The 129,793-nt window shown below is 39.6% G+C and overlaps 3 protein-coding genes across 8 annotated transcripts in view; 1 reads left to right on the plus strand and 2 right to left on the minus strand.

The window, feature by feature from the left end:
- The first annotated feature begins 28,847 nt into the window (after positions 1 to 28,847).
- Positions 28,848 to 65,830, plus strand: NT5E (5'-nucleotidase ecto). Its single transcript, XM_017824047.1, has 12 exons — positions 28,848 to 29,003; positions 37,534 to 37,618; positions 37,863 to 37,984; positions 39,629 to 40,321; positions 44,817 to 45,039; positions 49,940 to 50,128; positions 54,585 to 54,782; positions 56,210 to 56,361; positions 59,466 to 59,574; positions 60,377 to 60,526; positions 62,082 to 62,282; positions 63,975 to 65,830. The coding sequence occupies exons 1-12, from the start codon at positions 28,848 to 28,850 to the stop codon at positions 64,130 to 64,132; spliced, it is 2,436 nt and encodes an 811-aa protein (XP_017679536.1). The 3' UTR covers positions 64,133 to 65,830.
- Positions 65,831 to 65,995: 165 nt separating this feature from the next.
- On the minus strand, positions 65,996 to 116,501 carry SNX14 (sorting nexin 14). Of its 3 annotated transcripts, none has more exons than XM_017824640.1 (29): positions 116,329 to 116,499; positions 116,122 to 116,242; positions 115,241 to 115,317; positions 115,050 to 115,128; positions 107,703 to 107,746; positions 103,098 to 103,185; positions 98,986 to 99,070; positions 97,521 to 97,677; positions 97,167 to 97,242; positions 96,269 to 96,313; positions 96,105 to 96,185; positions 95,852 to 95,966; positions 94,129 to 94,284; positions 93,725 to 93,849; positions 93,341 to 93,399; positions 89,834 to 89,860; positions 86,014 to 86,146; positions 84,633 to 84,834; positions 83,596 to 83,679; positions 83,389 to 83,489; positions 82,998 to 83,109; positions 81,121 to 81,161; positions 80,823 to 80,942; positions 73,065 to 73,188; positions 72,384 to 72,548; positions 71,228 to 71,323; positions 70,437 to 70,528; positions 70,226 to 70,282; positions 65,996 to 66,826 (listed from the first exon to the last, which is right to left on the minus strand). In XM_017824640.1, exons 1-29 carry the CDS (start codon positions 116,466 to 116,468, stop codon positions 66,788 to 66,790), a joined length of 2,841 nt encoding a protein of 946 aa, XP_017680129.1. In that variant the 5' UTR covers positions 116,469 to 116,499; the 3' UTR covers positions 65,996 to 66,787. The 3 variants fall into 3 exon arrangements, with proteins under 3 accessions (XP_017680129.1, XP_017680139.1, XP_017680147.1); XM_017824658.1 differs by having other exon boundaries at positions 66,696 to 66,826; positions 115,241 to 115,314; positions 116,329 to 116,438; XM_017824650.1 differs by lacking the exon at positions 89,834 to 89,860 and having other exon boundaries at positions 66,617 to 66,826; positions 116,329 to 116,501.
- A 10,409-nt stretch (positions 116,502 to 126,910) lies between these two features.
- Positions 126,911 to 129,793, minus strand: part of SYNCRIP (synaptotagmin binding cytoplasmic RNA interacting protein) — a 26,508-nt gene continuing 23,625 nt past the window's right edge. For all 4 annotated transcript variants that reach the window (XM_017824705.1, XM_017824696.1, XM_017824684.1 and 1 more), the window contains exon 12: positions 126,911 to 129,793. This exon is cut by the window's right edge. The gene's annotated coding sequence lies outside the window, so the exon portion shown is untranslated.

Genomic DNA, 129,793 nt, shown 5'->3' on the forward strand with positions numbered 1-129,793 from the left:
AATCAAGGTGAAATTTGTGCAGGGAATGGAAAAGAGGTATGGGTGGAAAAGAGGATAATGTGCAAAAGAAACAAGAAATGTTCATCAGCAAAAGAAAGAAAAGAATGGTGAGATTCCTGTATTTCCTAATTCTCAGTATGGTGATATCACATAAAAACATGCACGACAGTCTAGAAAGGCGGGGAAACATGGGATGAGTCATAATGGACAGGTGAAATTACCAAGAGATTAGGTTGAGCTGAAAAGAGGAAGGTGAGACACATAATAGTTTCAAAGGATATGTTTCTTTGCAATATAAGCTGAGATCAGTACTCCTAAGTGCAAGTTCTAAATCATTGCTAAATTCTCACTTAGTGTTGAACACAGCCTACCGGCTGGAGATGGCATGCCCAGGTCCAGCCCTTGGCTCAGTGTCAGTCTGTTTTGCTTTATACAGTTCTTTCCTCTCTGGTGCCAACACAAGCATGAAGGCAGCAATTCACCAAAGAGCTCACCTGGCTGAGAACTAAAACACAAAACACAGCCATTCCTCACCTTCATCGGTTTTCTGATCTAATTCAGTAGGAGCCATTGCAAATGGTTCTGTCAGCATAACACAGTAGTCAGCAGACAGAGACTGGCATGAAGAACGAGTGTTCATGGAATAGGGCACGGACACAGGCAGTAAATTACGCCCTTGACATTTGCTGTTTCTGTGTCATATCTGAAAGATGGCTTGTATGCCTGAAAGCTCATCTGTGTTATTTTATCAGTTAGTTTAATAAAAAAAATAGCAGAGAAGGCTCAGAATTAAGATTTGGAGCAAAACCAGCTCTATTTTGTAACTAAAATAATTGCTTCATTAAATAATTAGATTCATAAAGTTGTCTCTGCTTTGTCTGCCTGGTTGTGTACACTATAAGCCAAGTTTTGCAGCAGTTAGAATTAAATCACAGAGATGGGATTGATCAGAAAACAAATGATAAAGTAGTGTAGCTTAAGGTCAAAGTCCCAAAGAGTTAAGTATTCTTTGAGGAACATTTCCATCCCCTGATGTAAATGGGTGTAACTCTCAGGCTTGAAGTCATTGATAGGCTTATTGCATCAGGTACATGAATACAGTCCCTGAGAGGCCAAGGTATACAATGACACCAAATTAGATAAATGTGAGTCCTGCTTTCTCTTTCACTCTTGGAGTGGTACTTCTTGCTTACTTCCTCTCCCTTGGTACCCTCCAGCAAATGTGTAAGCCACTTTTCATGTCAAAATGTCCAACAGAGCTGGTTACTTTTGCAAGATAAGTTCACACCATCCGATGTGCCATCTCAAATAATATGAAAGATATTTATGAAATCCGCATTTGCCCACACTGTATTTAGCCAGTATTTTCACAGAGGTCTCCCTGGGACAAACGAGAAGTTCTTAGGTGTCTGTATTATATGAAGGAGGGGGAAATATTTGTCACCGTTATTTTTATACATATGTAATTCTGACAGTTCTATATATTCTGATAATTAACAGTTGAATGTCCAGAAGACAAAACAGTTACCAATTCAGTTTATTCAGCAGTTCTTGCTCTATTAAGACACTAAGAAAAAAAGAGAAGTGGGAAAAAAAACTTGCAAAGAACAGCCTAGGACACCAGAGAGACAAAGGAATGCAAGTCCACTGAATATATAATCAACTCACCTCATTTTATAATGGGAATTAATCTCACTTCCTCCTATACAGTAAAAATTATGCAAACAGAAAAGTGTACCCAATTAAAGTATATCAAGAAATGTCAAATCCTTCATGGGTGCAAATTAGGAGCTCAATTTAATTGGTCAAACACAAGAAAAAAAGGAGACAGATTTAAGGACTTACTGGACTTTATTTATATAGCTAGTTCCCATACATGTTAACACCTTGTGAAAACTATTTGGCCTTAAAACTTCACAAGTAAAAATCAGTCAGAATTAACTAGTCCTTCTGTCCTGAAGATGCCATTTTAGGAGACTGAGGTTCAGCATCTCAACTGCTCAGCAAAAGCATTTCATCACAGCTAGACTTCGTGAATGAAGATTTGGGAAGGGCTCTACCCACATTTGCTGGAAGCACGCTGGTGGCTAAAGAGGCCAATGCAAGACTGACAAGTCTGGTTGCAAAAGGCACAGCAGAAAGACTCCTTGGATGGTATTGGCAAGACACAATTCTTTCTGCGTTGCCTTTTCTCCTCAGGAGTGATTCTGCGTGTGTTCTCAAAAGAAGCAGCAGCATTATAGATGGTGTGTCTCCAGGCCTCCCAAGAGGCCTCTACTCTGGAGGCCAGAGTAGACCAGTTATGTTGATCAATATGGCCGAGGCTGAGATGTTGTGTCAGGGAGTCCTTATATCTCCTCTTCGGGGCTCCTCTCTTGGGGCAGCCGGTGGCAAGTTCACCATAGAGCAGGATCTTAGGGAGGCGGTGGTCCTTCATCTTTGAGACGTGCCCTGCCCAGCGCAGCTGCGTTCTCAGCAACATGGCCTCAATACTTGTGACTGCTGCTTGTTCTAGAACAGATGGATTGGTCACATGATCTGACCAGTGGATGTTTAGGATTGTACAGAGACAGCGTTGATGGAAGCGTTCTAGGAGTCACAGGTGGTGGGGTAGATGACCCATGATTCAGATCCGTATAAAAGAGTAGACAGCAGAATGGCTTTGTAAACACTGATCTTTGTACTTTTCTTCAGGTGCTTATTTCGCCAGACTCTTTTATGAAGCTTTCCGAAAGCACTATATGCCTTTGCCAACCTGTTGTCTGCCTCTTCGTCGATCTTACCATCCGAGGAGATGAGGCTTCCTAGGTAATTAAATTACTGGACTGATTTGAGCTCTTATTTGCCAATGGTGATATGGGGATGATGAAAGACTTCCTGAGGTGCAGGCTGATAGAAAACTTCTGTCTTCTTTAAGCTGACTTCCAGCCCAAAGAGCTCAGCAGCGTCCGCAAAGCAGGATGTTAAATGCTGCAGAACTGCTTCTGTGTGAGCGACGAGGGCGGCATCATCAGCATAAAGCAGCTCCCGGACAAGATGGTTTAAGGTCTTGGTGTGGGCCTTCAGTCGCCTTAGGTTGAATAGGCTTCCATCAGTACGATATCGAATGTGAATTCTATCTTCTTCATCAAGGTCTGCCGTGGCCCTTTGGAGCATCATGCTGAAAAAGAGTGTGAATAGGGTTGGTGCAAGAATGCAACCTTGTTTCACACCACTGGTTATCAGAAAGGGCCCAGAAAGTGTATCACCATATCTGACTTGGCTGCATTGATCCTCATGGAGTGAGATGATCATTTTAAGGGACTGGGGGGGACAACCTAAACATTCCAAAATCTGCCATAGACCTTTTATGCTCACAGTATCAAAAGCCTATGTAACAAATGTTACATAGAAACCTTTTTTCTATCCTCTACACTTCTCTTGCAGTTGTCTGAGAACAAATACCATGTCTGTGGTGCTCCTGTTGGCTCTGAAACCACACTGGCTTTCATGTAGAATTCCTTCTGCTATAGCAGGTATTATTCTGTTCAAGAGTATTCTTGCCAGGATTTTGTCAGCAATAGAGAGCAGAGTAATACCATGGTAATTTGAACAGTCTGTTTTATCTCCTTTCTTCTTATAGAGGGTGATGATGACTGCGTCACGAAGGTCTGATGGTAGTTCGCCTAGTTCCCAACAGTGCACCACAAACTCGTGAAATATAGCATGAAGTACAAGGCCCCCATGTTTCCAGACTTCAGGCGGAATTCCATCAACTCCAGCTGCCTTGCCAGTTTTCACCTGCTGTATGGCCTTGAGGGTTTCTCCCATAGTAGGGGCAATGTCCAAGTCATTCTTCACCGGTTGTTGTGTGATGGACTGAATTGCTGTCTTGCACTACACGGCTAGTACTGAAAAGAGTCTGAAAGTGTTCAGACCAACGATTCAGAATGGAGATTTTATCTGTGTGAAGCACCTGACCATCTGCGCTGAGTAGAGGGCTTTGGAGCTGATATGTAGGCCCATATGCTGTATTCAAGGCCTCATAGAATCCTCTCTAATCACCCATATCTGCACATAATTGAATTTTTCCTGCTAGATTGATCCATCACTTGTTCTGGATGTCACAGAGTTTTTGTTGGAGCTTGCTGCATGCAAGATGAAAGGCTACTTTTCTTACATGGCAGGATGGCTGAGCAAGGTGTGCTTGGTGAGCAGTTCTCTTCTTCCTCAACAATTCCTGGATCTCTTGATTGTTTTCATCAAACCAATCCTTGTTCTTCTTGAAGGAGAACCCTAAGGACTCTTCAGAAGACTGCAGGATGCTATTTTTAATATGTTGTCAAAGTGTTTCAGGAGAGGAATCTGTGGAATGATCTTCGAGCCTAGTTTGAAGGGTTGTCTGAAAGCTGTCTCTCACTGTAGCTGATTGAAGATCGTTAACTTGGAGTCTCCTCCTTGGAATACTACCCTTTTAGGTTTGAACTTAAGATTGAAGTTAAGTTTACAGCACACAAGCCGATGGTCTGTTTGGCATTCCGCACTGGGCATCACGCGGGTATGATGAACATCACGAACATCTCTCTGTCGCACCAAGACATAATCAATGAGATGCCAATGCTTAGATCTAGGATGCATCCAGGTTGTCTTCAGACTATTTGTCTGCTGAAAGATAGTGTTGGTGATGGTGAGCTGCTGCTCCTCACAGAATTCTAGCAGAAGATGACCGTTATCATTGTAGTTTCCAACACCATGCTTGCCTAATACTCCTTTCTAGGCTTCAAAGTTCTTTCCTACTCAGGCGTTGAAATCACCAAGGATAATGATCTTATCATCTGCAGGCACCTTTTGGGTAAGGCGATGCAGGTCAGTATGAAATTTATCTTTTTTGGCAGGGTCAGCTTGGAGAGTTGGGGTATATATACTGAAGAGGACAACATGTTGCTTATTGTGTAGTGGAAAGCGTAAGGAGATAATGTGGTCAGAGTGACCTGTTGGCAGATTTTCGAGTTTAGGGACAATAGAGTTTTTAATCATGAAGCCAACTCCTGAGAGATGCCTTTCGGTTCTGGGTTTGCCAGATCAAAAAAGTATGTAACCGGCACCATGTTCTCTAAGGCTCCTTCCTCGTGGAGATGAACTTCACTGAGTGCAGCAATACTGATGTTGAGACATGACAGTTCATGGGCAATTAGGGCAGAACGACACTCAGGACGTCCACTATCCACAGTATCAAGCACGGTTCTGATGTTCCAGCATGCTAGTATCAGCTGCTGTCCGAGCACGCAGCACAGGCCCGGCTGAAAAGCATTTAAAGTAAATTAAATTGTCTGACTTATTCTAGAGGAGACTACTGAAAGTACGATCAGCCACCTCTTTAATTTTTTTTATATCTACCATGGGAATTTCAGACGTCTGTGTTTCTTCTCCTGGAAAGTGTCCCATTCAAACCTGGAATTCTGTCATGGATTCAGTTGCCTGTAGATTTGTCCAGACTCTCAGCCTTTCCACTCAAGCAAAGACATATACAACCTTCCTACAGCCACAAATTTACCCAGGAACTAGCTGAACACAGACTCTGGGAATGCAGATAGCACTTCTATATATAAGTTAACAGTGTTGGTGAACTTCCATTTTTCTCCTGCTCCAGAATGAATCACATAGAAACTGATGACAATACTGCCCCTGATGACAATCGTCAAATCATAGAATCATAGAATGCTTTGAGTTGGACAGGACCACAAAGATCATCTAGTTCCAGCCCCCTGACGTGGACAGGGACACCTTCCAGTAGATAGGTTGCTCAGAGCCCCTTCCAACATGGCCCTGAACACTGTCAGGGATGGGTCATCCACAACTTCTCTGGGCAACCTGTTTCAGTGCCTCACCATTCTCATAGTAAAAGAATTTCTTCCTAATATCCAATATAAACCTACCCTCTTTCAGTTTAAAGGCATTACCCCTTGTCACTACATGCCCCTGTAAAAAGTTCCTCTCCAGCTTTCTTGTCGCCCCCTTTTAGGTACTAGAAGGTGCTATAAGGTCTCTCAGGAGCTTTCTCTTCTCCTGGCTGAACAACCTCAGATCTCTCAGCCTGTCTTTCATAAGAGAGGTGCTCCAGCCCTCTGATCATCTTCATGGGCCTCTTCTGGACTTGCTCCAGGAGATCCATGTCTTTCTTATGTTGGGAGCCACAGAGCCTGATGCATTTCTCTGGATGGGGTCTCACAAGAGCTGAGTGAAGGGGCAGAATCCCTTGATCCTCTGGTCACACTTCTTTTGATGCAGAATACACTTGGCTTTCTGGGCTGCAAGTGCACATTGCTGGGTCACGTTGAGTTTCTTATCAACCAACACCCACAAGCCCTTCTCTTTAGGGCTGCTCTCAGCCCATTCTCCTCCCAGCCTGTATTTGTGCTTGGGTTTGCTCTGACCCAGGTGCAGGACCTTGCACTTGGCCTTGCTGAACTTCGTGAGGTTTACACAAGCCCACCTCTCAAGCCTGTCCAGGTCCCTCTGGATGACCTCCCTTCCCTCCAGCATGTCAACCACATCACACAGTTTGGAGTAACTGGCAAACTTGCTGAGGGTGCACTCGATCCCACTGTTAATATCACCATCAAAACTGTTAAACAGCACCAGTCCCGATACAAATCCCTGAGGAACGCCACTCATCACTGGTGTCCACTTGGACATCAAGCTCTTTGAGTGCAATCATCCAGCCAATTCCTTATACACTGAGTGGTTCATCCATAAAATCCATGTTTCTTCAGTTTAGGGAAACAGATCTTGTAGGATTAACATCTAAAATGCGGAATGATTCATGTGGATTTAGTTGTCTACTTCTCTTGATTATGAGTGACTAGTTGAGATGCAGAAATCTAGAACAAGCTCAAAATAAGACACAGATACCTTCAGGGCTTAGGATCCCATCCAGCAGCAGATTTCCTTGGAGCTTACACAGTTGTTTTTCAGTGACAATCCTGTCCTCCCCAAAACAGGTGGTAGCAGAACCCACACTGATGTTTAACATTACAGTGAGGTGAAAGCTTGTTCTTCTGCTCTGCTCTAGCTCAGAATATCAATGGAGATCTCCCTTGACTACTGCAGAAATTGCTGAGCATTTATTATGGATAATTTTCAGCACTACATGCTAAAACTGCAAGTCCAAATAGAGCCTGTGAGTACCAGTATGATATCCTACTACAACAGTCATCCTCACCACCACAACTTTCTTGGCTAAACAGGAAGAAGAATTTCCACAACCAAACGAGACCTTCAATAGAATTTAGACACTGTGGTGGGTTTGTGTAGTTAAATAACACTTCCTTTTCCCAGGAGGAATAGGATATTCCATATCATGTTATGTCAGCCCAGATATATAAACAGATGGAAGGAAGAGAGCTCTCTCTTCTCTTCCAGGTACTGAGCGAGGCAGTTTCGGGTCAGTTCCTTTTGGGGAAGAAAAGCGTTTGTTGTGTGAGAAGTATCTTTATTTTTAATTCTTCTTTGTATGCATATTGCTTATACTGTTTTTCAGTTTTTGTGTAAATATAAATAATTTTCCTTAGCAGCCCCGGAATAGGTTTTTTCCTTTCCCCTCTTCCCCCCGCTCCCCTTCTCCCTGGAGGAACTGGGTGCAGGATCTGTAGATACCTGGTGTGCAGCCAAAGTAAACAACCACAGACACTAATCTCCAAAATTTCAGAGTGTTCTGCTTCTTGACAACGCCATATTACTTCTCCCCTGAAGCCCTTTAAAGTTCATTCTGGACAACCACAGAGAAACACCTCAGAATGAACTGCCTGAGCAGTTCAACACCTTCCTGAGGCCTGAACCTTGTTCAGATTCACAAACTAGGCATGCTCTGTCAGTCTCTCCTGAAACACTCAATGTAGCAAGTGCTTGAAGGAACACGCAAAATACAGCAGCTGCTGCCATCCTTTTCCAAAACATCTCAGTTTAACCAACATAATTTTTACTCCCTCTCTTACTGCCAGCTATGGAGACCTACCCTTCCCTTTCACCAGCTCTTGCATTCATTTGACCGCTTCGAAAGTGAATTTAGCTCACTAAACTGTCAGAAATCTAACCCAACAAAACAAAACAAATCAAGAAAAAGTGAATAGTTTTCACCACTTTAGTGAGCTAATGGATCAGACACATCCCAGAGATGACAGAAGTGAAACAAATGGAGCATGTGCCCAGGAACAGTCCTGCCCCTTTCACCAGCAGCAAGTTCGTGGACTGACTCAGCTGCCTCCTCAAACCTCACCCACAAGGAGAAGAGAAAGCCTGTTGGAGAGGCCAGATACACTGAAGAGGACAGAGTGAGCTCTTTCCAGTCAGCTCGAGTGCTGGAGTGCCCAAACTGCTAGAAAAGCAGGGTTGGTAAGACTGTGTTCTTAGAGGAGTGCTCTGACACCATCTGGCTTCAAGTTTGGGCACCCATCAGCTCCAAAATGGAAGGAAAGGCAGGAAAAGCAAGGGAAGTTGTCAAAATTTATCAGTTCCTGGAGCATGGGTACTGTTTGATTAGTTGTGCCTTAGAATGGATAAAGCTAGAGTTGGCTATGAGCAGAAAAAATGATGTGTCCTATAATACAAAAATTAACAAACAAAGTTTACCACAGCAACTGTGGACATTAAGGACTAAGCTGAAATCAAAGCAGATCTAACACAGCAAAACTGGACGACACATAACGTTTTCTGGTCAGTATATACAATTGAGAAACATCAGAGAGGGAGAAGTCTGGGTTGACAAAGCTAGTAAATAATTTGTCAATGAAAAGAACCTGCCCGTGTTATATCCATGTATGGATATAATTGACCACATTTCATCTTAGGAGAAAAGAAAAGTTGTGGCCAACTTCAAAGAGAACTGAACAAAAGTATCTCTAATGATTAATGAATTAGCATCGTTGAAGTAAACGAGCTATTCTGAATGTTTGCCCAGAGGCAGTTATGGGAAAGTTTCCAGAACTATTGTCATTTTTCCTGGAACTCATTGACTTTAAGGACTCCACAGCTGCAAGAATTGTGTGAGCATTTCAAGACTGTCATTTTCACCACCGATTTTCTGAAAAATTCTTCCTGAACTGATTTTTATTGGTTTCAGCTGGGGAATCCATTGCACCCAGCCAGGAAATGCCACATGCCTCCTAAGCTACTGCTCTATTCTTCTTGCACTGATACTATCAGAGACTCAAATTCACTGCAGGAGAACACTGGGGGCCAAATTTTCCCTCTGATGTATGCACACAGCTCCCATAGAGCTAATGCAGAATTTTTTTGCCTTTGATGCCTCTTATAAAAAAGCCTGGAAGTATTGCATTAGAACAGGGAGTTCACACTATTGGTGGTCCCCATTGTCATTAACACAGTTAGTGGCATTCCAGTGAAAAACACAGAGCAGCTCTTTTGTTTGTTTGTTTTATAAGCAGATCTTTCAGGGTGGGATCCAGCTTGCTCATATCCTGCCAAAGATGAAACTTCACTCTCTAAAATCCACGTACACTAACAGTGATCCATTCTCCCTGCTTTCCAGAACTGTCTAACCTTTTAGGCACTCAAATTAATCAGACACTTTCCTCTTCTGCCCAAAAACTCTCCAGGCAACTAATTCACAGCTACATGCTCAACAAGGCCAGCTGAGCATACTCTCAAAAGGAGTTAGGGTGGGTGTCTCACTCCCCTTCCCCCTCTTACTCCCAGCCACACATAGTCATCCCTTCTCTTGTGCTAACTGTGATGCTCACAGGCCCCTTGCTGGGCAATTTAACTCACTATACAGCCGAAAATCATCCACTTCTTTGCTGGGCTTGTTTTTTGCCACTTCAGTAAGTTGAATCAGCTCCCAGGGGGTGTCAGTCCCACAGCCATCCTAGGTAAGTGGTTGCACATGCAGACAGGGAGTGGGAGTGGGACCACTTTGGCAGAATTTTCGTCTCATGAAACTGGTTGCTCAATTGCCAGTTCATGTTCAGAATGTCCATTTCTGGGGAGATAGGAGGTCAATCCAGCTATCTGCTACAACCTGCAAGCAGGAAATTACCCAGGATCTACTTCAAGCCTCAGCAAAATCTGAAAAACGAAGTGTGGCCAAGGATAGAGCTAATGTCAGTCACTGACTCCTGAAAAACCTACATAAGTTCATTCAGTTGGGTTGCCTTCTTCTTTGATACAGTTTAGATTTTTTTTCTATGAAGTCTAATAAAGACAGACAAATTCAAGAAAATAATAAAGACAGACAAATTACAGTAAATTGTTAAAATTAATTACACACATATAAACATAATTTCACATTGAAGGAAACATAAGTGAAGACGTAACTTGGAGCAGAACTGAAACCCACACCCACCAGCTGCAGTCAGCTCACCTCCGCCTTCCCCCATGAGCACACACCCCGGGTGTGCTGCTCTGTGGGACAGCCCTGGTCCTCTGTCCAGGCTCCCAATTTCAGCAGAGCTTTGATCACAGCTCCTTCCTGAATGCATTCTTGTGTGCTGGAGCAACAGCCATGTGAGGGCCCTTGATGGGACAGAGTGGTGAGAGCAGCAACAGAAACTCATTTAGTTTGATGTGACAAAACTGCTCCTCAGACAAATGCTCCATGGTGGTCCTATGGTAGGAACATGTGTAGAAGGCCCTGCTGAAGTAATAATACTGAAGTAATTTCATGCCTCCGCCCACTTTCAGGCCTAGAATATTTGAAATCCTCAACTGGTATAAATGAATGCAGCTTCTCTGACTTCAGTGAAGCCATGATAATTTACCATTCAAATTTGATGAGGGTCTGGTCTTCATGATCTTATAGTAAACTAGCTTAAGGAGCTTTATTCTGAGTCCTATTTATAAATAAAAGCTTGTCCTTCAGAAGTTCAACCTTTCTCAAGTCATAAAAATGCTTGCCTTTTTCTAGCCTGTGATTAGAGAATAGACCTACAAACTGTATTTGTAAATATGTAAATACTTAAACTTTCCTGTTTCACAAAATTAAGGACCAAATTCTTTAGGAGGCTTCCTATAAAAGTATTTTTTCCCAGATCTGCAATCAGGCTTCAGGCTAATCTGATATCCATAAATTACAGAGAAACAATGTTGACACCTAAAGCAAGGAAATCAATCTATTGACTTTTACAATACTTTCTGAACCGCTGTTACTTTGCACACATGAATTCAAGTACTTGTGAGCTCATTTTTTAAGCAGCTCCTTCACTTGCATAACTGCCATTAGTAACCTCTCCTTCATCGCTTCATACATACACGTCATACTTGGCAGTCTACTAAACCACAGACAGCATTTCTTTAGCAATTTTTCAAGCACAGAGAGGGTCTAGATTCCACCACTGGAGCAGAAGAAGAGGATGCAGCAGACTCCACTGCCATCAAAAGAGATCAGCAGTGAATCCACCAGAAGTCTTAAGCAGAAGGACTCACAAATTAGTTTAGACCTGATTTGAGTGATATCATGCATTATCTCTAAAAGCACTCAGAATGAACAGAAAAAGTTCCAAAGAGCTTGATGTGACACATAGGCTGAAACTGCAAACAGCTTTGATTCTATGCAAGAAGAGGCCAATATAGTCCCATATTTTACTCACAAATCTGGTGTTCGAACAATCATCTGAAATTCTGAAGTTGATGGAGAACATTAAACCTCTTAAGCTGTTTAAGTCTGATGGGATGCATTAGGTGGGGCCAGTTCTCTAGTAACTGAATATGAACTGAAATTTATTGAAACTAAGGTCTCTTCCTATCCAAGTCATTATACGTTTCTATGAAACACTGTTTAACAGACATTTTATTTAATGAAGTACAATCACAACCAGGTTTGCCATTTTTCTGAGGCCAATGGAAAAAATTAGAGCATTAGAGAATTTCATTGGCTGCCTAGAATGCAACACTTCACACTGGAGCAGGATGGAAATCACACAGATCGCTGCCAGGCGTGGGGGTTTGTTCTTATAAGATCTCTCAGACTCAGACTAATTTTAGAATAAAGAAAGACTCTGCTTCAAACTACCCTGCACTACAAAAGTTCCAGTGACAAATTTCTACTCTCTTCTTCTGTATTTCATATACACTTTCATGTTATTCAGTACTATTCAGTCAAGTTCTGCAAGTACCAGCGCACCGTGAAAGAGACTGAAAACAAAAGTACATGCGTCTTGCTAAAATAAACCTGACTTTTCATATGAGCTGACTAGCATTTAAAAAAAAATAGTATGTTACTTTAGCTTAGTGAAGAGGTTTGCCAGAACTGCAAAATTTTTGATAGAAAATTGGTTTTTAATTTTGTTATTCAAATTTCTGGTGAGAAATACTTTTGAAGTCAAACAGTTTAGGCTTCTGTTTTAACCCCTTCTACATGTTTTCTCCTCAGCAGCCCACCATCCCAGTATCTCCCCTCAGATCCTAAGTTTCCTGTTAACTAAGAACAATATATTTGCACAGTGGCTTGCTATCCTAATGAACATAGTTTTAAACTAGAACTGGTGGACACTTGAATTTGAAATTCTCAAGGAATGATTAAACAAGGGCAGCCACAGAAGAAGCTTAAAATAATAAAAGGTCACGTTACACTAAGGTTATAGAGGCCAAAAGAGAATGGTGGGCAATGAACCATATCTTTTCCATGAAGGGGAAAAAGACCACTGAGCTGAAAGTCTTATCCAAAGATCAGAAATATGATTTCAGCTGCATGGCAGAATTCATTGGACAATATATAGAACTGGCATGTTTATAGAAGGTTACAGTTTGTTCAGCAGAAAGGAGAGGAAAATCTTACATACTTAGCACATTTATACTTTCTCTGAGGTCCAGAGAGAGACCTGTTGCTTTAAGGTCTTTGGACAATGTTAAAAGGGGTAGAAGACTATTGAGATTGTCTTGGATTAGATCACAGCACAATATCACATTGGGAAATCAACATGGTAAAGCTTGTGATGGTTGCAATCAAAATGATCTCTACTGTATAATTTGGTGTTTTGAATTTCACAACCCTTAGCTGAAAAAGGAATATTACAAGGCCTGTCTCATCCAAGTTGGCCAAATACTCAAACACTTTCATAGTCAATGAACAGTTACAAATATTTGAGAAGAGCTATTAATTCCATGCTGATATTGTAAACTGAGTCCATCACTCTTGGGAGTGTTCCTATCCACTGAGTGGAGAGACAGCCTGGACATCTGGTCTAGATATCTGATGTTGAGATGTCTAGGATACATCAGCTGACTCCTTCCCAGCAAGTTCTTGAAATATATCTCTCATGGAGCAAAAAGGAGAGATCTTGCCTGGACTCTGAGGAGTAGGGAGGGATGGGGTAAGGAGGGTGGAAGTGGATTTGTTACTGTGGATTTTTTGGAAGACAAAGTGGCAAAGAGCAAAAAGGATGACAGACTTGAGGAAAAGAGCCATCAAGACATGCCAACAGGTTAAAAAAAAAAAGGAGTCCAAGAGAACTGGCATTTCTTTAAAGGAGCCATGAGGGCATTGTCAAAAAAGCAGCCATTCTTCCAATCTATGTCTCATTGTCAAATGCTGACACAGCACTTCACAAAAAATGACATTCTCCTGTGGGGAGTCTGAAGAAGATATCTAGCAATATGAGGAAAATTAGTAATTGGTGAAGACCACAGGCTATTTAGGTCTAGGAAAAAAATCTAGACCAATTTGCAAAATTGTGATAGTACTTTAAAGATAGAGTAGTGCAACATGAAGGGGATTAACCAGTTAGCATGAACACGTCTGATTTTGAATTGGCCAAAAATGCTCTGAACTTACAGCAAAAGAGGTTTAGTTTAGACATTTCTCTGGCAAGACGCATGATGTGGAAATTCAACAGTCCCAACCTATTAACAGAGTTTTATGAGCAGCTTTCATCAGTGCCTGCAATAAATGTGGATAATTGCCTAATGGTGGAGCAGATGAGTTCTCAGTCACTTCCTAAAGCACACTCCAGGATTCAGGAAGGCTAAGTTTAGCCTAGAGAAGCTAATTCCTCTTAGCTCTCTCCATAGTCAGTTGAGAATAGCTCCTTTTAGATACACGTACAGAACAGGACTCTCCCCACTGGTCTAACAAGAATAGCCCCAATATTTCCTCAAAGCTGGAAATCCTGGTCTCCTCCTTCCACTACTGCCACAAATAGCTCCTTTCATTCACTTATGATCTTCTCTTCCTGATCTTTTCAAATACCAGATCTCAGCCTATGAATCTGTATGGGATACAGATTCCCATTGCTTCTCACTGTTACCCTGGCTCCTTATCTCTCAGTTTTGAAAAAACATTATTTATCAAGAATTTTTGCAAAACATCTCAGACTGACAGGGCTGTGTATACAGAATTCTCTGGTCTCAATTACAGCCAGGTCCATTTTTTAGGAAGTACAAGTGTCCTTTATTTCAATTTTTTTTAATCAATGCTAACTGATTGGCACATACTGGTGCTTTCTGCAATATTCCCTCAGGTTTGAAAAGCAGCCTGAAGTAAGCAATCTTTCTTAAATACTTGCACAAGAAAACAAGTGGCCTCTTTGCCTTCCAAAAAAACCTCATAGTGCCTTCAAAATTAACTTAAGATTAGTAGGGCACATTGCACAATAGTGAAAACAAAACAGAAACATAATCCCTGACAGACAGAGGTCAACAACAACAACAGGCCACAGTCACTCTCAGGTTTCTGCCAGTGATAGGGTTCAACTTTAACTCTACAGGTTATGTGCATGTTCAGTGACCATGTAACACACCCTCGAGCCACCCACTTTCCTCAGGGTAGGCTGGCTGCAAAGCATTTTGCGTAGTCCTATCATGTGCAGACGCTTCAGTCTCATGCTTCAGCCTCATGCTTCAGCATGCACAAGACTAACTGGCAAGTCACAGATCCTTCAGGATGAGACTATAGGCACTACCTGAATCTCACATGCACACATGCAACCCCTGCATCACTTCTAGGAAGAAGGCAAAAAAACATCGTGGCTGCCCGGTCATTTTATAAATTGCTTTTGTTTGTTAGGAAACTCTCAGGGACCTCTTGTTCAAACAATCCTCAGTTCAGAAATCAAGATTATATCTAAAGCCTCATGAGATAAAGCATAGTACAAGGTAATCTCAAGAAACATGTAGGTTTTGAAATATCAGAAGAGTTAACGCTTAAATATCAAGTACTGCTCAGCCTTTAATATCATGGTCTGCTAACCCCAGTGTTATTCAGCTGCAGGTCCTCTCTATCATTTGTTTCTGTCTTATAAACTACCATACTGGGAGTCCCTGGGTGAGTGACAGCAGATGATGTGCTAAGATAAGGCCACAGACTCATATCAATATAGGCAGCATAGACAGGCCCAGCACTGAATCTGTTAAACTAATTTAACATTACGTTCCTACTAGCCTTCTGGAGGATAGGAAGGCCTGTGGATATACTAGTGGGGACTGTAATCATAGAATTATAGAATTATTAAGGTTGGAAAAGACCTCCAAGATCATAGAGTCCAACCTTTGACTGGACACCATCTTGTCAAGTAAACCAGAGCACTAAGTGCTGCCTTCAGTCGTTTCTTGAACACTTCCAGGGAGGGTGAATCCGCTACTTCCCTGGGCAGCCCATTCCAAAGCTTGACAATCCTTACAATGAAGAATTTCTTCCTGAAGTCCAAACTAATGATTTGGAAGGAAGCAAAAGAGATGGTTACACTGCCAAAAAGATCCATAGGTCACAGCTTTTTCCTTGGGAGATACTAAGCAGTATCAAGGTAAGGCAGTCCACTGGGCTGAAGTGTTGTTGGCAGGAGAGACTTGAGGCCTGCAAAGGAACTCAGTTATTCAAGAACTGTGAAGGCAGTAGAGTGAATGAGCAGCTACAAACTCATTCACACAAGAACATTAATTCTGAGTTAGATACCACAAAAAGGTAAAACTATATATCTGTTCACAATCAGACAATCCTACTAGGTCATAAGGGAAAAAAAAGCTTAAAAATGGCAGAGAGAGCACATGCATTGTTCTATGTAAAAACCAGAATGAGGGACACAAGTGATGGTTTGCTTAAAGTAATGATACAGTGGCCAGAGAGAAGGAATTTGCTAAGAGAGAAAAGCAGAGCAGCACTTGGTGAGGAGAAGGTACAGGCAATGGCCACTTCTGTAAGTGCCAGAACTAAGGTTCAAATAAGGAAGAAGTCAAGATGCAAGAGATAATTGAAATGGTCCCTTTAACCACACCCCCAACTGGAAAACGGAGAGTGTTCAGAAAAAAGAGAGCAAGGACTCTCTATATAATACTAAGAAAAGTAAACAGATCAGCAAATGTCATTCAATACAGTTTATTTTTCAGCTCATTGAATTGAACTCAAACAAGTTTATGATAAATATTAAGATGCTATTATATTCTGCCTATAATATTCTGCCTAAGAAAACCAACAATGTATTAACATAAGCCATGCCTACTGAATACTGAATTCACCATAGGAATGCTATTGAATAAGAATGAATAAGAAATATTGAATGCCTAGAGATAATTATCTTGGTGATGCCTCCATTAACCATGTCATGACTAGAGTTCAGTATTCTTATAGAGTAGCCCTGTGTAGCTCCCAGCAAACTTCTGTTTCTTTGCTATTCCAAGTTCTGAAGTTTTGCCTCAGTGTTTTAAAAAGGTTTGGCCATGAAGGACAGATGATACATCTTGCTGAGGTATAAAATCAGTCATTGACTCTTCTGTAAAAGATTCATCATATTTATAATTTTAAAACAAAATTGCTTTGAAGCATTTTCAGGTGCTGGTCTACAGTTTTCCACACATAAATTTTAGATACAAATAGTAGCAGATTCAAACACTGTACTGGCATCTCCAGTAATCCACAGTCATCAAACCACCAGCTCTACATCACGAGCAATACCACCTGTAATTCAAGATGTGGACGTAAATAGTCCAGGATGTAAAAATAGACTGTCTGTTTCTGAATGTGAATGCTACAGAGTAAACTGTTGCTATCCCTTTTCTGAGGTGATTCGGACTTATAATGAACAAATTTCTCGTGAATTCTCAGCAAATATGCAGACAACTGAATGTTAGCCAAAGATCCAGCACAAAGGTAAGCTGAAACACAGGAAGAGAAATGTAATAGTAGCAATATATAATTTATTCCAATATCCCAGTTACACTTGTATCTGCTTTCATCTCCACCCAGATATTTTCCTGCACCTTATAAAGAAATGTCAAGCACATTCCTAATCGGGTGTTGAGTGTAATCCGACATTTGGAAAAGTTTGGTAACTAGAAGGTGAGGTCACATACACCCCTGAGAGAATCTGGATACTTCAAAGGATGAAGTTACCAAGCAAGCAGAAATTATTTTTGCAACTTGCACCACAATACTAAGATCATATTTTTCTCCATTATTACTGGATGGAAAATTATCCTTATTCAAATATTACTCTTCAAAGACTAGCAGACAGAGGTCTCCAGCAGATAGTGGAGCTTTTTCACCTAAAAAGCATGAAAAAAAATTACATACTGGTTAAATTTCTAAAAAAGGAGGAGGAGAGGTTCTCCATGCAATACCCCAAATAATGAGAGACACAGAGGGGGAGAATGGTCGTTTATGATGGTAGAGTAGCCCAGCCCCTTCCAGTGGGAACACAAAAATCCTCGTAGGTCCAAAGTCTTTCCGTGGTCCCCCTGCCCACAGCTGTGCCAGATCAGCAATAGTGCTGTGGTTCTCACCTCTGACTCACCACCAGGTTCCTGCTGTCCTTTCCCTGTATGCAGACTCCTGCCTCCCTCCTTTAGACCCCTGTCATGAGGACTTCTCATACATAAGTTTTCAGTCTGGCCAGTACCTTTCACATGCATCATGTGCTTTTCCTCAGTAGCGCCTCACAGCACCGTGGGCCTTTCTCAGGCTCTTTCCCATCAAAAGCCAGCTCCATGCAGACTCCCTCAGCCTTTCTTACCCTTCCTGTCTTCCAGCCCTTTGTGAAAGATCCCTATCCCACTTGATGAGAGTAAATCATTCAGTCATCACCATTTCTAGCCTATCTTTCAGAAGAGATCAGATCACCTCCCCCTGCTGTTCCACAGTTTCATTTCCATTCCTGTCTTCCCTGCTCACAATTTCTTTTGTACAGCAGGCAGTTTCAAACTTCATTTTTGCCATCTGAAAGACAAGACAGCATACTTTGAAGAGTTTCCCTCTACCATATTTAATTCAAATTCTTTAGCCTTCTGGGGATGAGTTGGTTTTGTCAGTAATTTGAGTAATAAGAGCACAAACATAATTGTTAACTGAGCCAAACTGTTTCTGAGCTTTCCTCAGTAAAATTCCTGTCCTAAATCACAGCTCCCTGTGTTTTAGGAGGTGATTTCCCTCCTAACTCCATCTGTCTTAGAACAAGAATAAAGTCTGGCAAGAGATTTGCAAGAACTAGAGGGTTCAAAATTTGCTAACAAGAGGGGTTGGGAAGATGAGCAGTGCCAGCTTGCCGTAGAAATTTTTATAAATGAGAACAGTCCAGTCAATAATGGCATTTATAATTTTTCTTTCAGATCTATCCCTTTAGTAGATGAAAAATTCTTTTCAGGGAAGATATTCCCAGCTTCTGGTTTGGAATCAGACCCCTTGGTTAATATTTTTCTTTAAATTCCATAGCCTGTTTGCCTTCATTCCTGAAGACCTTTTTCTTTTCAAAGCGCATGAAAGTTCTTACTAAGCGTTCATCAAAACACACTCAGTAGATCTTGCGTGCTGCCTTCTAGCAGAATACTTTTAATTGAAAGGAAAACCCTACCTCCTGCTAGGTTTGGGTGGGCTGCAATTAGTTCCATACTAGTTAGTTTTTCCAGAAAGTCATATAACTCTTCTACACAGACATTCCCACTCTGGTCCAGCTGCAAGCAATATGCTGAGTCAGCAAAAAAAGGAGGCAAAAGAAATTGTTCATTGAATTAAGAATCCAATCTGTCCTCAATCTTATAAAATATGTGTTGGATTCCATCTGCCCTGGAAGATCCCCATTCTGATCATGCCAGCTACTGGCACTTGCATGGGACCCACATGTCTGCAGTGATGCTGCAAACTGCCCCACTGCAAGGACACTTTGGACTCCATCAACCGGAGGCAACATCTTGAAAGCTAACAGGGTGAGCCTCTCTGGAGAGCAAAATACAAATACCCCCTTAAGCTTGAACCACACTTCTTTGGTGAAAAAAAAATCTGTCTTCTGTCCCTTATTTGCGAGGAAAATGAAGTTCACTGCCCTACTTGTAAGATGCAGCGACTGAAGCCTAGAGCAAAGCGCGCAGAACATCTGAATTTTGGCAAATTCAGATGCAGACAAATGAAAGTTGGAGGAAACCTTTTCCTGGGTGCCTCGGGTTTATTTGAAGCCAACAAAGCATGAAATGGTCTTAACAGTTTGTTGTGTTTTGATGTAACATGAGGATCTAGAATCTCTTGACAAGTAGAGTAGGAGCTTGAGTTTCAGTTCATTGATTGGTGGTTTTCTAGATTCGTCCAAGAAATGTATTCAAACAGTATGTGCAGCAGAAACCGTTTTTAGTCATGAATGTTCAATGGCAAACATCTGAAAGTGGACATCCGATAATAAAAACAGCAGTTAAGTAAATAAGCTTTATCGTATCCAAAGACAGTTGCCAGAATTGGGAGATATTTATAATTTCATGTGTGCCTAGGTATCTGCTAAGTTTATTCTATGTTCTAACAGAAATCCATGAGTCACAGGCACATTCAGAAGCCTAAGAATCCTAAGAAATACTTATCTTGAGGCCCATGGATTTTGTATAGTTTCACTTCCACAATTTAGACCTACACAGTCAGTCTTCTAACACAGTGACTACTGCATAAAAGCTCAAAATAGTGAGCCCATATTTAGGTTATTCTTTAACAAGCTTCTCTTGGTAGTAATAAAAGACATCAGGTAAATTCTGTTTTGTTAAGTAAATGGAAAATATCTCTTTTTTTTTATACATGGGAACTGTTCTATGGGAAAAAATCTCTGTTTGAACTTTTTCCTTTGAAGTTATAGGTTTTCATCAAGGAAAATTTTTGAGAATTTTAAAGGAGTGTTTTAATTTCACTTTGACTTAAAATACCAGGGTTTTTTTGCCAAAAAACTGCAACAGTATAAATTAAAATGATTCAAAACCATTTTTTTCTGAAGCATTGATTTAGCACAAAAAACACTTTTGGATGTATTTGCTGCAGGGAAATGAATATTTCCAGTGGAAATAAAGGAACGTTATAAAAAAATCAACATTAACAAAATAGTATTTTTGGTAAGAAAATCTTCTGCACTAAATGCTGCAGCCAATGGTAATTACAATTTGTCCAAAACCCTAAGATAGCTACAATGGATTCTTGGAACCTTTTAAATATCCCATCTAATGCTGTAATAATGTTGCACAGTGAGAGTGTGAAAAGATTATAGTGAAAGATTTGTATCCCAACAGCACCTGAATATAAACAACATGTTTTTTAACTGACAACAGCTTCTTCCATACACGATTTTAAATTTGCAGAAAACTATAAATAGATAACACTTTCACTGAAAGCATTAAATTAGCCAACTGGGTAGACTTTGTAATGTGGAGTAATGTGGAGTGATAATGAACAACATGTGTGTATGATAATGGGGGTTGTAGAAAATAGATCTGGCCAGCTGAGTGAAAAGGAAATACTAAAGAAGAAAAAATCTGAAGTCCAAGCCAAAACAAGTGAACTAGAGGAGCAAGTAAAGGTTTGTATTTGGGACAGGCTAGAGGCTTGAGAGAGATCAGCAATTCAGCAGGGTGTTTTTAAGCATGTGCTCAAGGCCCTCCTTATTCGGCAGGAAACTTAAGCATATGCTCAGGGGTTAAGCATCAGCTAAAGTCTCATTGATGTCAATGGGTCTTAAACACATGCCTAGAGATACATATGTGCTGAAGTGCTTTTACAAATAAGAATGGACTGGGGATCAGGGCCTCAGTCCCCTGGTATTCCATAGCAGGCTAACCCTGCAACCTCCTGGCTTTCCAAATTCTTCAGAGTAGATCTCATTTATTATACACACAGGACCAGACTTAAGTGTTAAGAACTTGCATTACTGTACATAACTGCCATTAGCCCCTTGGTACCAAAATAAATAGGAAAGTACAGATACATTTAAAAACACCAGTAACTTGGACTGCAACGTGTCCAAAGAATTCTCTTAATGATAACAATTAAAGCATAAAAAAAAGCAGAAATGCAACTTTTGAGCAGGTCATTTCGCCTTTCCATCGCTGATGTAAGAAAACTTCCACAAGAACGAAGTTAAAGGTAAAATTGAATCTTAACTGAAACCTGACTTCAAGTAAGTTATTGAAAGAGTGCACCGTGCTCTTAGTTTTTGTGCAACCAATGGATCTGTACTTCCTAATGACCTTCCATGCCTGAGTAGTTCACTTATCAACCACAGAGCTGACTGGACATCACTGTAACAACAGAAAAGTTACTTTCTTTGCCAACGCATCTTCATGTAGGCAAACTGCAAAGCACTATTCTGCTGTGATATAAATTTAGAAATACACAACAACTGTTCTCTGAATCTGAGATGGCAAGTTAACATTATGCAAAAATCTTGAAAATTTTTAGTTAACTTAGGCCAGATTCAAGTACGGCTTCTCCTTCTTCCTCCTTCTTTAAAACTGCATGAAAATATAGCATAAGGTGGCAAGAAGAATTATATGGTCAGATTACTAATTATACTAATTTTTTTCTGTGAACTTAGTACAGAATTTGAAATTATCGGTAAAAATCCTTCTTGCGCATTTCAGTGAACCTGAACAACCACTTGGCCTCTACATTTTGTAATTCTCCAAGGATAAATATGCAGCAGAGGAAATGGTCATAAAGACGAGTTGCAGGACCATCTGAGAACTACTTTAGATGGACTCTGTAAATGATGGCCCATTTTAAAACACCCTTAATGTGACAGGAGCAAACTCAGGTGCATCTGAGCAGCAGGACACTGCCAAATTACTGCTGTGTGTGCAACCACTGCATTGCTCTCCTCCACTGTTGCCACAGCAGTGATTATAGCAAAAATCTGACTTCAACAAACAAACAAAGCTTAATTAAAATTTATTAAAGTAGGCAGAAAATATACTATTTACATGTGTGTTTTTCTTCTGTCACATGACTCACGTCTTAAACTGGGGAGCATTACTGTTTGCCATTTCCTGCAAATGCACTGAGGAAAAGCCACAGTAATATAGTATTCCTTCCATAGATGTTAACATTTAAAGACTCACAGAAGTGGCTAATGTTCAATTTCTGGTTAACATTTGCTCACTTTCTTGCTTTGTTTTTTCAGATGAAGACAACATGGTGAAAGCATTCCCACATTCCTCTTTGCACTTCTGCTATGACAAAAGTTAGCTGATGTAGGCAAATTCAAGTTCTAAAAGCATATATCTTTGACTGATTTTGTTTCAAGTTTCTGCCTCTTTATTAACTATGGAAGAGCACCTCTTCCTTCTTGCCCAAGCAAGCTGCTGGTTATCATTCCCATCCCTCCAGTCGGTCGAGTAACACATGATGCTGGCCTAGTATAAATATGAAACAGGTTCCTTTGGAATCTGAAATACTGTTTGTACATCCTACCACTGACCACAGCGGAACAATGGTGTGCCAATTATATGGAAAAAAATAACTCTATTTGCTTGCTCTTTCTGTACCTCTGTCTGAAATACACCTAGCTCCAAAGCTATTATTTATAGTTATGAGGTGACAACTGAGAGCTAGCAGTCTGCTGAGTGAAAAAATATTTGCGTTTATAGTTTTTAGAGATATCCTATATATATGTGCACATACATGTGCAGCAGCTATTTATACTGGATAGGGAGAAGTACCTAATCAACTACAGTGTTTATTCAGTGGCATGAAAAGTTCTTTATTTTGTGTGAATTAAGTGACAAAACTTCATTTTTAAAGATTATTCAAAACGAAAATAATTTTATTCAAAGCCTACAGCTGCTCTAGCATTGTTTAAAACACTGAGAAGCAGTGTTGTAGGTTTTCTGTGAACACTTAAAGAAAACTTCGGTTCTAACTTCCACAGTCACTATTTGATGCTGTGGTCTTTTTTTGGCAACTTGAAACTATCAAGAAGGTTTTGCCTTCATCATCTCCATACTTTGCCTTCAAGCAGTTGCAGACTGCCCATAGCTGCCTCCTCATCGGGCTCTACAAGCACAGCACCCTTCACCTTTTTACAAAAAGGTCATCCTCCATGGTTCTGGCCACCTTGGTAGCCCTCCACTTATGCCTCTCCAGCAACTCTACACTCCCAGCGTTTCAACCAAGCTCACACATCACTTCTGTAGTGCTGAAAAATAGGATGAGCTCAGCTTTATCAGGGTTGCTTCGAAGATTGTCACTGAACAACCCTTTTATTCTCTTTGAGCTCTATGGATCAACTTTGTCAGGCCCAGGTGAGGCAGTGTTCCAGAGTGTGCCTTTCCCCAATTCCAGAGGTGACCACCCCTCGCACAGAGATGGCAGAAAACATCAACAGCTCTCTTCTATTATCACTGCTCCAGGGACAGCACAGGGTGACTGATCACGAGGTCTATAATGACTGCCATCACCACACCTAAATCCTTTGAAGGGCATTTTCAGATGGACTTTACCTCTGAATTTCAAACAATCTCATTATTCCTGGGTCATTTTTCTCCATGAATGGATCATTTCAAGAAAATATAAAAAACAGTCCTACCATCAGATGCAGTCTAAGTCCTATGATTGCTACCCTTGATTTAAGAGGAGAAGAAATCCCCTGCACAACAGTTTCCAGCAGGCAAGCATTTAATAAATCTTGCGAAAGTGTGAGAAAAATATGGAGGAAAAAAGCAGACACTGATAAGAGAAATACTTTCAAAATAGACAGCAACAACAGACAGTTTAAAGTAGTTTTCTAGCCAAATAATTACGATAGTTCTCTGTCATAGTTTCCCTTGGATGAAAAAGATCAAAAACAAATAGGTAGTAATTTGCAAGTCTGAACCACAGAAAACTTGTTGCACTGTCCTTCTAAGGGAAGATTAGAACTTGTGTCAAATTAGGAGCATTAATCACACAAAACTTAATGGTCTACATCAGTTCTTGGCCCCTGACCACATGGATCATGTTGAGTACTAAGCCTCTCACGAGCAGTGTGACTGACTTTGGCCTCTTCTTCAACAGTTCAGCTCTGTACTTCCTTCCTTAAAGTGGGAGAGACAACTAATTAACAGAAGTACCACATTCTAATAGCTGCAAATCCACCCAAATCTCGGTTCTCAGCATGTTGGGACACTCTGTTTCCTACTGAGGAAAACCAACTCTGCTTCTTTATCTCTTTAGGTATCTCCCTGTTCAGTGCCTTGTTTAGACTCTCTAGGCTGCTCTCCAGAAGCCATCAAAGCTGCCTGGCTCTCTCCACACACTAGGCAGAGGGGCTGAGGTGGGATTTAGGTTATCTGACCATGGCCTGAAGTTCAGTCCAAGCATCCTGCCAGCAGGCAACAATTTCTTGGCTCTGCTCACCTTAACCATCACACATTCTTGATCCAGCTCAAATCTCACACAGTCCAGGGGCTATCCATGCCTATGAGCTTCCAGTAAACCTTTGGGAGCGCAGTGTATACACACACACACTCCTCGGGCAGTTCCCTGTGAGCGTGCCAGGCCATTAAAAGTGTTTCTTGTTCCCAGCTTGGAAACATTTGACCTGCTGAAGAGAAATCAATGTCTGGCATGTACTCCTAACCCACACTTTGTTTTCATATTCTTTGCTATCAGTAAAGACATTTTAATAAGCCACAAAAAAGTTCTCGATGAATTTGCTTAGTTAAAAGCATTTCTGAATTTACACTGTAAACAGAGAGCTGACTCAACGACAACACTTCCTAAAACCCCAAGTACTCAACAGTAAATTATGTACAGGAAACAAGACAGTTTTAGTCATAAAAAACAAACTCTGCTCTTATAATGGGTATTTGTGTCATCTATATAAGACATAGTAATAAGTAATCAGACCTCTTTTGTTTCATTTGCCCATTGTCTTAGCACATAAATTAATTCTAGAGAAGTAAAGTCTAATTTAATAAGCCTATTATGAGGAAGGAGACACCTTTCCCTCTTGCACCCCAGGCAACTTAAAAACTACCTCTGAAGATGCCTGCACACACTTGATTCCCAGCCATCAGCTGACACAGAACAGCAGCGCAAAAGCCAGAAAATTCTCTCTGGAACTCTTCTGGAGACACACTGCTTTGGGATTTTGGGTCAAGGTAGACATTAGCCCAGTCTGTACCGTCACAGCAGTGTGGAGAAATTTCAACACTGCTTGAACCACATGGACACTGAAGCTCAAACAGCAGAGTACTGGAGCTAAACCGAATGGTACAACAGGTTTCTGAACACACAGTTCAAAACTCTCTCCCCGCAAAAAAGATGCAACAGGATCTACCCTCTAAAATGAGACCCTTTCGCTGGGTTCAAGCACTAGCATCAGCATCCAATAAAACACAGAGGAGCACTGGGATGAATACAGAACCTAGAGCAGAGATCAAACTAGGAACACACCCCTGAGGTCTTGGATCATACATGTAAGCAATACCTGCTGTTCCATCCACTTGGATATATCCCTATTTCCTGCGTATCCCTCTATGCAGTCTTGACACTGGTACAAGGAGACCATGCATAACCAATTCCATAAAGTTGCCTCTTCTCAAGGAGTAAACATGCTAATACACTGTGGGGCTGAGGCTGGGGGGGAAAAAAAGTAAAGGTTCAGCGGGTTCTCCCCACTTTTTATGCCTGTCTTATAGTCAGGATTTGCCATCAGGCATCCCTCTCAAAGGGAAAGAAAAAAAAATTTGGTAGTTGATTTGTTGGTTTTGTAAACATTCTGTTATAGACTCAGAAACTGTGCTGCTTTAAAGTTTTTGCTTTTTCAAGGAGGAAAAAAGTGGTCCCCTTTAGAGAGAGGATAGAAGGGCATTAAAAAAAAAAAAAGAAATGCATACTTCAGGAATGTTTCTCACAGGAAAAAGAAAAGCCACTCATACAAAAGGACATATAAGGCAAAATTCACAGAGATATAAACAACTAGAAAGTAAATATTAAAGCTTACCAAACTTTTCTGCTAATCACACACCTAACCTATCTGACTGCCTCTCCTCTCACATACAGCCAAGTAACCTGCTCCTAGGCGAATGTCAGTAAGAACAGACATGGCATCTTGACCTGGACTAACACTCTTACATGGACACTAAGGACATTGCTAAAGAAACACAGGACCTATTGTTAACCATTTCTTCTAGCAAACTTCCCTCACAGCCTGAGCTAGGTACTGTACCAAATTGTGAAGAAATCATTAGAACTACTATGCTGCAAGTGACTTTTAAATCAAGTGCATCAGTTATGCGGTATTTAGCACTGTGCCGTAAAGAGTGGTAAATGGAGGTGTCATAAATATCTGACTTTATCATCTGTTGACTCATAATCCAGATACCAATGGGATATAAATCATGTAAAGCATGTTTCCAGATTGGGAAAGTCCGGCTGTTCACTATTGTTCTAGCAAACCACATTATTTCTTTGTAGGATCAGGAGTGCCCTCTGATGGATAGCAGCTATTACTGGGAAGAGCTGACTGGAAAGCAGCACATCCTAAATCACCTATGCAATACAAAATGTTCTCGCTTCCTGCACTATACATTTATAGTCTTCTGTATGCTTAAATATTACAACAAACCTTGGCTTGTTGGAAATATCTTTATGCATATTTCTCTTTCCATTTCCCTAATTTATATTGTTATTTAAGAGTGCACACGCACACACACAGATTAGAGGTGCAATCAGAGCACTGCATATGCATACATCTAGTTTTAAAATAAATAAATTGAAAGAAATTTAAGATGTAAACTATGACATTTCTTTAACGGGCTCTGAGAAAGGCCTTGAAAGACTCTGAACAAATTCAGACACTTGGAAATTCAGGTATTCAGCTGAATATCAGAAAAAAAAAAAAAGACATAACTGGCAAAACCAGGCAAACCTTCTTAGGTGCTTATGTACATATGCAAGCCCAAGAGCTTTTATGTATTTTTCTAACTCTGTAAGATAACTCGATACAACATGTTAACTCTCTCTGCAAGTTTTGCCTCCACTTGCATCCTTAGAATATCACAAAAAAACTAGGAGAAAACAGGAAACAATCTTTTTCTCCTCACCTGTTGCTTAACCTGTCTGTCAGGTATTAAGCATCTTAGGGTTGCATGTAATTTTAAATTTTACCACCTATAATTTCAACTGCCTTCTCAAAACTGAGTTGGTAGCCAGAAGAGTCAGAGACTTGGAGCTTTCTGTGAAGACAATCACTATGCCCACTACATGGTAATATCTCTCCCTTCCACTGGAGTAGCAGAACTAGAGCTAACACCTTTGGTGAGACAAAATCCCCACAAATTGGTATCAAATGCACACTTTCTCCATTATACACTGAAAAAAAAAGGAAATTCCAATATCTGAGCACTTACAAAACTCATAAACTGCACCTTAGGGTTAATACTAATTAATAGTAATACTGACTGCCAGAAGACCGTTAAAAAAGTCAAGCAAAATACTAAGAATGGCATATTATTAAATAAGTTACAAATGCAAACATCCACAAGTTTCAGTACAAAACCCATCTCTTTAGACCTGCAAAGGAAGATGGATGGCACCAAGGGATGTAGCTAGGGAGCAGGGAGCTGTGTATGTTTTCCCCACTTCTCCATTGCCACCACTGATGTGCAAGGGCAGCAACCATTTTGTCCTAGGTCTGTTACACTCTGACAGCAGAGACACACAAGCTCTGCTCTCTCACAGCTGCTTTATCTTGTTGTTATTTTTATATTCTAAACCAAATGACATTTTTAGATTTTCCCTCTGATGAGGAAAGCAGGAAGAGATAACAGCTTCAGATGAAAGAGACCAGCAGCAAGTCTTCTCTGTGACAGCTTTGACTCCAGTTTTACATCTACCGCAGAACTCCAAATATTCTTAAATACAGCAATACTTGGATATGATGATCGGAGTGTCCCTTTTCCACGTTGAATTGCAACCAGCTGAGGTTCAGACTAGGATTATCCCAACACTGAACTGGATGGAGTATGAGGCATCTCCTCAGCACCATCACTCTCTAGAGGCCCCTGGTCTCCCATGTGAAGTCCAGCAGCCTGACTAGTCCCCAAATGAGCGGGCACGCTGCCGGGATCCCCTCCAGGCCCGTAAGGGCTCTCCCTCGCAGGCCTTCTGCTCGTTCTGCCTTCGTCTGAGGAAAAACTGCTCAATCCCTTGTCCCTGAGAGGTTTCTACATCCCGGAAGGGATGCTCCGGGGCGAGAGCCGGAGGAGGCAGGAGCCCTGCTAGGGCCGTGCGTGACCCGAGGCGGGCGAAGGGCTCCCGCTGCTGCCCGCCCTGGTGCGGCTCTGCCCCGCGGCCGCTCCTGCCCCGGCACCGGCCCCCCAGAGAGGGAGCTACAATTCCCCCGCCAGCGACGAGGAAAGGGAACCCTACTGCTGTTTCCCCTCCGCTGCCCACGATCCCCAATAAGCCACGTGCCCCCTAATAAAGTTTCACGTGAACGCTCTCACGGTCACCCCGTCCCAAGGCTTCAGCCTCCCCTGCGGACGCCCCGTCGCCCCGGGGTCCGGGAAGGAGGCAGCGGTGGGAAGACTAAGCCAGGCGAAGAGCCGGCGACTCGTCTCATGGAAGTCGGGAGAAAGGCGCCCCGAGAGGCCGGCTGTCCCCCCAACCTTGCCGCAACTCGGAGTCCGCAGAGCCATCGCCGTTCCAGATGCGGGGCTCTCCGCCTCGCCCCTGCCAGCTGGGGCTGGGGGGCTCACCGCCGGGGAGGGCGAGCCGGCTGCTGCCCACAGAGATCCATCACCCCATGGGCATCCCTGTGGCCGTGATCGCCGTGGAGTGGCGGAAGGCAGCGGGCGGAACGCAGGTGAGCAGTGCGGGCAGCGGAGGCAGGGATCTGGCAGCGATCTCTGGCAAACGCCGCACATACACCGCGTGTGCCTCCCTCCCGCAAGGCAGTGGGAGATGCAGCCGGGGCACCCGGCATGTACTCAGAGCCACCTTAGAAAAGACACGAAAATGGCCTGGGAAATCATCTGGAATTTTAGCTAATTTATGCTGGAATTGGTGGAGAAGTGTTAAGGTCAAAATAAAATATCCTTTCCATTTTTCAGTGGACCTGTTTTACTTTTTATTCAGATTATTGGTTCACAAAAAAAATGTTTAAAGTGGTGCCTTTTGGCTGGTTTTAGAGTAGGATTTCCAATTTTGTTGTACAAACCTTTCCTGTGTACCTACAGCTGCCACTCTTTTGAAGACACTGAGGTGCTGTGCCAAGCCTTGAGGCCATGCTGTGTCCTTGGCATCTCACGGGCCTCGATCCAAGTCCATCTGGATCCAAATCGAACCTCATGGCCAGAATGCCCCTCCACGTCAATTTTGTACCCTCCTGTGTTGTCCCTTGTGGGGTTGGTGAAGACTCTGGAAGGCAAGTCTTATGAGGAGTGGTTGAGGGAGCTGGGATTGTTAAGCCTGGAGGCTCAGGGGTGACCTTATCACTCTCTACAACTACCTGAAAGGAGCTGGTAGGCAGGGAGGAGTTGGCCTCTTCTCCCAGGAAACTAGTGATAGGACAAGAGGACATAGTCTTCAGCTGAGCCAGGGGAGGTTTAGGTTGGACATTGGGAGGGATTTCATCACAGAAAGGGTTATTACACACTGAAATGGTCTGCCCAGGGAGTCACTGTCCCTGAAGGTGCTTAAGGAAAGATTGGACATAGCACTTAGTGCCTTGGTCTACTGTACATGGTGGTGTTCAGTCGCAGGTTGGACTTGATGCTCTCAAAGGTTCTTTTCCAACCTAGTTGATTCTGTGATTCTGTTGTTGTCACCCACAGGCCTGCTGTCATCTATGAGCCTGGTGGGTAACTTGCATATACCCCAGGCAAGTGGCATTGTAGCTGTGCGGGAAAGGTTTATAGCACAAAACTGGAAGTCCTGCTCTAAAACCAGCAAAAAGGCATAGCTTTTTGTATATATACTTTTTTGTGAGCAAACAGTCTGAATAGAAAATGAAACAGGTCCACTGAAAAATGGAAAGGATGTCTTTTTTGACCTTAACATTTTCCCACTAATTTCAGCATAAATTAGCTAAAATTCCAAATTATGTGCACTTCCAAATTAAAAAAAAAGTTTCAGTTTAAGATGTGAAATAGGTTATGCTGGTAACTCTTATCATCTCTTTGACACACTTTTCAATCAAGATTAATGGGAACTGATCCTTTTAGCTTGACATTTTGTTCCAAATGTAAGCACTGTCTAATGGAAGAATAATAATCATAATCATCATAATCATTGTCATTATAATGTCACCAGCACTATCTGGCATCACAGGCACCAAGAAATCCCATCTGTCTTCTGAAATCCCAGTGTCTCCAGCATCTATATGTAGCAGTGCTGTAGTTGCTGTTTAGCTATGATCTTACATCTCAGTGGGCAGAATAAGCACACAGCTGCAAATTAAAAACTGTTTCCAAAATGTGAGATGGGTGGTGAAAGGGATGGGCTAAGGGGTAATACTTGTAGTTTTCTAAGACGAGTCTCCTGACAATCATGCTAAACTGTATGGGAATAGCTCAGAAACAGCAGCTGGGTCATGAGTGTGCAAAATAATATGCTAAAAGAAGAGGTCTACTGGGTCCTTCCTGTGTTTATGGCCTTTGGTAATTGGGAAGGGCTTACATTATGAACAGTGTCAGAAGGAAAGTACCTGAACTGGAGCCAAGGAAAGAGACTGTTGAGGTTGTCCTTCAGTGAAAAATTTACCACTTGAAATTGTCCTGGATTTCTGTAGAATAAATCACTGCCTTTTGTTGCTGCATAGCACTGGAGGAGCAAAATTACTGCCATTTGCATTCTTAAGAAATCAGGGTATTATCAGCTAAGTAATATGACATCAGTTCTGTGTGAACACAGGGTTTAATTTTTTACTTCAAAGTTTGACTGGGCTTGCTCTTTATAGGTGAGGCCTTTCAGATCCTGAGAACTTGTCTCTGCCATAAATAAGGAGTCAGAAGTGCAGTGATATACTTTTTGTTTTGCTCGTCTTTCCACTGATGAAATCTTCTTTTCCTTTTTTGGCAATTCAGGGCAAACATGAATCAAATGTGTCAGATATGAAAAATGCAGAATTAAAAACAGTCCAGAAACAGAACTCTATGTACCAAAAGGCAGTGAATTCCCTAGCCACTGGTATGGATGGACTATAATTTGTCAATAATTCATTGGTGTTATGGAGGAGAAGTATCAGTAATAAAATGATATGAAAATACCAGTCTTGTTGCTTTATGGACAAATCAACCTAGCCAGTCCAACACCTTGAATGAGGGGAGACTGACATGCAAACCATGGTCTACACATCTTTACCCTTCAGGCATGCCGAGGTGATGGCAAGATCAAAGAGGCTTTTGAAATGCCAAGTTCCGAGAAAGGAAATTGGGAAATATAACTCCAGAGTTAGCTGGAGGGGGCAGGGATGAGGGTCATGTTAGAAGGTGTTAACCACTGTATAGAGAAGAGAGACTCTTATCCCAGATGGTGCAGACATTTCATTGTTGAAATACAACTGTGACCAGCCTATGTTATAAGGTAATGAAATCTGTCACAACTTGAACATCAAAAGTGGTCACAGGCTATAAAGGAACGGTGTTTGTGGGAGCAGTAGGGGCAAGAAATGTCAGACACCGGGGGCTGTGTCTCTGAGACGCTGTAGTCAAGAGGATCAGAAAAGAGAGGAAGGAAGAGATTGTCTTGCTGACAGCTGCCCTAGGATAGGAGTGGAGGACAAGTAAGATATTGCTTCCTTTGTAATGAATCCAAGATGTACCTCCCTAGCCTGACATTTACTGAGTAAACTGAGTTAGTTACTCGCTCAGACAAGTCCTTTCAGTCCACTCTGGTTTTGCTATATATTCTTAGTACATTCTGTTTTAATTAGACCAGTTGAGTATTTGATTGTTTGCAAATTTTGTGCAGACTTTTCCTTAGCGGTGCTTCTGAAGAAGAGGAGCTACAGAAAGATGCCTGGAGCCTATCATAGTTGGGATATTTGGTCAAAGGGGCTTAGACTATGGAGAACTCTCACAGAAGATGGCACTTGCAGAACTGAGGACTGGTAAACACAAAGGAAACACCTGGATGGTCAGATGTATTTCCACTCCTTTTATTTTCTTATATCTTAGGATTTGAGTACAATGGAAGTCAAATCAGAAAGAGGCATGTCACTCAGCTTTCATGAAAATCAGTGCTGCAAAGCAGAAATGTACTGAAAAGTGCTGAATATAAACTAATTGCGGGAAAATAAGAGAGGGAGGACTAAAAAAGGCAAGCGGCAGAACTAGCCGCGTCCAGCAGAGTGCAGCATCATCCTGGACGAACTGTGTATGAGCACGACGGCTGTGAACCGTTTGCCTTCCGATAAAATAATAGGTGTCAGTTGCAAATACATCTCTCATAAAAATACTTATACCTTCCCATTTATGGCTTTTGAATAATACTTAGATGCTCTTAGGTCATTGACTGTATTTTTCAGCACAGATAGGTTGGGGATGAAAAGTAGGAAAAAGAATCTGGGACTGGAACTGGAAGTGGGAGCCAGGAAGATCCAGGCCAGACATATAGGGAGGAGTGGAGTGTTAGCCAAAGAAACAACAAGTTGACTGGTAGCCTAGTGGTAGGGCAGGACATTGAAAATAAATGAACTCACAGGACTGAAGAGCAGAAAATGAAATGAGATGTAGTACAGGCAAAGATAATGAGATTAGTACCTGGAGCCAGAGACAGGGGAAGAAAGAAAACACGCTGGAAGAGATGAGACAGGAGGGATCAGAAAGTAAAGGAACAAGCAGAAAGGGTATTCTATTAATCAGTAAAGCCCATCTCTGTGGAGGCCTTGGGATGCATATGTGACACTATTCTGCTCTCTGCAAGTCTCTGTGAAACCCCACATCTGACATAATACAATATTGCCCAAAGAAGGATGAAAACATGCTGTTGTTGTCTGTCATTTTTACAAAAGTCAGCAGGAAGAGGCAAATACTGTGGATTTAGAGGTCCCAAGCCAATTGTGGTACTATGTAGATAAAATGCTGCCACATGATACAATACCTGAGTTTGTTTTTTTATTTCATTTTATTTTAAAAATGCTAGGACACTGCAGACAAAATGATTTTTTAAAACCTTGTTTAAGTCATACAGTCTAGGAAAAACAGCTAATACCAGCATTTTACCTAGTCCTCTGTGAAAAGATATTATGATGGGGTCTTGAAGTACATGGCTGTCTGCTGTTTCTCCACTCCATTTTCTGTATGGAAAAAGCTTGTTTTGGGGGTGATCAGTACAGTGAAGGAGGGTGCTTTCCCTCCCTTTGTATCTCATTTGTTGCAGAAGTACAAAGGACATAAGACATGATGCAGAGATTTATAGAAGGATGGTGTCATGGTTAGAGTCACCAGACAAACCCTGAATAACAGCATTTTACTTTAGCACCTTAGCACTTCCTAGGTTCACCATGATATTTGGGAATTAACTTAGTGAAACCTCTGCTAGTCACTTTCATTTTCTTTTGCTTTTTTCTTACTTTTGTTTTCTCAGTGGTGATCATGTCATCTGGTGCTAGCCTTGAGGATCAGTGGTCTGCAGTGTGTAGGACTACCAAAGGCTACAACTGAAGCTGTACCATGCTTGAGACTAGGACTACATCCACCTGAGTACTCTGAAAAGCCATGTCTTAGGAAACTAAGGCTGGGGAAAGTGACACTTCAAATCTTAATTTCTGTATAGCATAAGTCCCTGATTTATAAAATGGTGATGGCATCACTATGTTACTCCAGAGGAGTGATCTAGAAATTAAGTAACATTTTAGTAACACTGAGATACAGCAGTGAAGGATCCCCTAGTCCGCCTTGCACAGTACATGAATAAGAATTCCAGTTGAAAAGTATATGTTATGACCTTTTCATTAAAATCTGATCATAATACATATGCACAATGAAGTGAAACTAATATTGTATGGCCAACATTGGTTGTGAGATTTTCTGTAACTTAACATTATTTCACACACTAATCTTAATTTTGTATACCAGTATGATGCAAGTAATACGTGTATAAGATTGCATATGTATGTTGAAAGCCATGTGTACATCCTGTATGACCTAGTTTCACCCTTGTAGGCTTGCTCCAGTCGATACGGATTTTATTCCGGAGTAGGTATCCATGACAGGAAGGCTGCCTATCTCTCCACATCTACTTGCTAGCTGTTTTCTCATAAAAATTTTATTTAAGAACTAGGTTCGAGGCTTAAAAAATACAATGATACTTCACATTGTTAGTGATAACCAACATACTTTATTAATGGCAGGGGCAAAATAAAAAATCATCCAATTTAACAGGTCAGGCAAAAAGAGACACAGCTATTTTGTGAATTCGATTTCCCAGCTTTTTTTTTCTGACCAAAGAATAAAAGCGTAAGTAAAATCCAACTTTGATCTCAAAATTTGTTTTATTTTAGATTTCTGCACTATCTTTTCCAGACTCTTTTTTTCCATCTGATGCTTTTCCCTAGCCAGTTCTTTGTTTAACAGCTGGCTCCACGTACTCTTAATCTGGGCTGTAAACTCTGGCCCAAGGGCTCTTTTTTTATGTGCTGTCTCAGTAACACCTAATATCTGAGACACTTCTTGGGTTGAAAAACAGCGCTTTTGTAGAAGAGGCAATAAATACTCATAATACCACCATCAAAATGGTTTCTGATCAGGTAAAAATGAAGTAGTTTATGCCAAAAATCCATGGTTCTCTAGATCTAGGCACTGCATCCAGGAGGTCTAAGCAGTACTAGTGAAATACACTGGTCAAATGCCTATAGTGAGCCATGGTGCAGATGCCATGGGAATGGGAACAGAGGCTGAGGAAGTTCAATTTACTTTCAGCAACAGCACAAGGTTCAGCCAACCACATGTGGCTGCTGTTCCATTTTAAGGGAAGAACTAATGACTGTTCCTTACCAACTGGAAGGGATGCTATTAGTCACTGGCACCTTCCCAATCCAGCTCTACTCTGCTGTGGGAAGGAAGAAGCCTTTTTCCTAGAAAGGTTTTTTGCACATTTCTGACTAGGCATACTGCTTGAGAAGCCTCGGTACAGAGCCCTCAAAAAAAAAATTTACAGTCAGTAGATAGCCACTCTTCTTTCCCTATGTCCATAATCATGTGCACAGAGCAGTTAGTGAATTATTTTCAGTGAAAGCTAAGTGCCTTTTGATGTCATTAAAATAATAAATCACAATACCAGAGATAAGGCCACAAGTTAATGCCACAAGGCTAACAACAGTTAGTGGTATCAGCAGACACCGCTGCACAGGAAGTCCCACCTGAATACGAGGAAGAACCTCTTTACTGTGCAGGTGACCACGCACCGGAACAGATTGCCCAGAGTGGTTGTGGAGTCTGCCTTACTGGAGATATTCAAGAACCATCTGGATGTAATCCTGTGCCATGTGCTCTGGGATGACCCTGCTTGAGCGGGGAGGTTGGACCAGAGGACCCAATGTGGTTCCTTCCAACTTTACCCATTCTGTGAGCCTGTGATATCGAGAAAAGTAAAAAATAGAGTTGCATCGAAGGGGACTGAGTCTGTTTGGGCTAAGCGTTGCAATGAAAATTCATACTTCTAAGACACAGGAGGGAGAGATAAGGGATGAGGATCCCCACTGCACCAGTATGGAAATGAGAATGATGTCCGAAGGATGTACCAAGGGAAAGAACAGTGTGAAGGATCATTCTGTCTTCTGAGGCATACCTAAGAGCCCACTGCCACAGCTATGACTGTTCCCAATGAGGAATTGTGTCTTGTTCAGCCCTGGAAAAGCAATGACAGCATGTCTCAGAGATTACGTGAGCTGGGGCAAAATGAAGCCACGTGTGGAGGTTATGAGCTGTATGAGAAGCCAATGACACTGTTTATGACCCTGACAGCCTTCTGAAGTTGGCTGAGACAGTTCACTGTTCTGGGTTCTCACTTGGATAAGAAGTGGCTGGTATCAGTTTAGACTGTCTTAATCACACAGCTAGGATAGCAGAGAAAGACCCTTTCTATGTCAAGGCTGAAGAGAGAAGTCTGGTTATTCCTGTAACACCTTCAAGCAAAGAAATACTGTGAATCATGACTCCTAATAGCTTAGCAGATTGCTGAGCCAGACCACCCTGAAGTGCTTGTGGTAGAACATGAGAAATTCCACCATACGGGTCATTTACCCAGCTGGCTGGCAGAGTCTGTGACAGCTCTTGGTCATCTCAGAGCCAGACCCTGAAAAGAGGGCTCCCTTGGCCTCAGTGCACTGAGATTCTCTAGAAACCAATCACTGCAGCTGAGTGGCCCAGTCTTGGCCCATTCCAGAATATTTTGAAATCAAGTTATAGGGTGTGAGCTTCTACACCCTATAACAGAGATTCGAGGAAGAAATACAGTGGCAAAAGAAGCCATTTACTGGAAACCCTCTGCAGAAACTCCAGAAATTACTTCTAGTAACATTTAACCCCTGAAGTCAAGACGTATTAATTATTCTTTGTTCCATGCTGGCCTCCAGAGTAAGACTAAGAGCTGGTTTCCCATACAGCTCTGCTGAGTGACTTAGAGAAACAACACAGAGCAACCTAAGTCCTAAAGGGAAACAACAACAAAGGAGAGGTAATACCTGTGTTCTCTCAAGGTACTGCTGGATGGCTGTGGAATTCACCAGCCAAGGTTTGCAACACTTTTCCATGTCAGAACTGTGTGAGAGGTTTGGAGATGGTTAAACAAACTTCAGAAGAGCTATTCTGAGATACGCACCAGTACTGAATATGAAGACTGATCTCCACTGTCGTGGGATGTGCCACTGACGTCCTGGAGGAAGTCTTAATCACTTCTTTCAGAGGAGCAGAAGTGCAGAAAGGAAGGAGTCAACTAACAGTTACACATGAAGCCCTTTTACCTCTCTTTAGACCCCTCTCTTTCTCACAGACTTGTTAGACAGGCACTGTCTGGTGGTCTCTTGTCTTCTCTAGCTTCAGTTCCAGCAGTCTCAGGTATATTTGTGTGCATTTTCACAGTGTTACGCTTTGACTTAAAGCATCAGTGGTAGGCTGGAGAGGCAGTGATAAGAGCAGGTGGATCAGGTATCCAGTGACATTTTGTTTTAGTAGCACATCTCTTGGCTCAAGTATCCTTACTCTGGGCATCCCATCATGGTTCTGGAGTAGGCCTTTTTAGCACAAAGCTCATCCCACACATTTTCCCTCTTCTCGCCTTAATTAATATCCAAGAAACTGCTTTCCGAGATAAAGACAACATCATCAAAGAGCCCTTTCCATGGCAAGAGAATGCCTATTTATGACTGATCACCTTGTAAACGGATGTTGCAGGAAATGAGATCTTCACAGAATCAGAATGAGAAGCTTCATAAGGGAGACTTCATGAATGGCCAAGGCCAGCAGGCACAAGAAAGAGGTGACCCCCCCACGAGTACTCCATTGTCCATCCCTGTTTCATGAGGTGCAGCATCACTTCAGGACACATTTCAGATGTTTCTGCTACACTGTCCCGGACCAGAATAAATCACGCCTGTTCCAGGCATGAAGAGCTCTGTAGAGTTTGGTATAGGGCTATGTTGTACAAGCCAAAGATAATATTGTCTATGCAAGTACTTTCTGCTTCCTTTGGGGTTTTGCTGTGTTTTTGTGTTTGCACACAGCTGCGGTGGGCATAATCAACATCTATTTAGAAATGGTGTGGCTGTGGACAGTGATTGATGAGGAAAGGAGACAAGGTCAGACAGACATCAATGAGATAAATGGTGTTCGTGCACACATACATGTGAGTTTGGCCATCCAGAAGTAGAGAGACTAGCCAGAGTTATCTTTGTTTCTCACACAGATGACTTCCTAGCAGATTTGAGCCACTTGGTAGTGCTGGTGTTGCTATTTGTCTAGCAGGTTAGAGCAGGGCCACTGGATCAGGATGAAGAGGATGTGACTGAACTCAGGACAGGCATTTACTTTCAACATGTTGCAAGTTGTTTAAATGTACCAAGTCAATGGAGATCTAGTCAATACAGGGAATGCACCCCAAAGAGCAATCCAGCAGACCAGCCACGGCATGAAACACTCAGTTGCCCAAATAGAGACATACAGACATCCAAGACAGCCCCATGACGCTGGCAAATATGGCACAAGACCTACACAAGATCCTCCTTTCTGGAGTGAAGTGTGGAGACCAGCACCTTTGTTTAGGTGATGAATCCCAGCTGGTGTGTGTAGGGTGACTGGATCCCTCTCTAACTGCCAGTGATTATCCCAACAAGATTTCAATTGGCCACAGTGAAAACTTAAGCAAACTAGAGCACATATAGGCATTTCCTTGAGGATACCTAAATGTGTCTTGGCTTTGAACTGAATCCCAGCCAGGCTGTCAGCACAGACCAGTGGAGGAGGGAAGGACAGCCAAAGAGGGTGTGAAAAGGAGGGAAGGAAACAAAACTCCAGCGGCTCATGTCATTAGTGATTCCCCTGGGCAGTGCACAGTGCAGTCACTCGGGGGAAAACCTAGATTCCTGTTTTAATTCAAGTCACGTATGGGAGCACCAGGACAGTGGAGCATAGCCATCATGGAAGAAAATACAGGTTCATTCACTTTCCAGCCATCTGAGGAAACAAACAGATCAATGAGTTCAGATTCCATTCTGTGGACTTCGGGTACCCAGGAAACTGGGGCATGACATCACCCAGCAGAAAGGAGACGGTGGCTTGTACAGCCTCTGTAATACCCTAAGAAACTGTCACTTCTCTGCACAGTGGGTAAGCTTCTGTTTTTAAGAAAAAAAGTGCCTGCTTACAATGTGTGATTGTCCAGAAGCGACAAGGAAGAGCATGGAAATGACAGCACTTCAAAAACTAACTTTGAAAAAATTCTTTCATCAGATAATTTTGGCATTTAGTAGCGGAAGAAGATGTGAATGCATGACTTAAAGGAACAGGTGGGGCCTCTAGTTAGTTTGATTTACCCAAGTGATAGCCACCCCACACCATAGCCCTAACGAGTTGTTTATTTAAGGCATTGGCAGATTTTCCCCTCAGTGGGCATGTGCCAAACCACAACTAAAAGCTTTGCATTTAACCACGGAAAGGAAATATTGAAAGCAATTCATGAGTCTACACTAAAATCACCAGAGCTATAATTAAATCAACTCTTAAAGTAGTGTAACTCTTTTTATGGCTGAAATAGCAGTCTTTATTTTAAGCATCGTTGGAGAAAGAGGAGAAGAGAGGCAAACATTTCCATGTGAAGGCTTGGAAACTCCTTTCAGTGTACTAAACATTCACCAAGGCTTCCTGTGAGCATTGGAGTTTGTCCTTTTGCTGCTAGCTGGATTTTCATCCCATTTGACCTCCAGCAGCCGGCTGAAAGCCCGTCTCCAGCCCGACAGCAGCTGTCTTCGGGTGAAGGACATCGGTGGTGCAGACGGGACAGCGGGGGCTGGAACGTGCGCGGGCGCAGGACACTGCCTGGGGCCTGGAGAGCCCTGAGGACGGGCGGAACACAGCCGGCAGCCCCGGGCAGCCGCCCCAAGCCCTCGCACACGCCCAGCAGATGCGGAGCACCTGCGGCTGCCGCGCCCGACGGGCGGGCAGCGCTTGGCCGCGGGCGGGTCAGGGCCGGCGGCTCCTCGGGGCGGCGCGCAGGCTGCGCGGTGCCCCCGGCGGCTCGCCCGCTCCCCGCCTCGAAAAAGCGGCGCGTCCCGTCCTTCCTTCCCCGCCGCGGCCGCCCCCTCTCCGGTCCCGCGGAGCGGCGCGCAGCCCTCGCATCATGGCGGGGCGTGCGGACACGCTGTGGCTGTCCCCGTGGCTGTGGCTGTGGCTGTGCACGGCGGGGCTGTGCGCGGCGGCGGAGCTGCGACTGACCCTGTTGCACACCAACGACGTGCACGGGCGGGTGGAGGCGCAGGGCGCGGGGCCGCGGCGCTGTGCGGGCGATGCCCCGGGATGCTTCGGCGGCGTGGCGCGGAGAGCGGCGAGGGTGGCGGCGGAGCGGGCCGCGCACCCCAACGTGCTGCTGCTGGACGCCGGGGACCAGTACCAGGGCACGGTGTGGTTCTCCCGCTTCAAGGGCCGGGAGGCGGTCCACTTCATGAACCTCCTGCGCTACGATGCCATGGTAAAGCGGGCCGGGGGACGGTGAGTGGTGCGGTTGGGGGGGGCTGCTCTCTCCTTCCCCTTGGGTGCTGAGTCTGTTCCTGCCTTTCCTCGCCCGCTGCCGGTTTTTTTGCATTGCCGCCTCTTTGAACGCCTAACGCTGCATCAGAAAATTCTGTAGGGCATGGAAAATCGTGGCCAAAGGCATCGAGGAGGTAAGCGAGAAGAAGGGAAGTGATGTGCTAGGTGACAGGGCTCCCGGCCGAATTAAGTCGTGAGCTGGAAGCCTCACAGGCAGCCACAAACTGGGAGGTGATGACAAGGCTACGCAGAGTGTTGTCTCTTGGGAGAGGCAGGGGCTCGGGACAGGCAGGGGGCTGGACAGGCTCTGTTGGGGAAGGGTTGACAAAACGCGGGAATGACCCCAGGAAAAGCCAGGTGAGGAGTCTGATCTGCGGCGGAGGAGTTAACCCTGCCTGAGGCTCGCAGCCTGTCCAGCTTCCGTCCGGTGGAGAGGGACAGATGGCACATATTGGCAGTGCTGTTTCAAAGGGTGAGGATTTTTAGTTTTCATCAATCCCTGGTGTCCAGTCCCACCAGAGCTGTGGTCATGACAGGGTGTAAGAGGTTGTGTGCAAGTGGCTCAGAGACTGTAACAGGGCGTCGGTGAGGGAGCTCTCTGAGACTGTGCCAGTGCTGTATCTTTACTCTGGTCCAAGTGCTGAGAGAAAGGTAGAATTTGAGGCTGAGATTGGAGGGTGTCGCTCCATGCCCTTAAATCTTTTGTCTCAGGGCAGTAGCTTATTTTGCTTGTGTACAACCCCAGAGAGGAGGTGAGAGATTAAATTTATGTTTGAGAGTGACTGCATATTTATTTCATCCCAATTGAGGGTTTGTGGGGAAAATCTTCTGGGCGTATCAGATTCTCTGTCTTCACCTTTTTTTGCTTTCTATGGAAAGGACTGCACTTTCCCAGGTAAAAATGATTTCACGTGTTTCTTCTTTCTGCTTCGGAACAGCTATGGAAGGGAAAAGCATGCTCCAGTGCACTTTCCTAGGCCAAACATGCTTCATACCAGACAGACAGGTCTGTGAAGGGTACTGCTCCCTGTTCACATGGCCTAATGAACGGGTTTTTAATTGTAAATCTAACATTAACAGGGTTTTTCCTCCCAATGGTGATGGGGAGGAGTATGTGCATTTAGGACTCATCCTCACCAAGAGCTGGGGAGCACTTTATGGTTCTGCAGTGTAGAAATAGCTCGAGGTGTTTTTTCCTACATTTCTTCTCAAACCTTTCTGCTGTCTGTCATTTCTCAGCCTTGTGTGTGCAGGTTTAACTGGTTCATGGGCAGCCTGTGAGCCTGTACAGTTCGTGATCATGTCAAAAGGAGAAATTCTTTCAGGCAAAATCAGCAGTGTTGAAATAGTGTTCAGTTTTAGAAACACATTATGTAGGATGCATCTGGTTTAGGATAGACCATGAGCTTTTTCATCAGAATAAGCTTTAAAAATAAACCCACACCATACTAGATAGCCAGAGGCTTGTGCTGGATGCTAATGCCTTAGGTGAAGTAGTCAGCCACTTCTTCTCTGTGGAGGTGCTGCTTATTATAACTTGAATAGAAGGGGACAGGATAAATTCTATCATAAGCTATAGAAACTTTAGCACCTTTCTCTGCTACCAAAGGGCCTGAGGACAGATGCTGAGCAGTGCTGCAGGATTTGTTTGGATTCTTTTGTCTGCAGACCATGGTGGCTGAGGGGGCACAGGGAGCAAAGTAAGAGCCACGCTGCAGAAGGGTGAGCTAGTGTTTCTTTAAGCAAAATTTGGTAAGTCACATCCCTAACAGAAGGGGTGGGGATTACAAAAGTATTTGGAAGTGAGATACAGGAGTAGGATTACAAACAGGATGAAGGAGGGAGCATGAATCATAAAAGTTGCTACAGGATTCAGGCAGGAGCCATAGGAGGATTTATGGCAGCCTGGAAGTGTTAAGAGATTTGCTCCACAAACAGGACAAATTTCCTTTTTTAATTTTGCCTTTTTCTCATTTATGCCTGTTATCACCTCCAGCCTGTTTTCTCCTGTTTAGCTAGTTATTGCCTTCCAAAACTTTTCTTGGCACTAGCCTTGTTTTCTGGTGTAATTAAGACTAAAATCCAATTTAAACACCTCAAAGGCAGTAACTAGAGGGATGATGGAAGTCTTCTAGCTTTACTTTTAAGTTACATCCTTCTGTTAATTTGTATCCTGATTAAGAAATATTTCGAGGTTTACTTCTTGTGAAAAGGAGGATTATATAATCACATGCTGTGTTCCTGAATATTTCTCTTTAGCCCCCCTTGTGACTTACACTTACATTGGCCAGCGAATTCAGATCTGGTGAAGGGATATTGCACAGGTACAGAATCCAAGAAGCTCTGGGTGTAAGGATAGTTAGGTAGAGTATAGGAACCCAAAATGATCCACAACCTCCTCCCCAAAGGATGAATTGCATCAAAAATAAAACTATATTATTAGCCACCAGTGATTTCTCATGAACAAGAGACTTTATAACCACCTACCCCATGGGAAAACTTTGGATCAAAGCTTGTATCCTAATGGACATGAAATAATCCAAATGCAAGATACAAAGCTAAGAGAAACAAAGCTTAGTAAGTTGCTTGGGTTGTTTGTTTTTTTTCCTCCAAAAAACCTAGTGGCAGTTATATCTAATTCAATTTCTTAATTAATTTGCAATCTTTTTGGTTGGGGTTTAACTGTATATTTAGGAGGAGCAGAAGGCATGTGTATCAGCCAAAAGGAAATAGCTTGTTACCATTTTGATATGCTCTACCTGTCCATGGATATCTTTTCAGAACATCCAGACAGCATTAAAATGAGTGTAATTCTTTTTTATTTTTCCTAATTTGTATTTTTAACAGCAAATTAGATTGCAATTAGAATACGGTTAGAAATGGAATGTAGTTGGAGAGCATTGTGTCTTCCCAAGTCAGGATTTTCTTGAAGATAGTTCTTGTTTCTTTTGGAAAATTGCTGCAGCAGCATACAAACGATTTGGCTCTTTCCCTGGGGTGTGAGTAGTGTTCTCACTAGCTGTCAGCAGGAGCAGTTGATTTCCAATGCAAGTTACTACTGATACTGATTTTTTTTCCACAGGGCCATTAACTACCTGCCTGTGAGGATAAAAGGAGTCTTTGGCAGTGTCTTTCTTTTGGGAGAGACAATCAGTTGATCGAAATACTGAGCTTCCTTGCCTGTAGTTGCCTCAGGGTTCTAGTTGGATTGGAACGTGATCAGGCTTAATATATCCACTTGGTGAATAAAAGTTTGAGCAAGCATGCAGAGGTTGTTGACCTAAGTAGAACAGAACAGTATACAAGCCTTAGATGATGAATGCGACCTTCCCAACTTAATCTCAGAGTGAAATTCTGAGCACATTTTTGCCTGGAAGAGTTGGCACATTGGCTTTAACAGCTCTTATATGCTTTGCTCCAGCTGCCACCTGAAAACTTGTACGATTATTGTGTACCAAGTTGCACTGTTATCATGTTTCTGTAGAGATATCTTTTCGTCTTTTCCTTCACTAACACCTAAATACGCCACAAAGTCCTTGAGTGTATTGTGCTTCTGCAAAATTGAGGTTTTGCTGGCTTATCACCAAACTTGCGGGCACAGGCATGTGGCAACTTAGGCTGAGCATGAAAAAGGGGCAGCTAGGAGAAATTTTCCTCAAGATAAGTCCCTTTTCATCTGCTTAACCAACCTGGAACAACTAAATATTGTCATCTGGCTGGCATTACCTTGCTAAGAAATAAACTGGACTGCTTGTTTTCTGTGACAGTCTTGGCACTTCACAGTGCTACATATGCACGTGCCTGTGTGCACACACACCCACTGTGGATTTCTCCCTAACTGATAAATGTTAGAGCTTCCAGTAGGTAATGATGTTGATGATATTGAAGTGGTATTTTCTTGTTCCATGTTAATGAACAGAAGAACCTTTACTAAATGCATAATAAATGTGTTTTTAAAACCACAGTTCAAGCACAAAACTCTTAAAATGCACTTTTACTTAAAGATAACAAAATAGTATAATTGACATTTAGCATCTCCTTTGGCATTTAAACAATGTATTTTCCATACATAAAATACATGTTTTCCTTTGTGGTTATTGTTAATCCTCTTTCTTGCATCTACAGGATGAAAAACTAGTGGGTTTTAATTTGGTACATGGTTACAAACACTTAGATAGGTTTTAGATTTTGACTGAATTGATGTAAGAGAGTCTTCAAAGCAAAAACCTAAATCTAAATCTATCTCTCTATCTATCTATATATATATAGCATTTCTGTGTTCATGAGAAACAGGACTGTGCTGGTTTAGACAAGTTAGGGTTTTCTTCCCTAGAAATAGACTTTGTTTTCTCAAATATACCTTGTATACAATTTATGAGACTATTTAGACTGAATATTTGAGTTAGGGTCTCATACTTTCTTCTTGCTTTTTTCAGGCTTTGGGTAACCATGAGTTCGATGAAGGTGTGAGTGGATTATTGGATCCTCTTCTTAAAAATGCTAATTTTACAGTCCTGAGTGGAAATATTAAAGGGAAAACTCCATTAGGGAATGAAATGATGAAATATGTTAATCCTTTTAAAATAGTTCATTTTGACTCAGAATCAGTGGGAATTGTTGGCTACACTACACAGGAAACTTCTTTTCTCTCACAGCCAGGTATGTTTCCTTTAGTATATGTTTAAATCCTTTGTTACTGTTTTGTCACTTGCCCACTTTTTTGAATCCAAAGATTAATGTTTTCAGTTGAAAAGTGAAAAGTTTGTTGTTTTATCAGTATTTACTTGTATTACTCAACTTTACCTGATTTTTAACCTCAAGAAAGCTTGTTAACATTAAAAGTCATTTTCATATAGACCTGGATTATATCTAAGAGTAAAAGAAGGTCAATGAGATTGCAAGAGAGCTGTGGGGCCTTTGGGGGTTTTATTGTTTTTTTTTTGGTTTTTAAAATTATATTCTATGATATTTTGTTGTTATTTATCCATTTAAACAAAAGTTAAGACATGAATACAGCTTGTCTCTAGCATGAAATGCGACATTTCTCTCTGTGTTGAAATTTTGCTCTTGGATACCTCCATGCCCCTACTAAAAACAAGGAGAACTTCATGTGTGTTTTTGAAGCAAATGTTGCCCAAGATGTTTTTAGACTCTTAAAATATTTGCAGGCATTAGACTACAGAAGGAACACCCATTCAGCTTTTACCACAATTGCTTCATTCATGGGTAAAATTAGAATTGATGAGGAAAAAGACTTCTCAATTTCTAACTATTTTTTTCCAACATTTCAGGGGTTTTGGTTTGATGAGGGTTTTGTTTGGGTTTGTTTTGGTTTTTTTTTTAAGTAAAATAAAACGATCTACTGGAATGAGAAACACATTTAATTCAGCTGTAGGAGATATGAGTCACTGCCTGCTCAAAGCTCAGCCCCCTCTGACAAAAACAGACTTTCTTCCCCGGGTTTTGCAGTATGGATGCCCTAAGCACTGGTTTAAAACATTTTCGCAGCAAAAAGGGACTTCATATTATTATTTCTCTTTCCGTGTCTTAATAATACAGAAATAGTGCATGGTTTTCCTGACAAAAGGAATGTTCAATACTTTGAGGAAATATTAAAATATAAAACTGTTCCTTCTATGCTTTTTAGTTCCAATGTTGTATGTTTAAACTGTCGAGAAGTAGATGTCTGAGATCTGAATAGAATTTTTTATCTCACTTCTATTTTGCAGCAATATGGTTTTGTGTTCCTACTTTTTTTCCCCTCTGATAAAAAAAGAAAATTGATCTGTATTTTGTGTAGGCAATAGAATTTCACCTGTACTTGAGGGCATGAGGGTAGATATCATCTGACACCACACTAAGTTTGAATAATAGACAGCCAATATAGTCCTTCATCAGGGATTAATAAAATGTATCGCTGCCCTTCTTCCAAGCAACTCTGTTGGTGTGGTGATATCATCAAATTAACTTTCTTGCAAGTAAATATACTACATGAAAATCCAGATGGTGTTGGAGTGATTCTGTGAAGCATTTGAAGATATTTCCAATAACATTTAGACATCATATCCAATGCCTCAGTGTGCTGAGACATTGTAATGGAGATCACAGCTAGAAAAAAAGCAGTGTTAAAAGGGAAGGCTTGTTAGTTCCATAGATGGAGCTGAAATATCCCTAAGCTAAGTATATCCCACTGTGTAACTGAGCAACAAGCAGAGCAAATTCTAACAGCAACAGTTATAGTGATCAGAGTTTTTATAATCTTCTGCTTTGCCTTCTCAGTGTGTGGAGGAACATTTTGGAAGCTCTGAAAAGGTGAATTCAGGGTATGTTAATGTAGCTCAGTGACTATATATCACCCATGACCTAGCAATCCTTCAGACTGATAAAATCATGTCAGAGGTGGGTCAGTGGCTAAATAATTATCAACCTAGTTCCTTAATTCAATTGATAAGAGATGTGAATTTTAAATTCAGCACCTTGCTTACCTCTACGCACTTCTTCCAGATGATTCAGTTTTCTCAGCCTTTGTCTACTTTGGCATGCTGTACACTCTCTAGGGCATTCTCAAGGCAAACAGGAAGCTTGAAAATGCTGAAACATGTGAATTCTTACATTATGACTTTCCATGGATGTATTTTGTGACTGATTTCTTCTATTGTTAAATCTTGATAACTTTCACACAGCTATGAAATTGGAACTTGTACTTTTCGTAGTCTGATGAAAACAGTTATCAAAAGACTTGAACAGCGTATAAAGTCCTTAAATCTCAGTTTTTCTATTGGGAAGGAACAATTAGTCTCTGCCTAAGGTAGTGTAAATGTTACTTTTGGAAACCATAGGGATGGGAAACACATTTATAGATTACAGCCAATTGGCAGTTTATCTGAAGTTCTCTGTTTTGTTACATATAGCTATCTCAGCTGAATGTCCAGCCAGTTTTTCCATGTCCTGCAAGAGTTGCGCATAACTTGGCACATAGACAGAGCTGTCTATGTCTTTGCTCTGCACTAGTAATCCCAAGACAATCTTTCTAGTACTTGATGATAGCTGCTCACTTCCTTTAGTTCTGCAATGATGTTTGGTCCACCGTCTTCTTGTAAAAGGTTGAAACCGAGAGCTGCTTACTCTGTTACCCTAAGGACAGCAAAATATTTACTAAAACTATCAACTTGGCAGAGTTTTCAAAAACTGAGTTTTAAATTCCATTTATTCCACTTTATTCTGGTTATCTTGCGCAATTTTTTAACATGCAGCCAATTCTTTTTCTTTGTTCATTTGTAGCACAGTTTGGATGCTTTTTCTGAAACTCTACCTCATCTAAAAAGAGAAGAGGATGTAATATCAATTTAATACCTTGAAAGAGAAGTGGAATATTGACATGAGCAATAACTAACTCTTAAATAAGTTAGTTATTTCAATTCAGATTGTTTCAGACGACTGTTAAACAGTATATTGCTTTCTTAGAGAATTGAGAATTGTGTAATTACTCTTACAGTCTCCTGCTGTATAACTTTCGAACCTGCTCGCCCATTTCATCCAGTTACATCAAGTGCTGAGATGATTAGGATACAAAGCTGTGTGAAATACTATGGCTAAGTCACAGAGAGGGGATGCTAGGAGTCCCTGCATCCCCAAGCAGAATTCCCTTTTTGAGGGCAAGGTGGACAGCAGACAATTGGTGGGAGGGTGGTTTGGCAGTGGGACTGGGACGACCCGCTGCAGCTCTGGTCTGCCTGTGTCGTGCCATAACAGTCCTGGGAGAGAGACAGGCTTATTGGCATGGGAGAGGCCTGGTTTTTCCCCCTCATTATGAAAGTAGGTTGGTTTGTTTTGACATGTTTTCTCTACAACTGCTGAAAGGAGGATGTAGCAAGATGGGGAATAGTCTCTTCTCCTAAATAACAAGTGATAGGACAAGAGGAAATGGCCTCAAGTTGCACACAAGGATGTACAAACTGGGGCTGAAGCCAGGGGTCTCCTTCAGGCAGGAGAAAGAAGGCTAGGAGAGAACCAAATGCAGTCTTCCACTGGCATGAGGGGGTTTATAGAGAAGACAGGGACAGACTCTTCACAGAGGGGAATAGAAAGGACAAGAAACAATGGGCTCAAGTAATACCACAGGAAATTATGATGGGATGTAAGGAAAAAATTTGTTATGGTAAGCGCAGTTAAGCCTTTAAACAGGTTGCCCAGAGAGATTGTGGAATTTCAGCTTGCTTGGATGAGACTCTGAGCATCCTCATCTGGCTTTGAGTTCATGTTTTGAGTGAGTTTTGGACTACGTGGCCCCAGGAGGTCCTTTCCAACCTCAATTAACTTATGACTCTTTAATTCTAAGAAGAGGTCCACAGGAAGAAAATGTGGGGATGCACCACACAATTCACTCTGCAATGTGCAGTACAAATATTCCCTCTGGCAGTAAAAGAACTATTCAATGGGTGTGGTGGTGAACCAATTTATGTAACCCTCTTTTATCTCTTCCATTGTAGCAGCTTCCTCCTCATTTCCTGAGACATTTTGCAGTGGATTGCGAATTTGTTTCACTTCTCCCTTTGTTATGAAAATCTTTTGACTTTAAAGGCATATTTCAAATGGTTTGATCAAAAAATTCTGCAGGAAGGAGAGGAATTAGGTAGAGGAGAAATTGGTAGAAATGTTACTCAGTTGTCTTCAGCAGAAAGTTTAAGTTTACAGTTGGTTGACTCTGTTCTTAAACTCTATTCTTAAAACTTTGTCAAAGAAATTAGCTTCTTACATAGGAAGTCTTTTTGTGCAAACCAAAACACTGTGCCCAGGATAAAAGCACCTGCTCATCTAGTGCTTGTGTAACTGTTTGTCATGTTAGAATAATTTCAGCATGCACAGAAACCTTGCAGAAAGATTGAGAGTCTCCCAACATTGTGGTCCGGAAAAGGTCTCTCCTTTCCAGACTTTCTGTTCCTTTTGTTCTCGTTTGAGGATGGTGTTTCAGATGTGCTGTGCTGTATTGGTATTACTGAGAGTGGTTCACATTAGGCGAGATAATTTGTATAAAAAGGCAATTCAGAGTTTAGTGGAGAACTTTGAAGAAGCTGCTGTTTAAAGCCTCAGGGATGGGGGATAAGGGGAAGAACAAAATAAGTGTGGAGTAAAAAGAAAGAGAGATTTAACTTGGGAGAAGATGGAAGATCTCAAAGAAATGCAGTTTGGGAAGAAAAAAGGTTTTATAATAGAATACAATGTTTATGTGCAAACACTGACATAGTTTCCTTTTTCTACTCAAATAATAAAAGCCATTCAATTTTTGATCCTATATTTGGTGTCACTGAATTTTTCATGGAGTTACAACTTATTTAGTCTATGCAAGTACGTACAGCTTGGGGCAGGAATGTTGTGTTAGTCTAAGCACACAGGTGCTCCTGAAAGACTCAAGAACATCAGATCAGGAGTCTGAACCAACTAAGGACTTTTGAAAGTCACTGACATTCAAAGTTCCATTAATTATGCAAACTATTATTTGATATCAACTACTTTTTTTTTAACTAGTAATTGAGGTACTTTATAATTCTTTTTTTTAAAGGGAATGATATAATCTTTGAAGATGAAATTGAAGCATTGCAAGTGCAAGTGAATAAACTTACTGCTATGGGAGTGAACAAAATAATTGCACTAGGACATTCTGGTTTTACCGTGGACAAAAATATTGCCCAAAAAGTGAAAGGAGTGGATGTTGTGATTGGAGGACATACAAACACGTTTCTTTACACAGGTATTTTACTTCTTACTAAAATGTTGCTTCTAAAGCAAAGCTGAAACTGTTTCTCTTTAAACTCTGAGAACTTTCACCAATATTGTTTACTGCTGGCTGCAGTCAGCCAGATTCATAGCTGGTACATATCCATAATTTCCATGGAAGAAACAAATTCAAAACAGTCTGTGCACACAAAGTACCATAACTCACTGAAAGGTTCCTTAATGCTGTGGATGTTCAAAGTGAACTATACAAAGTGTGACAGAGGAGCAAAGGTAGTAACACTGATAAATTAATGCTAAACATACTGTACCTGTTTCAAGCTCACACCTATAATGGACTAAATAAGATGTCTATTTTTAAACTTGTATGTGACTTAACCTGAAAAATCAATCTTAAAAGATTTCCAAAACGGTACCAACATCAGTTTTGTCTAGAATCTGATTCTATATTCATAGGTCTCCGTTACCCTGCCATTAAAACACTTTTCCCAAGTTTCCTCTGTGCATTTCAGTCCCTCTTTTAATCTCTGAACTTATTCTTCTTTTCTCTAGAGGTAGATGTTATTCTAGAGATAAACATTGCTGATCTGATTTCTCCTGCAGTAATGCTACTTTAGGTGAAACCTGTAATCAGCAACTTCCCCAGCACTGCTGCCTTCCCTGTGCCAGTGTGTAAGGACACAAGTAAAAGAATGGCTGTTTTGTTGTTCTGTTTGCTTCAGTTTTTTAAGTTCATTAAATTTAGCAGAAACTTCAGTAACTGATTGAGACTACAATGGGAACTTTCTGTAATTTTCAGAAAAATTTCCCAGGGAATAGCACCATGTACCCTAAGAACTTAAAACGTTTGCACTGTCCATTATCCTCTCCTCTCCCTATTCATCTCCTCCCTGTTTCTCATGCCTTTTTTGTCTTATCTGGGCTCTCACCTTTTGTTATCCCACTTGTTAAAAAGAAACAATTGCATGCCACAGTTATACATTAAGCAGATCAGAATAACTCTTTAATTTGACCTCAGGGAATAACCTTGATGAGTAAGCTGAAGGCACAAAGCATTTACACACCTACCTACAAGTAAGAGGTCACAAACACTTTGCGTGGGGGTGCAGCAGAGAAGTGGCCAAACTGGAACAAACAACAGGACCGACCATCCTAATATCTTGCCTCTAAGAGTGACCAAAGGGGAAGGGTGAGGGGACTGGCCAAGGCTGTGGAGACACTTTACTCAGATCTGCCCCCACTTCCCACCAGCTTGCATCTTAAGGATTCCCTAAGACAGAAGTGGTGTCTTAATATTTACTAGCTCCACTGAAACTTTTCTTTCCTGATCTTGCCCCTCCTAACTACATTCAACTTTTGCAACAGCCTGTGGCAGGGCATTCCACCACTGACTTGCACATCCTGCAGAGACCATCTGTGTGCAGTCTGCAATTTTACCAAACTGTTTTTGAGATGGGAAAACCAAGGATACATGCCATATTCGAAGTGTGCATTCATTGTGGATTTACACAGTGGAATTTTTGGCCAATGCCTGTTGAGAGTTTATGCCTCATAGTGGTAGCCATAGTGGGTGTGGTCCAAAGAGGTGGCACTTGTCACAATTTGGAAATTTGATCTGAAGTGCTCCAGGAGTTATCTGAGGTCATATCCTGTCTAGATCTGTAGTTCACATGCACATCTCTTGTCATACCAGAGAGTACCCTGTTGTCAGACTGGACTAGGTCAAGCTGTAACATCCCCCAGTCCTCTTTGAAGCTGTCCAAGATTCACATGGCCAGAGGGAGCACACAGCATGAGACTCTGGAGCCTTCGGGATAAAGAGCTCAGCTGGGAGTGAGTTCTGGTCCCTTTTCCAAGGGCTCTACTGTTTTGATAAAACAAGACGGTCTTACTTTTTTTATTAATACTGACAAGGTAAGAAAAATAAAAAGGAATTAATGTCTGGGGGAGATACACCAAAAAATATATATTTATTTATTTTTTGTCAAAATATGATTTTTGATAGAAAGTGATCCGAGTGTATTAATTTTTATTCCAAGTGCTGTGAGGCACATGCTAATCCATTCAGGAGCATCATGAGTGCATTTGTGAACCATTCCCTGCTGAGTCAAAGCCATCAGCCAGCATTCACAGTGGAATAGCTGTGTCTGTGGAGGTGATTTCCCTACAGAGTAAAACACTTAAATTGAAGTGTCTCTATGTGTGTGTATATTAAGCCTATAAGCTCTCATTTAAATCAAGAGGTGTAATCAATAACTGGCAGTAGAATTTAGGAGGGTGTTTCAGCTTAGTCTAAGTGGAGATGTACCAGCTGGTCAGCCGAATGTGAGCTGAATGTCTGTCGTGGAGGTTTAGAGGCGTACTGCCCGTGCCAATTTATTACCTCCACAGAGATATCTTAAGTGAGGGCTTAATGTTGGACTAGTCCAACCTGTCTGTAAGACATTTGCCAATCTCTGGTTTATCCTCAGATTATATGGCAAATGTTGTCTTGACTTGTTCAGGTGTGCCAACACTGGATTTGTAGAACTTGTTCAAACAGTAATGGTAGTTTTGGGTTGGAGCAGTTTAATTTCTGGTTTTGATCAGAATGGATGCTCTGAAAATGCAGTGTGTTGGCTAAAGCAGGGTAAGAAGATAGAAAAGTGTTACAGGTTCTTCTGTTACCCAGCATGAGTTTGTGCATTTGTAATGAAACAGCGCCTCGCACTTTGACTGACATGGGTGCATGAATTCTAGTGCTGTGTTCTTCAGGGATAAGAGGCACTGAAAGGTCTTTGCATTTCAGAAGAAATATATCTATCTTACAATGGAATAATGCCATAGTGGTAATTAATCCTGCAAGGAAGTATCAGTATCAGAAATTATTTCAGAAAGCAAGAAATAAGTAAGGGTCTGGACAAGCACTTTACCACACAAAGCTGATGTAAACTAAAATGATGACCAGAAAGAATAACTTTCTCTTTCTAATGTTTTGCTCATTAGATGGCTACAGAATGGCAAGAGATCCAAACCAGTTCCTTTTTCAGTTCCAAAAACCCCAAAGGCACATTTGCATGCATAAAGCCTGTAGAGTTCTCATTAGCTACAGGTTTTCTTAAATTCTTCCCAAAATAAATGAATAATTAAGTGGTTCCACCACTCTGTTGTCCAGGCTGAAAGTAGGAAAACTAGTTCTGTGGTAACTTTGGTTCAACTTGCAGTTTACTACAACCGTTCTCCCTGGAGATAAGGAGGGATTAGAGCAAAATAGGAATCATACTGGAGTTCTTGAAGGAACATTTGTCATGCTGCTTATCTTAGGATTTCATATTACGTAAATTACCGTAAATCGAAGGAAACAGGTTGTTCTGTGAGCAGTGGAAGTAAGGAGCCTGCTTTCCTCTGGATCCACATTTTCTACGCCTGCTCCCCCATGCTGCCACCCCACTGGCACTCCAGCTCTCGCCAGCAAATGGATGGGAAATGCCGCCAGCTTTGGGACAGGAGGAAGCAACAGGCTTTGAGAGGGCTCTGTAGTGGGGCCTGCCATGCAGCACGTGATGCCTCTCAGAGCTGCCCAACCTTGGTTCTTCCCTGATAGTGGGGCAGAAATACTGACAGGAATAACAGCAGGGAGAGATACCACTCAGATTTTACTGTCAAGGAGACAGGGAGAAGGCTGGTACCCTTGAGACAAGAGCTGTGCTGTGTAGTTCTAGCTTTCTTTGCCTCTTCTCCCCACCGTATTGTTTTTAAATCCTATGGTAACCTATGCCAATTGAGCTGAGATAATGCCTTGCTTTAATCCACCAGTTTCCAAGTCCTACATCTAATCACCTTTCAGACTTTGCAGGTTGATAAGAGTTTTAAAACCATGACCATGGAACTCTAATGCTAATGAAGTTTGTTTTTGTGGATGGTTTGCAGCCTGTCTGAAATTTTGTAGGCTGTTCCATCTAGTGAAAAAAAAATCAGTTGGCTGTATGCACAAATTCATGCAACTGCTTGTAGGCATTCTGACTGCATATTAACCATAAAAATAGTTCAGACTTTTTCGTATCAAGTCCAATGTATGTTTTACTAAGATTCTCATTTTCTATCTGATGCAGAATAAAGTAGTGTGAAGGCTCAACAAACTTTTCACCCAGAGGCTGGTATGTTTGCATTACTGAGAGTTTTAGATTGCAGTGGTTGGAATGAAAAGTTCCTTTGTTACTGCTGTGACATGATGTCATGGAGGACTGTGCTGTCACACTCAACTTGAAAAACACTGTGGCAGTTATTCCAGTTCACGTCCTGAAAACAAAATTGTCTCTTATGAAATAACTGAACAATCAAATGTGTGCTTGTCATCCAATGCATTCATTGTCATTTCTGCCTAATATCCTATCTGTTTTTTTTAAGGCTGAGAAACATTTGAAATGTCATTCTAAGAATTCCTTGAAGTTCCCATAAGCTGAACACTCACTTTACACGATTGTTCCATGCAGGCACCCCACCCTCTACTGAAGTGCCAGCTGGCCCATATCCATTCATGGTTGACTCAGATGATGGGAGGAAGGTGCCAGTTGTACAAGCTTACGCTTATGGGAAATATCTTGGTTATTTAAATGTTACATTTGACAAGAAAGGAAATGTAGTTGAAGCAGTTGGGAACCCCATTTTGCTGGACAGCAGTATCCCTGAAGGTATGTGGACTAGACATTTGAATTTGCCTGCAGCACTCTGCTACAATTCAAGTCTTGTTATGTTAAAGACAATGTCAAAGAAGAATTCAGCTTTCTTCCTGAGCTTGCTGTTCTCTTCTGTGTAGAGTTCAGCCTGTGTTACAGTTGAATATGCAGATATTCAGGGTGTGTTTTTATTTATTTAAAATCCCTGAAAGTCCTTTTGTAGGATTTCAGGTGATACACTACCTTACCATTTTGTAGAACAGTTTTAGCTAGTCCTGTGATTATGATTTAAAAGATTACGAGGACTAATTTACACTGTTTTGCCAGTGGCTGAGTTCTTCAAAACAGAGTTTAGTGCAATATGGGAAAGTGGAAATGTTCCAGAAAAAACTTGGAATACTCTGCCAATGTGCAAATATAATATACAAACCCATGACTTCTTGTTTTCAGTGCTAAGTGTGTTCAGTGTTTCAGCTCTGAAACATTCAAAGAACTGGGTGGAGGAGAGCCTCTTTGTCGCTTTTTGTTTGTAATTCTATCTGAGCTCTGCTACCTGTTTCTTTGTCAGCTCTGTAATTACGTGAGGCTGGTTCTCTAGTCTTTGTTTCTTCTCCAGTGTTTGCTGTATGTAGTTCTGAGCTTTTATAAGAGTTTCTAGGTTCTGCTTGAGTATTTGTAAAATAAATCGTTTAAAAATTATCTGTTCACAGATATTTACTGTGTTATTGTCAGAAAGCTATTAATGTAATGAGATGATGTAAAGAGTCTACATTCTCTCTGATGTCAGTAAAAGCAAAAATTCAGATACATCAGTGCTTTCATTTTATAAATGATGCTCTTGCTGACACATGTAAGCAAATTGATTAAAACTAATAGCCGATATAAAATAGTTGTGATATCTGTCCGTATATACAAGTATCTTTGTTTTTTTCCTGAAATAATTAAATTTGCACCTGACAGACAGATGTGTATAGATAATTTATTTCTATAAAGGGTTTATTCCTTGACGTTGATGTTGGAACTAGTTTTCCTTTTAGCACAATGTTAAAGGGAGGAAGTTACAAACAGGGAAAAAAATATGATGTCAAATAAAGACCAACCTCACTTCTATATTAAAAATTCTCTCACTTGTCAAGGTAGGTACTAGAAACCCCATCAGTCAGAGGTTAGAACAGGACTGGGCAAAAGTATTTGAAAGTATTACAGAGGAGATAACCCTGCTGTGGCACAGGACTAGCTTGTTCACTTGATTGTCCCATCCTGCCTTCTCCCTTTACAGGCATTGTTTGAAGTGAATATAGATGTCATTTGATTGAGAATCCTTTAGGGAAAGTGTAACATTTTAGAATCATGAACAGGTTTGTTCGGTTTTTTTCCTCAGGTTTGTATTCACTGAAGTGAGATATGTGTGATGCTTATTTTACACTTGTTTTACTTTATAGATGAGCACATTAAAGAAGAAGTGGAAAAATGGAGAGAAAACCTGGGGAATTACTCTAAAGAGATTGGAAAAACTAATGTTTACCTGAATGGTACAAGCCAAGCATGCCGTTTCCACGAATGTAACATGGGAAATTTGCTTTGTGATGCTGTGGTAAGATGTTTCCACCACAAGTAGCAATTAAGGGGTTAATCCAGAGCTATCAGATGAAATGCTCCCAGCCTCCAAACTATTGCCACATGGGCTCTGTGCTGCTTTTCAATACTGTCACACCTAGCACGACCCTAGAAAGACCTGGCAGAAGCAAGGCTATAATGAATCTTGCTGTATAAAGTAAGGAGCAGTTTATTCTTTGTGTATAGCCTCACAAAGAGAACAGTTTGTTAACAGCTGGCTCTGAGGCTGCAGTTTTAAGAGACATGGCATTTTGATCTAAGACCCCATTCCTCAAAAAGGAGAGCTCAGCTCCCCTGCCTCACTCCTGCCCCACTCTGGACCCCTGTTCATGGCATTTACCCTCTGTCCCTTTCATTACTCACTGGGTTTTGCTGCCACTTTAATGCACAAGCATGGATTAAAAATCTGGGTAGTTTTCTGCCAAGTTGCTGATATGAATTGTCCCTCTGAGAAGCCCAAAAGTTGCCTGCTGAAGCAAAGCGGGGGGAAAGGCCATACACACAGCCGGGCACAGAACACCCCAGCCCAGAAGGAGCCACCAGCCCCTGCAGCATTCTGCCAGGTACCGCTGGACTTCAACAGTCCCAGAACACCAGAAAGTCTCTTTGCGAGAAGTCACTTCCAGTTTTTAAACTACATGGTTTTGATTGCTTTGCTGCCCTGCATCAGCACCATTTCCTTTGGGTGTTTCAGGGAAAAACATTGACTAATGTGAAATTTTCCAGAAAATGAGGTTTGCCATAAATGTCCTGCAGTATTGCCACAGAGTCAATAATCATGAGTTTTCATTTAGATATGTTCTCAAAGCTATTTATCCAGCCCTTGTGATTGCTTTTATTGTAATCCTTCAAATATTTCTCAGTTCAACGGCTGATTTCCAAATCAGATTAATATTTGGGAATTCTGCGTGCAGTTCTACTAGAATTGCAGCACCTTGCTTTTTCTTTCTGCTAGACTTTAAAATATTTTTATTTGAAAAAATGTGAACAAATGTCTTGGCCTTTTTCGGGCTTAAAGAAATTAACTCTGTAATCTTTCAGAAGTCTGTAGAATTTCTTGCCATACATTTTTTCTTAGGGGACGTCAAATTCTACTTTAGTTAAATCCATGTCTCTAGACAACCACCTGCAGTCATCAGGATACATTAGATGTCTCTTGATAGATACATTGATGTCTCTTCACGTCCTTTGCCTTACCAAGGCAAGTTCTACTCTTGCTTTCCTGTCTGCTGACATGTGTTCAGGGGTATGAAGGTAAAAAATAGACCCACCTGTTCCACGACCTCTAATATTTAGAGTTGTCCTGAGAAATTGAGAGACTGAGAATTGTAGAAGGCTGATTGAATGTTTGTTCTAGATCAAAACAGAGATCCATTTAGTTCAATGATGCTTCTCCAACAGTAGCCTAAAATCTCAGAATAAAAGGTTGATAGGCCCAGGCATTTTACAAAGGACTTCAAAGGAACTCAAATGTGAAAAGGCTGTGAAATTTGTAACAGCACTGTGAGCTCTTCTTTTAAATTGCCTCTGCTCAGGGCTGGGAAGTTGCAATCCATTCTTTGATTATGAGTTATAAACGTTAGCATGGATCTGGCCTTAATGACTAAGCTGAAGGCACAAAGCATTTACACACCTGCAAGCCAGAGATTACAAACACTTTGCGTAGGGGTGCAGCAGGGAAGTGACCCACCAACAACAAATGACAGGATCATCCATCCCAATGTTTTGTCTCCAAGAGTGACTGAGTGAGGATGGTGGGAGAAGAGCATACTCCTGGACAAACCTGTGGAGTTGCTGTACTCAGATCTGCCTGTGTCTCCCACCAGCTTGCAGCTCAGGGATTCCCCAAGCCAGAAGTGCTCTCTTGATATTTACGAGCTCAACCGTAACTTCTCCAAATTTGCCCCATCTCCCTTTGCCTTCCTTCAGCCTTCACAACAGCTGGCAGCAGGGTGTTCCACCACTGACCTGCACATCCTGCAGGGACCTTGGTCCTGGTGTGCAGCCTGCTGCTTCCCACTGGATGGATAACTGCTGGAGGTCAAGTGGTCCTTGCACTGGAACACTTGGTCCCTGTCCACCCTCACATCACTCCTGACTTTATAGGCTTCTCAAATATTTCCTTCTGTTATCTCTTTACCAGGTCAGACTGTCCAAGCCTACATTCATCATTCTATGTTCAGAAGCTTTTCCGTGTCTTTGACCATCCTCATTACCCTCTCTGAATTTTTCTTAGTTTTTTATCATTTTTGAAACAAGAAAATCCATCCTCCACGTCTTCTTCATTGTATAGGCTTCTGTCATGTGCTTCCTGTATTTCTCTCTCTGTGAGACTGAAGAGTCATGACTATAGTCACCACTGTACGGAAACCAGTCAATCCCTTCCATTATCCTAATTTATTTTCTCAGCCTTTTCCTGTTCTACTCAGTTATATCTGAGAATTAACACCGTAGGCTTATCATCCTTATGCAGCTGCATGAATACCTGGTCTCCACTTTCTTTACTACTTAGGATGTCACAAGCAAATATTATCCTGTTCTTGTATTTCGCCAGAGCCTTGCCACCATTGGAGACGTTGCTGTGCAGAGACTTTCTGATCTACTATGCCTGTTTCCTGTTCCTCCACTGTTCTACATGCCAAGGCCATTCCAAATGTTAAAAGCCAACCATAGAGAAGCCGAAAAACTTAATTCCCTGCAACATACGAGAACTAGATTAATTTATGCTTCTCCTATGTGTTTTTAATGTACACTAATATTTAAGGTCCTCTTCCCTTCTCAATTCTCCAAATATGCTTAAATCATTTGTCTTTATTACAGTCATTGGAATCAGAAAATCACTTTTCCTTTGTTCAGCTGGTCTGCCCTGGCCATGATATAGACACACAGACTAGGGGGAGAGTTTTAAAAAGCAAAATACTTATTTGGGTTTTTTAATAACTGTTTTACAATGGTGCTGAAGTTAATGTCAAAGATATAAAACCTTTCTATCTCTTTTCAGTCTCGGATTTTATTTGGTGTAAATTTCCAGAGCTTAGAATAACTGAAGATAAAATCAGTTCATACATTTTCCTTTGGTAGCTTTATGAAAATGTTGGGCGTCCAGATAAAAAATCATGGAACCACGTTTCAATGTGCATCCTGAATGGAGGTGGGATACGGTCACCCATTGATGAACAGAGCACTAATGGTACGTAAAATTACAAGATGAATGGCAACTTTATCAGCAGAAGGAATCAAGTTATGCCTGCCTGGACACAGTTTTAGTTATGGCCTTGTTCCAATGGGATTAGCACAGCGTTTGGAAGTGTTTTCAAACTTTCTCAAATGGTTATACATCATTAGAGCACAACTGCACTCAGGCTGACATTGATAGAAGTCTCTAGCATTGTTTGTACACAATGCTTTTTATAATTTCCCTTTCTCTTTGCTGCTTTGGAATAAAGAAAGACCTTCTACTGTACAGGGTCATCCAGTATGGTTGCTGGGAGCCTTCTGTAGTCTGCTGTAGAGTAAGTAAATTCTGGGTTTTTCTGAATGCTAAGGTTTTAACACTCTTTATTTTCCTGATACCACATAAATGAAACCTGAAAACAAAAGCTTTTTCAGTTTAGCTAAATCTTTCTGTAGGACTACTTCAGTAAATCAATTTCTCAATCAATTGGAAAAATTGGCCTGACCTAGTAGGAAAAGCTGTGTTTCTTCATCTTAGGTTGGTAGTTTGTCATCTCTTTTAGTAGTATTATTTGAATAGCAAAACATGCACTTACATCAAACTCTGATTTATTGGTCTTGATACTTACTGGATGATAAAAGATACAGGTTCTTTGATTGGGATATGATATATATGATTCTCACCTCTGCCTGCTCTCATTTTCTTAAATTGCATTTGCCATGTTCCTTGTCAAAAACTTACCGTTAAACAATTCTAAAATAATTCTGTAAACACATAAACAAACAAGCAAGAAGTAAACAAAGTCTCCTTCCCCCAGGTAGCATTACTGTGGAAGATTTGCTGTCTGTTTTGCCATTTGGAGGTCGTTTTGATATGGTAAAGGTAAAAGGCTCCACTCTGAAAGAAGCTTTTGAGCACAGTGTGCATAGATATGGAAGAGGAAGTGGAGAGCTGCTGCAGGTTGGAGGTACGTTTTCTTCTTTTCTCTTCTGGTTTTCCAAACCAGCTATCCCTCCTGTTAGCCTTGTTTATTACAGCTGGGAGCCTCTTTTTAAGAATGGAAATCAAGCTGGCCATATATCTTAGCTCTGTGTCTTGTACATGCTGGCCAGCTAACACTGTTTATCCTGTGTATGTTTAACTGAGACACTGCAGCACACAGGCCACCTCTGTTCCCTTCAGCAGATACAGTGTTCCCAAGCTGGTTCCCGAACCTCTAATGACATCAGTTTAACACTTCAGTTAACTAGAGGGAGATATAATTTAGTGTAGCTTTAACACAGAAATAGCTACAACAAACTCCAGTTTTCAGTTCTTCACTGGCAGCCTACCTGAAACCCCAGACTGGATGGCTGTGCCGGTTATTGCCAAATGTCAGTTTACCAAAATAATTTTGTGCAATTCTCTAATGATTGCTGACAGTTTCAGAGTTTGTCCAAGTGGCTATGGAATTGCTCCAGTGAATTACTAAATATTTTATGAATGACCAGTTAATATTAAAAACCTACTTATTTCTTGAATTGCAGCTCTCTGTATGTTTACCCAGATGTGTACCAGGCTACAGTCATATTTATTCCTGGTCTCTCTGTGATGCAATGTAGATTTTATTGTTTATATAACAGAAAAGCTAAACTTCAAGGGCAGGGGCCAATACATTCCCCCCCCCATGCCTCTACCCCCCCACAGGCCAGTGATGGGGGCACTACCCCCACCATGTGATCTAGAACCCTCATGTGCCACAGACACAACACATGTCTGGCACTCTCACCAGTAAGTTACCACATTTTTAGATACCACTAAGGTAAAGCAAGTTTTGCTTGCTGCCTCCTCACAGAAAGAGAGGACAATCAGTAGCTCTGGAAAGGGTTCAGGACAGAAGATCCAGAGCAGGAAGAGAGCCAGGGCTGGAAGAGCCTCTGTGCTTTGGATGAGCTTTAGTGGCTTCCTGATCTGCAGATTCTTGGCAATGCTGATCTGGGGGCCTGGCTCTCCCCAAGCTTTGATCAAGGAAGGCTCACAACTAGAAATGTTGCTTCTCCTACAGTGAGCAGAAACCACAAAGTAAAGCCCTGGCCTGGCTTTCTATTTTCAGTACAGTACCCATTACCCATAACAGCCACCAAGTTAGGCTGGCTGGCTGGCTGGCTTTAAAAAAAGTAATTTCAGCCAACCAGCCAGGGGAATGAGAAAGCATGTGACTACAGAAATAAGGGAAGGTATTTTTATCTTGCAGTATCTTAATCCCATGACTAGTAATTTCCTTCTGTGGAGTAGTGATGAGAACAGACAAGTAACTGAGGTGAGACCGTGCTTCAGCAATTCTTATTCTCTTGAATTTTCTTGTATAAAAGTTGAGTAGTGTGCAAAGAAATAGGGCATTAACTGTAATTCAGAGCAATACAACCTCTCAGTCACAGAAACTAATGCAAAGAATCAGCTAAAGATGAGGGAGGGTGCTGCTTCTAGCCCTATATGTTCAATAGGCACTGCAAAAAGTGACATCCCAACGTGTATTTTTGTAGGCATCCATGTGGTCTATGATCTTTCCAGAGCCCCAGGAAGCAGAGTTGTTAGCTTAGAAGTGCTTTGCACAGCCTGCCGAGTCCCATCCTACATCCCACTCCACATGGATGAAATATACAATGTGACTCTTCCATCCTATATGTTATTTGGAGGAGATGGCTATCATATGCTGAAAGACAAAAATATGGGATACAGCAAAGGTAAGTGGGATGCAGTAAAGGTCAGTATGGGCACTAATAGAGTAGCAGACAAACAGTTCCCAAAAGTTAAAAGATCTTTCTATAGTGTTAGTCTCAGACTTCTTGCCTTTACTGGATTAAATTTGCTTCTAATCTGACAGCTCTGGTTTTGGTTGTAGCCAGCAACATTTTTAACTTTTTCAGTTAAATCACAAGTTTCAAAGTGAAACTAAGCCTTACCAATACAGCAGTGCTCAAAGAGCACTTCTAAGATCATGATAAACCACAAAAGAAGCAAAAAATGCACCATGGAGAATACATCTTATTGCATACTGCCTTGTACTGCCTGTGCACTTGTACTCATTACTGAACAATGAATTAAGGAGAAAGGTTCTTTAGACCTTGAATTTCCACTGTATACAAGTATTTGGAAAGACAGAATCATCACCTCTACTGCTGAAGGACACGCAGCTCAGGCGAGCAACACAGGGTGAGGGGAAAGATGACAACCTACTCTGCAGGAATTAGCCTGCCCATCCAGAATCAGTGGGATTCTCGGGAGTCCTGCAGGCAGCAGTATGCAAGGTGCTACAGACACCATGCCAGAGAGGTAAAAAGGAAGTGTTTTATAATGCTGTGTTAAGGTCCCCTAAAGTTGCATGTGAAGTGTTAGAAATTCAGCATTTGTACAACCGACATGTCCATCTTCAATAAAGACAAACTAAAATGTTGAGATTACAAGAATGTAATGCTGTGTTAAAAAAAAAAAAAACAAAACCAATGTTCTAAGATCACACCTACATTTTGCCAAACTTTAATTTTGTATGTNCCTGCTTCTGGATGATAAAAACACACTTTTACTCCAAAAAATCTTCCTTTTGGACCTTTGTTGTAGACTAGTTTTTTATTTCTGCAGGTATTTCAATTTAAAATCGATTCTCACAGGTAGGACTGGTATTTTAAATCAAGTTCAGCCTACAGCTTGTAAATTTGGAGAGGCTGTAGTTTTCAGTAAATATCCATGTATGCAGAAATAAATACCCAGAGAGATAAATCAATAGGAATAATGAAAGGGAACAACTTGTAAGGTTCTTGTAAAGTCTTTCAGTATAGCAAGAGGGTAAAACTGTAACTATTGTTAAGACTGAGGACTACACTTTAGGATTGTAAGAGCTTGGATCAGATGGGGCTTGTGACATTGCTGGCAGCAGTTACTGAAGAGGGTCTTCCACTGCAGAAACTCCACGTTATACTTTGCGTGCACACAGCAGTGCACAGACTAGAAATTCCTCCAAAAAAAGTAAAGTTAAATTTGAGAAGCTATAAGTGATAGCTTTGCCAAGTCTACAGCCCTCTACCCAAACAGGTAGGGCACTATCTCCATCTACCTAAAACTGACTGGAAATTAGCATTGTAACAGATACAAAACAAAACAAGACAGACAATGCAATGAGAAGTTTTTTGGTTTTTTGTATTTTGTAAAATACAAGTTGCTACCAAAAATTCTGGCTACAAACCACCACAGATGATTTTCTGTGCATAAGAAACAACTCCCCACACCCCCACGCTGTCTCAATGTGTAGTGATTAAGCATTGCAAGCCATAGAAAAGTTTAAAACTTGAGCTAAAACTGCAATTTTAGACAGATTCTTAAAGAACTCTTAAGAGCTTGGCTGCTGCAGAAAACACTTTTTTATATGTTTGTTTGTTTAGGTGAACCTGATATTGAGGTTGTTTCCCGCTACCTACAGAGAATGGAGAGAGTTTACCCAGCAGTTGAAGGTCGAATAAAGTTTTCTTCTGGAAGTCTTCACAAAGCAAGTCTAACCCTGATCTCTGCATTGTTCACTGCAACATTCTTGCACACTTGATTATTGCTCTCTATGTTTTTGTTTGGAGGAAGAAAGGAGGAGAAATGATGCTGATGAATCAAAAAGAGAACTGTTCTCTTTCCTCTTTTCTTACACCTTACAATGAATGAACAGTGAGGTTGCTGCATGTTAGCAGTAAGCAGCCCAATCCATTGTCTTTTATCTGGTAGTGCATCAAAGCACTCTGTGCAGAGCGAAGGGGAAGAATTCATGACTTTTCTTGGTTTGAATCAGCAGGTACCTGCAATTCGGTTTGAGGTTTTAAGAAGCAAAGTGCCAGTGAATACCTACTGCTCAATCATAAAGCAATGACAAATTGTAATGGGGTATTTTTAAATTGTCAAATTCTTTTAGATGCCTTAGATAGTGAGTTAAGAACCTGATTCCAGTAATGCAAACAAACTTCTAGAAATGGATTTATTATAGGTGTATATTCCTTTCGTTGATCTCCACTCAGGGTTAAAGTATTCAAACCTAATATTTCTACTTTGCTTCCAGTCATATTTATCATACCTACACCAATATCTGAAAGAGCTGGATTAAAGTCAGTGCCATTAAAATCATGAGGCCCATTTAACATGCAATTTTAAAAAGTTTGTTTTACTTTTGAAGATGCAGCATCTCACTTATGTTTTCCATTAATAAAGGATGCAATGAAAGCTTGATTTTGATAAATTTTAACAAATTGAGTATTCTTCATTCTTTATATGACCAGTTTGGGGACCGTGTCTAGAGCAAGAACACAATCTATGACTGTGTTTCATACAAATATGCTCGATTTTTTACCTTTTCCAAAGAACAAAGCACAGGACTCCTGCCTCTTACTCTGTATCAGCAACATTCTCAGAGAATGTCAGATAGAGGCATTGACTCCTGCACCACTGTGGCATCCTTTGGAAACAGCCAGGTAATGGGGCTTTTTACAGCATAACCTGTCTTTATGATAACTGTGGTTATACCTCAAAAGCCCATCTTTTCTATGGGAAGGCTGTGTTTAAAAAAATACAGTTGTAAATACAGGCTAATGAGTATGAAATCAAAAATCAGACTAAATGCTAAGTGTACACTTCTGATGCTTTATCAAGAAGTGATTGATTATAAATGAATGCAAACAACCATTATTTTTCTAAGTTCATTCACATTGGGATTTTTGCCATCAATGTGTTTTCATGTTGTTCAATGCTATTTTAAACTGATTATCAGTGTTTTAAATAAACCCGCTTTGTTCTCCTGGAAAGCTCACTACACTCTTTTTCAACCCTGAAGCTACTTGGCTCTTAAATTCACTGCACCTGCAGATTTCAAGGAGAAGGTGCGCTAAGATAAACACTCAGTATATTTAAATTTCAAGATCTCATTCATTTCCACATACATTGAGAGGTTGTGCATGAAAAGCTCTGGACTACACAGCTGCAACACGACAACAAACGATGACTGACCTTTACACACTACTTCTTATGCCCTGGCATTGATGGTTTGCCGATACCAGCCCTTAAGAGTAGTTAATTTACAGAATGGTCTTACCCAAATCAACATAAAACCAGTAACAGAGAGGGCACTTATGGACCAAACTGTACCTGCACACCAATTTTTAGAGTTGTAACAACTCCTTTGGCATAGCCAGAGAGAAGAGAAATAACAATTTTACCTTCCTTTGACAAAGAGAAAGAAAAGGTTTGCAGTAGTAATATAGACAGATAGCACAAACTGTATTGACAAAGAACACCAATGCTGCATTAGATTGGTTGGTTTGTAGTGAAGGAGAAAATGGGTATTGTCTGACAGTAAAAACTGAGGAATGCCTATTAAAGTATCGCTGTATTGTTCTGTGAGTAAAACTTGTTAAAAATCCACACATGAAAGTCCATTTCAAAGTCTCTTTTATAAAGGCTGGGCCAACAAATTAAGATTTACAGGAAAAATCTTCCACCCAATTTTATAGGAATAAATTTTTTAAAAAAGCTGTGAACAGACTTGCATCCTGAGATGCCAGATGTCAGGTAATCCCAGGTAAGAAACTGCAGAAAAATAAAGGCTAAGGTAAAAGTCAAAACCACTTTTCACACCCATTATTACTTTAAGAATGCTTTAGATTTAAAGGTCATGTATTAAATAGACTAAATTACATGCTATTTTCCATGCTCACAGAGAGCACAAAGGGCAAAGATAGTTCTGAGATTATTTGTATGCAACAGATTCAATCACATAATTTCGATTTTTTAAAAAATAGTAAGATTTGTTAAGACAGTTAAAAATAACGTAATGAGAGCATTCTACAGCTTCTTCCAAACATTTTTTCTACATATCCTTTAAGGAAGACATCCAGTAATTGCTCTTTTGGTAAAGCGTAAGTTGGCTGATCTCTGAGCTGCTTTATTTGATGTCATTCTGTAATTTCACACATGGAGAGATTTGGGGGAAATTAATTTGACTTTTACTGGTAACAGCTAAAACAAATTTTAAACAAAAAGTACAAATATTTTATTTACTTGCAACTGATATTAAATTTTTATGTCTTTATTGAATAAAGATATTTTTTAGAACTTAAATTTTATGTTATTTACAAGAAAATATACAAGGCAAGGTTAAAATGTCACATGTCCATTACAAAAGTGCACAGCAGATGCTACTGGGTGTCCAGCAAGGTCCCTTCACTCACATCCAACTTGACACAGAGCTCGTTTCCTTCGGACCCTGTTAAACAATAAGGGCGAAAAAATTTACTTTCTGGGTTTGAAAACGTATATTTACATAGAAAAGACTGAATTGAGCTGCAATCATTAATGGTATTTGAAAACATCCACTTGAAACCAGAGTTAAGAGAAAGGTCGGCTACTGGGTTTTAATACTATTTGTCAAAATAGGTATTTTCTTTTCCCTCTGGAAGTTCCACCTCTCCCACTCCTAACTGCTAAATACAGTTTTCTTAACAGAGCAATTTTCTACTCTGAAAATGGTAGTGGAGCGATGTTTTTTCAAGCAGATTTCTTTCCTTCCTCTGCTAGGAATGCTTCTCCCCTCTCAGCTGTCCTTTTCCTTCCATCCTGTCTGACAGACTTCCAAGGGACTGACTGCACATTGTATCAGAGTTTTTCGGCTCTTATCCTTCGACCTTGCTCACTTACGCATGCTGCCATCAAACACATCAAGTGATCCAGCATGTATCCGCGCTGGTACGTGTAGCAGGAAATACCTTTGAGATACCAATCTCAAGAGTGGAAGCAGATGGACATCCCTGCTAATGACAGTTTTCCCATTTCTCCCATCGCAGTTTTCTCTGCCAAAGGAGCAGTGCTTGAAACAAAACTTCCAGGATGCTCAGTTTTCCCTTTAAATGATGACTGACCTGAAATATTTTTTTGTTCTTCACTATAACTACAAACACATTTTGGCATGAAGCAACTCAAAAAGGACTCTGCTGAATAGAGAGGACAGGCATTGATTCCCCCCCCCGCAATATAACAGATACCTAAGTAAGAACCAGTCATTACTTTTTAACTTCCCTGTTACAATTGTTAGAAGGAGAAAATTCTCTTTCTAAATGGCTTTACAGTCTGTTTGCAGTGATTTTGGGGAAGCATTTTCCAAGGCACTAGATGAAAACCACTGCCACTCCTCCATCCATACCCTCTCCACTTTGCATTTCCCTTTTCAGTCCTGGTCCCACTGCCAAACATCACAGATGCAGCACTTTGTTCTGTGTTGCTCTCAGTACATCCGAAATAGGAAAACAGCTGAAGTTCCTAGTTGAAGTATTTTTCTTCCTTTCCTCTACTGAAATCTGGGCCAGTGATTCCCTTGCTCTGTTCCCAACAGCTTCAGGCATAAGGAAAGGGGAAGCCCAGCCCTCAACTCTGCTGTTTCACCAGGAGCAAAGGTAGTATTAAAGGTCCCTCTTCAGCAGGTGGTTATGAAACACTGCAGAGCAGTCAGGCAGTGTACAGTTACACAGAAAAAAAAGAATGGATTAAGAAGTACAAAACTTGATCTTGATTTACATTAAATAGTCTTTTCTTGATTTGTTTTTGAAGAAAAAATATTTTACCTCATTAAATATACACAGTTATGGAATCGCAGCAGGGTTAGGGTTGGAAGGTGCCTCTAGAGGTCACTTGGTCTAGACCTCAAGCAGAGCTACCTAGAGATGGTTGCCCAGGACCATGTCCAGACAGCTTTTGAATGTCTCCAAGGATGAACACCCCACAGCATTCCCAGGGCAACCTGTGACAGTGCTTGGTCACCCTCACAGTGAAAAAGTGTTTCCTGATGTTTAGAGGGAACCCCTTGTGTTTCAGTTTGTGCCTGTTGCCTCTGGTCCAGTTACTGGGCACCACTGGTTCTGTCCTCTCTGTACCACACCCTCAGGGATTTACATAGATAAGATCCTCTGAGCTTTCTCTTCTCCAGGCTGAACAGTTCCCACCTCTCTCAGCCTCTTCTCATTGGAGAGATGCTCCAGTTCCTTCATCATCCTCATGGCCCTCCACTGAACTCTCTCCAGTATGTCCAGGTCTCTCTTGCACTGGGGAGCCCAGTCCTGCACACAATATTTCCAGATGTGGCCTCACCAGCACTGAGCAGAGGGGCAGAATCACCTTCCTCAACCTGCTGGTAACACTCCTGATGCAGCCCAGGATACTGTCAGTCTTCTGTTCAACTTTGTGTCTATCAGGACACCCTGGTCCTTTTCTGCAAAGCTGCTTTCCAGCTGCGTAGCCCCCAGCCCATCCTGGGGTTGTTCTTCCCCAGGAGCATGACTTTGCACTTCCCTTTGTCGAAGTTCCTGAGGTTCAGGAGGTTCCTGTCAGCCTGTTTCTCCAGCCTGTTTAGGTCCCTCTGGATAGCAGCAGGACCCTCTGGTGTATCAGCCACTCTTCCCAGTTTTGTGTCATCATCAGCCTGTCCCATCATCCAGAGCATTAATGAAGATGTTAAACAGGACTGGAGCGACAACAAATACCTCCCTAGGTACTGGCTTGCCTCCAATTAGACTTCATTCCATTGATCACCAGCCTCTGGGCCTGACCAGTGCTTTAAATGCCACTTGTTTTTTTCCATCATCAACTGATGAAAGACCAGTGTTCCTATATATATATGTATATATATACACATACACTATTAGCTGCTGTGTCTATTACTGGACACAAAACCTGTTCAGCAGAGTAAAACAGCAAGTCTAAGGTCTTTTTTTCAGCACGCAAGTTTCTAGGCTACTTCCTTGTTCCCTTGGTCAGCTGGGAAACAAAGCTGGGAAACAAGCTCTTTTGCTTGTTTTTAACTGTCTGAACACTGGCATGAGGAGGGCAGCTACAAAGTAGGTCAAACATGCTGAGCCAGCCTCATTTCAGTGGAAAAAACGGAAGGTGTCCTGGCTTGTTCCGATACCTAATATTTGTTTCTGTTTATCATGCAAAACAAATCACTGCTGGCACTTTGCAGTTTTCAGGCACAGGGTTCATGCAACCAACATTTATTGTTAGTGAGGCATTATTTTATTTGTTGGGTTGGTTTTTTTCTGTCTAGCTAACTAGCAAATATCTCCTGCTTACTATGAAGACCAAACTGTAAAATTGCTATGTAAAACCCTGTAAAGGTTTGATATACGTAAGTACAAATATGAGATGGATCCCAAACCTAGTGATATGCATTTATATAGCAATTTCTCTTGTGCAAATTCTGTCTCCTTTATCTGGAAAGTTGGAGTTAACATTGCAGTGACCAAACTAGGGCTAAGACACCCTCCTGCCAAACATTCTCAAGAAAAATGCTGCAGCTTGACATGAGCTCTGCATGGAGAATTCCCTTTCTGAATTGGGAAATGCACAAAGTAGAGTGGAGACAAATCAGTCAAAGAGAAACGCACAGAGATCTCGACCACTGATTGCTCTGTTGAATTCTACTGAAAGACAGCTCATACTGGAAAGAGCTAATTAACAAAATGTAAGTAACCCAGATTCAAATACTAGAAAGACACAGATTTCCCCCAAAATTTAAAATTATTATTACAAGGGAACAACAGCCAAAATGCACCAGTGACCAGACTCAATAGCAGCTAGAAGAATCCTGCAGTTCTTGAACAGAGTTAGCACATACCTTACTCAGCTCTGGAAAGAGTTCTAGAATCCCAATGTCCAGCAGAACATAGGTTAACTAAAAGAAAACAAATAAAACTAAGGACACTTCAAGGCAACACTACTGCTTTTTATTTTTAACTCTGAATTAGAGCCCACTCCTCTGCTATACCCAACATTCACTTCAGGAAATCCTTTGCCAAAAGGTAAGTTTCTCACATGTTATGAGTTACCTGTTTGTTGAGCACTGGTTGCTGCAGTCCATCAAACAGAAGCCTGATGCCTTCATATTTAGCCTCTTCCCCAATGCACTTCCCTATTAAATCTAGACCAAATTCCAAAGCCAAAATATACAAGTCATGAGGAAGCACTGTAAAACAGCTGTATGATGCAATTATGCTAGTCCAGTAATTATCAATAAAAAAACCCCAGTTTAAATTAAAGAGTTCAAGTTTTATCTATCTCAAATGGTAAATGGAAAAACAAACACACTTTTTGGTTCATCTTTTTTTCCTCCCTTTTCTTCAGGGCTGCACACCTAAGTAATTATTACACATTTTATAATATCAATCTATTGTCCTAATGCATGGTTTAATAAACCACAATCTGATTTTTTAAAGTTACATTCTGATTAAATGGGCTTCTCTCTCCTCGTCTATACAGTGTAAGGAGAGCTCAGATGTACCTTCTGGCTTCATGGTGTGTCTTTTTTAACCCATTTTTCATCTCGATAAAATACAAAACATAGGAACATTCTAAAGATGAAGAAATTATGATATTAAGTACATTTGTAAAGCTCTTGATTTCCATCAGCATGTCTTTATTAATCACTATGCTACAACTTAGTCAGCAAAATTTAAATGACTAAACGAACTGCTGGTTTTTTACACCTAGTACTCTGATCAATTCAAATCTCAGCAGCCCAAGTATTATTTGATTTGGGAAGGTAATGTGACTGTATTTGGGTTATATATCTGCCTGAACAATTAACCACACTCATACAGACAGTCATGAAATAGAGAACCTGGAATGTATCTCATCATCTCTTCAAAAGTCTGCTTTGCTCGCTTCTGCTTATCCTGGAGAGAGCGAGGCTCAGTGTTCTCACAGAACACGGCATCTGCAGCAAAAACACATTGAAAAGAAGTCTTTAGGCAGCTACACATCACTGACATATAAATGTGTTTTGGATTGTGGCTTCAAAATTGAGTATCTTTTCTGTATGACCTTGACTGGAAGGAAATTCTAGCCTTGCCAGATCATAGTCTTTTGCTTACATTACCCTGATCAAATCCAGAATCCCTGCTCCTATGGAGGTCAATCATCTTTTCACAATTTGTTTCCATTCTTTTATAAATTTTAAAGCACTATCTTATAAGTTTGGATCAATTCTACTTTAGGTTAGTTATGATCTCCTAACTCACAATTTCCCTTATGCTTTCAAACATATAAGCAATATTCACACTTTGTGCCAAAAACACTGTCTGGAACTGTCAAAAATTTCAGATTTACCTATGAACAAGAAAGCAAGAACCGCTGTTCATCAGAAAAACAGGTGCTCAGTTTTGGTTTTAGGCTCTGAAAGACTTACTCCTGTCTTTTTTTGTCTTTCACAAGTTTTCCTTTTGGCTTGATAAGAACAGAGCTGCATTAATGCCAGAGCTTCTGCAAGACTGTGGTATTTATTTAAATCAGACTGCACTCGGGTGGAGCTGTGTGGACATTTTTTAGATTTTTTTAACCTCTTTCCCCTTTCCTCATTCGAAGGTCAAGAACAGTCAAGCCCTCTCAAAAGCCCACCACAACAAAGGGAACAAATAAAAGAGAAACAATAAAGGACTGTGATGTAGCACAGAAGTGAAGTAACTTAAAAGACTGCATAAAACATTCGTGCTGTGATACATTAAACAACCTTTATTTTGTTTTTGTTGTTCCTTGCACAGCTTAGCAAATTACTACTCATAATACTTTTTTCTGTAATCATCACTAACAGACAACATGGCTGACTCAGCATCTTTCCACAATGAGCTTTTGCAGTCTTTTTATAGGCACACTTGATTTTTAAAACTCCACTAGCTTAGTAAGCTTTGCAGAGTTTAGTACTTGGAAACTTCAAAGAAAGGATTTCAAATATCAAACTGAAGCGGTACTTTTACACCAAAGATTTAACTATTACTAACCTCTCAGCAGTGTTATCAGAGAAACCAACCGGTGCTCCTCAAATAGTTGTTCTAATTTGTAGTGCAAGTAATAGTCTGTGTACAGTTCCAATGTATTTTTGAAGAGAATTCTTCCTCCCATCAAGAGATGATGCAGCCAGTCAGGAATGCGGAAAACTACCCTACCTGCAATGTTAACAGAGACATACATATATGAGGCTCTCCTGATACTCTTGACAAAGGAATCATTTATTCAAAAGTAAAAAACAATGATTGCAAGCAAGCAATATTTTAGTTTTGTTAGTGCAACGCTGAAAAAATTGGTATTCTCCACAGTGCTTATCAAATCTTCCTTTAGCTATTTTTATTAATTAAATCATTCCCATTCCCAGAGTATATGAGCAGCCTAGGCACACCTAAGAAGAGCGAAGGGACCTACTCCCATAAGCTCATAATACTGAGATGCAGAAAGAAAGAGACATAACAAAACAATTAAGCAATAATGAATGATAAAAAAAATGACATTCTCGCACCACAATAAAGTCTTCTAAGGAATGACTGTGTCACTAAGTTGTATACTGATATGCTTGAAAGTGCTGAGCTATATACGAGTCCTACAATAGAATTTTATTTCTTACCAAAGAACATGAACTTCACATTTGGCATGAAGTATATGAATAATTAAGAGAAATCACTTCTTACCAACATACATTAGGTAGTCATAGACTCCTTCTACAGTCATCATTTCCATGAAGTAGTTCTGATTTTGTCGCCTTTCTGTATTCTCAGACCGGTTTGCATTATTCTTGAATAAATCATTAAAAAGCTAAAAATAGAAACATAAGACTGACATCATTTGCATTCAAAGGCAAAAGGATAGCAATCAGTCCTTTGGGTTGTTTTTTTAAAAAGAAGTAGCTTCTTTCCAGAGCTTTCAAAGAACTAATCACAGGCGTTGATTCGTTTCATTGTTTCTGGGTTTGTTTTTCTGAATTCTTCACTTTCCAATAAAGAGCATGTCACATGTTGCCAAGTTACACAACCAAAATACCTGGGTTCAGAACAAATCAGCAGGGTGTCTGAGACATTAATTCATGAGTCTTTTTGCTCCTGCTACCTTCTTCCAACCTAAACGATTCTGATCCTACGACACTGAAGTATTTCTAAAAGTTCCTGTTGGCTTCCATTTTGAAATAAATACAATGGTTTCTGGACAAAATATACAATTTTTTTTATGTAGAGAAATACCTTTTCTCCCTGCCAGCTTGATTATTTACAGCAAAAACTTCATAAATCTTTTTAAGCTACTAAAGTTTGGGTTTCTTTACATTTATATTTCTCAATTAATATTCCTTTAGCCTTCTATTTTCCAATGTCATCACACCCCTCCCTGATCCCTCTATTTCCTTGTTTTTTGTTCTTTCTTAAAAGATATTATAATCCTCGCAGTACCCCAAGAGGCTCTTCCCTGAACACCATAAGGGGTCCCATACCACCTAGGCAGTACTCCTTGCCCCCTCTGCCCTCAAGTCTGTGCATTCCAGCAGCTGTAAAGGAAAAACTCTTGGAATCCTGACGCTTTTCATATTTAAGACCTAGCAATCTCTATTAACAGTTTATTTTAAATTATCTTATCCCAAAAATAGTTGATCTAAAGATAAAATAGTATTTATACAAAATACTCTGTATTACAAAAAGAAAGTTCAAAAGTTTATGCCAAGGTCCTAAAAAAAATATTCCAGAACTAGAAGCAAAGGCAACATAATCATAGCATTCCTGTGTTGAGATGATTGCCACTGTCACAGGTTTTTCTTTATCGCTCCCAAATTAAAATTAGTTCCAAAGAACAGGAAGTAATTTGCTTATATGTGGTTCACTTTCTGTACAGCAATTCTCCCTGAAATAAATAAAGCCATAAAACATGCAAATGACAAGCTCTGAATCATGCAAGTCTCTAAACAGAATGCTCTGCACTCTTAGGAAAAACTACATCAGGACATCTGGCAAGACTCAGGTTATGACCTGTACTTCTTCAGGCCCTCTCTTTTGTTAAGTGCTAAGCTGCTGGTATTATCTTCACAAGGTTCACTCAAACTAAACAACACCAGGTTATTATATAAATTACATGAAAGGGCAAATATGGTTAATGCACTGGGGGATGACTGGTATCCAGGAACGCAACAAACCTACAAAGAACACATAATTATTCACGCCTACTGTATGAAAGCGTCCCTGGTATGCTGTTTAAAAAACCCTGTATAAACTGAAGTCTATATCCTCCTCAATATTGAAAAAATCTAGCTGAATTACTGTAACTTAAACAAGAGCCTCCTTTATTTTTTAGATAGACCCCATGACCTGACAGAGGCAATACAGAGCCAACTCAAAGCAGCCCATTGTGCAATGTAGACATAGGTTCAGGAGTGTCTGGAGGCCAAGCTAAATCATTAACAGTAACCTGGTAGGTGACCTATAAAAAAAAATCAAACATGAAGGCCAGCTTAGGGCAAAGCTTTTTGACTTCCAAACGCTATTTCCACTTTCATCCCAAACCAGAAGCAGCATCTTTTGAATGATGCATGTATCTCTGCACATGGATAATCTGTCTTGCACCTTAAATGTAATGGTTCCTTGATCAGAGTCAAGCTTTGAAAGTTCTGACTCTTGCATGTGGCATTTCAGAACATAACAGCAGTATAAGGCATGGCAAAACAGCTGAGCCAATGACCAGTTTTCATAAAGTACATTTTTTATCCTATTCCAGTGAAAGTGAATATTCTATAGTCATTTGCAATGCACGGCAGCAGTCATAACACAAAGTGGCATTACATCTCTACTTCTACGTTTTGTGCTTTCCAGAATTTTGCTTCTGAGGAAATTCAAGTGAAAAATATACAATTGGTTATCTAACACAAAAGTTGAGATTACATTCACAATTCAGATAAGCACAGGATTTTGCCTTGAATGTTTCTCTGCATGCTAATATTTGAGACTGGCAAGACAAACCTCAATGCTATCATTATTCACAAGTATCTTTAAGATTAAATAGTAATTGCAATTATAACCATGAAATATCTTAAAAGTCGTTGGATGAGGAAATTCCATGAATTGGTATTGATTATTAATGGGAGTCAAGCTCTTGAAGCAAGTGAAAGATATTAAGGAAAAGACCAAAGCAACCCCTTGTACAATAGGCTATCGCACCTTGATGGGAAAAACGAGGAAAGTAAGCGTGAATGCTCACATAAAGTGCCTCACAGGAAAAAACAGAAGTTATGCAATGGTTAGCAAGCACATATGCAAACATACACCCGTATACATTCCAGCACAGGTGAGGTGTATAAAAGCAATACCATGACTGTGAACAATACCCACAGCCATCGGCATGAACCTCTCCCCTATTTTTCCTGCTCATTTGCAAAGTACAGAGGATTATAACAAAACGGTAAGAAGAAAGAATGTATGTAGTGCCTGAATTACATCAGTCAGCATACGGAAAGGCAATCATGTCTTCCCCCAAGTAACTATGCATAAACATACATTATACTATCGGTGATCCAAAAGCAGATTTTATTGCTGTTGGCAGGCCATCACAAGACAGCAGAACAATGCCTTTGTAGGTGTATTTCGCAAAGTCTGTATCACCTGAGAAGTTCTGACCTATTCTAGAAAGTATGACAAAAGTATCTTCAAAAGATGATCAAGCTTCTTACAGACCTTCTGAACAGAAACATGGCTGGGATAGCCAGAAACACTGTTAGTGCCTGTAGGAAGGGAGAGTAGGGGTTTCTGTTTGCTTAGTTTTTTTTAACCAGGCAGTTGGTACCTCTTTCAATCTAGTGGATCTGATAAAGGATAAAATCCAATTGCTCCCAGCTATACTATGGTTGACTATCCACATTCATTGTGTATTTTTAACAAGGAGTCTTTTCACCAATATTTAAAACACACAAACATACACAGGCACCAGGAATATTCAAAAGGAAGCAGCATGCAGAAAATCTGACAGAGCACTAACAAGATTTCTGACTGAACTCAAGCTTTCACCTGCCCTGACAGACCTTCAGGCATTTCTTATTCAGCCTGCTGAGGTAGTCTGGGTGTACCCTACTCATGGCAACAGAGTTGGCAGCACCAGCACTGGGGAAATGTGCATTGTATTCTCAGCAGATTCCAACATGTTGAAACTGGAATAAACAGATCTGCTTCAGACAAGGTATAGGAGAACACTGTGGCAATAAAAGCATCAGCTGGAAAGCGACTCTACCATTTACCAAAAAACTGAAGAACTTTCTTACTACGAGATAACATGCTTTTCTCACAGATGGGCACTCAAAAAGAGACAAAAGAGACAAAAAGAGACAAAACTTTTGTCTCTCTGGCTGCCTGCCAGATCCCCTCATTGACTCCATACAGGTAGTTCACACAGTCCTGGTAAAGACATCCACCTCCATCACCAGGAGTGAGGGTGCCTGGCTACTGCACAGCACCTATGTCAGAGAATCACAGAATGGTCTGGGTTGGAAGGGACCTTGAAGTTCATCTAGCTCAAACCCCCCTGACATGGGCAGGGACACCTTCCACTGCACCGGGTTGCTCCAACCTGCCATTTAACAATTCCAGGGATGGGGATTCCACAGCCTCTATGGGCAACCTGTTCCAGCATCTAACCACCCTCATAATGAAGAATTTTTTCCTAATATCTATTCTAAACCTACTGTCTTTCAGTTTGAAACTATTTCCCCTTGTCCTGTCACTAAACGCTCTTGTAAAAGCCTCTCTCCAGCTTTCCCTTCAGGAATTGGAAGGCCACACATCTTCACAAAGGTGTCATGTTCTACCAACAGAAGTGAACTGCAGAACTGAACAGGTAAAGTCTATGCCAAACATATTTGGGGAGTAGGGAGGGGTGCTACTCCAGCCTAGCTCTGGTCTGGCCTTTGAACTGAACACCCTTGGTGCCTGCATTCCTAGACAGAATTTTCCAGTTTAGTTTCATCTGAAGTAAATTCAGTTAATGAGTTCTAAGACAGCTTCCTAGTATGAGAAGAAGTGTGACACGCAGAGGTGATCAGGAGATTTACTTCCAAAAAGCATCATCGATACGAACTAAAGTGGTCTGGCAGATGAAACCAGTGTTGCTTAAAAATCAAATCCAGGAAGTGACAAGGTGTAAATGGCCCAGTGTCCTGGCACCCAGCACAAATCTTTTCCCACGTGTGGGCTGACTTGAGAAAGAGAAAACTATCTTCCAAAGAAGGCGCGAGCACCCCAGCAAATCAGCAAGAGGGATGAATTTCAAATGTGCATGGGAAAACTCAGCAGAGACCATAACCCAGCACAACCTGGTTTATCAGATCTCTAATAATTACCATTAATTGTGTGAATGTGTGCACCCTGGCTGAACTGATAGATGGCAAATTAATGAGAAAGTAGTCGGCACATGAATACCTCATGCATACTCGCCTCTGCTGGTCAAAATTAGTACTATAATTTGAGCACAGATATTCAGCATCTGATCACAGAACTGTCTTGCAGCCTCCCCCAAGGCAAAGTGTCTTGAGTGCCCATCATTAAATAATAATCACAGCTCTGCAGGAGATACACTGAAGTGTGAAAGTTTCCATCCATTTACAGCAAATGGCTCCCCAAAACAAAACAGATTTCTTCTGGGAAAGAAAAAAAATATTAAAAAACATATGCAGAACCAATTATTCATAAAAGAGCTAATTAGAATAAAGGTGCTTAGAAAAACAGTGAACTCACTCTGACCACAGAAGGTGAGAAGGAATGGAGAGCTGGGGCTAACCTCATCTTTTTTGCCCTGTGCAAAGAAACTCATATCCTGTGACAAGAGCATCTGCTACAGACTAAGCAGCACTGCCAGCAACAACTTGGCCTCAGACTCTACAAATCTGTGTCTCTAATGAACTGCATACACGGCCACTTGGTCAGCAGTGATACAGAGGTTTCTCCCACAATGATATTTCTGAAAATGACACCCAAAAACAGAAGGCAGTAAAGATCTATGTTTTGCTTAAGGAAACTTCAGTATTCCAAAAGAAAAGCCAAAGTACAGACAGCTCTTTGCTTTCCTGGGATCATCATGGTTGAAAAGCATTGGGAAAACCTCATTTCAGAGCCTGAATTTCTGTACACATGTTCTTTTACAAGAATAACATGCTGACACTTCAAAGAATGTGTTTACATTTTAACTGAGCAATGCTTCAAAATGCAAAGCCGGTAGCTCAGGTATTTAAGTATGTTAAACATATTAAAACTGCTAACTTCTACAGTTCTTGTCAGATCACAATAAAAAAATTATCTGATTGTTCATCCTCTGTTGTAGTGTGCTGTCAGCTGTTTTATAAGGAACATTTGAATTCTTTATGCATGTACTCTGTTTCTAGCACAAGTCAAAAACTCTACATCCGATTTTTAAGACTGCTGATACATTTATACCCCTCTGAATAGAGAGCAATAGCAAAATATCTTAACCTTGGAAATAGCGTCCAAGGTGAGAAAGAACTTGAAATGAAGGATACTAATTTTGTGTATATGCACATGTAAGCTAACACTAAATATTGGCTGTAGTAATTCAGCCTTCATGTTCAGAAGATGAAACCCAAACAAATTAATAGATTTAACTGCTATTGAACTTAATCAGTATAAACATTTTGTGGCTGTAAATTCTGTAAGTGTCATAACACTATAAAAATGTCCATAGTGAAGGAGATCAAAAGGTCCATTTTTTCAACAGCCCATCACTACCAAGAACCATAAATGGATCCTGGGAACAATCATCCTAGATAGTACTTTTCACCAAATTCTTCCAGTCTCCAATTGTTTTCAACTAAAAAAAAAGTTCAAGGCTGGATTCAGTCTCTCTATAGGTATTCACCCCGAATACGTTCCCTTTTTGTGAATTTGCCCTGTCTCACTGCATAGTTGTTTAACCTTCAAGTATTCACAAAATCTTTTTACAAAGAGTTCCACAAATTTACTAACCATTGCAAGAGCGACCACTTTTTGTTTTGAACACAACTCCTACCACCTTCATTTAGCGCCTCTTAGTTTTTGCAGTAGAGAAGAGAGGGAAAGAAAATCCACCCCAATCTTTATCCCCTGTCCCCTCACGCTAAGCATTAGACTTCAGACTATCATACATTTCCCACTTAACACTTTGCAAAATGAAGTGTCCCAGCTGACACTTAGTCATAGAAATATTTAGGTTGAAAAAGACCTCTAAGATCATTAAGTCCAACCGTTAACCCAACACTGCCAAGCCCAACACTAAACTATGTGCCACATCTACACATCTTTTACATACCCCTAGGGATGGTGACTCCATCACTTCCCTGGGTAGCCTGTTCCAATGCTTGACAACCCTTTCCAGCATGAGATTTTTTCCTGATGTCCAAACTAAACCTTCCCTGGAACAACATGAGGCCATTTCCTCTCTTCCTATCCCTTGTTACTTGGAAAAAGAGACTGGGACCTTTGTAGTCCAGTCTCATATGTAATTCAACTCCTCTTCCAAAGCAAATGAGATAGCAGGAAAGCACATACTACTGAGCTTTCCTTTAGAACCTCTCACATGGCGAAGTGTATGCACATTCCATATTTTGTCCTGAACCACAACAGCTCTCTAGCACTGAGTTTGGGTCTTTGAAATCTGAGACCAGAAACAATATTCCTCTCTAAATTCCACAAATACACGATCACTCTAATGCAGTCCAACACAGAAATATGAAGACTAGCGTCTTTTCTAAAGCCCCTGAAGCTAGCAGAAATCTTTACATTACGTTTTACCAGGCTCTAACTACAAATACAGGAAAACAAAGAAAGGAACTATCTTTACCTGCAGACAAGTAAAAGATTGAAACTGGTAAGTGCTAAACTTCCACTGTGCTAATGTTAGAAAAAGTAACTATGCACGAAGTGATACAGTTAACCAGTTAACCTATTACGAATGTCAGACAAGGATGAACACTTTGAAGGCAGATAAACAGGTACCTTGACAATTTGGCTTGTAGCACTTCGACAACTCACATTTTCATCAAACACTCAAGCCCTTCACTTTGAAAAGGAAGCTTCCTAAAGACACTAAAACATTCCCTGTTTTACACCTTTGCTTTCCCCCCTTCTTCTCCTCTCTGTACTTCACAGGCTCTCTACTTTGTTTCCTCATCTCCAAATATACCAAGATGTAAAAAACAACAGCAACAACAAAACTACAAAACTTGCCCACAACCCTCAAAAATCATTCAAAGGTATTTACACATCAGAAGATGACAAAAGACCTCTCTGCTACTATTCTCTCTCTTGTATGAAATGGCAACACAAAATAGGTAAACTTTTATATTTATGAGAGGTTTTTTTGTTTATTCTTTCCATTTTCATGGTATGGTCAGTCTTCCCCACTCCTATGAAGTGGGAAAGGAACATGACTTACTATACCTTCTTATTATTTTCAGAAGTGGGACTCAAAATGGTAAGTTCAGGCCTACTTGGTTTAGGCTTGGGAGATTCACAGGAGTTGATAAAATTCATGATGAATGGCTCCAAATGCTGACCTTTCTGAAAAAAAAAAGATATGACTGAACTATCACTTGAATAATTATAGGAAAATGAAAACTAAACAACAAAAGCATTTTCAAACAAAGTGTTGAATAGTCTGTAAGTTAGTAATCTTGTAAAATTAGTTACTGAAGTTATTTAGTTATTATTATGTTGGCAACCTGAAAGAATTACTCACCTCTTTCATGAGCTTTCCTGGAACAGATTTTATGATTTTACCTACAGTTAGAAATAAACAAAAACATTGTTATCACTGTCTGATTTGAAAGACCTTTTTCTCTGCTACATTTTAAGTACTTACTGTGTAGTCATTACTTAAAAACACAATAATTTTTTAAAATCTGATTTTTTTTTTTTATTTGGCACAAAAAGCTAAGAAAATAGTCTTGTGCATAACCATCTTGTAACCTACTGCTTAGTATTCTTCAAGAAAAGATACTTAAAATATTAAAAATATACAGGTTATTATCTGAGTACTTAAAAAAAGCTCTTGCAATAAAGTATTGTAAGTCTACCTTTTAATTTTTTTAGAGGCTTAAACATAAATATCTATATATGCATATATATATTTATATACATGCATATATTTTTTATATATATGTGGTATATATAAAAATAGCAGCGTAACAGCAGTACTACTACAACACCAGGTACAGGTAAAATTCCCTGTCCTTAAGTTCTTCATAGAATCATAAACACTCATCACAGAAGAAATCAAGATAACCAAGATTCTCCTCTTTCCATGAAAAGATCAGCTAATCTGGAGGGATTCTGGGGAGATCCAGCCTCAAAAACCCTTCTGAGTAAAATTTTATAAATTGGACAGGTTACAGCTGTGGCCTTAAAAATCAGCTCTTCTGTCCTGATAAGGCTATCAGGATATGGCACAGTAACTTGGAATACTGAAAAATGAAAGTGTCCAAGACTAGTTTTATTTTAAGCATTGCATTTACTGTAATACTTTTTGTATCTACATGTCAATTAATTTGAAATTTACATCAGAAAGTATGTAAAATGATCAGATGATAATAATAAACACTCTCATCCTCATAAAAAGCCCTATTGAAATGCCAAGACTTGTTATAGTTCTGTTTATGGAAGCGAAGCACAGTGTCAGGCAGGAAATGCATTACAGTAAACACCATAATTATAAGCTTTTTTTAAACAATGTACGGTTGGATCTAGAAGAGAGGTCTGAAACAAAAACAAAACCTTTCAACTGGATGGAAAAGCAAAATCTCATTCAACAACTCATAAAGCACATTAAGCCCCAGCAGGTTCACACCAGGACTAGGAGATGCAGAAATGCAGTGACAGTTCAGACATGGCTTTTGGTACCACACCAGTGCCAGAACAATAAGTGGTACAAGACATGAAGTTGACCTCACCAGCTCAGGCCCACTATTCTGAGACAGCTACACTGCAGCCAAGCTGTAAAGTCACACTGCAGTCTACTTTTTTCATTTATTATGAACTCTTACATTAGACATCACAAATCTCGCAACTTCTCCATTTCCATTTGACCTGCCTATATCACACACACACACCACTGCCTCAAATGTATTAACTAGTTCATGTTAAAAAAGATCTTAACATTACCTAAGACTAGAAATATCAAATATGGTAGCTTTCAGAATAAAATAAACAGATTTTAATCAACTAAAATCCAAAGACAGTTTTATATTAAAATTCTTCATACCATCTCATCTGTAAACAATGACAGACTCATGCAGATTTGACTTGTAAATCTTCTTGAATGATGAAATTTATTAATAGAAATCTTATCATCTTGCTTTCTGACACAAAAATTCAAAAGCAACCACAAACACCTTTCTTCATAATTTCAAAAAGGTCTTTTTTCTTCAAGAAAGAAGTATCAGCATATCTTCCTTGCTGAGCTGTAATTTTAGGGGCTGTGAAGGAGCAGAGTTCTTATTTTCCACATCCACAAGAATTATCTATTCATTACTACTATCATTCAGAGAATCACAGAACTCAATCACAGCATCCACAGCATTACTATTTGTCAGCATAAACAAGTAGTATATTACATACCAAGATTCACATCGGGCAACATTTTATCAAGAAACTGAGTCTCTCCTCCATTAGGGGACAGGAAATCAGCTAAAAGCTGGCTGTTACTCAGTTCTGGATGTTGTAGAAGTTTCTTTGAGACAGAAGGAAATAGAGAAGTACTTTAGTCTCTGAAAATCAGTTTCTCTATAGCAAAAATATATTCAAAGAGCATTATATTGCCATAGATATCGTCATTTGCAATAGATTTCTGTTTTCAGTCACTTTAACAAGTTTTATTTGCCCACCTGAACCCTTGGGCAAACTCTGTAACTCAAGTTCTTGGAAACAAACAAAAGAAGCAGACATTCTTTTACTAGTTTTGTATCATTAGTTTCAGAATATTCTTTAGTCCAAATGTTTTTTTTGATACCTGCAGATATTCCTGAAACTCCTCTCTCTTGGATTTTAAGAACTCATAGTTCTTGGGGCCAATGATTCGCTTTGAGGGAAGCTGAGCATCAGGAAACGTACCTAACAGAGATAAACTATTCTTGTAATGCAATAAACATTGGTTTCATTGTAACACATGATAATCATAAGGAATGATAATCACAGCAGGGGAAAATGGAGAACATACCATGAAATTCTGTAAGCTTCGACTCAAGCACATAAAATTCTAGATACCTCCTGTAGACAGACCAGTGTTCAGGTTCATGTCCAACTGGGAAAAAAAAGTTAAAAACCAGGTTTTATGCCACCAGAGAGACAAATTAGCAAAAGGAACCGTATGATGGATTATTACAGGAAAAATCTCAGTGACCTTAGTCCCCTATATTGTAGTAACAAACTTTAAGATACTTTCAGTGTTAAACCGAAATGCATAACTAGACAGATAGATATGGTAGACAGATATGGTACTAGCAAGGCAACTATCACATCATTTAGGGGATTCCTAAAATCTCCACTAAGTGCTCCATAACTTCAAAATTTATGTGGGATGCTATGTTAGATCTATTTTCAAACTTTTAACCAAATTATTTACAGAAATAGTACTTGTTGAATACAGTCCTCTGTATCATCGGCTTGAACATTGATCATTCTTAATCCTGGAAGATATCACTAAATAACTCTTAAATACTTTCTGCTTATTGTGCTTATTATTAGTCTCACTAACACAAATCCACACAGCCTCTGGATGATGCTGTTTTCCCTCACTTCATATGGATATATTGCTGTCTAGATACTGATAAACTAACTGCAAGCCAGGACAGTTCCTAATAAGCAAAACATTTTAATTTTCTAAGAAGTATATTTTAAGGTTATATAAAAAGTTATTTATTTCTCATTATTCCAAAGTTCAGAGTAGGTGAAAGAAAAATGAGCCAGGTGCCTGTTAATGTGAACTGTAGGATAAATATTTTTGGAAAGAGAACATCTCGAACTCTGGCACAGAGTCTAAACAGAACTGATTCATGCTGAGGAATCAGTTCTCAACTTGCAAAAACGAAATGTGATCATTTATTTCTCAAACACATTTCCTCAGAACTTTCAAGCCATTATTTCAAAATCAGAACACATATGCAAAGCACACTGCAAGAGCTATCAGAGGAGAGCATGCTATAATAATTTTGAGTTCACTTTTAAATGACACTGTTTTTCCACAACATTGCATACCTGCCCTTCTATCATTTCTCTCTACATCAATGCAGAATACAGGAATTCTCTCCTTTCTGTCTTTTCTTTCCAGGGAGGGATCATCAAAAAAATCTACATATGGGATGCTAATTTTCCATGCAGCAAGGTTGCGGGGTGTATTTGGGGTAGTGACAGCCTCCTCAGGAGAATCATCTTCCATCACCATAACGCCTTCTTCAATCTGTAAAGATTCAAACACAAAGATCTCTATTTTAAACACAAAGATTTCCGTTTTAAACACACAGATTTTCTATTTTAACTGGTACAAGCGACCTCTCCAAAACTTCTATAAGGTAATGAAACATAAATCAAGTTTCAAGTATGTGTCACTAAGTAATAAAAGAAAGAAAAATCATTTCATTAATGGAGTTCCCATGTAGATTAATTTCTGGGTTTAGATCCGCTGCAAATTAATTTGAAATTAGCAACTTTTAGTGAGATCAGAAAATTTTTACAGTGCTATAAAGTTCCATAGATGATACTTCAGGAAGAGGGAGTGGGACACAGAAGTACTAAAGGAGAGACAGCTGGAAGAAAAAAACCCAACTCTATCTAGAGTTCTAAGTTGCTGAGTGCTCTCACCTTCTTCTGAAAACAATTCTGAACCAGGTGAATAATACAAACTCACATCTACACTTTTACCTTCAGGCTAATAAGCATGGGAAATAAGCTAGCAGTTTATCAAGGGGACGAACACTTAAATGTTTTGGTTGTTAGGAACAGCTCAAAAGATTGAACTGACAGACACTGTAAAAAATAGGTGGCTACCTACAGCTTCTGACCAATTCCTTCCTCTTGCCTTTTAAAATTTTTCATTTGTCCCCCAACTGTACTTCAGATAACAATGTCCCATGCAATAAATTCTACCATTGGCTCTACTCATGGCTGTTTACATGGAAGAAAAGCGTTGAGGGAGACACCTAAGACAAATAAGAAAGGACTGCTGGCTTCTGTCCTTCAGAGAAAAAGCTGCACAGACTAACCTGACAGCAATTTCTCCACTACTTTATGGTTTTAAGGTCTTGTAGCAAACTTCAGAAGAGCCACGTATGCAATCCTACACATGCCATTTTATAAATGTAGGTAATAAGGCATGGTAAGTTTTTAGAGAAAAATTCATTTCCTACAAAAATGTCTGACTGCTACTTTTAATAATTCTGTGTCCTAAGGCAATAAGCTCAGAGGTACACTAACTGGGAATGTGGCCTTGCCTTTGAATGAATACGGGGAATACAAAGCAATTTAATCAGAAGCCAGCACATGAAAACTTTGTAGTGAGGATGGCAGAAACTTAACATTTTCAAACAAAAAAAGGAAAAAAACCAAACCACCCCAAATCAACAAAGATGCTTTTACTCACAAAGTCATCTTCTCCTTCGTTTAAGTTATAGTTCGGTAACATAGCTCCTTCCATTGCAGAACTCTTGAATACACCTTTTATTTTGTTCCCTATTTTGCTGATTCCAAATGATTCTCCTCTCTTCTGTGTGGTCCTAGAATCATATAAGCCACAGTTCACAACACAAGGCATACTATTACACAGCTGCTCAGCAGGCCATTGCACACCATTTGCAGATAAGACAGATAAACAAGTAGACAATATATTTACAGTTCCACTTAGGTTAAAATTTATTTATTTATAATTCTGTTCTCTGATCAATCAGCAAAATTTCTTGATTACACTTTTAAGAGAGACGGGATTTCCATATGTTTAACCACAAGAAAACTCTTGGAATAGTATCCTAGGAATTCAGGACATAGAATAAACAATTAGCTAGGGAAAACTACTTTGTTTTGACAGCAGAAACTGTGGTATTGCTACAGGCATGCACATCGAGAAGGTCATTAACTTTGTCCTTTTCCATGTACTCATATTTAAATATTTATCCACTCCTGCCAAGTACTTTAAATGCTGCAGTTAGATGAATTTTCTCAATAGAATTTTACAAACAGGTATCATTCAAGATAGATCTCAATTTTTAAGTAGTAAGGAGAGACAAAAGGAATGTTCAAGGAGCAAGACTGAACATGACAGAAAACAGATGCAACTGAAGAATCTTGGCTTGAAGAGACAGTCTAACTGAAAGATGAAGACTTTGTAAAGTCTTGTCACTTATGACAAAGCATCCAAAAAGCAACAAAGTACGGGAAAAGAAAGGTATTTGGGTAGGAAGCACACTCCTTATGGAGAGAACAGATTTTGTAGCATTTTTATGCCTTACACGAGTCCTGACACCAAAGATTACTTCTTGCGTAGAAATACTAGTAATTCTGGAAAGAAACAAGTTTCTGTTGAATATGGAATCAGCTGGCGGTTAGTTAGGGTGATTCAATATATGCAGTTGACAGGCAAGTTAAAAATCGATGCAGTGAACTGCAGAATCAAAGATTCAAAAGACATGTATAGACTGATATTAAAAACACAACTGGTACTTTGGAGGACAAAAAAATATCTTGTTTCTTTTTCCTTTAAAACAAAAAATTACTGACTACTGAACAGTAGTACAAACAGAACAGTAGTGATCAGCGGACAAAAAAATCTTCACTGCCTATAAAACCCTGCAGACAAGATCAACTGCTGACTCCAAACATACGTGTGTGTTACTAATGATCTTCCTGTTTATAATTTTACACAGACTGTGTACTTGACTAAAATTGCGTAATTTCCAAATCTCTTACTTTTTGCATCTCGTATTATCATGAGCTCCAAAGCAGACTGGAACCATCTATCTTACTTATCTCTGCTATGCAAAGATAAGGTTGCTTGGCTGCTTGTAGTCTAAATCCATGCTTGAACAATTTTACTCAATTTCTAAACACCCTGTACTACACATTACCGTGCTGAACTGAACTGTTTCATGTTGCTACTTGACTCTTGTTCAAGTGCTTCAACACTGGGTTAGAAAATACAAATCTCAATCAGACAAAACTAGTTTTTCTGGAAGGTTAACAATTAAAACCTCTGTGTTGACTCTTAAAGGAAGTTTTCATCATTCCTGTGAAAACCTGTGCAATTCTCAAGAGCTTTAGTAAAAACATTAATTTGCACAAGCTCTGTGATTTGATAGGAGTACTCCAGGCTCAAAGCAGTTTTCCCACAGTGATCATGCTCCATCTGAAGGCAGCACACACCTGTGCCTGTACTGAGCTGTATGGGGCCAGGACTCACCCTAACAGCTAGGAAACCAACACTTCAGCCCCAGTGCTGAGCCCAAAGATTACACCAAGTGAATAAAGAGCAATCACTGAACTGGACAAAAGTATAAAGTGACAAACTAGGATGGGATTCCCTTAACAGGAAGAGATAAACTCAGAACAAACACTGGTGAGTAAGAGGGTACACGGAAATTCTCCATATATGGAGAGAACATAGAAGTGGTTTGGTAAAAGTCCTTGAGCAAGCACACAGAGCACAAACCACATTAGATGAACATGGCAAAAAATCTGTGGATGTTGGATATGGACAGACAGCAGGATGACTGACATTTTGAAGAAACGGAGCAAGAAAAAAAAATATATACCAAAAACAGGCATTAGGATGAAAATCTAATATATTCATGGCTAAGCAGAAACAGGAGAAAGAACTTGATGCTAGGTAGGAGGAAAGAGATGGGACTAGGATAGGGCAGGCTCAAGACATGAGGGACCAAAGAGGACAGCAGGTAGCTAGTTTAGAATAGAGATTAGAATTTTTAAGACCTGTCAACTCTGCTACTGTCAACAAATATATATATACAAAACTCGCTGGAAAGAGTATCCCACTCCCTCTGGTGCTAATCCACATAATAGCATTATTAGATGGTCATTCTATAGTTTGCTTTCTTGGCAGGGCCCTGTGTGGAGACCCTAAACGTTCCAACATTCCTGATGAATGTCGGAATATGACAACAAAATACTGGAATACTTTTTTTTTTAAAAACATTTCAGGAGTCACACATACCTAACATTAAAAAAATTAAAATTAGTGTTCACTCTATAACTGGGAAATGCAGACCAAAGATTGCAGTACTGCCACTAAGCACTATGGCATTCTTTAATCATGGATGGTTGCCAAACTATTTTCCCACAGGATACCTCCCTCATTCAGTGCATCGAACAGATCTTGGCAAGTGATGAGCCAGGGCTACACAGATGAAGAATGCTGTTGGGAGCCTCTTTGGGTCAAAAAGTACCAGATCAGTTGTATATACCAGATGGGCTAGACATTAATATGCATGTGAAATCAGAGTACCATTTCTTTTTGGCTGACTAAAACCCCTACACCCAATGAGGAGAAATGCTGAGCACATATTGTCACACTTGAAAAATCAATGAGCTGCATTTACATCTCAAGTACTCCTTATTGCTCAACAATTTAGCAAGTTATAACTCAACACACTGAACTGGAACATAAAATATAAAAGCATCTAATTACCTTGATTCCTAACCTGAAAAATGAAGTTGAAAGATACTCATACTAGTCTTGAGGGAAATTTATGCCATACTGATGCTCTGATAAATTCCAAGGAAAAGTCCATTAAGAAGTTTGGATAGCATGTATTTGAAGAGGCACAAATAATGAGAAAACAAACCACTGAACAGCTATTAAGGCATTATTAAGTGGTCACAGTCTACCTACAGCCAATTATAAAAAATTGCATATATTGTCATCAAACCTGTAACAGTTACAAGAGAAGCTGCAGAGAGAACTAATTGGGGGAACTGTTGTTTTTGAGTGCTTGATAATAATAATAAAATGGTTATATATGCATGCGATGTTAGACAACGATCACCTCGAATACAGCTGTGCAAGATAAAACAAGCACTTCAGTGGATAAAATCTCAAACAGGATCTGGAAATATGACATGGAGTAAAGGAAATTTTGGGGCAGTTAGCAGTCACAGGCCAAAAAAAAAAAAGCTTCAAATATATTTCACAACAAATGACAACAGACGAACTGTTAACAGCAAACAATGTTAATGTATTGTAAACTCGTGAAATTAGTAATTAAGCAATTTCTAAACACTTGTGAAGAGGACATGGGGAGTAAAGCTTTTTGTGAGGAGAAATGCACTTTAGTCTAAAGAAGACATTCACATGTTTTTTACATATAAAAGTTAACTACTGTTATAAAGGCTGTGTGATGAAGTCACAAGAGATGCAGCGTAACTAACACACATTGAGTGTTAGATAGACTTACCGTAAGTCATCCAAACTCAGGCTACTTCTGCAACAACAGGCACATAAATTACCTCCAGAGCCCAGCAGAAAATAATGTTAAAATCAAAAAACAAGCCCACCAAAAAAAACCCAAAAAACAAACCAACCGCATTTGAGATACCTATCCCAACAAAACTGAACCAGCTTCGACCATCACCATGGGTTAACAAAAAAGGTGATACAATTAGGAGTTTCTGACCTAAAATCCTAAGAAAGTGAAATGTGAACAGCACCTGCACATTTCATCACCACAATCTTGGCCTTTGAATTTAAAACCTCAGTTACTAAAACTTTCAGGTCTTCACTGACATTCACAGAAGCAAATGACAATTTACAGATAACAACTTTCATTCTTTCAGCTATCTGTAATGCCAAACAAGCAGCTAACTTTTTCTATAACCTATGCTCAGAAGTCATGTAGGAATCTAGTTAATTTGGGCAATACAATGAAAAGGTCGTGAATTTATTTTATGTAATAATACACACCTCATAACCCCCCTTTGTATTAGATATAGTAAAAACCACTATTAAAAATTAAAATATCTTTTTTCAATTTTTATTCCACAGATTTTACAAATTGTCATGTATTTTTGACATTCTACGTAATCTGGTAACATTCTACATTAACACTGTCACCAAACATAGGATTTTAATTCTCCAGAGTTACTGAATTCTGGACAAACTGATAAGGGATTAAAATACTAAAATTTTAGATTTTGTTTTGCAGAAGGGTTTGATTGTAAGATATCTTACACTGTCTTTAGCCATGTTAACTGCAAAACTGGAAACATAACCTACCAAGTTAGAAATTATGGTGACTATTACACTGCATAGAACTGTTCACAGACTTAAATCCACGGGTTTTACTCCTAACCACTCCCTGAAATTGTTAGCATCTTTTCCACTTGGCCCTTTAAATTCAAGAACATTAATTTCATTGCTATCCCAATGATGAGAAATCAGCATGCATCTATTTCTATTTGTGGTCACGGCATGTAGAAAATCAAGACAGATATACAGCTGTCCAGAATCTGTGTGCTTATATTACATGACAGCTTTTCTTTTTTCGTTAGACTTCCAACCCAGAATACCTTTAAGTAATGTAGTAATATATTATAAATACATATATAATACATAATTATAAATACATATATAACGTATGAGAGGGGGAGAGGGAATACTTGTCGTCTCACTCTATCCAAATTAAGGCAACAGAACTGGACCTTAGAGCACCAGTTATCACTGGCCACACACATTAAACATCAGGTAGAAAACATCGTTATGGAGTTAAAACTGTTGACAACTACAGCTAGTTATCAAGTTGTCAGAATATTCTCAATGTGAGTTCTTCAGATTCCAGAAACACTTGAGATTTCCCATCTATTGCCTTAGGAGTTTTCATAGCACACATTATTTGTCCTATCTGTATGCAAAAAGCTATGATTATTTTGTACAGTTCAAAGAAATGATTCAAACAAAAAATTACACAGTCACTTCTTCCTACCTTCCCACCAGTATTTTCTAGAAACTCCATAATTTTCTTGTCTTACAACAAGTGAAATGTTTCAATACATTACTCACATGCACATTCCACCAGGATTTCATACCTACTCCTCGATTTGATTTTTCAACCAGCAGTATCTGTGCAATATACACACAGTACCCATACAAAAGCATCAAAGATATGGGAAAAAAACCTCATCTCTTTGCATGTGATTTCTTTCAAGTGGAAATAATAACAGAAAAGGGAAGAGAAGGCAGGACAAAGCGTATGGAATAACATCTGGAATAATTCCATGAGTATGGAATGTTATTTTGTTACGATGGAATTTCCCCCTCCTTGGCAGTGACCGTACCAAATTCTGCAGAGGGAAACTCCAAAGCAACAGGCAAACTACTTGCAGATAGGACCTGTGTTTCATGGAAATAATCACTGAAGTACCACTTCAGGAATATAATCTAGTATCATAAATCAGCATATATATTGAGGGCATTCTGATTGTTCCAAAATGTAAACCAGACACATTTTCACTAATGCTGTAACAGTCCCCAAATAAAATTTGCTTATTTTGTAGCCAGAGAAGTATTTAAAAAACTTCAGGTAGAGACTGCCTATAATTTCACCCTTTCTATTTTTAAAAGCAAAGCACCAAGGAAGCGACCTAAATGTTTTCATACTTTAACTAGATTTAAGAAGTGTATGATGGGATACTTCCAACCCCTGACATGAATAATTTTGGGAAAGAAACCAGAAAGCAGCTTTAAATGTCTAGATGAAACCCTGTAGCCTTTTTCAACAGAAGGTGAAGTGTGTTTTAAGGTCACCATCCCTAGTGGAGTACCCTGTAGGAAAGAAATGCAGTTTAGTCTAGCTGCATTCCATGCCTCTTTGCTAAGAAACAGAAGCTTCCCAGCACTAATGTGAGAAAGCACTGCACTAAAGCTCCAGTCCTGGATCTACAAGAACTACAAAGACTACAGGAAGGACATCACCAATGGAGATATATTAAAGAGAACAACCATGTAGTTTTTGAAGAACAGGAGCAGGGAAGAAAGATATGTCCCAGTAATACATCTCTTGGTAGGCTGCAAACCAAGGGAGCTGCTGCTAGGTGTTTCTCTATTGAAAGCACAAAAGGTAAAATAAATTGCTGTTACTCCTCTAGAGGAGTTTACCATCTAAGATTATAAACACTAGCATTTTCCATTATACCACAGATCTTACTTCATACCAAGAAAGAAAGCCCATCCAAATTAAAGATTGAAGTTTTCCTTCTTTTGGCTAGGCCATAAGAGCAATTCAGTTGGGCTAGTCTATGACATTCAATATAAAATAAAAGACAAGAAATCATGAGACCTCAAGGTTTATCAACCCAGCCCCATAGTGGGAGATCATCCATCCACACCACAGGAGATGCTCTTCTCCACAGGCCCTAAAGAGCCTGAAGGAGGTCCGTAAGTACACAGCCCAAGCTCAGAAACAAGCTTTCTGACACTACATTTCTGCAATGGAATTGGGCGATAGAAAGCGCATTTCACCTGGGAGACACGGCAAATCCTCCTTGTCACAAAATGAAGAGATTCTCATACAGGTTGGTTGTAAGTACCTGTCCCTTTAACATCTGAAATCCCAGAAGACCCAGCTTTGCACCACTAAAAAGCTATTACATATACTCAGTCAATTAAACCACAACTATATTTCTACATTATCTTATTCTCACTGTACAGTTATTTTCCCCTTCCCTCTTCTCAAATGTTGAGGTCTAAATCACTTTTTAAATTCTTTATATAAAACACTTCAAAGTGAAGAGATATCTTGTATAATATTGCTTGCTCCTTTAATATGTAATTTGTTCATTTAAAAACAAAAAAGCTGCACTAAAAATTTAGTCAAATTAGTATCAGGTAGTAGCAAAATTCCTATGGTTTAATATTCTGATGCTTTTAACGAACAACCAAAGAAAAACACTTAAAAACTCTACCATACCTGTTAAACTTTGAATTGCGTGTTGGTGACTCTGCTCCTCTTAAAAGGTGTCTGAAGTACTATAGTAGATAAATAAGGTATCAAAGAAAACACTGGATTAATTGAAGTAAAGCCTAATATGCAACAACATTGCAAAATTTAGGAAACAAGAACAGACGTAATAGGCAAGCTGACCATAATCACACAAATTGTTCTGTGATGTTGCACTGAACTAGAAAAAATTCAGTTTTCCTACTGAGATTGGCCCAGCTCTGGAATGCTAACTGAAGTGGAAAATGAAGCCATATTTTTGAGTTCTACATACGCATGACTGTTGTAAACAGCATTACCCTAAAAAAACACAATCTTGCTTTTAAGACTACTCTTCAAATCTTTCACACTTACCTCATCACTGTGACAGAACATTGGAGTAAAAACATTCTCAAGTAGAGAAAGTACATGCTCATAAGCTTCAAAAAGACACCGCATAGTCTGAAGTTTCACAACATCCATATATGGACCTTCAGCAACTATAAAAAAAATTACAAGTATGAATAGAGAGGGATATATATACAGCATAAAAAGTTCATAGGTTTTTTTCCTGGTCTGAGCTTGTGATTACTTTGCAAGGTACTATAAGTTTTACAAATAAAAAATAGAAATAAACTGACAAATCAAGGATTAAGCACAATATAGCAAGGGGATCATAATTTTTAAAACTGACGATAGTTAGCTAAATTTTTCTTCACTTTACTACAGAATGCTGCTTAAATTCCAATGTACATTATTCCTTTCAAATTCAAACTTACTTCTTTGAATTTCTTCCACTATGAAAGGGTCAAATCTAATTTTGTCAATGCTTTCATCCAAACAGTATGTTTTGTAAATTTTCTGTACTTCCTCATGAAGAGACATCTTTTCAGTATCTGACAGTTCTGGTCGCAAAATTCGGTCATTAAATTCCTCTGGGAAGTAAAGGAAAGAAAAAGCATTTCTTGATCAATTTAGTGAACAAATATCATCTTGAAGAACCCTAAAATATCAACTCATCTTCCAGCAGACAGAGCAATTTGTAAAATTTCAAAGTTAATAGAAGCACAAGGCAGCTCAAAATCTTAGGTAATAAGGTAGCTGCCTTCTTATTAACTATAATTCAGATTTGTTAATAAAATTACTAAAAATACATTGCAATTAAACCAAATTATTCCTTATCACAGCAAGCATAAATCCATTAAGTCATTCTGGCATAAAAATGAATCAGAATAATGATTTTTTTCTTCCTAAATTACCAAATTGAAAACTGTAGTTTTCTTTTAGCATAATTTCCAGTTCATGCTAAATGCACACACATACAGAGGTCCAACAGCCCTTTATGCTAATCATCTGCCCATCTGCCTATTCTGCTATTTCATTCCTAAGACCTAATCCATTGTAATAACTTCCATATATTTATTACTGTGCAATTCTACTTGATTTTTTTTATTATTTTCCTCAGGAAGTGCTTCTTACCCAAAATATATCTATCAAGTGAAAAACCATCTACCGTAGACAATTTGGGACAGCACAGCTGGAGGCCCCTAAACCTCATTTTTTTGTTTTATAAGCTAAGACACAGATTTGCCACCTATGAGAATGCAAGAGAAGTTTACAAGGAAGAAAATGCTGAGGTTTGCCCAGAAAAAGATTGATCATGGGCAACAGAGTAAACTCACTGCTAAAGGATTATGGGCACATAAGAAGCACAGAGATTATTTGTATTTCTCTTCTGCAATGATTAATGATTTCTGCAGTATTTTATGAGATTAAGTGTGTCTAAATTAATTTCAAATCTTCCCACTATATGTATGTGCTTGGGATAAAAAGGCACATCCATTATGTCCTATGAAACATGAAAATACCTATTTACCAAAACCAAAAAGCAACATTATTTTGGTAAGCCAGTAATTATTTGTTGTCCAAAAAACTTGAAATAATCCACTCAAATTTGTAGAAGCTTCACGGAAAATCTTATCATTGGAAAGTAGAAGGCTTTTCAAACAACACCTGTGCAATGCTAAAACCAAACATATGCCTCATAACCAAGGTACAGGTTACTGAATAAAACGTTTCAACACCTTTAATGTTATGTTTCTGTTCTTTACAGAAATCAGAATTTTACAGCTAAATGAACATGAGAAGCTTTTAATGCTGAACATCTCATTTTAGAAATATTTTAGTAACCACGTATCAAAAAAAAGGCAGTTGTACTTTGCATCAGTGGCCAGAATTTTTTTTCTTACAAGAATATTCTATTTTAAAGTGTGTAACTTCTATCAATAAACAGAAATACACTTAAGCCCTACAGTCCACATCAACATCAATGTTGCCAAGATTAGCACTGAAGAATTGGGACACATTAAAGTCAGTGAACACAGATTCTGAAAGGTAATCTTTTGCTAAATAATGCTGCTGACTTCTGAGACTAAATATTCACTTCAACCTGCAAATGCTTAACGATAATCAAACAACTTGAGCACACGTATGCAATCTTACCTACAGTCAGGCAGAACTGCAGCACATGTACTGCCCCTTCCTGTTTCAGGAAGTTCATAAACCGAAATAAAAGGTCTTGTTGATCTCTGATCTCCTTTAGCTCCAGTTTCAGTACCTGAGTAAGTTAAAAATGCAGTCAGCCAATTTTCAAACTTTCAGAGAGTACATAAATAATACAAAGAGTTGGAGAACAAAAACAGCAGGTAAAGCAAAACACTTATTCAAAACGGGAAAGGAAATAAATGTTTCTTACAGATGGTTTTTTATTTCTTGGCTCTGCAAATTTCTGAAGGAATGGAACCAGTGAAGAAGTAGGCTCAGTTGCTATCTCAGGCTGCAGAAAAAAATTACAATTGTTAAGAAAGCTTCCTTAACAGGTGAACAAATTGCTACTCCTTTAACTTTGTCAGTACTTACTGGACTATCATCAATGAAGATCAGCAGCAAATGGTTGACAGTGTCCTGCAGGAAAACACAATATAAAATTAATATTAAAGAAACTCAACAAAATAGATGAAAATCATTTCAATACTATGTTATACCCCAGTTTAAGTCTATGACTATATTTAATACTTTTTAAAAAGCAAAGTCTGGAAACACATGTTTGAGAATCGACCTTCAGTGGTCTCTTCAAGGTTTTACAAGTCAGGGAATTTCTGAAGAGACCTGCACAGAAACATTCTTTACCAGGGGAAGAAAGCTCTACAAAGTACTTTTACTGTAAGCACAGATCTAATGAACTAATACTTCCACAGCTACAGTACTTTCTGTTTGCAGCTAGGTGATGCCTGCATAAGCATTGCAATTTTGCCTACTAAAATACATGCATAAACAAAATCAAAGATGGGAGTGTTCCATCTTTAGAATTAAATGCCCTTTTATTGGCAGAATTAAGGACAAAAGTATTGATTTCAACATAGCTGCAAAAAAGGTTGTTTTACTCAGACTGCTATAAAGATCTACATAACTAGAGTTCAAGTACTCCAGCCCTTGTTTAAATATAGCAACAGCAATTTGAAGATGTTTACACTAGCACAGCATTCTCCCATTTAACAGGAATTGTAGTTCTTCATTAAAAACACATTCTTAAGAGATCACACCAACACTGTTATTTTAGTCAGTTCAGTGAGTTAAATACTCAAACCAGTTACATGAACAAACGAAACCATTGGCCACAAGATTCCTTTATCTTTTATGCAGTCAAAATGCACAGCAAGTAAATCATTCTGCATCATTTGCTTTACCCACAACGTACTTAGTAGGAAAACAGTAATACTGAATAAATTAACATTATTTTTGTGCTCCAAAGTCTTACAGGATCAGCTAAGAAATCCATTGAGGGGAGGAAAACAGAACCAGGAAGAATCTCTCTTATCAGAAGAGCCAGGGATCTGGAAAGAAAAGAAAATAAAAATCCAAACCAGTATTAGATTACATAATTTTCTAAGTGAAGTTTCCAATGCTGTTATATACTACTGGGAAATATTTTAGGATTTAATAATATCGTAAGCATGTTATTTTGAAGACAAATCAAAAAAATCATAAACAAAGGGATAAGAAGGAGGGATGAGGAGAATCACTTTGGAGTTCATTCTTTCACTTCTTAAAATTACTGTACTACATAATATGAAGATACTTAAAAAAATACAATTCTAAATAAATTCTATACCTGCATTCTGTTGACTTTGGGGGCAAAATATAAGGAAAAAGAAGTTCAGTAAGTTTTCTTAAGTAGTGAAGTTCATCTCTTCGGCTTCTCAAAGCAACATGGAGTTCTGGTCCATATTCTTCTAAAGCAGCCTGCTGCAAAAATTCTGCATTTTTTACTGAAAGTAAAAAACAGTATTACAAGTAGTTTCAGCTTTTTCTTACTGTGAAACAAAAGGCAATTGCTTTCCATTTGAGCTAAAAAGTAAATAGTACATATACAACTGCCAAAGGAATAAAATGTTGAAGCTTTTCGAAAGAACCTTGGCTTAGACTTTGAAGCCTGGGTATGTAAAAATAAATCCTCACACTAAAATAAGAATTTCTTCACCAAACAATTGCATGGTATCCAGACTGCTTACTCATCTATAATTATCAAAGAACTCATTTTCAGCTGCTATTTCACACATCAGCCCTTAGGAAACAAGTCTTTTCCTTTAAAACACTGAAGAAAATGGCTATGTTTTCAATGCTGTACATTTAAAATACAGTTCTCTGCTGCTAAAGAAAAATGTTTCCCACTCCTTGGTAGAAATCAAAGGAAACATGAAATTTGGCGTAAACAGCACGGCCAGATTATCTAGTAGTATCTCATCATTGTTGTGCCATGAAAGATATCCAACATAATTATGCTATGTCTCATTATTCATGTTATTCATTACCCACTACTCACAGGACCAATAGCATATATTTATGGATATCAAGCAGAAGTTTTGAGGGAAGGAAGAAAAGTTCATGACTCCAGTTAAAGTAAACATCTATGCCTAAAAGTTGAATGAAACCACATTTAGTAGATACAGCATTGTGGAACACAGCCAGTGAAAAAAATGAAGATAACAACAGCAAGTGTTTTCACATATTCCTTTGATGTGCAGTTTTAATACAATTTTTACATTAGACTTGTAAAGATACTTTCACTTGGATAATAATTAAATATACTACTGGTCAAAGTCTCCCCATGGCTTACAAACATGAACCTAACTTTTCGAGATACTGATCAACTCCACTAATGCAGATGTGAAATCATTCTATCTATGAGTTAGAGTTACAGTACAGTGCACAGACGTACAAATCCTTTCATCTGTAACTGCTCATCTGGAATATAAAGGGAAAACTTCAAGAAGCACTGGTAAATGATCTTGAATGCTCTAAATAGACAAAAACACATTCCTGTTTACCATAAAGAGACAGAAATTTAGTATTTTCAATGTGGGGAAATAAAACTCAAAACAGAGAGTACAAATATGTACTGCAACTTTTTCCCTATCAGTCTTTGCAATCATTGGAAGAAAAATGCAAGAGGATCACTATTTTATTTTAAAAGAAGGCATAAGGATGCAAAGATGTAGCAATATAATCAATCTCAAACATGCATAAAGAAACACTCAAACTTGCCCTTTGAAACTGACAATGTATTAGGTCTTTACCTTTTTGCCTGGCCTTGGCTATCACTTCAATGTGTTTCATTGCTGCCTTGAGCATCTTCTTTGTTACAACAGTTGGAATATCCACCTAAAGAACAGTTTAAAAATAAAACCAAAATTGTTCTATTTTATTCCTCAAAATTTACTACACACAACTAGCAAACATAATAATTTGCTTCTATGTCCCCATTCTAAGCAAAGAACAAATCATCAAGAAACAATTCATGAATTCTCTAGATGAACTGACAGTATGCTCATTCTTCTGGGCAAAGCATGTAACAGCATGCAGAACTAAATGCCATAAATGACACTGTTAACATATTTATTGTCAACTCATTCCAATTACAATTCTTCCATTGCTATACACACAGTGTCATTTCCACATCACAGTATATGAAGCCTAGTTCTGTGTGAAGATTTGACCACCAACAAAAGCAACAAGTTAACTATGCTCTGCTTCTAGTACTTCTGTACCTTAACACTGTGCAATTGTGTCCACAAGGACTAAAAGCAAAGAGAAACCCTCCCACACACGCAGAAAAAATGTCACACCTCAGGTGATGGCAGAACCAAAAGATAATTTGAGTTACAGAGTTAGGATGACCATTGCTGCCAACAATGATACCTTGTGATCATAAGCCAAAAAACATGTATGATTTAATCAAGGATTTTAATCAATTTTCTTTGATGGCTAAGAAAAAGAAAGGAGAATTATAGACCAAGTCAGGCACAAACGGACCTTGGGATTTCTTAGCCCTACTCCAAGCAGGCCCTGATTAGGGTGCTCAGGGCTCCATCAATCCTAGTGCTGAAAACCTCCAGGGATGAAGACAGTCACTTCCTCCAGCCCCAATCATCTTTGTGGCCCCTTGGTTGAACCTGCTCTGCTCTCTTGTAAAGAGGAGCCCAAAACTGGATCAGTATCCTAGATATCATCCAAAGAGCATCAAGTAAAGCCAGATAATCACTTTCCTTGACTGACTGTCTCTGCTCCTGTTAATACAGCCCAGGATGCTGTTGGCATCGTCAGCTGCCACTGACAGCTCATATTCAGCTTACAGCCTACCATGGGCACCAGGTCCTTTGCAGCAAGCAGAGCTTCTCTCCGCCGCTGGTCAGTCCCCAGCCTGTACAGCTTTAAGGGATTTTTCTTTATCCACTGCAGCAGTTTTCACAGAAACTCATCTAGAAATGGATTTACACTTTGCATGCTCTTTATTTTAAGCAAAAGACATCTCAGAGATGTAAAAACATACACTTGTAAATGTTCAAAATCTAAGACTTTTGAATAAGTTTCTTTCCTAATGGAGTTTGTCCCTCCTCCATACAGCATAAAAGTGCTTCTTACCAGACAAGGAAGGAGACCGTGCAATTCCAAAGGCCTCCAGAGCTGAGAGAAAAGCTGCAGTTTTATTCAATTGTACAAGGAGAATATTACATATTCCTGCACATTCCCCTGTAATATTTGAGGTGAATAGCTTTGATCTGCCCTGGCCAGCCCAGACAAGCCAGTACAATTGATTAGAACTGCCTAAAAGTAAGGTCAACCTCCTATTTACAAGCAGGAAAGGAGGAACTTCTGCTTATCAATGGAAAATCCCTGTCTGTTGTGCCTCACATTTCAACAGTAATTTCTATAAGTCAAGAGTCTCCTACGGAACATAGGGATAGGGCAGAGTTTACTCCTGCAGAAATAAGTCAAAGAGCACAGCAAGCAAATTATTATTGACACTGCAGGACACTGAGGAAGTTTGACAAAAGCTTCAATCAGACACGGGGCTACCTATACCACACCGTACAAAGGGAAACCCTTTCCTTTCCCTTCAAAATCCATAACCAACCCAGAAATGGCCACAACAAGGAAAATCCAGATTTGAATTACTTCAGTATACACTTAAGAGCTGACTGGCCTAAGGTGCTTGTTACCTCATTCAACAAGAATGCCTCAAAAAAATCCACCTAGGCAGCTTTAAACAGAAAACGAAAGCATGCGTTTCACTGAAGCAACCCATAATTTTACATCTCAATTCAGAAGTAGATTTTTCGGCAAAAAAAAAAAATATAACCTAAAAAGAGGAAAAACAGACTGCTTTTTCTTTCACAATTCTTCCTTGATTTCAATGCTTCATCTCTATTAGCTAGAACTATTGCTTACAAGCATTTAGTAATAAATCTACATCAAAGTATAGCTGCTTAGCAAAGGTATATAACTATTTTATTTTGCAACTGGTGATGAATTTCTCCCCAAATGAGGCTACAAAGGACAGTGTATCAGAGCTGAAAGGCTATATAAAACACTGCCATAACCCTTCTGAGCTAACTACTGAAGCTTTAAACTAGGAATTCTGAAATGACACAAAGTTGGTACTTTATTTGCAACTTGCCTATCAACTCTAATTTCTACTCACAACATTTTTCATAGTATATGCAGCACAACTGTTAATTGAAGCTGTCTGAATCTGTATGTGGGTGTGTGCATAACAAAAACACTTATGCAGCAGGAAAAAAGCATGAGCTGAAAAATATAGCATAGCATGAGACACCAGGCTCCCCTGCATAGCTAAGCATGCCAAGTTTCAATTTTGTTCCAAAATACAAAGTTTCCATGAGTATATTTTTGCTTGAGGTATCCATACCACTTCACACAAAGAGACAAAATATATTATATTATTCTGTAGAATGCATACAAATAAATTTAACCATTTGTAAAGAACAATGCATTTCTGCAATTATTTTGTAGGTCCCCGGACAGTGCTTAATACTTGCACATATCTGAAGTTTATGTAGCGCATATACAATACCAATATACATAGTATTGAAGATATTACACTTAAATCATTACTGTCAAAGGCATATATGGTAAATTAACACTCTATTTAAAGAAGCTGTAGCTGATCTAACACTATTAATACCTTATTACATAATTTTCTGAGTCAACAACAGATCCACAAACAGTGCAACTAATACAGGCATGTACTACAACTGCAAACTGAATTTTAAGACCCTGGTCCAAATTTTCACTTTGAAAGATCTACTCCACTTCCACAACTGCATACACTATCTTTGCTACACAGACATTTCCTGATCTTCTCTCATGTTCACTTTAAAAAGCAACATGCCTGAGTTAGAGTATACAAGAAAGTCATCTGGATTTGATATATAACAATGACAAAATCAAGCTGTTAATCAATTATGACAGAGTACATGTACAACTTGTAGCTCAGGAAATATTGCTGTTACTAGGGTGGGGGAAAAAAGACACACATTTATAGAAGTGGCTCCAACAGACGGGCCAGCACTGAATAATTCTGGAAACTCAGTTACGAACTCTTATTGCTTAGAACAGCCAGAAAGTCAGAAGCAGTTTGGGTAAAACAGAGTTGAAGCACTTTACCAGAAAAGAGAATGTATGTGCTAATAGATTAAACACAGCAAACAAAAACTTTTGTATTCAGGATGTTTTTTAAGAATTGCATTAATATAAAAACGATATCTGTTTTAATTCTTCTAGTAAGTTGTTCACCTAATGACAGTCTATTCTTTATAGACAACATAAGGACCTTATCTGCATTTTAGTAAGTCAAGCAAGCAGAAGCTACAAGACAGGTACACTCCTAACCATTTTCTAATCAGTCTTTTTCAATAATTTTCAAAATTGTTTTCACTTGCATTAAGTCACTAAAAGAGAGCTAAAAGATCATCACAAGGTTTTAATAATGCCTTGCCCTGATGTAAGAAATATACCCATTTTCAAAAACTGGAGAATGGTTTGGGTTGCAAGGGACCTTCACAGATCACTTATTCCAACCCCCTGCCATGGCAGGGACATCTTTCACTGGAACAGGTTGGTCAAAGCCATGTCCAAACGGATGTTGAGCACTTCCAATGAAGAATCTTCAGAGATAGTTTACAACCAGGAATGGGACAAGCTCCAGAAGGAGGGAGCAGATACCACAAAGACCTAACTTAGGTGGTTAGAAGTTGTCAACATTGTCTGTAAGACTGACTTTGAAATCACCATTTTAAAAAAATTAAAGAACTCAGTACAGATAGATGATGGAATAATGATTACTTCTGATGGAAAAACCAACATGGAAACCTTTAAGTTGCCTTACCTTGTGAATTCTCCGAACTAACACGGATGCAAAAAACCGCAGTGTGCCTCTCAGTTCATCCACTGAGGATTCATCATCAGTAATATTTCTGCAGTGTTGTAAAGCACGCCATGTAAGAAAACAGAATAAAATACATTTTTATTAATCCAACCACAAAAGATTCGGCACTAATAAAAGCAGTTTCTACATATGTAAACATATGTTTATTCAGTGGCATAAAGGAAACTGAATTGAAATTATTTAAAGTGGTTTCTGCTTGGAAACAAAGAAGAATTTAAACAGATTTCTGGTTCGCCTTTCAGGATCATTTTGTCAAAATATCATCTGAACTTTTTATCCAGCCAGTTTCCATATGCTGCAATAACGTATGATCAGTGACAAATCACGGCAAAAATAATTCCAAGCTGATTAAGGAAGAAAAATACCTAACTTCATGACTTTTTTGGGGAAACTGAATGAAAATGAGAAATACGCTGAGTTTTAGATGCAGAAAATGCAACTAAACAGAGTGGAAAAAAAGATCAGATAACAGCATTCCACAAAATGCAAGTGAAAATCCAAAAATCTACCAGCAATTAACATGAACATTAGAGTAGGACTGAAGATACCGGTGAAACTGCAGTATAACAGCTATTAACAGCTGAGTAATGACACAACAAAGAAAATCACATCCAGCTTTACTTAATGACCGTATACAAGAATCATCACATTTTTTGGTAATGACTGCATATGTAGTAAGTACAAATATTATCTGCATTAAAAAAATCACCACAAAAAAAACCAGGACATTAAAAATTTTTTAAAAATATGCCCAAAACATCATTTTACTTTATTCAGCAACCAATTTTTTAAAGCAGTGTTAGGCTGGGTTATATAGCATTCAAATACATGTTGAAGATTAACTGTTAGGTACAGATACCAGTGACCTGACAGTCAAACTATGCAACTAATTGCATGAAAAGACACCTCAAAGAAAGCAGTCTGGCATAAGAAACACAACCATCCTCCAACAGCTAATCATATGCAGATAAGAATACTGTAGGGGAAAGTCTGGTTTGCTTTAAGATCAACAGCTGACATTTTAGAAGCAACATGGTTAGCACTGTCAAAGGGATTAGCACCACCAAGGGATTAGCAAACAAACTGTATTACTATATTACCAGTATTTGACAGACAACAAGATACATGAAGTAATTTGGACTAAGAAGTTGATATTTTATTGACACTTGGATTACCAGTATCTTGGCTGACTCTACTTGGACATGACTTTATGTCACGTACTCTCACAACGTGCCATAGGTTTCCAAAGACTTTCTTTTAATCACCAGCAAACTAAAGACCGGTGAAAAAAACATCATGAACCTGTTAAACCTCAAATCTCTAGTGACATAGAGGAAGGTCCAAATAACTTGCTTGGAAACATTTTAAAAATTGGCTGCATTTTCCCAGAACTTTAGAAATAATTTAAAAACACAGCTGTCAGTGTAGCAGACAGATGTGCTAAAAGAAAAGGTGTCAATCTTAATTGTAAACAGCTACAGAGTCTAATGCCTCAGGAGAGATACATCCAACTGCTATTGCATGCAAAGTCTTAAAGGATCTATTCATAAATGAAAATCATACATAAATACTGAAGCGATTTTTTTTTCTCTGTGTGCCAATTATTCTTACAAAATTTGGCTAACTCATATCAAAAAGATGTAGAAAATAAGTTGCAAGCTAGTAAAAATGTAAAGCTATGGTTTGTAACTCAACAAAAATTCTGAACTTTTCTTGCATTACTTGCATTTAAAATATAAAGAGCTCCATATATGAAAACACTAGGTTTAGTCACTATCAAATAAAAATGTTTTCATAGTAATGTGTTACAAAAATGTGGTAATTACTGAGTTCTATCCTAATCTGAAAGGAGTTGCAATAGCATCAATGACCAAAAAATTCACTAAGCATAGAATGACTCTTTCAAACTTGACACTCTCCTATTTAAAATGAGGTTGGTATTAGCAAGATATTATGGAGTCTTACTGTATAGCATAGAGCATAAACAATAAACTCAGACCAGTGTTTTGTAGCTCTACAAACTTGGATTACTATGCTCTATTCCTCTCATATAGTTGAAAAAAATTCTTAAAACAAATATTTAAATATAACCAGTATGAATACTTTGACAAATACCAAACAAAAATGCACAGAGGTATAACCACCTGTTTCAGTAGAGTTCACTGGATTTCAAGTACTAATTCTCACTCCCCTAAAGTGATCCAAATTTAGGAATGTTTCCCTTTAAACTCTGAGCTGGTAATAAAATATTACAAATTCTTGCACAGTTAATTAATGGAACAAACATAAAACAGCTTTTTTCTGATATAGCACTTTATTTCCTGAGCAATAAATCTGTGATTTTATCTTGCAACATAGGCTTCTGGCAAACATTACACTTGCCAGGCTTCTGAGTGAGATGTATCCTGGTAACACTGATGCCACTGATGCCAAGAGAGTGCTAGGTGCTGCAAGACAGCACCAGTTGGCACAGCACCAAAAATACCCACCATATATATATATATTTATATTAAAAAAAAAAAAGGTAGCTTCTGCACAAATTCCATTCATGTGAAAGGGGGACAATTAGCATAAGGAATTATGCCCAGACTTTTTTGCAAGGGAAAGCAGCAAACTGTTTTACCAGCTGAAAAGTATGAACTGCCTGATGGTGGTTACCCAACTGCACTGCTAAATAAGGATAGTCTGGATGCAAAGGCTTCTGATTTGGCTCTGTGAAGAATTATGCTGAGAAAAAACATGTCCTGAATGCAAGAGTCCTTTGTCCTGGGTGAGCCAAGCTTTGCAAACAGTGCAGGTACAGCTAAGCAGAAAAATTCAGAACTGACATGCTCTACAAGCCAGATCTCAAACAGTGGCACACAGACACACAGTTCAGGCCTCCCTGCACAACTGTTGCTGGAAACACCAAAGCACAGAAACACCTGAACATCTAAATGAAACAGGACCAGATCTGGCATTACTACTGGTAAACTGAAACCAGTAAGCCTTCTAGGACCAAGTTGTTTCCTCTAGAATTAGTCAGATATCACTGCACTCACTATAGCTCACTGAACTCCCAATACTTCAGGTTCATGGGAAGCTTAGTAGGTTTAATCAGCACAGTGTGATTTTATGTAGCTAGCTCAAAATCTGGAGGTGCAGCCAGGCAAAACTAAAGACAGTGCAGAAAACACCTGTATGGGTCACCAGAGGGCAAGATGTAGCAGAATCTAGGAGGGTTGGCTCCATATCTAGTATATTTTACATCGCACTTCTAACTGTGCAGATTACTACCCCACCAGATGATGTATTCCAGATTTCCACTGTCCTGGGTGTCAGAGAGGTAAGTAATTGGTGGAAGCCAAGTCTCCTTCTCAGTCCATAACAAAGACATTGAAGACACCTTCCACCAGCCAATAAAAAACTATTTTCAAATTATGAAATACAGAAGATGGCTGCCTCACATTTGTTACTTTATCAAACAACTCAGTTTTCAAATACAGTTTTCTGTATTTGAAAGTTTAAAACCTTGAGGTTTCCAGCTTGAAGATTCACATACACGGTGCTAAAGCTCCCTCTGCTGTTTGCATTAGCAGTGAAATTTTACACTTCGGCACATTCATCACACCAAGTTAGAAGTGAGGCATGCAGGTATTGGCCACGATCAAAAACCAAAGAGGCAAGTAAGTCTGCCCAGAAAATTTTAGATCCCAGAGACAGGAAAAAAAAATGCATGGAGTAAAATAAAAGAAAGTATATATTTTTTTAGCACAAACTGAACACTTCCATCCAATGAAAAAGTCACATTCCGAATTAAGGTAAGATGTTGTTTTAACACATTAATCCCAGCATGATCAATTAGAAATATTTTAATATCTTCTGACAAAGTACTGCAAAGCATTAATTATAAAGGTACAAGGAAAAAATCCCCCAAAATAAATATAAAATTTCCCCCAGAAAAATAATTAGCCATAGTCTTTTCTTTATTCACTATTTTAAAGCTATTTACACAGTACTATTCTATTCAGCGCAACATAACCACCCAGTCTTAAAACTCAGGAAATCACCAGATGATCTCCAAAAACTTGGCCACAGGTATTCAAAATACCTTTTCTATATTGATTAGAGGTAGAATTTTTGTCTTTTTAAAAACCTTGTGAAGTACTTTATTTATTTTTTAAAGCAATATGATAGATCAATATGCTTTTAATCTGGAAGTAAATTTCAGAGCGGGGGAGGGCTTGAGTTTTTAAAGAGATTTTAATCAATCCATACTTGCTTCCAAGTGAGAGTTATTAGAAAATGAACATATAAAAGTAAACACTACGAAAGGGTTTTTAGGATGAAATACAAATTTTAGATGCACTTCTAACACACCTAAATTGTTAAAAGATCTGTTCTACTCTGCTAAGAGACAAAAAAATGATGAAACTGTAGCACTCACAAGTATGCTTTATATTTCACTAAAGAACGGGAATGTTTATTTTCAGGTGACTATTTCTTAAAAAGGTTGACAAATATTTATCATATTAAAAAATAGTAAGTTTTAGGTAAAGCTCCTACCTGTACCATGGATAAATAAAGTTTTCCAGCACCAACTCAAGCACCTGTGCAGAATAAAGACAACCATGGTTCAAAATGAACAGTTTACTATAAATCCCTGTTAGAAGAGTTAAAACCACAAACACCTTCCAAAACTCACAGAGTGTAATTCATACATCATAAAACTTTAACATATAAATGTGTAAGTTGCGATCTTATTGTGAAATCAACTACTTTGCATCATAATCAGTACTTTGGGCAAATAGCAACAAATTAATGGTTTCATCAGATATCAAGAAGAAACATCTACCACTAGTACTATCAGTAACATGAAGCACAGTGCCATGGCTGCTGTCAGGCAAATGCTATGAAACATGTAATCTTACCTCAAACAGCCCTTCCCTAATTTTTCAGATCAGTCCCTGTTCTTTTCTGATGTAGCATAGAGTGTCCCTCAGGCACAGTTACCCATCCTACACTAACACATCTCCACTCTTTTTCATCCAAACCTCCACCTTTTCCAGCTCTCTCCCACCCTCAGTGTAGGACAAGTCAATCCTGTATGCTCACTGCTCAAAGAAAGCAAAAGAAGGGTCATAAAAAGCAATTCCTATGAAAGTCATCCGCCTTTCTCCATATCCTGTATCACAGCTTTCGACAAAGCCTGCCTTATGATCCAGTCATCACCTGAAGTCCTAATCAGAGCGTTTTTCAAAGTCCTTGTCCTACATGCATCCTCATGGCTTCCCTCCATCCTGTTCCTAGCCCCTGTATAATCCCATCTACCTGGATCTCTGTAGATAAATCTTTTCCAACCTTTCCATCAAACCTGTTCAACACAGGTCAAGCCTGTGGTTGCCTTTTCCATGTCAGAAAAACCTGGGTTTATCAAGAAGAATCACAATTATTGCAATCACGTCACAGGCATGCCCTGTTTCAGCTTGGCTTTCAATGTGACAGAAGAAAGGGGCAGAAGAGGTGACAGTCCCTGTTCAACCAACAGGTTGCCACCACCACATACACCAGGTGTATTGCTCACAGGATTGCAGCTTTGACACCTCTCCTTACATCTACACACAAGCTTCAAGTACCGGTTACAGTCCTTGCACCATGATTAGTAAAATGAAAACTCTACAAGGGAAGGAAAATCATCAGACAGTGTGAAGGAAAAAAACATGAGGAAGCACAGGGAAGGATGAAATTTTCTTGAGATTTCCCCTCCTTCACTATAACCCCAAGATATTGCCCACACTACCTTCTCCCATTGCAACCTACCCCTTTATCTGAATCACTGCTTTAGAGATCAGTTTGTCCCCAGCAGCAACAATGCTGATCAGGGTAATAAGAGAGAATATATGTGTTGCTATGTGAGGCTGCTGTGCCACATTCTATAGAAGGAAAGGTTCTGCAAAGCCACTGTGTACAGAGAAAAATGTAAAATCTGTTTGAAAGAAAAGCTGAATGTAACAGCTGATATACAAGTGTCATTTATGAGAATAAGTGTTACTGTTCTTACAAGATCTGCTGTTGCACTCATTCACACAGTATGCACTGCAAAAATTCAAGACTTTCTAAATTTATGCTATCTTTAGGGCACTACATGACTGCTTCTCTCACGATTATAAAAGCACACTCAATAAAAAGCACACCCCGGCCTTTTTAATCACTCTCAATTCTTCAGACTTGAGCAGCTCATGAAAGAATACTCTTTTTCTGTCTTCACTATTAAGAATATCACCTACTCAAATTTGATAAGACACTCTCTTTTTTCCAGTTGTTCCATTTCATTGTTCCTCCCTCTTTCTAGAGAAATGTTTTCCAGCTTGGGATAACTTCAGATATCTGTGTTGTGGACCATACAAAGTCATCCATGCCTTTTGTCCTATATGCTATATTATCCTATATTATGTGCTATAGCAGTNGCCTTTTGTCCTATATGCTATATTATCCTATATTATGTGCTATAGCAGTAATAGATCTTGAAACTGTAATACCATCACGTGTTAATGACAGGTGGCTAAGTGAAATGTTGTGTCATGTTGTCCCGTGTCATCCTCCCCCTGCCCAATCTCATATTTCCATTAAAAGCAGGGTGGAAAGGTGGGGGGAGATGACAACCTTCTTTGGAAGTTAATCTTCAGACAACAGGAAGGAGATCACATCCAGCTCCAGTCAGCAATCACAGGCCACTAGCCTTAAGAACACATTAGGCCACTCAAATGAATTTCCCTGATGTTTTCCATAGCACTGCCAGTACATCAGCCACCAATTTACTCCACACAAATCTCAGTCTCGCAGGTATTGCAATATTATTTTTGTTCATGCATAGTTTCCAACAAAATAAACCTCTTTCAGGGCTCAAAATGCAGACTCTTTAAAAAATGTACCCTACAAATGCAAAGGCCTGCAAAAAAATCCATACTATGCATGTATGTATTAAAGGAGCCCTTTTCTTTCTTCCTCCGCTTTTGCTCTGTGCCTCCCCCTCAGGAGCAACAGCAGCAGAGCATCTTCTGTTTGGAGCAGAAAGTGCACTTGAACAGCCCTCAAGCACAAGACTGTACTCTAAGGGAATACAGTGCACTCATCTTGAAACAGCTTTCTTCATCCACGACCACTGCTTTGGAACTGAAAGCCTGTCCATCAAGCTTTACACACATGTGTCATTGCAATTTCAGTTCATCAGCTTCCAACATAACTTACTGGCCCTCTCTTCCCCTGCAGTTCAGAGGCCTCTGAAGCCACTAGCAGAATTGTTTCCAACAGTGAGAGATCTCATCCTTAGTGCCAGCTATACAAAACACACGTGGTTGAGATTCATCTTCCCATGGTTATTAAATAAGCAAGAAAAATAAAACAAGCTCATGACCCTTCCCACTCTGGACAAAGTCTCCTTGAGAGAGGAGATGTTTGTAGTAACTGAGTTCTAGTTGAACCATTTTACAGACTTGTCAGTGTTTCTCTTCCACATCCACACTGTAAGGGCAGGCTTTATGGTACTGCTTCCACAGGACAAGGCCATGCAGATAATCCCACTAGACAAAGACCCAGAGACAGCATGCACAGAAACAGACAACTAACTCAAAATGCACTTGGAGTCCACCTATCCCTGGTCATGATATCAGAAGGCAAGACACGTTCTATTAGAACTCATGCTATCTACATGGCCTTAAAAAAAAACGTGTGGACACACAGAAAGCAGCCCCTCTTTGAACATTTACTAAACACATGGCATGGCAGAAGCAGTTATGTATAATGCTCCATTGCACCAAGGTGCTGTACAGAAGTTAAAAGAGAGCTATGCAGTGAAATCACCCTGACTGCAAAATACAAGCACTCAAGGAAGAATAAGCCACTAACTGCCACTAACTGGATTTCAAGGCATGCAGTCCATACTGTTTTCCCTTGAGCATTCCAGACCCTTATCAGTGTGATTCTGTAAGACAGAAAAAAAACTGTCACGTTATCCACTGCACTTTCATAAAGCATTGGGAAAGCAGGACACGTGCACCCACTTCAATTCTAGCAACACCAACAATATTATTCAAGCTCAATTGCTCATACTACACTATGCCAATAAAGTAGATGGGACATCTCTAAGAATGACAGCTAATGATAAGCCATTTCCCTGTCTGTAAATTATTACTCTCAAGTTTTAAATATAAATGATGAGTCATTTCATTTAAAGCCAACCTATTTTCAAGCATTTTGCAAAATTACTGTTTCTACTTTGCGTGGGCAGCTTTGAATTGGAAAGACAGAACAAGGGTAAAAGCAAATGCAGCAGGTAACAATATAAGCAGCAGCTGCAGTAAAAAAAGAGAAATTATTTTCTAGAATGCCCTGCAACACTGCAAGCTAGTCAGTCTTTGCTGCTGAGACAAGCTTTCTGGGGACTGCCATACAACTGACCCCAGCTATCAGGAGGCGGAACTGTAGAGCAGAGTGATGACTGAGTCAGCAGCAGGTCAAAACTACCAGGCCAAATTAGAGTGGGAAGGAGCAATAAACCACAATGACAATTATAAATCCTTAAAAGGCAGTCCAACTAGATAGCTGAGACCACTTCCTGAGAGTAGAACTAGCCATTCCCAACAAGAAAGCATGCAGTCCATTGTGCTGCTACAAGAGGTCAGGAATGGCAAAGAGCACGTTCAGATAGTAACTGATTTCTTGTCTTGCATTTGTCCATTTCTATCTTTTAGAAAAGAAAAAAAAAATTCTAGTCCCATAATCGAGTCAAGAACTTGACAAGCTAAGAATATAAAAAAAAATAAAATTGTGAAATAAAAGACAGCAGCACCTTGATCCAGTAGGGCATTTATTTCATGATGCCAATCAAGAGTAGCTGAGCAACTTTCCACAGATTTTACTACAAACATCCCTCACACAGCAACAATAAGATTGTAAGGAAAAAGATGACTTCATTAACAGAACAACAGAATTAAATTCTCCTCTATGCAATCTGCAGCACCTGGACTACATACAACATAAAACTGACCAAGAGAGATCATGTCCTTATTCAAAAAGAAAGAAAACATTGAAGAAACTAACATAAGGTAAAATGGATTAGAAACTGGAAACAAAATTACACTTAGGTCATTGCATTATTTTTGTGCAGGGTACAGCCCATGCTATACAACATTGGTAGATGCATGGTTGAGACAGTTTAGAGTTCAACTGCGGAGGAGGAACATCTAAGCACAGGTTTTTCTTATTCTCCTAAACCACGTACAGCAGCTAGATAGCCTAAAGGTTGCAAAAGATTAAGAATTTGCAAAGCGCGACAAACTGCCATCAAAATTCAAAGGAGAAAAAAATCCATACTTGTGAGAAAAACCTGGATTTCTTCTGATTTGAGTGTGTGCTAAATTATTCTGAAAGCACTTCAAAATACAAGCTTAAAGGTTATACAACTGGTTCAAATTAGAAACATTTGGAAATGAGAATATTGCCAAAATTCTTCAACCTACAAAAGAAGAACTAGAAAAACTAATACATAATAAAAAAATCCCAGAATTATTCCAAGTATTTGAAGAATCTGCTTTTTAAAAGCAGGCTGTAGTGGGCACTCCTTCAGAATCTAATTAATCCTAATTCAGTTCACACCGTATCAGCTTCTCTCTAACGTATGACTAACCCACTGAAGAAAATAAGAGCAGTCTCTCCTTCCAACCTGAAGCAGGTTATCTAATTCCAGGTCAGCACTGCATACTGCATCCTCGGAGCAGACGGCCAAGAGGAATATGGTGTGGGCAGAACCCTTGCTATCCTTTTAACCAGTAGAGAAGAGCTGCAGTGAGGAACAATGCAATGAGATTTCTCATTCCAAACAGTATCTGCCATACACAGCTGATAATGGTGGCTCAGACTGCTTTTTATGGTACATTGAAGAGGATTATCCTGGTTCTCTGCCCTGGGGAAGGCACAGAACTCTGGTCTGGTACTTCCCTCTAGTTAAGCACACAAAGATAAAGGGATGAGAAACACAGCATAGATACACAAAAACCATGTCTACAGTGCTAAATAAAAAGGGCTAATAAATAAAAAGTGCTATTAAAGCAGGGCCTGGGACATGCCACCTAAGTATGAAGTAACAATAAAGAAAAGCTCTCTGCTTTGGTAAAGGCAGAATTACAGCAACAGCAATCAAATACAAAATGCCAAGGGGTAGCAACACATTTTAAAGATCAGTCTTAGAAGACAACTATGGTTATCTACTCATATCCTTTATGAATAAGATACTACAAAGAACCTCTTTAGCATTAAATTCCCATTTAAGCTAAAGAGGAAAATTTCCAGTTATTCAGCATTTTACCACATCCTTTGGTACACTGTCACATCTATTTGGTACCCAAAATTCTAAAAATGTTACGTGCACAGAACTGTTTATTTTATATTTCATTATTCAAGTAAGAGCCTACTGAAATGGTATTCAGCAATACTGTCATTTTAATACACTTAAACTTATTTAAAAAAAGTAATAGATTAAGTCATTTAAAAGAATAAATGGTCACTTCTGAAATGGCAGAGGAAGTCACTTCATTAAACTAAAGGAAGTCAGCAAGTTGCTATATGTTCTTTTTTAAAAGTATTCCTCAACTGTCCATCCTCCCTTCCTTCAAGGTTTTTATTCTTCTTCTATTTCTGCAGTGGTCCATGCCTGAGACTCCACCAGGCAGAACTGAACTAGTGATAGCTTATACCACAAGCACATATAGCTTTGACTTCATAAACCACGTTGTTAACTGCAAGCACTGACATGCAAAAATCTTATTGCTTCTAGCATGCTAATTGTTCATCCTCCTGCCACAGAACTCCAAAGCTGGAATTCTAAATAAATGGATATTAAGGGACATAAGTGCTTGTGTATTTTCCCAGCTTCAAAAAACAACTAAAGCTTATCTGTTTAGCTGCCAGTATATTCCATCAATTACTAATCAAGGGGAAAAACCCCCAAACACACGCCCAAAGAAAAACTGCTCTTCAGATAGCTTCTTTTTAAGAGATCAGAACAAAAGAAAATTCCTGATTTACAGCCTTATTAAAAATATACCTATGCTATTCTTCCTTGAGTAAATCCACTAATTTCTTTTTTTAGACAGATTTTGTTACTGCTTTGCCTAATCATTTTGAATAAATGGACAGAATCACAGAATGGTCTGGTCTGAAAGGGACCTTAAAGATCATCTAGTTCCAACCTCCCTGTCATGGGCAGGAACACCTGCCCACTGCTAGGCGAGGTTGCTAAGAGCTCCACCCATCCTGGCCTTAAACACCTCCAGGGATGGGGCATCCCCAGCTTCTGAGGGCAACCTGTTCCAGTGCCTCACCACCCTCACAGTAAAGAATTTCTTCCTAATATCTAATCTAAACCTATCCTCTTTCAGTTTGAATCCACTCCTCCTTGTCTTGTCACTACACACTCTTGTAAACAGCCTCTTTCCACCTTTCTTCTATCCTCCCTACCTCAAATCATCATCTTCATTACAGAAATTTTGTAGCTGGAGCAAATCATCTCTTACCATCTACTCCAACAAACCAAGCAGAGCAAAATTCTCAACTTTTCAAGAATCATGCATGTTCAATTATAACTGTTCTTATCAATATTCTTCTAAATTTAAACAGACATTTCTTCTGTGCTCTAGGTGCACTACCACACAAGCAGTCGCATCCTTGTTAACAAGCAGACCACCTCACCTCTCTGCTCCTGGCACATATCCTTTTGATTTGACTTTCACATGAAGAAGTTAAAATACCTGGGAAGCACATCTGAGCTATCTACTGAACCAGAACTAAAAGGTCTAAAAGACATATAATAAAAACCCACAGAACTGTAAGGTACTAAAGAAATGATGCACCAATTACCTCTGAGAGTGACGCATCAACCTTGGAAGGCACTTTCAGATCCAGCCATGGCTGATAGTTTTCCAGAAGCAACGTAGGTCTACAGGAGAGCATGGAAAAGTTTAAGCAACAATAAGTAACTGAAAGTTTCCTACCATGATGTATAAAATGTCAGCAATACTAAGCTTACCGGTGCCACAGATTTAATTTACCTGTGCCTCTTGCATTTGACCTTGCCACATACAGCACAACTGTGACCGTGGGGAAACAGCTCCGGCAATTCCAACTGCTAAGAGAAGATACTTGGACAAGTTTACATTCTTCAAAATGATAACTCTATTAATATATCAACACATTTGTGAATTTCCTTTTAGAGTATATTACTACAGAGAACTGAATAAAACAATGTTGTTCTCCCAGCCGGAAAACAAGATAACAAGGCACAGTAAGAGAAAAAACTGAACCAAACAGAAAAATTAATTCCACTGAAACAAAGTGTGAGGAGACAGATATCCTTTCATATCTCATCTCCCCATACATTAGTCAGTCTAATAAACAGACCAGCTGGGTTTTCTGCAAAACTTGCCTTACTCATAGCCTTGAACTACTGCAACCATAACTTTTTAGCCCTATGAAATTCTATGCAAAACCATTTTAAGCTATAAAACAGCAGTTTGCTTTGGGAATGTTTTTCTCTTTGAAACGCAGCACTGGCTTGCCAAAGGCTTCTTTAGAAAACAAAAAGCCCCAGTAAAAGAGCAAACAACTACATAATTTCTCCACTGCCTGCTACTCAAATGCTCAAAACGTATTTATTTACAATTGCTCAAAACGTAAAATGAGCAAAGTACTAAACAACATATATAAACACTCCCAACAACTGGTTTTGCAGCCATAGCTAGATTTGATGGGGCTATGCAAAAACGTGTGAAAAATCCAAAGTCTTAATCATCACCTATTTTCTATAAAACACCTATCAGTAGGAGGATATAAGCTGTACTGACGTATATTATTTCTGAATGCACCTAGAATTAGACAAGAATTGCTACCCAATATAAATTCTTATCTTTAACGACTGTTTAGACATATTTACCTTGGGTTTATATTTTATTGTGAACAGAATATTGGGCAAGAGGGAATCCGGTCCTAAGGAACAGTAGAAGGTGACGACACCAGCCACGAACGACCAGAAGATCATTAAGACGTGAAGATACCTTACAAACACACAGGAAGGAAACATTACTGCAGGAGGGGCAGCGCCGCGCCGGGCCCGGCTCCCCCGCCGCGCCCACCCGGTTACCGGTTGAGGAGGAGGGTGGCAGCGCCCAGCCCCAGGAGGAGGCAGCAGGAGAGCGGGTACTGCCGGCAGGTCTCCCGCACCACCTCGGCGCCCCGCAGCCGCCGCCGCAGCCGCCGCCCGGCCGCCCCCAGCCAGCCCATGGCGGCCGTGCCCGCACGGGCCGGGCAGGCGGGGCCGCTTCCGCTGCCGGCGCCCTGTGATGGCGGCGGCGTGACGGGCGCACGTCAGCGCGCGCGGCCGCCCCGGCGCGGCTGTGGGGGCGGCGAGAGCGGCGCGACGGCGGAGCCGCTGCCCCGCGGCGGCCCGAGCCCCGCTCCTCTGCGGGGAGAGGGGCAGCGCAGGAGGAGCGAGCTCCCGTGTCGGATCCGCGGGAGATCTTGCCAGCAGCCCCCCGGTGGCATTTGGAGCTCTCCGTCTAACGTAGCGTGCCAAGCCCTGTAAATAGGAGATCTCTGATGACGGAAAGCTTACCTAGTTATAAATACTTGGGTTCTGGACGGCAAGGGGCTCCCAGAGCCAAGCGGACAGAAACTGCTGCATCTGATTAAATGCTCTATATTTAGATGATGACTGAACTAAATCGTTCAGTGACTGAGACGCTAAAACCGTATAAACACCTCTCAAAGCTTCGTAATTGGTTGTAAAGAAAAGGAATAGGGTAGGGAATGTAACAAGATCCCACCTTAACATCAGTAGTGTACAAGGGTAAGACATTGAAAACAGAGGTCTGGAATGCAGTTTATTGCTAGTGAGAACGATTTAAAGCCGAACCTCACATGAATAAGGCCTTCAGTTACACTGCAAGTCACAGGCTTTCAAACCACTTGAGTGCCTTCCAGCAGCTCTGTAGTTACTCAGTCTTATGAAACTCAAGGCCGTGTTAATAGGACACTACTGGTTATGGGGAATACCAGTTCAATGGCCAAAATAAAATGACTTCTGGGAAGTCCTACTGACGAAAGGGCTTCTAAGTGGCAAATATGAAAGATACCTGCTCAGGGAGAGGTGCCTGCTTTTGAGCTCTTCCAAAAAGTTACGGTTGCCTTGTACTTTCATTTGTACTAGCCCCATGCAGGCACATTTGAGCACATTCAGTAAGCAAGAGCACATGGAACACTTCCGTTCAGAAGAATCGTGTTTACAAATTGTCAGCGAGAACTCCAAGGATGCTGTTAAGGAAAAGACGGTATCTGGAAGGTGAGTCAATATCTAGAAATCAAAAGCTGAAAACAGCTTTCAGAATCTTTGCTCAGATGTTGTGTCAGGCAACACTTCCCTTGACCTCTCAAGCAGGTGAAATGCTGCAGTTTGACTTCAGTATGCTGACCTTTCTCAGAGAGCTTGGCAAAAGCCCAGAGTCAGCTTGAATTTCTTTAAGAGCCTCTGCAAAGTATTATTTCATGTCAGTCCATGTTTTCTGTTAAAAAAAAACAAGGTGCATTCACACAGCAGATCTCCATACAGTCTATTCAGAGTAAATTAATTTTCCTAAGATGCATTTTTCTTGCCACTTGCTTACTTTATTTTCAGCTTTCCTGCTTGTGATTTTTAGTCACTTATCTTGCACGTTTTTAAAGAGAAATTATACTATTTCATGAAGACGGTACAGCATCACATAGGAATAGGAACATAGGAAGTGACCTGCACAGCAAACCAGCAGGAGCTTAGGTCAAACTTCTGCTTCCATTTGTATTCTCTACTTCAGGTTAAGTTTCTTTAATTTGTAGCTTCATCGTTGAGGATTATAATTACTCTAAAACTGCCACATTCACATTCGGCAGTAATTGTACATTATTATCTGAGAAGCTGTGGAATTTCCTTCAGTTTACAGACTTTACATCTGCTGGGCAGACGAAACCACCACCTGCTTTACACCGTTCTGCTCTGCTGGTGACAGCAGCATTAGCATTGCCCATCACACTGTCATCATGGCCCCTGGATTGTTCTGGTACACTGAAAGACACCGCTGACATCTATTTTCCAATGAAATAAAAGTGTAGATGAACAAAAGGGAAATACTGACAATACCAAGCTTTTCAAAATTCTGAGAGAAATAAGAACTTTATCCATTCTTTAGCAATAGCAAGTATTTCTCACTTCACATAAATGCTTACAAAGATTCTGTGGTCAACTGGAGAACTGCCAGGGAAAAGCATGCATCTGGAGATGGGCCCTGAAGGAACATGGCCAGGACTGGGTTATTCTGGAAAGATAAATTTTATTTTAGCAGTTAAAATGTAAATGGATCTTTCACTGATCATACAGGTCATCGCATGGAGCCAGTTCTTCCTGTTTTGGGGTTCACAGGGGGAGGGAGGGTTAATGGCAACAGAAGCTTGTATATTCTACCATTCAAAAATATATTAGTATAGATTTTCAACAATTTAAAATATAAATCTACAGTTGCTGGCTAATATAAGTTATAAGGCTGAGATTGTATTTACCAAGGTGCTTTTATTATTTACCTTCAAAAATGCCATTTTTAAATAAACCGGGCAGTGAACTGTAATAGACAGAGTCTCACCAGCTGATTGCATTTAATTTACTCTGCAAGTCTGCTTTTGCTCTTTTCAAGGCATTATATATTTATCTCTTTCAAGGATACAGTTGTCAAGGCTAACTTACAATAGCTAATCCTTCATATTTACCCAACGAGGAATTAATTTTCCATTATAATTATTCCCCACAAGTCCCTGTTCATTTTGTGGGCCCTTTCCATAAGTTTAAATAGAAGGCTTTATATTAACCTTTAACTTATGCTATTTAGCAGAAAACTTTAGAGAACATTCATTTTTAATATTCAGCAAATAGCTAAGCTTAAATAAAGAAGTGAAACTGAAGTTGGCCAGTCAGATTGCCCGAAAGTTAAGCACTTGAACTTGACTTCTTCAAGTTCAAAACTTAAAGGACACCCATCAACAGTAACTGGTTTCAGTGGGAGATCACTCAGGTGTATGCAACAAACCTGAGGTGAAAGCTGCTGTTTAGTAGTACTTCTTGGCCTTTAAGGGAACACTGAAACTTTGGGGGAGAAGACAGCTGACTGTGTGATATACATTTCTGGTTTGGGTAGGTGAATAATTATTAGCACTTCGGCAAGCAAAATTAGCTTTACTGCTATAAATAGTCATATTGTTTTTTTATGTGTTAATAAACTGGAAATCATCAAGATTTATGGCATTTGGGGGGCAGCTCTCTTTATCATCCATACAGACCTGTGCTTGTCCGCTGTATGGAATGTGTGCTGCCCATGGTTGTTGGTAATTGTATTTGCTTCCTGGACCACAGTGACCCTCAGTATGACAAGATTAAAGCAAACTGGGTGAGGAAGTGATAACCTGGGGCCAAAAGTATTTGCTTGATACAGCAACAGGGGGCTTTGGATTTCTGGATAAAATCCCACACAAGCTGTCTTTTAGACGAAGGGGGGAGCTCATCTGCTCCAGAGCAGTAAGGAGCTAAACAGCAGGTGGGAGAGAGAAATGGTTTAAGAAAAGATGTGCGAAATACTTTTTAATAAAAAGATCACTGCAGGGAATGAATTGCCAAGAGACCTGACACAGACTTCAGTATTTTGTTGTTTGTTTAGAAACAGATTCAGCAGGCAATTGAAGCTTAAGGGGAGGGGGCTAAGAAGTTTCAGTTGTAACATGCCACTCAAAATTCATCGTTCCTCCCCCCCCGCCGTGAAATACAGGTCAATTAGAAAACCTGAAAATACCTACCAGGCTGCATTTAGGACTGAAACTGACTGACACCGGGCAAAATGAAGACTTGCAGGGGAATAAAAAGACAGGGAGACCGTTCTGATAAAGAAATTCAAGTAAAAGAACCCACTTCAAGTGGACAGTTTCCAGATGGTCAGTTTAGAATGCCCAACAGGAATGATGCTGGGGCAAACCACAGAGGTGCTGAGGAGCAAAGAATGTGTTAGAATTTCACTGGGACAAACAAGGTCCATTTGGGAAGAAATAAAAAACAAAAGAAACAGGCAGTGTGCTAGAACCAGTTTTGCCTTGAAAAAAATTTTAACTCTCAAGGAAAAAGTAAAAAGTGCCAGAGCAACACTAGTATGGAGAGAGCTTTTTTTCATGATTTTTCTGAATAAATTCTTTCACAGACTAGAAAATTCTCCACCAATCCCCATTCAGCTTGGATATGGTAAACTGCAGACCAAGTACTAAGCTATCACTATAGTGTGGTGTATTGTCTACACCCAGTGTGTTTCTGGGATAGATTACAGTCAAGAAACTTGGAATATCAGTCAGTCTCAATTCTGAAAAGCCCATGTATCTGGTGCCTTCCTGGACCACTGCCCAGCTTTATGCTCCCCTCTGTTTTCCTCTTCAGTTGTTTGTTAGGTCTGTAGAAGTCAAGCCACCTATGCAGTAATGACTCTCTTTCCTTGAAACCCAAGGGCAAAAAGAGGACTAAAACTGAAATCATATTATCTGGAGGAACAGTCTTGGAAGTGAGGAGACATAGAGTTAGTACATTTAGTCCAAGGTGCTTCAGCTCAAAGCTGCTCACCTGAGTTTCACAAAGAACTTAGAACATGCACCTATCTCCATCAGCTGCTCGTTTTGTGTTACTTTTACTGTCCGGTAAGTTCCCATTTCCCACTGAGTTTCAGAGATGCTGTTCTCACCATACTCACACCTGCAGCAAAAACGACAACTTTTCCCTACTGAAATCTGTCTATGAAAACAAATGCTTCTGTATATCTTGAGCACCGATGAATAACATACAAAGATTTATCCTCTTTTAGCTCAGGAGGTAGAGACCATGCTGGTAAACTAAAATTTCCGAGTGTATTCTACCTTACGATGTTCCTTCTTCAGCCTCCTCCTAAATTCTGATCTGATACAGGCTTTTACATTTGATAGCCTTAGAATAAAATTCCTTTTGTTCATTAACAAAGTGTATTTTCTTACATTAAGACATGTAGCCTGAACTCAGGTAAACAGAACATCTTCAGACAAAGTTCAGCAACCTTCATATTGGGTCTTAAGTCTTCATCTCTTAGGGTCCCAGATGTCCATTTCCAAGCATGTACTGTTAATTTTAAGCAGCTTAGTTTCTGAGCAAAAGATGATCACCTTCAGCGATCATACAGCTGCATGGGCTCCTTCCACCACCAGGTCTTTAATGAATTAAAGTCCTGGTCTAGTCCCAAGAGATCAGCCACTTCTCTCTCTCAGGATGCTGGGTTTGTATTGCATGCCTTTCAAGAACAAATACAACTCTGTACAAGACGCTGGTGTACCTGGGGGCTCTCTGGGCCCATCCTGAATTTGAAATCTGCGAAGGGGCTGCTGAGTTAGCACTGATTCACACCAGCTTTACAAGTGGAACACCTATTCTCATTTTGTGCCCTGCATCAAGTCATTCAAATGAAGACTTTGCATGCAAGCTTTGCTACTAACTCGGCATTCCCTCAAGCATCACTCAATTATGGGGCATCAATGGGGCATCATTGGCCTTTTTAAGTTGTTTTGCTCAACTACCCTATTTTTATCCACCTTTTAAGGGATTATTAAGAGCAACGAGTAGCAAATGTTATAGCATTAAAAAGACGTGGGGGGGAAAAAGGTCCATATTTGGAACATGTGGGATTTTTGTACTTTACTGTGTTTAAAACCTCCTCCCTTATAGGGATACAATTTTCTTCGGAAATTTATAGTGGCCCTGATGATTATGACAGCCAGGATAGGATATTCTTACCTTTTGACACGTAATCCAAGGACCCTGTGTCTGCTTTTGACCTGATGTTTCAATCTGGCCAAGATCCATTACCTGACATTCCCCTCACATCATGCTATGGCTGCTACATGGTGCCTGGCTTGGAGTGTACCTACCTTTCACAGGAAAAGGACAGACGGATTAGAGGCAGGAAAGATCCTACAAAGATGTAACACAGCTAAATGAAGTTGTTCTACACTGTGGTTTTCCAGGTTGTTTCCCTATATATTTTGTTTCATGATATATTTATTTCATTACCTTACATTTTCTCAGGGAGCAAATAATATGCTTTGTTAAGAGCTTTCCCAGGTGGGGAGTGTTTTTGGTGTGACCGCTCCTTGGTCAAACTGTTAAAATACAAGACAAACTCCTTCGTATTCCTTTGAGGAGGAACTTCCCTAGTCATCACAGCTTTAGAAAGAACAGAGGTATTTACAGAAGACCCTGTAATTTTTCCTTTTCACAGGGACACTTTTAGACCTTCAAAATGTCCAAGTCAAGACATGCCTCTTCTTTTTTCATTTGAAAATTAACCATAATTTTAAGTAATTTGTGAAACCTGACATCCCTCTACATCATTTTTACTATGTGGCTGAGAGGCAGAAGTTCCAAGATTACCACATTTATTTCACCTGTCCCATATCTAAGAATTCAACACCTATCACCTATTTAACTTGCATACACTTTGAAAGTACTGCATATTCGATCCTCTTCCAAAACATCTTTCAGAGTCAGGGGACAAGAGTGTTGGGGGTTTGTTTTGGTTCTTGTGGGCTGGTGTTGGTACCCTCTCCCCCTGCCCAGTATATGCATTTTTGCTAGCTACAGGGATTCTAAGTTAGACTGAATCTGTTTAACAGCAGGGCCTTTCTTTACAGAGTCAAAAAAGTCACTGTGATTCTAAAATACATGCCTCGATTACTGGGCTCTAACTACACCCAGCCATCTGAACTTAAAATCAGAATTGCTAAGTTACTGTGGCATTGTATCTTTTAACTGCATAAAGAATTTCAATCTTACATGTTTTAATCTTCATGTATTAAAGCAGAAAAGGGTCGCGTCCCAAGGATGTAGGAACATGCAATACACATTATGCAAGACTGTCTCATGTTCTTCCGGAGACTACAAAAATCAGACTACAATAATTGATCATCATCTACCTATGCTCCACAGTAAAACTACAGAAGCATTTTCATGTACTTTGGTACCACATGCTCTGCTTTGGCACAGGCCATTCCTGAAGGTACTATGAGCCAACCTTGCTGAGATGTGACCACTACCTGATATACCTCAATGCCATCTGTACTTGCATGGCAAGTACACTTTCATGCACCTTAAAGTGCATTACACACTGGCAGGCTTCACTTGCCAAAAAGCTTAGTCAGCAATACTTTTTCACTATTCATGTGTATATTCTTCCTCACTTATTGCTCAATGAAAGCAGTACCCTTTAGAAATGTTACAGTTAAGCCAATAAACTGTGAAAGTTTAGATACTGCCATCAAGAAAACAAAACTCTGTTCTTTCTACCAGAAACCTGTACTGACTTCAACAGTTAACCTAAGACCAGCTACTTCAAATAAACAACTGCTGGGTCTGAGACTTAGTTCATGACATGCAAATATTAAGATCATTTTCTGGGATAGAAACATGACCACCTGAATGGCTCAGAACATCAATGAACCAAACTTCAAGTTAGTGTAGCATTAAACAAAAATGAAAAGCATCATTTATTACACCATTCCCATTGTAAGACTGATGGAAATCCAAGAGGCAACCACCACACCTGTTACTTTAAATCCAATGGATTTAGGACCTTCCAGACCCTTTGTAACAGGAAGATCAGTTTCACTGGAATTAATCCCATAACGAGATTTTTTTTTTCCAGAGAGGTTGTGTTAACATTACAAAAACATAGCGGAGCAAGGCAGCAGTGATTATTCAACTGCATGAACCCAGCTTCCATTGTACTCACTACTAATGCTTGAAGCCACCTGCAGCTTATTGTAACCTCAGATCTTCCAATGAGAGAAAGTTATGACCTCCCACCCCTTTACATCCAAGCCTAGTCTTCTCTTAGCATGAAACCCGCAGCATATTTCTTAATCTGCCAATTCTGACAGATTTTAACAAAGTATATGTCAGTTTTCTTCAAAGTAGTTTTTAAGCACCCACCTAATTCAAAAGCAAATGTGAACTAACATACTTCTGTAAAAGTGTAGATAACATGAATAAAAGGACAGTTTTTCTAGACTAGTTTAAGGCAGGTACACACTGGTCACTTTGTGAAAAATACACACCACTGATTGTCACTGAAGGTTTGTCTTCTGCTAAAATTACCAATTTAAGCACACATAAAACTCAAATTCTACTGAAAATTGTGGACTGGAAATGGGTTGGCTTGTTAGAACAACTGTCTGCACTGAAAGAAAAAACATTTCATTGCAATAGCCAAAGGAAGCCTTTGACCACAATCTGAAACAGGAACCGTCCTTTAATAGCCAGATGCAGGGACTAAGTATTTTTATCTGCCATCTCAAATGCTGTAATATTAAATATTAAAATCACCTTCCAACTGTGATACACATCTGCATAATGAACATATTATTTATATTAGGCTAGCTCTCACCAGTGTTCAGTAATACAGCTTCTTTCTCAAGGATGCTGAAATTGCTCTTTAAGAAAAGCCTTGATTTATTAATGGGACATCTGTAAAATTACCTTTGTTGAATTCTCAAGAAGGAAGCTTTTTAATCCTGAAATCACTACATTTAGTCATACGGTTTTTAAATAACCACAAGTGACAGAATTAGGTACATTCTTTATCCCACTAAAGAGAAAAAAAAAAATCTGAAAACTGTTACTTTAGACAGCAGAACAATACGGAAAGCACTACACTTGGAACCAGGAACTCAGGATCTAAACCATTCCATTCCTGGCTTTCAATGACTGACTGTGTCTACTATGATTAATAACCCATCAGTTTAAAGACAGATCCTGAATTATCTATGAAGCATTTAAGACATTTTTAGATTTGAAGTATTTAACACTAAACAGTGTCAGATTACGCTTGGCATTGAAGTGGACACACTAAAATTAAGAGTTAAAATGCACCACCTCGGTTCATCACTGTAGATAAGGAATCAATGAAACAGTCTACTGAAGTTGCATTTTAGGTACTGCAAGTCATTTAAGTGCTAGAAAGTCTATTTTTACTTACCATTATCTTCTGTTCAGTCAAATGGCATAAGCTATTCTACTGACTGTGTAGCTGAACTAAGAATGCATTTCATAACTTCCTTAGTGCAAAGAAAATAAGTGGTAAGATTCAATGTTTTTTCTACACATTAGTGACCAAAACAAGTACACAGTCACACGGACCGTGCAAACGGACATGGTGAACTGTCACCATTAATAAATATAGATTTTTGAAACTCCAAGTTTTAACTAAATGACTGTTAGAATATTAAGTGTTGGCTTTGGAGTAGACACCAAGTTTCATGAACCGAAACATATTTTGTGATTCAAACTTTAAATATTCAAACTGCATTTGATTACCTATTACCTACATATTATGACTGTTTTCTAGGCTTCACAGAGGCATTTTTTCCCACTTTTTCAAAAAAAGCTTTTACCAGGTACCTGAAGTCTGACCATGTAAAGCAGCTTTCACGAAGATAGCTTTAAATAATCACATAACCCAATGTTTCCAGATGAGCTCAGCTGTGCAGTATCCACTCAGGAGCTGGCCATTTAAAAATATATATTTAGTGGAAAAAAATAGTAACCAGTTATATATTGGCAAGAAAAAGGTATAATTATATGAGACAATCACCCCTCTCCAAACTGCAAGTAAACTAACAAGCTAGTCCTAGTGGTATTTTTTAACAAATCTGTATTTTGTAAGTCAGCGTAAAGGGGCACCAAAGCAAAGTCACTCTTTTGTCCCACGGATTTTATAACACAAGTAACTATCCACTTGCAAAGTGTGACCGGTTGATTATGTCAAAATCAGTCTCCCAGAGTTTTAACATCAGAGCTTCTAGGAAGCATTATGTTTGTTTGCACTAGATGGCTATAAAGTGACAATAACTTATTCCTTCTCCCTCCACTACCTGTATTAAGGATCAAGGAACCTTCTCCTCTTCTGTTGCCACATCCCATTTTCTTCTGACAGAGCAAATGGCAAAGTACAATCTGGAGTTTCCTCTGCCCAACTAGTGCAACTAGCCAGCCCAAGCCAAGAGATGTCATGCGCTGGTGCTGGAGTTAATTCAAAAAGACATTTGGTAAAGATAGAATTTTTAAGTCCATTATAGCCAGTTCCAAAGTTAGGATTCATAAGCTTCAGAGAATGAACACAAACTAAAGCTTGCACTTAACCCATTTCAATTGTCCAAACACTGTGTTGTAAAGTTTACTGCCTCACTGCCTACTTCAAAACTTGCTACTCGATTTTAAATAATTAACATTTTCCATTAAGTTTTCACTAATGCAAGTTAGGGAACAACAGTCTTAATTTTGTGGAATGTATCAATCTGAACACATTCTACTGAGAAAATGTTACATATGTTTATGTCCATGTTGCCTTTCCCTTGTATTTCTTGGAAAAAAAAAGTCCCCCCCTCACAGATGCATGGAAGCATCGGAAGAACTGGTAGGCTGAACAGGAAATTTAAGCCTCTGAAGAATAATCAAAGGCACAAGGGGAAAAAAAAGTTGCAGCTATATATAATATTTCTATCCTGAAGTGGGGAATCCTGCCTTCAGAGGACGCTAAGTTTATTTTAGACTATGTCATACCCCTCACCCCCAACAAGAACAGAATTAGTATTCCTTATTTTAGATTTTAAGATAGTATTTACATAATCAGAAACGGATCTTTGTATGTGTAATAACAGCCTTCCTCCAACAGTAAAAGCACAAACTTCTGGGTTGTAACAAATCTCCTCTTTAAAAACTGGAAAGAAGTACAGTTGCATGTCCTATATGAAACATTTCAAACAAAAATGAGTATTAAAACAAGAGTATAATTTAAAAAGCTGTGTATTGGAGTGTTTATAAACCAGAAGTGTTAAGCAGCAGCAGTTTCCGGTTTCTTATTAAATTCAACTAGACTTCAAATTTAGGAAAGCATTACAAACCAATGTGGAACTATGCTACTTATGCACCTTTGCAGGTGTTTCAGTAACGAAAGCCTCCTATGAGAATAAACAGAGGCAGCATAACACTTTAAGTCAACACCTGCCTTCGACTGTGTGGTATGTTCACTTGTCACCAAAGCACCCCCTAAGAGATGCATTATTGCTGTAGAACATTTCAAGTTTACCAACACCCAAGTGCAACCAAACTGATGTTGTATATATGCACTTGCCCATTCTCACCAGAATTTTCACTTAATGTTTTTTTCTTTAAACAAACAAATTTAAAGCTTTGAAAATAACATTTTTTGATTTTAGTTTTTTTTTTCACAATATTAATCACCACATGCAATTTAGTTTTCTGGTAATTTTTCTAAAAAACTGCACCAATATCAGAACAGTGCAAATCATATTTAATTGTAAAAGTTATAATGGCTTGAGTTCATAATTAGAGGGAACACTGTCAAGATCTCGGTATTTTGTTCTCTCACCATTGCTTGCATTCCATTAAAAAGAGTGTCCTGTCAATTTTGCCTTTTCTTTTTTTTTCAAACAATAGTCCCCCATACTTTTATGAGAGCTGAAATTAGGGATATAATCCACAATTTCAACACATGTAGTGCCTTAGTTGCAATGTTTTTATGCACTTCCATCTACTGTTATAATTTCATAAACATATTATTCCCCCCAACACATTTCCAGACTAAAAACTATTCACTAGCACTTGTGATCCCACAAGTGTTTAAAGTTTTTCAGCAATGGAGAGATTTCAAGATTAAGAAATCTGAGGACTTTCCCTTTTTCCTACAGTCCCCAGTGTTTTCATTTTATATCAAGTTCAAAATTGGTTTCCACATCTTGACAGTGTTCCTTATAAAACCGTATGACAGTAAAAGTGCCAGTAGGCATGGCAACCTCTTTAAAGGGAGCATTTAACCTCCTTGGCACTGGGAATGCCAGCACCAAGGATTACATTGAAATTGAAAATTATACTTAAGGCTACAATTAGCAAACCCACTTTCCATAAGTCTAATTTCTATCACTAGATTTCAAAATTCAGAAGCTAACGCAACTGTATAGTTTTATGCTCAAATTTCAGGAAAAAGTTACTTTCCTTTAGCAAGGGCAGTATATGAAACTGTGGTAGTCTTTTACGCACTGACTACTCATTTCACCATCGTTCACTTACTTTGTTTTAAAGTTCAAAACTGGCAAGGCACATTTACATATTCCAATGAATACTTGACAATTTTAAATTACACTTTATGTCCCAGCTATCCCAGTAATTGACATACAACATACTAAAATGGTTTATTAAGATAACAAAAAAAAAAATTAATGTGAAACATACAGGCTATTGGCAACCACTATTCTAAAAATTATGTAAATACAAGTAAACATACTGAAATGTGTGCGATTCTAAGTTTTTAACCAGAAGATCTCTGTACTAACACACATTTATATTAATGACACATAAAAAAAATAAAAACTTTATTACAAAAATAAGTTACACTCGCCTCCAGCTTACAGTATAAAACAATTTTATTTGCAGGAATGCAAAATGATTGTTTGCCATGAGCATTTTCAACATATGACATATCTAATTTTGTTAAAATTTGCATTTACTGGGGGAACTGGTGTGTATAAAACCTTAATTAGGTATAAGCTTCAATTTTCATTGTGGTGCCTATGGGTATGTAGTATAACTGCAGTATCCCTTTGAACAGGGGGTTAAGGGAACTCTTTATGCCAAGTCCAAAGTAAGTCATAATTTTATCTATATTTTACCTATATGAAGCTGGACTTGGCAAGGTTCTTCTGTTTTTATTTTGTCTTTTTTTAAGGGTGGTTCAATAGAGGATGCTTCACCACTGAACACTCACTGTCATCAAGGTGCTTTAGAAAATTAAAAACATAGCACAAATGATTGTACTCTACTCTACTCTACTCTACAGGTTATCATGATCTGCGTAAAAGAAATGGAAGGCTGATCCACGTGTTTTTACAGTGATCAGCATTAAGAAATGCACTAATGAAAACATACCTTTTACCTAAAAAGCTAAACTACAGCCATATACTATTCTATGATTTATGAAAAACTTCAAATGTCAGGCTTCACTGTACAGTTGTCAGTTTTAGTCTGACCTTTTATAAAGGGACACTGCAGTATTTAGTACAAGTTGCTGATGCACTTTTTTTGAACATCTGATGTCTTACAAAAGTAACATCTTGCTAAACTATTATACATCCAAATAACTACAATATCTGAAGAAGCAAGGCTGCTTTTTCAGCCACAAAATACGACAAAAGCAAGGCCTGTTATGATGGTCATGAGGAAGTCTTACAAAGCCTCTGGAACTAAAGGCAACTAAGAATGTTACATTTGGTATATTATAATCTTACCCTCATATCATATTAAACAAGCCTTGCTTTTATCTACAAAGATTTTCTATGTACAGTACAGACAGGGTATAGTTCAATCCTCTGCTACTGAGGTAGTTAACCAACCCTTTAAAAAAGGTTCTGAAAAGAACCACTATCTGGAATGCCTGACTAACCAGCTCTGATGATTACACCTGAAA

The sequence above is a fragment of the Lepidothrix coronata genome, unplaced genomic scaffold, assembly GCF_001604755.1.
Source record: "Lepidothrix coronata isolate B3197 unplaced genomic scaffold, Lepidothrix_coronata-1.0 Scaffold4, whole genome shotgun sequence".
Classification (NCBI taxonomy): Eukaryota; Metazoa; Chordata; class Aves; order Passeriformes; family Pipridae; genus Lepidothrix; species Lepidothrix coronata.

Excerpts from the sequence above, each read along its gene's own strand:
- NT5E (XM_017824047.1), top strand. The coding sequence starts at position 28,848 with ATGCGGGGCTCTCCGCCTCGCCCCTGCCAGCTGGGGCTGGGGGGCTCA. Across the intron at positions 50,129-54,584 it reads AAACACGTTTCTTTACACAG|GCACCCCACCCTCTACTGAA; the intron begins GTATTTTACTTC and ends TGTTCCATGCAG. Across the intron at positions 54,783-56,209 it reads GGACAGCAGTATCCCTGAAG|ATGAGCACATTAAAGAAGAA; the intron begins GTATGTGGACTA and ends TTTACTTTATAG.
- SNX14 (XM_017824640.1), bottom strand. The coding sequence starts at position 116,468 with ATGGGCTGGCTGGGGGCGGCCGGGCGGCGGCTGCGGCGGCGGCTGCGG. Across the intron at positions 99,071-103,097 it reads TAGTTCGGAGAATTCACAAG|GTGGATATTCCAACTGTTGT; the intron begins GTAAGGCAACTT and ends ACTGTTCTTTAG. Across the intron at positions 96,314-97,166 it reads TGGATTTCTTAGCTGATCCT|GACACTGTCAACCATTTGCT; the intron begins GTAAGACTTTGG and ends GTTTTCCTGCAG.